The 143,302-nt window shown below is 50.2% G+C and overlaps 3 protein-coding genes across 4 annotated transcripts; 1 reads left to right on the plus strand and 2 right to left on the minus strand.

Moving 5' to 3' along the window:
* Window positions 1-8,102: 8,102 nt before the first annotated feature.
* LOC132380674 (structural maintenance of chromosomes protein 1A) lies at window positions 8,103-64,112 on the minus strand. The gene is made up of 25 exons (XM_059949660.1): window positions 63,906-64,112; window positions 62,240-62,428; window positions 59,964-60,076; window positions 57,600-57,803; window positions 56,092-56,330; window positions 51,610-51,868; window positions 50,537-50,677; window positions 48,357-48,439; window positions 47,599-47,806; window positions 46,471-46,656; window positions 45,905-46,084; window positions 42,518-42,664; window positions 36,904-37,041; window positions 36,241-36,357; window positions 29,508-29,614; window positions 29,172-29,313; window positions 27,683-27,828; window positions 26,676-26,829; window positions 25,559-25,654; window positions 21,177-21,333; window positions 17,321-17,475; window positions 16,440-16,591; window positions 13,459-13,528; window positions 12,161-12,271; window positions 8,103-9,436 (listed from the first exon to the last, which is right to left on the minus strand). The coding sequence occupies exons 1-25, from the start codon at window positions 64,012-64,014 to the stop codon at window positions 9,356-9,358; spliced, it is 3,684 nt and encodes a 1,227-aa protein (XP_059805643.1). The 5' UTR covers window positions 64,015-64,112; the 3' UTR covers window positions 8,103-9,355.
* Window positions 64,113-64,565: 453 nt separating this feature from the next.
* On the plus strand, window positions 64,566-78,396 carry ribc1 (RIB43A domain with coiled-coils 1). The gene is made up of 7 exons (XM_059949656.1): window positions 64,566-64,856; window positions 66,849-66,930; window positions 69,366-69,710; window positions 73,672-73,790; window positions 74,767-74,994; window positions 76,716-76,882; window positions 78,221-78,396. The coding sequence occupies exons 1-7, from the start codon at window positions 64,740-64,742 to the stop codon at window positions 78,300-78,302; spliced, it is 1,140 nt and encodes a 379-aa protein (XP_059805639.1). The 5' UTR covers window positions 64,566-64,739; the 3' UTR covers window positions 78,303-78,396.
* Window positions 78,397-81,331: 2,935 nt separating this feature from the next.
* Window positions 81,332-88,723, minus strand: hsd17b10 (hydroxysteroid (17-beta) dehydrogenase 10). Of its 2 annotated transcripts, none has more exons than XM_059949658.1 (6): window positions 88,580-88,723; window positions 86,716-86,880; window positions 84,886-85,050; window positions 84,082-84,210; window positions 82,313-82,421; window positions 81,332-81,727 (listed from the first exon to the last, which is right to left on the minus strand). In XM_059949658.1, exons 1-6 carry the CDS (start codon window positions 88,601-88,603, stop codon window positions 81,537-81,539), a joined length of 783 nt encoding a protein of 260 aa, XP_059805641.1. In that variant the 5' UTR covers window positions 88,604-88,723; the 3' UTR covers window positions 81,332-81,536. The 2 variants fall into 2 exon arrangements, with proteins under 2 accessions (XP_059805641.1, XP_059805640.1); XM_059949657.1 differs by lacking the exon at window positions 88,580-88,723 and adding an exon at window positions 88,324-88,463.
* Window positions 88,724-143,302: the final 54,579 nt, after the last annotated feature.

Here is a 143,302-nt window from a genome sequence, read left to right on the forward strand (position 1 = left end):
TCCATGAGATGAATGTAGAACCAAAACCAAATTTTTGGAGAGTATAGAAAAGCAAGTCCCATTTCACCCGTTTTTTTTTTGACGCAGCTGATGGGCTAGCAGCCTCCCTGCTTTTTCTCACATTGCAACTTGGAGATAAGATAGAAACATAGAAAACAGGAGCAGGAGTAGGCCATTTGGCCCTTTGAGCCTGCACCGCCATTCAGTATGAACATGGCTGATCATCCAACTCAGAACCCTGTACCTGCCTTCTCTCCATACCCCCGATCCCTTTAACCACAAGGGCCATATCTAACTCCCTCTTAAATATAGCCAATGAACCAGCCTCAGCTGTTTCCTGTGGCAGAGAATTCCACAGACATTCAGATATTAAGATATCCAGCTTCTTGAGTTGTAATAGATTGTATTCGGTCTGAAGTAATAAACGCTGCTTGAGCAAAGCCGATGAGGGCGCTTGGTTATGCAAGAGGTCTAATTCCAGTATCTGATCTGTCAGTTGTTTAATACTTTCAGTTTTTTATTTTTCTCCCATGTGCGCACAATGAGATTATTTGACCTCTTAAATATGCCGTTAGTGCCTCCCACATAATTGGTGGAGACATCCCTGATATCTGATTAATTCTCAGAAAAGATTCTATTTCAGAATAAATATACTTCACAAAACATTTATCTGAAAGGAGAGTTGGATTTAGCCTCCAAGGATGGTAACTTGGTTGTGTAGCAGGCATAAGTAATATTAAAGTCAGTGGACTATGATCGGATATAACATGGCTTCATAATCACACTCTGTTACAGAAGACAAAAGGCTGCTGTCCATAAAAAAATCATTGTTACATGAATAGGAACCGTGTACTGAGGAGAAAAAAGATTAACTCCAGGAGGTAGGGTTACGAAAATGCCATACATCAGCCACTCTGTACGGTTTAAGGACATGTCTGATAGACTGTGCTGACCTAGAGATAGGGCCATCCCTCGCCACACTGCGGTCCAAAATTGGAGAGAGGACACAGTTAAAATCACCTCCGAGGATGAGCTTATGTGTTACCATGTTTGGCAACTTGGAGAAGACATATGGTCATCCCAATCTGGTGCATAAACGTTGGCAAGGATAACAGGCAGCCCATATCACCACCCAGTTACAATTAAAACCCGTCCAGCTGGATCAGATTCAACGAACTGTGCATTTTTACTAATTATTATATCTGCTCCTCTGGCCTTTGAATTAAAATTAGAGTGAAATACTCCACCAACCCATCCCCCTCTTAGTCGACAATGATCAGACATATGCAAGTGGATCTCCTGTAGGAACGCCATATTAGTCTTAAGGTGTTTCAAATGAGTAAATGTCTTCTTATGTTTTACAGGGTGATTAAGAGATTTAACATTCCAACTCACTAATTGTGGTAAACTATGTATACCTGTCTGGACACACCCCTCTGCTGACAGCTCCTGTGGCTCCTCCCAAAGACCCCTGTATACAGGCCAATGGGGCACTGCTCTTCCCTCAGTCTCTGAGATGTCATGCTCCCTTTTTGCTGCTAATAAAAACCTATCGTTCACTTCCAGTCTCCAAGAGTTATTGATGGTGCATCACTAATATAACAGAGCAACAGTTTGTCTGAGATGAAATATTATTATTAACCATATGGAACTGAAGGAAGTAGAATATCACATAGGTACCTCCCAATATACAACAATAGGTATGAAACAAAAAGAAATAGTCCGGCAATTTCCCTACCCTCATCGCCTATATAAACAGTGTGAACCCAAAACCCTTTATGCACACATTAAGTGTTTACTTCGGTGCCTTCTGAGCTAAATCAGGTTGAGGGGCTGCCCAGTCCACCCTAAGTTAAGAAATAAGAAAAAAAAGAATAGCATTAGAAATTCCCCCCCCCCCCCCGCTTATAAAAATCAACACTGTTTGGGAGTGACTGAGTGTGTGTGTGTGTGTGTGTGTGTGTGTGTGTGTGTGTGTGTGTGTGTGTGGTATTACAACTGGTATTATGAATTTGCTAATTAACAAGAGACAAATCCAATTTGGTTTAAGCATATTAAAGGATCCAAAATTAAACCTAATCTTGGAAAGATCTCCCCCCACCCCCCAAAAAAAGCTTTAACATCTCAACCACAGCGACCACAAAGAAAACATATTTTCACGACAAAAGACTAGGGTAATCATAATACTTGTTCTGGGCACTGAAGGAAATGATCGATTCTGCAACTGTTTATGAATAGTCCACCGGGGTTCCACATGTGAGAAATGCATTACTGGTCCCTGATCATGTTCTGTGTTTTGCTGCCGTGACAATACGCTCTGTTACGTAGGCCATGGCTTTCTCCGGGTCCAGGAATTCTTTCTCTGTCCCATAGTGTGTAATGCGGAGTCGAGCAGGGAACAGTATACCATATCGGATATCCGGCTGGTCAAGCAGCAGTTTCCTGATGTCCGTGAACGCAGCTCGAGCCTTGGCGACCCTTGCGGTGTAGCCCGGTAAAATAGCGATGGGTTTCCCATTGTAGTTAAGTGGAGTCTGGTTTCAAGCTCGACACATCGACACAGTCCTGATAATGATGTAGTTTAACCACAATTGCATGTGGTTTACCGCTGGGTTTTCTTCGTATGAGACTCTGATGCCAGCCGTCGCTAAGAATGCCTTAACACCTCCAACAGTAATTATGAAATGGACTCCGCGGAACTTAACCCTCAGCAACCCCCCAAAATACAGATATTGCACCTCCGCTTTCTTCCCTCCATGTCTTCACATTTATCACTTAAGTCCTTCAGCTCCGCCTTCAGGGCGTTTACAATGGTTTGAAGCGATACCATTTCATCTGACCATGATGTCAGAAAACAAAGTAACTCTTGCTGTATGTACGTAGACGATTTATTTACTTATTTTGATAAGATTTGAAATAAAGTGCAACTCTAAATATACAATAAAGGTTATGCAGGAACCCAGCCAAACACGCCTTACTCCATTGCTTGCTTATGTGGTCCCAACACATCTTTTCTAAGACAAGGGGCCCGAAACTGTTGACAATACTTAAGATGAGACCTCACTAGTGCCTTATAAAGCCTCAGTATCACATCCTTGCTTTTGTATTTCAGACCTCTTGAAATGAATATTAACGTGGCATTTACCTTCCTCACCACCGACCCAACCTGCAAATTAACCTTCAGGGTGTTCTGCACAAGGACTCCCGAGTCCCTCTGCATCTCAGATTCCTGGTATTCTCCCCTTTTGTAAAATATTCCACACATTTGAATCTTCTTCGGCTGCAGGGGAATTGGCGGAAGACTGAAGAATGGCAAATGTAGTTCACTTCTTTAAAAAAGGTAATAGGGAGAAACCTGGGAACTATAGACCGGTGAGTCTTACGTCGGTCGTGTGCAAACTATTGGAAATGATTCTTAAGGATAGGATCTACAAGCATTTGGAGAAGTGCAGTCTACTCATGGATAGTCAAAATGGCTTTGTCAAGGGAAGATCGTGCCTCACGAGCCTGATTGAGTTTTTTGAAGAGGTAACAAAAGAAATTGATGAGGGTAGGGCAGTGGATGTGGTCTACATGGACTTTAGCAAAGCATTTGACAAGGTCCCTCAAGAGAGACTCATCCAGGAAGTCATGAGGCATGGGGTAAGTGGAACCTTGGCTGTTTGGATAAAAAATTGGCTTAAAGGAAGAAAGCAGAGGGTAGTTGTGGAAGGAAAGTATTCTGCCTGGAGGTCAGTGACTAGTGGAGTGCCACAGGGATCTGTCCTGGGACCCCTGCTATTTGTGATTTTTATAAATGACCTGGATGTAGAGGCAGAAGGATGGATAAGTTTGCGGATGACACGAAGATTGGAGGAGTTGTGGGTGGAGCTGTAGGTTGTCGAAAGTTACAAGAGGATATACACAGGCTGCAGAGTTGGGCAGAAAAATGGCAGATGGAATTCAATCTGGACAAGTGTGAGGTGATGCATTTTGGAAGGACAAACTAGAAGACTGAGTACAGGATTAATGGTCAGTTACTTAAGAGTGTGGATGAACAAAGGGACCTTGGGGTTCAAATCCACACATCCCTCAAGGTCACTGCACAGGTTGATAGGGTAGTTAAGAAGGCCTATGGGATGCTAGGCTTCATAAACAGGGGGATTGAGTTCAAGAGTAGAGAGTTCATGTTGCAACTCTACAAATCTCTGGTGAGTCTGCACTTAAGAGTATTGTGTTCAATTCTGGTCACCTCATTATAGGAAGGATGTGGAAGCTATGGAGAGGGTGCAGAGATTTACCAGAATGTTGCCTGGTTTGGAGAACAAGTCATATGAAGCAAGGTTAGCAGAGCTGGGACTTTTCTCTTTGGAGCATAGAAGAATGAGAGGGGACTTGATAGAGTTTTACAAGATTATGAGAGGCATAGATAGGGTAGATAGTCAGTACCTGTTTCCCAGGGCATCAATAGCAAACACTAGAGGGCATATGTACAAAATTAAGGGAGGGAAGTTTAGGGGAGACATCAGGGGTAAGTGTTTTTTTTTTACACAAAGGGTTGTGAGTGCCTGGAATGGTGGTGGAGGCTAAAACATTAGGGGTATTTAAGAACCTCTTGGACAGGCACATGTATGAAAGAGAAATGGAGGGTTATGGGGTAGTGTGGGTTTGGTACTTTTTTTTTAAAAGGATTACATGGGTTGGCACAACATGGAGGGCTGAAGGGCCTGTACTGTGCTGTAATGTTCATTGGTTCTATTTATTTCTACTACCAAAGTGCATGACAATGCATTTTCCACCTTTGTATTTGATGGCTCTGGGCCTGTACTTGCTTGAGCTGAAGAACAAGGAAGGGGTGGATCTCATTAAAACCTACCAAATATTTAAAGACCTAAATAGAGTGGAGATGGAGATGGGGGGAGTCTATGACCAGCAGGCACAGCCTCAGAATAGAAGGATATCCCTTTAGAGGAGAGAGTAGTGAATCTGTGGAATTCATTGCCACAGACGGCTGTGGAAGCCAATTCATTGGGTATATTTAAAGCGGAGGTTGAACAGTGGTGTGGCCGTTAGCAATGTTTCACAATCAAAGCTGTAAGTTCAGGGTTCGATTCCCACCACTGTCTGAACGTTCTCCCCATGACCGTGTGGGTACCCTCCCACATTCTAACGATGGGTTGAAGCCATTTGAATGTTGAAAGGCCTAGATGTAGAGAAGATGCCTCCTGCGGTGGGGGGAGTCAAGGACCAGAGACAAGGAATTTCTTCAGCCAGAGGGCAGTGAATCTTTGGAACTCATTGCCACAGAGGGCTGTGAGGCCAGGTCGCCGGGTGTATTTAAAGTGGAGGTCGATAGATTCTTGATTAGTCAGGGCTTGAAAGATTATGGGGAGAAGATAGGAAATGGATCAGCCAAAATGAAATGTGGATAAGACTCAATGGGCTGAATGGCCGAATTCTGCTCCTCTGTCTTACAGCATGGGCAATGGCAGCCGGTCATGGGCATCCTGTTAGTGCTGTAAGCAGGAAAACATTTGCGGGCTTCCTGCAGCTCAACTTCAGACTGACCCAGCATGACAGAGTTTGTTGGAGGTCTCTGTATACACATTACAAATAAAGCTAATCTTTGATAAGACTTTTGACAGTCAGGGTGTCAAAGTTTATGGGGGGAGGGGAGGCAGGAGAATGGGACCCAGTGGGAAAATCAATCACACATCATGAAACAGCAGACTAGACGGGCCGAATGGCCTATTTCTGCACCTATGCTCCGTGGTCTAAACCATGCTTTGGCTCTGGGACCTCCCAAGAGCTCGATTTTCGGAAATAAAGAAGTGTTTTCCACGAACAATTCAATAAGCAAACATGCAGACCTCAATCCGGGCAAAATTCCAGACAACGCACAGAACCAATCAGTGACGAGAATTCCACCTCACAACACAATTGAGTTTCCAAACTGGGGACCAATCCACTGAATGAGACGTATATAAAGGCCAAGCATTCAGAGGACACAACACAATCAACAGCGAACTGACAATGTTTGCTCACATGGTGACGAAACGTTTGCAATTGCCAAGATTGGAGAACAGCTCAACCCAACCATCAACCACCTGAGCTACATATTTTCCAAATTATTTCCAAATGTTTGTAACTTTTGGTTTCAAGGGAGTGTCTCCGAATTACAGCTGTTTTTCATCTGAATCCTCTGAGGGAGTGTCTCTGAATTACTGCTGCCTCTGTCTGAGCAGAGAGGCATAACATTGGCCAGCAAATCTGAGTGACTTTTGCCAAGGGCTGAGAGGTTCGAGTTCCCAATGGAGGAAAGGACTGTCTGGTTCATAACCATGTCTTTGAGCCTCCGCTGCTCCCTGCACTCACTCCCTCTCACATGGCACAGAAATGGGCCCTTTGGCAAAACTCAGCCGCTTCCTCTGGTAGCCCGTTCCCTGTCTCTACGAACGGGTACTGAGGTGGTCCCAGGGTCTGTGCGCGCAGAGGGAGGAGAGTTCTGCATAAACACAAACCACAGAACATTACAGCACAGCGCAGGTCCTTCAGACCACGGCCTTTAATCAACTCGAAAATCAGTCTAACCCTTCCCTCCCACATGGGCCACTTTTGATCACCCTCGAGGTCATGGGTTAAGGCTGAAACGTGAACTGTTCAAGGGGAACATGAGGGGGAGCCTCTTCACTCAGAGGGTGATTAGAGTGTGCAACTAGCCACCAGCACAAGTGGAGGGTGTGGGTTTAACTTCAGCATTTAAAAGAAGTTTGAATAGGTACATGTATGGGAGGGGTATGTAGGGCTCTGGTCTGAGTGCAGGTCGATGGGCTAGGCAGATTTGGCACGGATTAGATGGGCTGAGGGACCTGTTTCTGTGCTGTGGTTCTGTGACTATAATTGCCTAAGGATCTCTTAAATGCCCCTAATTCAATTCAAGTTTAATTGTCATTCAAGCATATGCGAATACTGCCAATTGAGACAGCATTACTCCAGAGCCAAGGTGCAAAACACAGTACCAGCAGTCACACACAGCGTAACGTACAGCACAGCAAGCTCATGCAGATATCGGTAAAGTACAGCCATGCAAAACAAAAAGTCCACGAATGTCACAGAAATTTGCATGGCCCATCTTCTGCCGAGTGAACACTGAAGAGCAGCGTCCACTCCAGATTGGACAGCGTACCACACCACCCCCAACACTTCTCTCACGCGGCTGTAGACAAGCACAAAGCAACTCAGTCAGTCATCGACGTGGCCGAAGCCACGCTGCTCCCCCGCCATCAATAAATCAGCCAATCAGACTTGCACCATTCCACGTTAACAACGTCCGAGACAGCCTCGTCATCACAATTCCATATTGACAATGTGCAAGAGGGTTTTTCCGATCACCAATGTATCTGCCTTACCACTACCCCTGGCAGGGAACTCACTCTGAACAAAAAAAAACCACAACCCCCTATGCTTTTCTCCAAACACCTTAAAATTATGCCCAGAAATGAGAGTGGAGCTAAATATGGTGTCAGAGGGCAACTTCTCCCAGTCCATCTGCGAAACAAGCTAGGTTCTCTCTAATGCCTCTTTTCTTTTCAAGGTGCTAGGGTCCTCTTGGGAGTCTCTGACCTACTGCACGCAAACTGTGACTCTTGATGGTGGTGGGTTCCCGGTTTCATAGCTCGATAAGCAACCTAGCATTTTCAAAACCCCCAGGAGATATAGGGATGTCCATATCTCCATCGCTGTGGCAGGACTGCCCCCTCTCCCTCGATGGTAAGAGAGCGAGCTTGAGGCATGTCGAGTAGTTTTAGATGAACTCCAGAGCACAGTCTTTGCTATTGCATGGCGGATTGGGTGGGGGGGGGGGGAGATACTTTCTGCTGGACAAGCAGGGGAGGGGAAGCTTTGAGGTCTGATGTTTTCTGCCATTCATTCTTTGTGGGGGGGGGGGTTTCTTCTGTTTTGTGGATGTCTACGGAGAGTAAGAATTTCAGGTTATACACTGTATATATTCTCTGATATTAAATGGAAGCATTGACATGTACAGGAGTTTGCACAAACACACAGATGATCAAATTTGCACACACACACACACACCCCCTCACAAACAGATTCACACCAGTAAGTCAATAAAAGATCTTTATTAGGGGGGCAAAAATTTCACAACATACATGATTTTTGCAAAAAGCTGCACTGAGGTTTAACATGATTCATTTTAATTAAAAGAATGATTTTCCTGACACGATTAAAAACAGCAGATACTTTCACTTGTTACTTCTAAGAACTAATTTCACTGCCATCCTACCGCAAGCAAGCAACAGGACGTCAAATCCATTCTAGACAGCGTGGCACCGAATCTAATGCATCACTGATCAAATGCCCGAATTAATTTAAGAATCAGGTCAAATCCCGCGAGTGGTTTATATATTACAGGGGCAGGGGGTCTCTGCCAAGTTGCCACACAGCTCTGCAAGCTCCTGCTTACGAGGAGGTCACGGGGCTGGGGGAATGGGTGGCACGAGTCCCAGGGGTTCGTGAGCGAAGTGCTCGGCGGGAATGGACAGAGATCTCCACCCCTCCCCCCACTGATGGGTGGAAGCAGTAGGGAAGATGGTTGGCTGAGTGGGGTCTCAAGTGGGTCAGTGTCCTCGGGGCCTGGGAATCAAGTGTCCATAAATAAGGGGAGAAGTTAGGAGGGGTAGGTTCTACCGGCCTGTCTCTGTAGTGGATGCAAGTGGTACAAGAGGAAAGCCAAGGCAGGGTCTCAATAGGAACCCCTGCCTCCAGAGACGCTGTCCAACCCAAAGCTTAGTTTCTGACTCGGAGGGGAGCTACTTTCCTACTGGTGTCCAGGACAATATCTGGGCTATCCTGACCGCCTAGCCAGAGTATCTTGCCAGCATCAGTCAATCTGCCAATGAGGTTGAGAAAGAACACCAGGAGCTGTCATGTCCTCTCCCTTAGAAGTCAGGCCCAGGCTGCAGGGGGTGGGGAGGGGCAGAGTGAAATCAACCTGCCTTCTGGGATTGTGAAGGAGCCGGATGAAAGGGAAGATTCTTCACAACCCTGCCTCCTGAAAACACAATTAAAGGGCAACAGGAGATCTCAGCCAGCAGAGTGTGAGAGGAGGAGGGAAGTGACTGGGTTTAACACTTGTAATTTGACTGTGGGGAGCGAGCTCTGAACCACTCGTCTTCTTCCACGTCTGGACAGAAAGTACTCCACCAGCCCCGTGTCAGGAGATGATACAGAGGAGAGCTGAATAACTCCTGTCTGTCCCCAGAGAGGGTACACACACACACTCACATACTGGCGCCCAGGGAAACTACGCACGCAGCCAGGCGCCTGGAGAAGCGCGGGCAGCACCCTGCCATCCTGGTTACTCGTTGGGCAGTGGGCCAGCTTCCGGGAACCCAGTCAGGTCGAAGGTCAGCACTTTGCTGATGACGCAGTCTCCTTGCTGTGAGAGAGAGAGAGCAAAGGCAGCAAAATTAGTCCTCACTCCCCACCCCCATAACCTCAACTGAGAGTTTCCAAATTGAAAATTCTTCCCCTTTCCCTGTGGGGAGAAATCCTGCAAGCAAGGGGGATAGACAGGGGTAAGTACTTACAGGCATGAACACCCTGGGTTGGGTAAAACTGGAACAAGGTCATAGGTTAAGGGTGAAAGGTGAAAAGGTATAAGGGGAATCTGGGGAAAAACATCTTCGTGCAGAGGGTGCTGCGAGTATGGAACAAGCGGCCAACAGAAGTAGTGGATGTGAGGTCAATTGTACTAATGAAGTAAAGTCTGTATAGGTACATGGATGGGAGGAGTATTGAGGGCATCATCTCGGTGTGGGTATATGACCAAGCTGGCACAGACTAGATGGGCCAAATGGCCTGTTTCTATGTTGTTGTGCTCGTATGGGTCCTCACAATCTCCCCTGGCGTCAACAACCTTAAGGAACCCAGATCCCTCCATGTTCCTGCGTCTGTCTAACAGCCACTCGAACACCACTATTTAATCGAGAGGACCAGTATCTAAAAGCAAGGATGTAATTCTGAGGCTGTATAAGGCACCGGTGAGGCCTCACTTGGGAGTGGGAGTATTGAGCGCTGTTTTGGGCCTCTTATCTAGGAAAAGATGTGCTGATATTGGAGAGGGTCCAGAAGTTCACCAGAATGATTCCGGGAATGAAAGGGTTAACATACGAGAAACAATTGATGGCCCTGGCCCTTTACACACTGGAATTTAGAAGAACGGGGGGGGGGGGGGTTCTCACTGTAACCTATCAAATTTCCAGACAGAGTGGATGTAGAGAGGATGTTTCCTGTGGTGGGGGAGTCTAGAACCAGAGGGCACAGCCTCAGGATAGAAAGACATTCGTTTAGAAAGGAGAGGAGGGGAGATTTCTTCAGCCAGAGGGTGGTGAATCTGTGGAATTCATTGCCAGACTACTGTGGAGGCCAAATCAGTGGGTATTTTTAAAGCAGTGGTTGACAGGGTTTTGTTCAGCGGGGGTGGGGGGTACAGATTATGGAGAGAAGGCAGGAAAATACAGCTGAGAGGGAAATTGATCAGTCACAATGAAATGGTGGAGAAGATTTGATGGACTTCAAATCCTATGTCTTATGGACTCACCTGGAGCAGGATGGGGATTGGGGGTAAGGGGCTTCAAATTCTGGGTCAGACTGAGCAGATCTTTGGGAGGGGGATTTAAACACGGAGGGAGCAAGTTCTTTCACACAGAGGGTGGTGGATATATTGAATCTGTCAGAGGAAGTGGTAGAAGAGAGTACAATCATAGCATTCACACTTGGGCAGGTTTGAAGGGTGCTCTAAGCTTGATATGAAGCCTTCTGCAGTGATCTGCAGTCCACGGTGGAAGGAGTAGTCAATAGCCAAGAGATTTCCTACGAGCAACCCCCTCCCCTCCCAAGGACATGGACGCACACTTGATGCATTTACCCACAGATCTGACTGCCCCAAGGGAGGGCAGGACAAAGCCAGATACAGCAGTATGGAACGAATGGACAGAGCTAGACTGGATGGACAGCGGGGAGGAATGAAGGGCCAATGGGGGCAACTTGGCCATGAATCATGAACACAGATCTTAGTAGAAACATAAGAGATTCTGCAGATGCTGGAGATCTTCAGTAACACACACAAAATGCTGTAAGGACTCAGCACGTCAGTTATAGAGCACTACAGCACCAAAGAAGGCCCTTTGACCCGTTTAGTCCATGCCAAGCTGTTATTCTGCCTAGTTCCACTGATCCGCACTGGATCACAGCTCTCTATACCCCCCTCCTTTATGTACATATCCAAGCTCCTCTTAAATCTGCAATCCAACCCACATCCACTGCTTTCTCTGGCAACGGAAAAGCCTCACTGACAGAGTGAACACAGCCCAGTCCACCCCCAGGAAAAGCCCCACCTACTACTAAGCAAGGAGCTCTGCTACATGAAAGCAGCACCTATCGCCAAAGACCCCCACCACCCAGGCCATGCTCTCTTCTCGCTGCTACCGTTGCGCAGGAGGTACAGGAGCCTCAGGTCCCACACCACCAGGTTCAGGAGTAGTTATTACCCTTCAACCATTAGGCTCCTGAACCAGTGTGGATAACTTCACTCATGTCAACTCTGAACAGATTCCACAATCTATAATTTAACTTCCTACAACTCACGTTCAGAGTATTATTTATTTACTTATTTATTGTTATTTTTGTATATGCAAAGTCTGTCAGCTTTGTGTAGTGTTTCATTGATTCTATTGCATTTCTTTGTTCTTTGTGAATGCTCAGAAGAAAATGAATCTTAGGGCTGTATATGGTGACATATATGTACTTTGATACTAAAATTACTTTGAAATTTGAGCTCGTTCCACACTAGCAACACCCTCTGATTGAAGAAGATCCCTCCATTTAAACTGTTAATGCCTCAATGTGAGCTCTCCCCCCCATCTTATTCTGGCCTCTGCACCCCCAAAACATCAACTGTTTATTCCCCTCCATAGATGCTGATTTCCTCCAGCATTCTGCATTGTGTTGCTCACCTTCTCCACTAAAGTCTGCCTGCAGGTTCTCGGCAATCAGATCCCACAGCCGCCTAAATATTGGTGCTTTGTAGCTACCCACCAACCCCTCACGGATGTACCCTGGTACCCTCAAGGAGGTTTATGGGGTGCTGGCAGACACCTACCTCAGGGTAGACTCCGATCAGGGCGTCAGCCTTGGTGTAGAACTCCTCCTTCAGGGAAATCACCACTGCCTGGAAGTTAGAGATAGACTGCTCCTTGATGTAATTGGCGACCTGTCGGGGAGACCACAGACCATCAGATGAGCCAGTGCTTCCTGCAAGGAAGAGGGGGATGCCTCCGACTGCATAAGTGCCTCTCTGCACAGAGAGAAGCTGGTCAACCACACAGTCTACAACTCCAATTCAAGTTTAAAGTGATAACATGACAAAGCCACGGTAGGGCAGTGGTTAATGCAGCACCTCACAGTGCCATGGGGTTTGATTTCCTCCGCTGCTTATAAGGAGTTTCTATGTTTTCCATGTGACCGCGTGGGTTTCTTCTGGGTGCTCCGGTTGCCTTCCACATTAGGGTTAGTAAGTTGAGAGCAACCTAAGTTAGCACTGGAAGAATGCAAGATCCTTCGCTGATTTAATCTGACAGAAATGACACGTTTCAGTGTAATCTTCAATGTTATTGAACTATAGTATTGTGCAAAAATCATATAGGCACATGTAAAATAAATCCTGTAAAATGAAGATGCTTTCAAAAATAATGAAACATTTCTAAATATCAAAAAAATTACTAGAAAGAGCAGTAACCAGTAAAAAATTAAATCAAATCAATCTTTGGTGTATCAATTCTCTTAGGTACACTGTCGTGCTGTTTTAAAAGAAAATTGGCTGGGAGGTTGTATCCATCTCAGAGAACTTGCCACAGTTCTTCTGCAGACTACGGCTGGCTCGCTTGCTTCTATCTCTCCAGGTAATCCCAGGCTCTACGATGGGCTCTGTGGAGGCCACACCACCCGAAACCAAATAATCAAATCAAGGGTGCTGGATATTTTCCCGATCACACCCATGATGATTTTATATCAGAAAAGTAGCCCGGCAGCTAGTGCAATGTTTTACAACGCCAGCAATCCGGGTTCAATTCCCACTACTGCCTGTGAGTTTGTACATTCCTCCCATCACCCAGGGGATTTCCTCTGGGTGCTCTGGATTCCGCCCATATTCCAAAGACTTGGGGATTGGGGTTAATGAATTGTCAGTATCCTGTTGGTGTCAGAATCGTGATGACACTTGCAGGCTGAGCTCCCAGCATATCCTCCGACTGTGCTGGCATTGATACACGACGCATTTCACTGTACGTTTTCATGTGCATGTGACAAGTAAAGCTAATATTTTAAAACCGTGATTCATCGCATTAGTCAACTCAACTGTGGGGGCAGCTCAGGCCTATCGACCAGAATGTGGGCGCTCACCTTGCCGATGTTTGTATTGTCAAGGGCAGCATCGATCTCGTCCAAGACAAAGAAAGGGGCTGGCTTGTAGCTGGGTTCGGGGGAGAACAGAAATCTTGGTTAGTAGCCCAGTAACCCAGATCTCCCACCGCCCCCTCTCCCAGTGCCAACCCACCCCACAGGAGGCCAATCCTGCCGGACTGCATGGCGTTGCTCTGCTGAGCATTACGGGGCTTGCGTTTCTCGGTGTCAGGGACGTAAATCAACACAGCAAATCATAAACACGAGATTTTGCAGAGGCTGAAAATCCAGAGTAATACACACGAAACGTTGGAGGAACTCAGCAGGTCAGGTGGTATTTTTGCAAAAGAGTTGACGTTTTGGGCCAAGACTTTTCATCAATACTAGAAAGGAAGTGGGAAGGAACCTGAATACAAAGTGTGGAGGGATCAAACACAGTCCAACATCATGGATCAGAAGTACAGGATGGGCCAAATGTCAGGGGATCCCAGCAGGTCAGACAGCTTATATGAAGGGGAATAAACAGTCGACATTTCAGGCCAAGAACCTTCATCTTGGTTCCTCCAGTAATTGTGTATGTTGCCTCCAAAGATTTCCGGAACCTGCAGAACCTCATGACTATGACTGCACTGGGGAAAGACCCTGACTGGGTGATTGATCGAAATTTCAGTGGGGGAGCATTTTGTAAACAAGAGATCTGAATACTGTAAACTTTTAGATACTCGAGGATAAGATCAGCCCTTGGGTAAAGGTCCTAAATTAAGGGGAAAGCTAATTACAATAGTGTTAGGCAATGACTGGAGAAAGTAATTGGGGGAAGCTGTTTGGGGTGAATCTGAAGTGTGGGAGGGTTTGAAAGGTCATACACAGGGAAAGGCATCGCCAGAATGGTGGTGGGGAAACTGGATCAACAGCGAGAATATGGCAGGGCTTTATGTGGCCATTTGATCACGCGGTGAATCGAATGGGCCTCCTCAGTGTGAGAGGGCTCTCTCTTTTGAGTGCATGTTTTTGACTCAGCAGGTCTGGCTCATCACTCCCACACTGCAAGTTGTCTAGCTTGTACCACTACTGACACAACTCAGTACAAAATTTTAATCATACTACCCCGTTTTTGTTGGGCAAATCTAAAACTAGAGGCTGCAGGTTTAGAGGGGAGATGTTCAAAGGAGAGCCTAAGGGTGTGGTTTCACACACAGAGAAGGTGCTGGGTACATGTGATAGGCTGGGGTCAGACCTAAAGGTCTTTGAGTATTTCAGTAAACTAAATCGGAAAGGCACTAAGGGATTCAGGCAGACAGGACTAGTGTAGATGGACTCGATTATCAGTGTGTACAAGGTGGACTGAAAGGCCTGTTTCTATGCTATACAGTTCTACAAGGAAGCCCTTCACTCTTAGCCCTGTCACACCAGGAACGGCAGCACTGCAATTAGGTTACTGTGCTGGTAGCTGAGGACCTGGTTCACTGCTTTCGAGTTCGAATCTCAGCAACATTTTCTCCAGCATTTTGTGTGTGTTCCCCAGTACGACTGTCAACTTCCTGGATGCACCAAAGTCAGTTTGCATCTAAGCCCCTAGTACTAAGGGAGGCCCCGTTTTTTGTTCATTCAGTGGCCACTAGCTCTTTTACCTAACAAAGTGGCCAGAATGCATGCTCACGGTCTTCTGCGACTGTAATCCATCCACTTCGAGGGTTGAAATGATGTGCGTTCAGACGCTCTTCTACACACCACTGTTGTAACATGTGGTTATTTGAGTTACTATCGTCTTCCTGTTCCTGAACCAGTCTGGCCATTCTCCTGACTGTTCCCTTATTAACGAGCTATTTTCACCCACAGAACTGTTGCTCGATGGAAGTTTTTTTTAAAACACCATTCTCTGTAAATTCTAGAGACTATGCACGGGAAATCCCAGATCAGCAGTTTCTGACGTACTCAAACCACACCATGTGACACCAACAATCATTCCCTGATCAAAGTCACATTTCTTCCCCATTCAGATGTTTGGTCTGAGCAACAACTGAACCGCCTGGCCATGTCTGTATGTTTTTGTGCAAGGAGTTGCTGCCACATGATTAGATATTTGGATTAACGAGGTGTACCTAATAAAAGTGGTCACAGAGAGTGCTGCGTTTTTTCACAATCTGTCTTCATATCGATTAATCTACCTCCCCCTGGCTATTGGAAGGCTAATCCCATCAGTTTCTTCCCATACGCACAAAGGCGTGTGGGTCGGTCGGTTAATCAACAGCTGAGTACCCTGTGTTGGAAACCACTGCTTTTTAAAAAATAATATTTTTTTATGTAAGATTTGTACTTTTTAAACAAACTTTTTCCACAGTATGTGGTGGTTCATCCCCAATCACTGGCAGAAAGCGGTATAGCAGCTAAACTGACGGTTTATCACCTTAGTCTGAGTTAGTCCTGACGAAGGGTCTCGGCCCGAAACGTCGACAGTGCTTCTCTCTATAGATGCTGCCTGGCCTGCTACGTTCAACCACCATTTTGTGCGTTGGTTTATCACCTTTCTTGGTTTTCATTGGCTAAATTTTAGCATATTACCAATCTGGAGTAATTGTTCTAATTATGTAGCCCATAAACTAGTTTATCTCTATCTGAGGAATTCCTTATCTATAAAAGTGATGGATTTTTCAGAGGCGCCATCTTTATTGTTTTTGACTTTGCATCCATTTACTTCTTAGCATTGCTTCTCATTTCTTATTTAGTTTAGTATGGTGTTAGCACTCTAAAATAAACTGAAATCTTGGAATTAAGTGCTCATCATTCCTGACTCCTGGAAGAATCATAAGGATCAGAAAATACACAAAAATCCAACATCCTATAAGCTGGTGAAGTGGCATTTGAAGAGAGTATAAATGTCAGGGAATTAAGAGCTGGTGGAATTGTTCTGTCAGGAGCTGGCATAGACCCAAGGGATCAATTAGCCTGTGCCGTCATGAAGAGCACCCAAGAACACCCACCTGTGGATGGCAAACAACAGAGCCAAGGCGGCGACTGTCTTCTCTCCTCCTGACAGGTTGTCCATGGGCCTGAACCTCTTCCCAGGAGCCACGCAGTTGTAATTGATCCCATCCAAGTAGGGCTCTTCGGGATTCTCTGGGCCCAAGAAGGCCTAAGAAAAGGCAGGATAAAGAAAAGCAGCATTTAAACAGAGGCGGCCAGGAGAAAGAGATGCTGATGAGGGTGTTGCAAAGGGACTACCGAGCCTTGGGAAACACCCTTACTGAGCAATAACCTTTCAACCTCTGCTTTAAATATACCCAATGACATCCGTGTGTTTAAAGATACTTCCACACACCACTGTCGTAATGCATAGATTTTTAAAGCTACTGTTGACTTCCTGTCAGCTTGAACCAGTCTGGCCATTCTCCTCCGACCTTTCATTAACAAGTAATTACTGGCCACAGAACTGCCGCTTGCTGGATATTTTTTTAGTTTTTCACACCATTTTCTGTGAACTCTGGAGAATGTTGTACATGAAAATCCCAGAGTTTCAACAATTTCTGAGCTACTCAAACCACACCATCTGGCACCAACAATCATTCTACAGTCAAAGTCACTTGGATCACGTTTCTTCCCCCATTCTGATGTTTGGTCTGAACAACAAGTGAACCTCTTGACTAAGTCTGCATGCTTTTGTGCACTGAGATGCTGCCCTATGATTAGCTGATTAGATATTTGAGTTAATACAAGGTGAAAATAATAAAGTGACCACAGAGTCTATGTTCATTTAAGTTGATGTAATTTATCTGGTCACATTTTCAAGGTACTGGGCTGCAGCTGACATTTATAGCCGAGGTACGTATACCTATGATAATAAACAAACACAGGTGAGTTTTACCTGGGCACTACTGTTGCGGGAGAGGGCCTTGTAGATCTCGTCAATGTTGGTGGCCACAGCCTCAAAGCAGGCATTGAAACGGTCAAACCTCTCCTTCTTGATCTGCTCAAAGGCCTGCTTGGCTTTCTTTGCCCTCTTGCGAGCAGCCTCAAACTCTAAGGGGAGGGTCAGAAAGAAGAGGAAAGTGGTCAGGAACTATTTGAAGGAGAAGAAAGGCTATATAAAATGGAAGCGCTGCAGCCCGCCAGAGGCTAATTCACTAAACTCCTATTCTCTGAAGTACTGAGGAAGGCAAATTGTCATTACTGTTGTTGAGTGCCGTTGAGTCGTCAATTCATGGCGACCCTATGGATAGTGTAGTCGCCCATAAGGTTTCATGGCAGACCTTTCTTATGTGCAGATACTGTTGTTGCCCAGGTTGGGACCTGGCCGATTCGAACTCAGGGTCATCTGCCTTGATGCCACTGCACCACTGGCTTGAAGGAAGGCAAATGCACAGTCACAAACACGACAAATTCTGCACTTGCCGCAAATCCAAAGAAACACGCACAAAATGCTGGAGGAACTCAGCAGATCAGGCGGCATCTGTGGAAATGAACAAACAGTCAACATATTGGGTCGAGACCCTTCTTCAGAGCTGGAAGTGAAGGGAGAAGATGCCAGAATAAAAAGGTGCAGGTAGGGGGATAGATAAAAGGTGATAGGTGAGGCCAGGTGTGTAGGAAAGGTAAATGGCTGGAGAGGGAAGAATTTGATAGGAGAGGAGAGTGGACAATTAAAGAAAGGGAAGGAGGAGGGGACCAAGGCAGAGGTGATAAGCAGATAACAAGAGACCAGAGAGGGAAATAGTGGAGAGAGGGAGATATTTTTTTTTAATTGGAAGGAGAAATCGATACTCATGCCATCTGGTTGAAGACTGCCCAAACAGAAAATAGTGTTGTTCCTCCACCTTGAAAGTGAGCATTCATTACCAATGGAGAAAAATATAAAAGCAAGGATGTAACGCTGAGGCTTTATAAGACTGCTCTTGGAGCACTGCGAGCACTTTTGGACACCTCATCTAAGAAAAGATGTGCTGGAGATGGTCCAGAGGAAGTATACAAGAATTATCCTGGGGATGAAAGGGTTAATGTATGTGGAGGGCTTGATGGCCGTGGACCAGAAATCACTGCAGTTATACAAGAATTGGGGACGGGGATGGGGAGGATCTTATTAAAACCTAATGAATATTGAAAGGCTTGTATAGAGTGGATGTGGAGAGGATGTTTCCTGCAGTGGGGGAGTCCAGGACCACAGAGGGCACAGCTTCAAAATAGTGACTCTCTTTAGAACAGAGACAAGAAGGAATCTCTTTAGCCAGAGTCTTTGGAATTCACTGCTACAGACGGCTGTGGAGGACAAGTCACCGGGTATTTTTAAAGCGGAGGTTGATAGGTTCTTGATCAGTCAGGACATCAAAGGTGACAGGGATAAGGCAGGAGAATGGGGTTGAGGGGTGTAATAAATCAGCCACAAGCAGACTCGAGGGGCCGATCCTGCTCCTCAACCACAGGAACCTTCATCGATGAGGAGCTGGGGAGGAACCTCTTTCCCTAGAAAGTGGGGTGATTACGAAGCTTACTCCCACTAGAAGTGGGGAGAAGAAGAGATGGATGAAGTGGAAGTAAACAAGGATTTCTAGTAACTTGGCGGCACGTTTGATGTTATTGTTCTTTGCAAACGCATCGTTCACGATTGCAAGATCCAGCCGAACCTTTGCTGTGATGGTACTGTGTTTTGCACCTTGGCCCCAAAGTAGTGTTGTTTCGTGTGTTTGTATTCACGTACGGTTGAATGACAAAGGATGGTATGGGGTAAGGGGGCGAAGGGGAATGGAAATGGAGGCACGCAACAGGTCAGACACACCAAAGAGCCCGTTTCTGAGCTGCTGACATCGGCCGTGTGGCTGGCCACTAGCACGAGGAACATCCCACAATCCCACCCCCGCAAACCCGAGATATCCAAGGCATTCCCGGAAAGCAAGGGAGGCAAGTTTCAATTGTTACCCCCTCCAGACTCAGAGCTGAATTGCTCTTCCAAGTCTGGGGAGTGGGAGTAACACAGGGGTTGGCAGCGAGGGAATGGGGGGAGGTAGCAACTGTACAACATAGGAGCTGAAGAAAAGATATAGCCATCGCCAGCTCATTCCCTGCTCTGGGCAAGCGTTCAAACCTTGGATGGCTGAAAAGGACGGTTCAACTCCTTGAGTCTGTGCACTCCAAGCTGGCTAGCAGAATGTGATCAGAGTAGATCGACTGTACAGGTCCTTCGGCTCACAATGCTGTGCAGACTCTTTAACCTACTCCAAGATCAATCTAACCCTTCCTTCCAGTTTTCTCTCACGAGCATGCCCAAGAGTCTATTAAATGCCCCCAGTGCATTTACCTCACCCATGACAGGGCATTCTATGCTCGCTTTAAAATAACTTACTTCTGACACCCCCCCCTCCCCCCATGCTTTCCTCCAGTCATCTTAAAATCATTCCTCCTTGTGTTAGCCATTTTCACCCTGGAAAAAAATCTCTGGCTTTTCTCCAGCAATACTTCTTATCAAGTCACCTCTCATCCTCCTTCGCTCAAGAGTAAAATCCTAACTCACTCACCTATCCTCATAAAACATACTCTTTAATCCAGCAACGTCCTGGTGAATCTCCACTGCACCCTCTCTAAAGCTTCCCTATAATGAGGCGACCAGAACGCATCTCCTGTTTCACTTGATTATCATTGTGAAGCCTGGCTTGACTTACAATGTTGTCAGTCTCTCTCCCTCTGTCCTTTCCTCCATCCCCCCTCCAATATTTGCTCAAAAACCCAGACTATAATCACCACAGGGCTCCTCCCCACCCTCGACACTTCCTTCTTCTGGGCCACCCCTCCCACAAAAATGCACATCCCTCCCTCCAATCGCCCCTTCTGCAGTGTAGTGCTCCCTCCCTGCCAACATTCACAGGCAGTTGCATGTTCAAACCTTTGGCTTGGGACAGAAGCCATGATCTTGAAGCAACAACAAGATACACTGAACCATAGCCAATGTGGTCAAGAAGGGAAAAAAAACAGCAGAAAGCTGTAAACGCAGCCAACTCCATCACGGGCTCTAGCCTCACCACCAGAGAGGACATCTTCAAAAGGCGATGCCTCACAAAGGCAGCATCGATAAGGACCCCCATCACCCTGGACAGGCCCTCTTCTCATTGCTCCCATCGAGGAAGAGGCGCAAGGGCCTGAAGGTACACACTCCATGATTCAGGAACAGCTTCTTCCCCTCTGCCATCAGATTTTGGAAGGTAAACTACCTCCCAATTTTTTGCTTTTTTATTGCACTGCTTAATTTTTTGTATGTATTTATTATAATTTATAGCACATTTTATGTCTTGTATTGTACTCTATCAAAACAAACATCAAGGCATCTGTCAGTGGTAATATACCCAATTTTGATGGAGTGGAGTGGCTTGTCGATCACATCCACGACTATGCTGGGAGAGACTGGAGTGCATCTTCCCCGTGACTACACCCAGAGTGAACTGTCAGAACAAGGCATCACCCTCGTGACTACGCTGGACAGAATGGAGTAGAGTGCCATACCCGTCACTATGCCTAGACAGAACGGAGTGCCAATCAGAGCAACCCTCCCCCTCCATCACTCCATGATTATACTGAGAGAGAACAGAGTGTCAGGCCAAGGCAACTCTCCCATGACTACACCAGGAAAGAATGGAGTGACAGAACAAAGCAACTCCCTCCCCTACCCCGTGATTACATTGAGGAAGGATAGTGCTGGACTATGCTGGGAGAGAATGGTGTGCCGATCTGAGACCCACCTTCTGAAGTTTCCTGGAACTTGTCCCGCACGCTGTCCAGCTTCTCCATGGCCTTCATGTTGGGCGCCGCGATCCGCTGGAGGATGTTCTGGTGTTCTGTCACCTTCTGCTGCAGGCTGTTCATCTCATTCTTCACTTCGTCATCCGCCAGCGCGTCCTGCGTACACGGGGTGGGGGGAATGGGTGACGAAGCGATGTCAGTCTAGGCTCAGTGCAAGAGACCCTCCTTCCCCATGAAAAGCAATTGCCTCTTCCCTCAATGCTCCACTGCCCAACAGGTTTGTAAAGAAAAACTCATGGTTTAGGAATAAAGTTCCCTATCAAATCTCCCCATATCCTCCTACGCTCCAGGGAATAAAGTTCAAACTTTCCTTCTAACTCAGGAGTCTGTGTATTGCTCTATCACTTCTGACCTTTCAGCCCTTCACCTTTTCCTCCTATCTCCTCCCAATCCACCTACATCCCCCCCTCACTCGGCTCCCCCTCATCACCTGCCAGGTTGTACCCCTCCACCTCCTTATTTTGGCTTCTGCCCCCTTCCTTGACAGTCCCGATGAATGATCTCAGCCTGCAACCGAACATTTATTCCCCTCCTTAGATGCTGAGCTCCTCTACTGTTGTGTGTGTGTTGCTCTGGACTTCCGGCATCTGCAGAATCTCATGTTTATGATCACAACAGATCTACCCCAGGCCCCAATACCCCTTCTGCTCTGCCCTCCGATCTTCCAAAGTGTCACCTACACCCTCTTTCAATGATTTAGCCCCTGAAACTATCTGGGTCCTCTTTCAATGCCTCAATAACCACCTGGGGTATGGAATTCCAGATATTCACCAGGCTTTAAAAGCTCTTAAGCACCTCAGTTTTATTTATTGAGATCGAGCACGGAATATGGGGGCAGCATGGTAGTGCAACGCTTTACAGTACCAGCAACCCGGGCTCAATTCCCACTGCTGTAAGCAGTTATATGTTCTCCCTGTGACTGTGTGGGTTTCCTCCAGGTGCTCTGGTTTCCTCCCACAGTCCAATTGTCCCGTGATTAGGCTAGGTTTACGAAGGTCTGGAAGGGCCCGAACCTCTTGGTATCTCAATGAATAAGTTCAGCACTTGTAACCATGAAAACAAAAAAAAAATCAAAATCGACTGGATGTTCCACGTGTGTTGCTTTGTCAAAGACCATCTCAGTTTTAATTTTCTTATTCAAGCTTATTAACAACAGCCTTCACACCGATGTCTTTAAAAAACAAAATTTAATTTTAACTTACCTTACTTTAAATATATACTCTTGTTATTTAATGCATTAATAAAGAAGCCCATACATTACTACATCACAAATTAATTTTTAAAACTATTTTGGTAACTGTGTTTCAATATAACTGGCTTCTTTTGTAATCCTATGCACTTTATTTTATATATTTGCACACATTATCCTGAGGAGGGGTCCATAGGCTTCACTGGACTGACAAAGGGGTCTGTGACATAAAACAAGTTAAGAACCTTACTTTAAGTGCTAAAGTCCACAGTCCCAAGTTTGTTGTCACTGGTGATAGGACAGCTCTCTTCTAGCCCCTACAACCAGCATCTTGTACAACATCAATTTAACAACCCCAAGTGCCAAAAGCTCTCTTTACAACCCGAGCTACCAATGCAGTTCAGTAAGAAGTAAAGGCAGAGTCTAAGTGAGGGTCAGTGGAGAGGCATAAATTCCACTGAAGTTACACCAACCAGAGTCAGCAACAGTCAATAAAGCAACAATAACCAGGCCATTCAGCCCATTAAGTCTACTCCATGATTTCATCATGGCCAATATATTTTTCCTCTCAACCCCATTCTCCTGCCTTCTTCCAGTAACCTTTGACTCCCTTATTAATGATCTATCAATCTATGCTTTAAATATACCCGATGACTTGGCCTCCACAGCTGTTCGTGGCAATGAATTCCACAGATTTACCACTCTCTGGAAAAAGAAGTTTCTCCTTATCTCTTCTAAACTGACCTCCTATTCTGAGGCTGTGTCCTCTGGTCCTAGACTCCACTCTATAGGAAACATCCTCTCCACATCCAATATCTAAATTTTTCAATATTCAATAGGTTTCAATGAGATTCCCCCTCTTTCTTCTAAACTCCAGCAAGTACAGGCCCAAAGCCTCAACTGCTGCTCATATATTAACCCCTTCAATCCCACAATAATTTGTGAACTGCCTCCGGACCCTCTCTAAGGCCAACACAGCCTTTCTTAGACAAGAGGCCCAAACCTGCTCACCGTACCCTAAGCATGGCCTGACTAATACCTTAAAAACCCTCAGCATCACAACCTTGCTTTTATATTCTATTCCCCTTGAAATGAATGCCAACATTGCTTACCACCAATGCAACCTGCAAGTTAACCTTTAGGAAATCCTACACTAGGACTCCCAAGTTCACGTGTGCATTTCCTTAGTCTAGTTCTAGGCTTCCCAGCCTCTGGATGACCAGAGGTGGAGAGGGGCAGCAACTTTAAATTCTCAGGTGTTATTATTTCGAAGGACTTGCCCTGGGCCCAGCACTTAAGGGCAATTACAAAGAAAGTACAGCAGTGCCTCTACTTCATTTGGAGTTTGTGGAGACACAGCAGGGCATGTAAAACTTTGACAAACTTCTGTAGGTGTGTAGTCCAGAGTATACTGACTGGCTGCACCACAGGCTGGCATGGAAACACCACTGCCCTCGAAAGGAAAATCCTACAAGAAGTAGTAGATACGGCCCAGTCCATCACGTGTAAAGCCTTCCCAACATCTACATGGAGCATTATCACAGGAAAACAGCTTCCATCATCAGGGACCCCCACCATCAGCTTCAAGAAGAGTTACTACCCTTCAAACATCAGGCTCTGGAATCAGAAGGGATAACCTTCACTCAACCTCATTTACCCCATCATTGAAATGTCCCCATAACCAATGGATTCACTTTCAAGAGCTCTACAACCCATGACCTCTGCACTTGTTTATTATTATTGTTTCTTATTTTTCTATTTGCATAGTTTGTCGTCTTTTGCACACTGGTTGAACCAGTCTTTCACTGAATCTGTTATGGTTATTATCGTACTATGGATTTATTGAGTAAGCTCACAGGAAATGAACCTCAAGGTTGTATATGGTGACATACATATACTTCAAAAAGAAAATTTACTTTGAACTTTGAGTTAGGCAGACTTGTTGCCAATTGAAAACACAATGTTAGCATTCATTTTGAATTTTGAACTTTATAGTAATTTTTGTCTTTGCGCTGTACTGCCGCAAAACACATCACATATGTGACAATAAACCTGACTCTGATTAATGTGTCTCTTTAGAACAGTGCCCCCTAATTTATAACCATAATATGTACAGAACATGTGTGACACACACTCCCCCTCTCCCTCCTGCACACACACACACACCTTGTACCGATGATTTAAATGAAAGCACCATAAGAAGTGGACCCAAATCTGATTTTTAATACAAAGATAAGTTGCAAGCAGGACACAAGGACATGCAAAGTATTTTATTTTGGTCAGTGAGATGCGGACGGGACTTGACACAGTGACTGGCAGGGTGCTGGAGAGGGTGTAGAACAGAGATCCCTGGACACGGAGGCATAGATCTCTGCAAGTGCTGACACAGACAGGGTGGTGAGGAAGGCGTTAACACTGATCAGAGCACTGAGCACCATACATGGGACGTCAGATTAATTATAAACAAATCATTGGCGAGACCACACTTAGAGTATTGCGTGCAGTTCTGGTCATCCAGCTATAGGAAGGACGTCCTTAAGCTGGAAAGGGGGCAGAAAAGATTCAAAGTAAAGTAATTTTCAGAAGTTTTATTTATCGCCAAATATCAGGCTGAGATTAATTTTCCTGTAGGCACTCTCAGTAGGACAAAGAAATACAACAGAATCAATGAAGAACAACACAAGCAACCAATGAGCAAAGATGACAAACAGAAGAAAAAACAACAATAAACAGATAGAAAAATAAATACACAGATAAATAAATAATGCCAAGTTGTAGAGTCATTGAAGGTGAGTCTGTAGACTGTGGAATCAGTTCAGCGTTGGGGTGAGTGAAGCTACTCACACTGGTTCAGGAGCCTGATGGTTGAAGGGTAGGTAATACGTGTTCCTGAACCTGGTGGTGTGGGAGCCGAGGCTCCTGTACCTCCTTCCTGATGGTAGCAGATTCACCAGGACTGGAGGGATCACATTACAAGGAGAGGCTGGAGCTTTTACCACTTGAGAGGAGGAGGCTGAGGTGTATAAAGTCATGAGGGGGCATAGATAAGGTGAATGGTCTCAGTCATTTACACTGTAACAGGAGTCTGAAACTTGGAGGGCACAGGTTTAAGGTGGAATTCTAATTGCCTACCTTTAAGTCTTCGCACAGTTCACTGTAGTCGATCTCGATCATTGCCTCTCGCGGGCAGACGTTTGAGGACCTCTGGGAGCCGTTGGTTTCCTCTGACTGTAAAGCCGCCCTAGGAAGGAAACGTCAGCGTATCAGTTCGGCCAGGTGTGGTAGACGGAGGGGAGGTGGATGTGCAGGAAAGCAGTGTTCCTTCCCGTGGTGTAAGCCTCCCTCAGGTCCTCCCCACATGCAGTACAGCAGGCCATTACAGACTGAGTGCCCTGTATCCTAAATTCCAAACTCCAAGAACTTCCCAAATCCAAATTTTTTATTTTTGTGCTAACATCTCACAAATGGAAAATTTCACAAAGTGCCGGGAAGGTTCCCAGGTGATGCACTACAGACAGTTCTGAGAAGAGACCTCATAAATGTAATGAGCAGAAGCTAATGAAAAAATTAGAAAAACACTGCATAAGGCGATAAATGAAGATCTCAACCATGTATTGAAAGAGTGGATTCATTAGCGTCAGAGTGAACACATGCTGATCATGAAAGAGGCAAAGATCTATCACAACGAACTGAACTGAAAGGCAATTGTGAATATTCAGGTGGTTGCAGAAATTTAAGACATTAAACATTTGAGGTGATCAAGCAGAGAAATTCATTGATGAGTTTGCCAAGATTGTCACTGCTGAAAATATAACACACTGAACAGCTGCATCAGTACACACGCGCAATGAACAAGTATACGATAAAGGCTGCTTACCGACAGCATATACAGTACTAAAGCCTTGGGCACATATATATAACTAGGTAATGTGAGTGCAAATTTCTCTCTCTGCCTCTGCTCCTGTTACTGTCAGTTCTAGATTTTCTTTGATCCATTAAGTACTCATTAAAACAATCGTGAAGCAACATTTTGTGCCTCTTTCCTGACTTCCGAAAGAACCTCAGAATCCAAGTCAGGCAAGGGTCTAGATCGAGATGCTGTATCTGGACTGATGACCATCGTGGAAACGACTGGAGTTAGTGTTAAACTCAGTATGGTGGTTAGTAATGGTGGCTGAGAGAGCTGGTGGAAGGAGAAGGGGGCAGACATCTTATTAACGGTGTGGTTGAGGAGCACGGAGAACGTCACCTCTTCCTGGCTGATGTCCTCCATGCTGCCCTGCTTGAGTGGCAGCTTAATGTCCTGCATCTTGCAGCTCTGCAGCAAGTTGTGGCGGTCACTGCGCTTCTGCTCCAGCTTGGTCTCGATGGCCGTCACCTCCTTCTGCAGCTGGGTCATCTCCCTGTAGTGGGAAGGGGAGGTAGGTGGGTGAAGAGAGCAAAAGACAGAGAGGGAGAGAGATGGGGATGGGGCAGAGGGAACCGTTCAATTCTCTGCATCAATTTCCAGCAAGGTACACTGCCTGGACACTGTTGTCTCTTGGTTGGGCCATTAGACAAGAAGCCTGAAGGCTTTACTACTGCGTTGGCAATGGGGTACAAAGCCCTCCTGCTGGAAGAACTCAGCGGGGTCAGGCAGCATTGATGTAGGAAGCTGGACAGCCTGTTTCCCTGCACTGGCTGAGATCCCCTAGCATTGAGTGCATTGCTCCAGATTCCAGCATCTGCAGTCTCCAGGGATCAGTGTTGTATCCCAAACGGATGCAGAGAAGCTCGGCCTTTGCCTCCCACACCAAACCCGGTGGTCAGGAAGTTGAGGATTCGCCACATTCTGCAGAGAAAATCTCTTTTACAGAGGCAGCCTCTTATTTTGCAATAATGCCCTCTGTTCCTGCTTGGGCCTTCCAGCGGATGTCCCCATCAGCCTGGAGCAGGAATGGAGTTATCAGATCTGTCACCCCATTACCCCAGAAAGTAATGCCCGTCAGCCTCTCCCCCCAGAGTAGAGTATATTTACTGCCCCAGTAGCCAGTCCCAAGAATAGAGTTAACAGCCCCCATCAGCCCATTCCCTGAATGGTTAATTACCCACCCCACACCCTCCCCCCCTCATCAGCTCACCTCTGACTCATTAACTTCTCCCATTACCCCAATTTACCAGGACCTCCAAAGCCTCCCTACCATCCGTAAATAACCCACAGGTAATCCGAGACCAACACACACCCCCAACCCACCGCCCGAGTCTTCCATCACTGACTTGTTAGCTCCCCCGAGCTTCTTGCGAATGTCCTCCATTTCGTGGTTCTTATCGCTGACTTCCGACTTCTTGGTCAGGTGCTGGTTCTTCAGGTCCTGCAGCTGTGCCATGGTCTCGTCGATGATCTTCATGTGTCTGTGCTCCTCCTAGACGGCACAGAGAGGGGCTCTGAATACCTGGAGACTGCTGCTTCGTCAGCAGACCGCACCCCCCCCCCCCCCCCCCCGTCCCTCTCCAGGTTGACAGCAACATCAGACAGGCCAACGAGAGCAGGAAGCAGTGTCCCCTGCTCAAACACTCATGGCAAGGACAGCACAGGCTAGACACAGGGTGAAGGAAACTCCCTGTACACCATTTCATCACACTTTCCCAGGGTCAGAAACAGAATGAAACTCCCTCGGCAACACACACTCACAGGATCAGACACAGAGTGAAACTCCCTCCACACCGTCCCATCACACACTCCCGGGGTCAGACACAGGGTGCAGCTCCCTCCACTCCATCCCATCACACACTCCCAGGGTCAGACACAGAGTGAAGCTCCCTCCACACTGTCCCATCACTCACTCCCGGGGTCAGACACAAGAGTGAAAATCCCCCCACACCGTCCCATCACACACTCCCGGGGTCAGACACAGTGAAGCTCCCTCCACACCATCCCATCACACACTCCCGGGGTCAGACACAGAGTGAAACTCCCTCCACACCGTCCCATCACACACTCCTAGGGTCAGACACAAAGTGAAACTCCCCCCACACCGTCCCATCACACACTCCCAGGGTCTGGGAAGGGTGAAACTCTCTCCACACCATCCCATCACACACTCCCGGGGTCAGACACAGTGAAGCTCCCTCCACACCATCCCATCACACACTCCCGGGGTCAGACACAGTGAAGCTCCCTCCACACCGTCCCATCACACACTCCCGGGGTCAGACACAGTGAAGCTCCCTCCACACCATCCCATCACACACTCCCGGGGTCAGACACAGTGAAGCTCCCTCCACACCATCCCATCACACACTCCCGGGGTCAGACACGGTGAAACTCCCCCCACACCATCCCATCACACACTCCCGGGGTCAGACACAGAGTGAAACTCCCTCCACACCGTCCCATCTCACACTCCTGGGGTCAGACACAGAGTGAATCTCCCTCCACACCATCCCATCACACACTCCCGGGGTCAGACACAGAGTGAAACTCCCTCCACACCGTCCCATCACACACTCCCAGGGTCTGGGAAGGGTGAAACTCTCTCCACACCGTCCCATCACACACTCCCGGGGTCAGACACAGAGTGAAGCTCCCTCCACACCGTCCCATCACTCACTCCTGGGGTCAGACACAGAGTGAAACTCCCTCCACACCGTCCCATCACACATCCCCAGGGTCTGGGAAGGGTGAAACTCCTCTTACAGCAGTTTGGAACATCAAACCTGAACTCCCCCGTTAAGTTCTGAAGCATAGGGAAACAAGAAGCCGTACCTTCTTTAGCTTTTCAATCTCATTCTCATCCTTCTTCACGGTCTGCTCCCACGTCTGCACCTTGTCTGCATCTTCTTTTAGTTGCTGTCGCTCATAGTCCAGCTGGATGCCCAGCCTTGTCTTCTGGTTCTCAAACTCCAGCCTGCAGGAGAGAGAAGCTTCAACATAATACCAGCTGCACCCTCAACGCTGAACTACCAGCCCTTCCATAGGGTTCCCTGAGCTACTGAAGATGCCAGGGGCAGAAGCAGGGACAGAGAGAGACCTAGACCAGGGGAGAAGAGAGGGGAGGCAAAGGGGCAGAGAGAGTGGAGACAGACCTGGACAAGCACTTACCTTTTCTTTGCTATCTCATTCTGCCTCTTCACCTTCTCTTCTTCAAACTCTCTGATGTTCCTCACCCCGATTTCACAACAGAACTCCTCAAAGACTTCGTCCTCCACCTGGGGCAACAATACAATTCTGGTTAAAAACACTCCTGAAGGCTGGGGCTTCTCGAAGCCTGCTGGAGGGCGAGGGCAAGCTGCTTGTTATTGAATACACAGGATTTGACTTGATACGGTGGCACAGCCATTTCTGCTGTTTGATCAGTAGAAGTTTCTGGTGAGCGATCCTCACCACCACCAACATTCAGGCACCCAAACAGTCCTTCACATGAGGTGGCACTTCACCTGTGAGCAGTTTTGGGGTCCCGTGCGGTCTCCTTCACACTGGTGAGACCCAACGTAGACTGCAGGACCACTTCATCGAACACCTTTGTTCTACCCATCACAAAAGGCAGGATTTCCCAGTGGCTGCCCAATTTAATTTGATTTCCCTTTCTGATATGTCGGTCCCTGGCATCCTCTACTGCCATGATCAGGCTGAAGGAGCAACACCTAATATTCCATCTGGGTAACCTCCAACCTGATGGAATGAACATCGACTTCTCTAATTTGTGGTAATTTCTCCTTCCTCCGTCTTCTCTCTTCTCCCAATCCCCATTCTGATTCCCCTCTCATCCCCCTCTCCCTTCCCTTTCTCCCATTGTCTACTGTCCTCTCCTATCAGATTCCTTCTGCAGCCCTTCAGCTCTTCCACCTCCCAGCTTCTCAGTTCATCCCCCTTCCCCTAGCCCCACTTTCTTATTCTTATGGGAGGAAGCCAGAAAATAAAAAGACATAGGAGTATAAGTAGGCCATTTGGCCCATTGAGTCAGCTCTGCCATTCAATTATATTGTTCCTTTTCTCCCCTCTGCAGTCCCACTCTCTGTAACTTTGCAGATGCTTTGCAGATGCTTTGCCCAATCAAGAATCTCTGCCTTAAACACACCCAACGACCAGGCCTGTGGTAACAAATTCCACTAATTCACCACCATCTGGCTGAAGAAATTTCTCTGCACCTATTTTAAAAGGACAGTCCTCTATCCCGAGGCTGTGCCCTCTTGTCCTAGACTTCTCCCCCCCCCCCCACAATGGGAAACATCCTTTCCACATCTACTCCCCTTCCTTTCCAATCCTGACAAAGGGTCTCGACCAAAATGTCGACTTCCCATTCCCCTCTATAGACACAGAGTTCCTCCAGCAATCTGTGTGCATTACTCTGGATTTCCAGCATCTGCAGAATCCAGTGTTTCTGGTCAGTGAACAACACAGGAGGTGGACAGTCAGCCAGACAGGCCCACGCTAGCACACAGCAGGGTAACTGGAAACAGAATCTGAGGCTGGGATCGGATACCATCGTCTACCTGCTGACCCGTGTCTATGCCCACCTGGACAAGCCGGCAAGCACAGTGAGGGTCATGTTTTTTGACTTCTCCAGTGCATTCAACACCATCCGCCCTGCTCTGCTGGGTGAGAAGCTGACAGTGATGCAGGTGGATGCTTCCCTGGTGTCATGGATTATTGATTACCTGACTGGCAGACCACAGTACGTGCGCTTGCAACCTGTGTGTTAGACAGAGTGGTCAGCAGCACTGGGGCTCCACAGGGGACTGTCCTGTCTCCCTTTCTCTTCACCATCTACACCTCGGACTTCAACTACTGCACAGAGTCTTGCCATCTTTAGGAGTTTTCTGATGACTCTGCCGTAATTGGATGCATCAGCAAGGGAGATGAGGCTGAGTACCGGGTTACTGTGGGAAACGTTGTCACATGGCGCAAGCAGAATTATCTGCAGCTTAATGTGAAAAAGACTAAGGAGCTGGTGGTGGACCTGAGGAGGGCTAAGGCACCGGTCACCCCTGATTCCATCCAAGGGGTCAGTGTGGACATGGTGGAGGTTTACATATACCTGGGGATACGAATTGACAATAAACTGGACTGGTCAAAGAACACTGAGGCTGTCTACAAGAAGGGTCAGAGGAGACTGAGATCCTTTAACATCTGCCGGACGATGCTGAGGATGTTCTTCAAGTCTGTGGTGGCCAGTGCTATCATGTTTGCTGTTGTGTGCTGGGGCAGCAGGCTGAGAGTAGCAGACACCAACAGAATCAACAAAATCATTCATAAGGCCAGTGATGTTGTGGGGGTGGAACTGGACTCTCTGACAGTGGTGTCTGAAAAGAGGATGCTGTCCAAGTTGCATACCATTTTGGACAATGACTCCCATCCACTCCATAATGTACTGGTTAGGCACAGGAGTACATTCAGCCAGAGACTCATTCCATCGAGATCTAACACTGAGCGACATAGGAAGTCATTCCTGCCTGTGGCTATCAAACTTTACAACTCCTCCCTCGGAGTGTCAGACACCCTGAGCCAATAGGCTGGTCCTGAACTTATTTCCACTTAGCATGATTAACATTATTATTTAATTATTTATGGTTTTATATTGCTATATTTCTACACTATTCTTGGTTGGTGCAGCTGTAATGAAACCCAATTTCCCTCGGGATCAATAAAGTATGTATGTCTGGAAGTCCAGTGCAGGTAGGAGATTGGAGACGAGGGAAAGGATCAGAACAGAGCACTCCAAACCCCTAACTCACACTCCAGGTATCATTTGATACACCCAGTACTGACACTGAAGAGTCCGAATCACAATCTAGTTTAATATCACTGACACGTTGTGAAATAAGTTGTTTTGTAGCAGCAGTACAGTACAAGACATAAAAAATACAATAATATATTAAAATTTTAAATTAACTAAGTAGTGCAAAAAATAGCGAGGTAGTTTATGAGTTGGTTCATTGTTCATTCAGAAATCTAATGATGCTGTTCCCGAAATGTTGAGTGTGCGTCTTCAAGCTCTTATGCCTCCTCCGTGATGGTAGTAATGAGAAGAGGGCATGTCTCCTTCCCCCTTGTTTCCCCTCTCCCTTGCTATATCACTCCCTTCAGAATCAGGTTTAATATCACTGACATATGTCGTGAAATTTGTTGTTTTGCAGTCGCAGTACAGTGCAATGCATAAAAAGTGCTATAAATTATAATAAGAAACAGATATATAATACGCAGTACAAAGACAGCACGATCGTGAAGCAACACGCAAAATGCTGGAGGAACTCGGCAGGTCAGGCAGCATCTACGGAAATGAATAAACAGTCAACATTTTGGACAAGACCTTCTTCAGGGACTGGAAAGGGGAAGGCGCCAGAATAAAAAGGTGGGGAAAGGGGGAAGGAGGACTAGCTAGAAGGTGGTAGGTGAAGCCAGGCTGGTAGGAAAGGTAAAAGACAGGAGAGGAGAGTGGACCATAGGAGAAAGGGAAGGAGGAGGGGCACTACAGGAAGGCAATAGGCAGGTGAGAAGAGGTAAGAGGCCAGAGTAGGGAATAGAAGAGGGGAGGGCAGGGAATTTTATTTTTAACTGGAAGGAGAGAATGATATTCATGTTATTAGGTTGGAGGAATGTTCCTGGGTTCATTGTCTTTTCAGACACCTAATGTGGAAGGGAAGAAGCTGTTCTTAAAACAAGGCTCCCGTACCTCTCCTCTGATGGTAACAATGAGACCCTTAATGAAGGATGCCACCTTCTTGAGACATCGGCTTTTGACGATGATTTTGAAGGTGGGGATGCTGGCACCCACGATGAGTTTACAAACCTCTGTAGCTTTTTCTGATCCAGTGGAGTGGCTCCTCTGTACCAGACGGTGATGCAATCTGTTAGAATGCTCTTCTGGACCCTTGTAGCATACTCTCTCCTTCATGTATCTATCAACTCCTCTTTGACTCCTCCTTCATCGGCCCATTAGCCAGTCTTGTGGGATGAAGGAGGAAACGTTGGGGGAACTCCCAGAGTCTCTGGGCAAGCAAGCATGGGCAGTGCTAGAGGTTGTGATTAAACACGCCTTCCTCATGAAGTGTGGCAACAACCATGCTGCTCCTTTTCTCTCGGACCAGTTTGATCTTACCAAGAGCCTCAAGGCCAACACATTACAGGTATACTTCTACGCATGTACTGTGGTTAGCAGCTCATCTGGGAGGAGGAAAGCTCTGATCTCAAATCTCTGCTGCCATGCACCTATACCCACTCATGGGAAAAGTTTCCGGAGTAAACCTCAAGGAAATATCATGAGCTGGAGTCCCTGAGGCAATTCTACGTTGAGTTCAACACTGACTGGCAACTCCTTCGATGCCACCGGTGCCAAACTGTATGAGACTCCGCCGTTCCTTTGGATTTGCCATCTGCGTGAAGAGGAGGAGCTTGCTGCACGGGCTTGCTCTCCATATCATACTGCTCTGTCTTGTATAACACGTTGACCCCAATGGAGGACCTCAGGTATAGTTGCAAGTTGCGCCATGTTCTGGTACAGCAACTGAACGAGCAGAGTACATCTCTCCCCAACATCTGGGCCAAGCCATCTTTTCACAGCTACCATCAGGAAGGAGTTTTGTTCCAATTCAAAGATCATGCATCAACTTATTTGCCACATACTCTGACATGTACAAGGGGCAACACATGCTACATGCTGAAGGAACTTAGCAGGTCAGGAAAACACCCAAGGAGAGGTATAAAGAGTCAATGTTATAGGTTGAGACGTTGATGAAAGGACTCAGCCTGAAATGTTGACTCTTCATAGAGCTTGATCTACTGAGTCCCTCCAGCATTGTGTGCATTTTATTCCAGATTTCCAGCATTTGCAGAATCTTGTGTGTGCATGCGCATTCAACAATAATGAAGAATTATATACCGTGCAAAAGTCTTAAGTACCTATAATAGCTGGGGTGCATAGACTTTTGCATAGTACTGCAGTGATTTCATGACATGTGAGTGATGATAAACCTGATTCTGGAATGGGTCTGTATTGTGGACTGAGAGTGGGAAGGGGGCAGAGAGAGGGGAAGGAGCAACAAGCACCAGAGAGACATTCTGTAATGATCAATAAACCAATTGTTTGGAATTAAATTAACTTGCCTGGTGTCTCAGGGCTGGGTTTGTCTGCAGCTGCGCCACCCTCCCCGCCCCGGCACTTCTCTGCCGCCTATCCCACGGCACTCCACCCTCGCCATTCCCAACATCCTTTGTTCCCGCCAGATTTACAAAATTGCTCTCTGCTCCATGTTGACAATACAGTACTGTGCAATAGTACATTTTGCTAGGCTGCCTAAGATGTTTGCACAGTACTGTATATATCTATATCAAAAAGTAACTGAAGTTACAGGTTAAAGGACAGATAGGAAATTAAATATGCATAAATAAATACCACAATGTATTTACAATGGAAACAGAATTATTAAAAACGGTTTCAAACTTTGTTTCTATGTTGTTTTTTCATATTATAAATATGTATATCTTTTTTTCTTGTGAAAATTGCCTGCCTGTTGCTATCTGCACTGAACTAAGGATGTTGCCTGCTCTGGCCGCAGCAATGCCTGGTTTATGTCAGTAGTTTTGCGACATTTACTTGGCTCTGTGATGAACTGGGGTCACGGTCTGCCCCAGCCACAGTGTCGCCTGGCTTCGTGTCTTTCGTAAAACTTCAGTTCAGAATAATAGTTACTTGTTTCCATTGTTTGTACGATTTGTGCATTTTTCTCTCTCATGCACATTGGACATTTGATTATTTTTTTAAATGGATCCTTTTGGGGTTTCTATATTTTGTAGCTGCCTGTAAGGAGACAAATCTCAAGGTTTTATATTGTATAAATACTTTGATAATAAATGTACTTTGAACTTTGATGTTGCACAAGTTTTCACTGCTTCTGAGCATAGGACAATAAACTCAACTATGACTCTTTGATTTCACCATTTCAACTGAAAATGGTCAGGAATGATATGTTGGTGATGAGTGTTGTTTTCTTGGTGGAATAAAGATCTGTCTGTAATGTCAATTCTTTATTCCTCTCCATTGATGCTGCCTCCAGCATTTTGTGTCAGTTTAAGTTGAGAGGGGTAAAGTTTAAAGGAGATGTGTGCAGCACATTTTTTTTTAAAAACACAGAGCAGTGGCCACGTGAAGCATGCTGCCAGGGCTAGTAGTAGAGGCAGATGCAAGAGACATTTAAGAGATTTCTTTTCAAGACAGACACACAAACATTCATGGTATGGAGGAATATGGAATTGTCTAGGCAGAAGTGCAGAGACTGTGTTTCTGTGCTGTAGAGTTCTACATTTAAGGGTTTGGCTATTCCAGACGAAGATAGGGAGAAAAATGTTAGTCCCATGAAATTCCACCTTTGTTTGGGAGTCAGGCAGATGGAATATCACCCAATTTTAATCCTAGTCTAACCACGGGACAACTTACAATGACCAATTAACCTACCGACTGGTATGTCTTTGGACTGTGGGACAAACCAGAGCACCCAGAGCAAACTCTTTACAGGCAGCAGCGGGTAATGAACCTGGGTCAATAGACAATAGACAGTAGGTGCAGAAGTAGGCCATTCGGCCCTTCTAGCCAGCACCGCCATTCACTGTGATCATGGCTGATCATACACAATCAGTACCCGTTCCTGCCCTCTCCCCATATCCCTTGACCCCGCGGGGTCACTGTAAAGCACTGTGCTAGCCACATCACTCAGCCACCCCTAATGACGGGTCTCTGCCTGAAATGTTGACTGTTTATTCCTCTCCATAGATGTGGCCTGCCCTGCTGAGGTGCCCCAGCATTTTGTGTGCTTTACTGTGCGAAGCAGAGCGTTCCCACCTGGTTCATCTTCTCCTTCAGCTCCTTCATCTCACGGTCCCGAGCCTGGATAGTCCGCTTGATGTCATTAATCTTTGGTCCAAAGTTGGCCAGCTCGCTCTCCAGCTTGGACTTCTCCTGCACCGTGGAAGCAACAGACAGTGAGCCAGAGATAAGGCAAGTATCACGTGAATATCGAAACACACAGTGAAATGATTTGTTTGTATTAATGAGGGTATGCTGTGGGGGGGGGGGGGGGGGGGGGAAGAGAGCCAGCAAATGCTGCCAACACAGAGCACAACAAGCAACAAAACATCAACAGCGAAAGAAGCTCCCTGCCACCCATGCACAAACACAATTCTCCAATCCCAGGGCAGGCCATCTTCTTCGGCCTCCAGTGGGTTTGGGCTTGGATTCAGATTCAGGCATGCAGACACCGGCTCTTCGACTACCCTATTGGACTTGTAGAGATTTGCAGACCCGGGAATGAGGAAGAGCTTGCCTGACATTGGTGTATGGGACAGCACAAGATGACCAAACAGCAGGGGCAAGTTAAAGAGCAAACAACAATGACATACACGTGGGAGTCACTGATCACCGATGGGAAGGAGGTGAAGGGAGTATTGAAATGCTCGGAGTGCTTGGGAACACAAGCACTTTCTATCCGCTGCCCAGGATAATGACCTGCATGTTGAGGGCGAGATGTCGGGTCTTGGTCTGGTCCAGATCACTCTGAGAATACTTCAGGCGCATCTGCAGCCCGTGAGCCTGTGACTGCACCTGCCGCAACTCAGCCTCCTTTCTCTTGATCTTCATCTGCTCCTGTTAGAAGGAAACAACAAACATGGATTAGAGTGGTGCACCCAGCGGCCAGGATCCCCTGCCTGACAACCCAACACCGCACCACCAGAGGGGGAGGAGCCATTCCTCCAGCCCCTTTCACTCATGGTCAATCAGCAATCCACCATCTTCCCTTTCACTCTTGATCAATCAGTAACCCACCATCATCCCTTTCACTCATGGTCAATCAGAAACCCACCATCTTCCCTTTCACTCGTGATCAATCAGCAATCCACCATCTTCCCTTTCGCTCGTGATCAATCAGTAACCCACCATCTTCCTTTTCGCTCGTGATCAATCAGTAACCCACCATCTTCCCTTTCACTCTTGATCAATCAGTAACCCACCATCTTCCCTTTCATTCATGGTCAATCAGCAATCCACCATCTTCCCTTTCACTCTTGATCAATCAGTAACCCACCATCTTCCCTTTCATTCATGGTCAATCAGCAATCCACCATCTTCCCTTTCACTCTTGATCAATCAGTAACCCACCATCTTCCCTTTCATTCATGGTCAATCAGCAATCCACCATCTTCCCTTTCGCTCATGGTCAATCAGTAACCCACCATCTTCCCTTTCACTCTTGATCAATCAGTAACCCACCATCTTCCCTTTCATTCATGGTCAATCAGCAATCCACCATCTTCCCTTTCGCTCATGGTCAATCAGTAACCCACCATCTTCCCTTTCGCTCATGGTCAATCAGTAACCCACCATTTCCCCTTTCACTCTTGATCAATCAGTAACCCACCATCTTCCCTTTCACTCATTGTCAATCAGCAATCCACCATCTTCCCTTTCACTCGTGATCAATCAGTAACCCACCATCTTCCCTTTCACTCGTGATCAATCAGTAACCCACCAACTTCCCTTTCACTCTTGATCAATCAGTAACCCACCATCTTCCCTTTCACTCATGGTAAATCAGCAATCTACCATCTTCCCTTTCACTCGTGATCAATCAGTAACCCACCATCCTCCCTTTCACTCGTGATCAATCAGTAACCCACCAACTTCCCTTTCACTCTTGATCAATCAGTAACCCACCAACTTCCCTTTCACTCTTGATCAATCAGTAACCCACCATCTTCCCTTTCGCTCATGGTCAATCAGCAATCCACCATCTTCCCTTTCGCTCATGGTCAATCAGTAACCCACCATCGTCCCTTTCGCTCGTGATCAATCAGTAACCCACCATCTTCCCTTTCATTCATGGTCAATCAGCAATCCACCATCTTCCCTTTCACTCTTGATCAATCAGTAACCCACCATCTTCCCTTTCATTCATGGTCAATCAGCAATCCACCATCTTCCCTTTCACTCTTGATCAATCAGTAACCCACCATCTTCCCTTTCATTCATGGTCAATCAGCAATCCACCATCTTCCCTTTCGCTCATGGTCAATCAGTAACCCACCATCTTCCCTTTCGCTCATGGTCAATCAGTAACCCACCATTTCCCCTTTCACTCTTGATCAATCAGTAACCCACCATCTTCCCTTTCACTCATTGTCAATCAGCAATCCACCATCTTCCCTTTCACTCGTGATCAATCAGTAACCCACCATCTTCCCTTTCACTCGTGATCAATCAGTAACCCACCAACTTCCCTTTCACTCTTGATCAATCAGTAACCCACCATCTTCCCTTTCACTCTTGATCAATCAGTAACCCACCATCTTCCCTTTCACTCGTGATCAATCAGTAACCCACCATCTTCCCTTTCACTCATGGTAAATCAGCAATCTACCATCTTCCCTTTCACTCGTGATCAATCAGTAACCCACCATCCTCCCTTTCACTCGTGATCAATCAGTAACCCACCAACTTCCCTTTCACTCTTGATCAATCAGTAACCCACCAACTTCCCTTTCACTCTTGATCAATCAGTAACCCACCATCTTCCCTTTCGCTCATGGTCAATCAGCAATCCACCATCTTCCCTTTCGCTCATGGTCAATCAGTAACCCACCATCGTCCCTTTCGCTCGTGATCAATCAGTAACCCACCAACTTCCCTTTCGCTCGTGATCAATCAGTAACCCACCATCTTCCCTTTCACTCTTGATCAATCAGTAACCCACCATCGTCCCTTTCGCTCGTGATCAAACAGTAACCCACCATCTTCCCTTTCACTCTTGATCAATCAGTAACCCACCATCGTCCCTTTCGCTCGTGATCAATCAGTAACCCACCATCTTCCCTTTCACTCATGGTCAATCAGCAATCCACCATCTTTCCTTTCACTCTTGATCAATCAGTAACCCACCATCGTCCCTTTCACTCGTGATCAATCAGTAACCCATCATCTTCCCTTTCGCTCGTGATCAATCAGTAACCCACCATCTTCCCTTTCACTCTTGATCAATCAGTAACCCACCATCTTCCCTTTCACTCATGGTCAATCAGCAATCCACCATCTTCCCTTTCACTCGTGATCAATCAGTAACCCACCATCTTCCCTTTCACTCATGGTCAATCAGCAATCTACCATCTTCCCTTTCACTCGTGATCAATCAGTAACCCATCATCTTCCCTTTCGCTCGTGATCAATCAGTAACCCACCATCTTCCCTTTCACTCTTGATCAATCAGTAACCCACCATCTTCCCTTTCACTCGTGATCAATCAGTAACCCACCATCTTCCCTTTCACCCGTGATCAATCAGTAACCCACCATCTTCCCTTTCACTCTTGATCAATCAGTAACCCACCATCTTCCCTTTCATTCATGGTCAATCAGCAATCCACCATCTTCCCTTTCGCTCATGGTCAATCAGTAACCCACCATCTTCCCTTTCGCTCATGGTCAATCAGTAACCCACCATTTCCCCTTTCACTCTTGATCAATCAGTAACCCACCATCTTCCCTTTCGCTCTTGGATGAGGTGCAGACATGGGAGCAGACCATTAAGAAGGATGAGAACGAGTCTGAAGGTACAGCTTGTTGTTTTCCTATGCTTCAGCTCTTGGACAATCTGCAACCCACCACTACTCTGCTGCTACCCCGATAAAAATGGTTCAATACAAAGCGAGGGCAAAAGCCCACCCCAGGTTTACTCCACTGATTGGTCAGAATCACTCTGCCTCCTCACCCGACAGTCCAAAATCCATAGAGTAGTGACCTAGATTGAGTGGACATGGAGAGGATGTTTCCAATAGTCTAGGACCAGAGGCCACAGCCTCAGAATACAAAGACATCCCTTTAGAACAGAGATGAGGAGCAATTTCTTCAGCTAGAGGGTGGTGAATCTGTAGAATTCATTGTCCCAGATGCCCATGGATGCCTATTCATTTAAAGTTGAGGTTGATAGGTTCATGATTAGTATGTGTATCAAAGGTTACAGGAAGAAAACAAGATAATGGGGTTGAAGGGCATAATAAATCAACTATGATAGAATGTAAGAGCAGAGTCAAAGAGCCAAATGGCCTAATCCTCCTATGTCTTATGGTCTAATGATTTTTGTACCCATGTTGACCTTGCAGGCGACAGAACACACAACAGGAGTTCCCACATCTTCCTTCTAATCTTCTTGGCTTCTGAACTACTGCTAAGAAGCATAAAGCCAGCCATCAGACCCTAGAGCCTACTCTCCCGCTGGTTTAGGTCACAGCTGACCTGTGTCCAAAAATGTGAGCAAAGATTTGAGCCCCATATCCAAGGAAGGACATGCCAGCACTGGAGAGGATCGGGGGGGGGGGGGGGGGGAGGGAAGAGGATCTCATTGAAATCTATTGAATAGTGAAAGGTTCAGCTAGCAGGGAGTGGTGAGGATATTTCCTACAGTGGGCAAGTCTAAGACCAGAGGGCATAGCCTCAGTATACAAGGACATACGTGAGGAAGAATTTCTATAGCTGAGGGTGGTGAATCTGTAGAACTAATTGCCACAGACGGCTGTGGAGGCCAAGTCATTGGATATATTTAAAGTGGAAGTTGATGGCTTCATGATTAGTCGAGGTGTCAAAGGTTACAAGGAGAAGGCAGGAGAATGGGGTTGGGAGAGAATAATGAATCAACCATGATTGAATGGGTGAGCAGACTCAATAGACCAAATGTCCTAATCATACTCCTATCCTTATTCATCCAAGTCTGCTTGAATAAACTCAGTGACTGCGTGTCTACAGTCCAACTGGCAAGAACATTCCAAACATTCACTGACCAAGGAGTGAAGACATTTTGTCGCCATCACAGCACGAAGTGGCCTGTTTCCGTGCTGTAAGGCTCTATCGCTTACGCCTTACAGACGGTGGACAGGCTTTGGGTCAGTTAGTAAGTGTGTCACTTGCTACTGGATTCCTGGTCTCTAGTCTCCTCTGAGCCACATTATTTATATAGATATTCCTGTTCAGCCATCTACCACCCAGCTTCTCTGCCTTCCCTTCCCTTCCCCTCTTCTTATTCTGGCTTCTTCCCTCTTTCTTTCCAGTCCCGATGAAGGGTCTTGGCTTGAAGTGTACGGTAGTCCCAAGGATACTGAGGGTGGTTGGTTTCAGTGATGGTCACACCATGAACATCAGGCTGAGTACCTGGCACCTGGGCAGCACTATGTGCTGATGCAGTGAAGATGGTTACTCCTCCGGCAGCAGCTGCCTCCACCCCTCCCCTCTCAATTCAACCCTGACTAGATCTAGATAGTCCAAACTGGAGAAATATAGACTGCCCATTTCCTATCGTGCCCCCATTCTAACAGGAAGACAATCAAGTGTCCTGTCTGGCAGCATCGTCATGGTATGGAAGACCGCAAGACCCCACAGACCATTAAAAATCACAGAGGATCGCCAGGGTTTCCCTCCCCCCAATTTGTGACATTTGCTGGAAACTTTGCAGACAAAGGGCCCGAAGCATTGTTGAGGATCCCCATCACCCATCCTACAATCTCTCTGACCCACTACCGTCAGGAAGGAGATACAGGAGCATCAGTTCAGTAACAGCTTCTTCCCTCAGGCCGAGACTATTTACTGTTTACACTACAAGCACTTTGAATTATATTTTATTAATTTATTTATGGTATGGGTGGCAGGGTGGAGATATGTCTCTACCAAAGGAGGTGTAGCACCTGCTAAGCCCCCCCCCCCCCACCCCGATCAGGGTCATGTGAAGGTGTAGGAGCAGGTGGTCGTATGAGTAGCTGGTGCAGATCACAAGTCCTGGTTGTGTGACCACTGACACCAGGCAGACAATCTCTGAAGAGTATTGATAATGGCTGCGGCAGGGTCACCCCTCTTAGAAAGACGCTGCCCAGAAAAAGGTCTGTAGAAAAAAATATCAAGAACAATCATGGTCTTGGAAAGACCACAATCACCCACATCATACGACACAGCACATAATGAATTAATTTATAAGAGTATTTTGGTTTATGTGCTGTGTGACAGATGTACAGTGGTCCAGAGGAACTCTGTTTCATTTGGTTGTGTGTACATTCAGTCAGATGACAATAAATGTGACCTCCTCTTACCTTCAGCTCCTCAGTCAGCTTCTCCTTCTTGCTCTTCAGCTTCTCGACTGCTTTCTCGTCCCAGCGCCGGGCTTTCGCCTTGAGGTCACTCGCGCCTCCTGAAATCACCCCCGACTTCTGGAAGAGGGTCCCGTCCAGGGCAACAGTCTGCAGGGGAGGGTTGGAGAGATCTAATCTTAATAGAATATGCACTGCAGAAGCTGCGAAAGGGAAAAGGTAACCAACAGACTTGCCAGAGAACCATGTTATGCATTTAACATTTCTGTAGTATTTGAGTAATATTGTAAATACAGTCGGCCCTCCTTATCCGCAGGGGATTGGTTCCAGGACCCCCTATGGAGACCAAAAAATGAAGATGCTCAAGCCCCTTATTCAACCTGTCTCAATATGGTGGTCTTTAGGACTCAGCGAAGCCTGGACCTTATTTAACCTGTCTCAGTGCGGTGGACATTAGGACCCAGTGCAGCTCTGAATCCGCAGGGCTTCTGTTCACGAAAATAATCACGATCACGATTGAAAATAAAGTGGAAGTAATAAAGCGATCAGAAAGAGGTGGAACGCCATCGGTCATTGGAAAAGCATTAGGCTACAGTCAGTCAACGATCGGAACAATTTTAACGGAGCATATGAAAGGCCCTGCCCCGATGAAAGCTGCAATTATTACTAAGCAACGCAGTGGTTTAATTATTGGAATACATATGTTTCTTATACAAGTTTTTTAATTGCATAAGTTATATAATTTTTTTTATATGCATAGAAAGATAAAATATATAATAAGACAAACGTTTGACTAACTGATGCTAATAATACCGGATGTACCTGTTCTGACTTCAAATCCGACAAAGACGGACTCAGGAACGGAACTCATTTATAACCTGGGGACTGCCTGTACTTTTAAATCATCTCTAGATTACTTATAATACCTAATACAAAGTGAATACTATGTAAATAGTAGTTATACTGTATTGTTTAGGGAAAAATGACAAGAAAAAAATAGCCGGTACATGTTCAAACGATGAGTGCTGGAAAGAGAACTTCTGGGTTTTCCCGATCCGCTGTTGGTTGAATCCACGCATGCGGAATCCACAGATAAGGAGGGCCAACTGTATATTGTTTTATAAAGCGTTCTTGCTCCTTTAAATAACTCACTGTGGGTTATATATAAATATGTAAATTACATACGTTATCACGTTATGTGATTATGTGCATGTGAACACAAAGTTGAAATTCACTTTTCGGACTAAGTCTTCCTTTGAATTAGTTTCATGTTTTGAAGTTAAATAACATAACAAGGTGGGTTAATGGAGACATCATTAAAGAGGGCAGGGGTTTAGCAAGGGATTGCTGGAGCTCAGTGTGATGCCGTGACATCAGTGGAGGAGTAACCATCCTGACTGGCACTGTATTTCAATGTTAGTGAAATCAGGCAAGAATTGGGGACTTTGCAGGGAGGGAGGGAAGTGCAGTGACAGAATAGAGCAGGGTGGCATGATAGCGTGATGCTATTACAGCGGTGGCAACTGGAGTTCAATTCCCTCCGCTGTCCCATAAGGAGTGCGTACGCTCTCTCCGTGACCACTCAGGTTTCCTCAAGCTGCTCGCTTTCCTCCAACATTTTCCAAAAGGACCAACGGTTTAAGGGTTAGTGAGTGTGGGCATGCTATATAGCGCAGAAGCGTGGTGACACTCATGGCCTGCAGCCAACAATCTTCCAACTGGGTTGCTCATTGATGCATAACAGATGCTTCAATACGTCTGGGACAAATAAATTTCATTTTTTAAAAATCTTAAACCTCGACATTGTTCTGTGAAGCCAGCCAAGAAGACAAATTTGCAGATGAAGGAGGTGCAGAAATAGGGTAAACCAGGGGAAAGGACAAAAGAGGATTCAAACAGCTAGGTTTGAGGTTTGATGTTTGGAAGAATGAACAGTGACCTTACTGAAACATGAAGGGTGCTTTGAGGATGTGACAGGGTTCATGTCCAAATGATATCAGAAGAGGGATGGCTATTTAGGTAACAAACACAATATGCTGAACGAACTCAGCAGGTCAGGCAGCGTCTATGGAAATGAATAAACAGCCAACATTTTGGGCCATGATTCTTCAGCAGGACTGGAAAGGAAGAGGAAAGACAGCAGAATAAAAAGGTGGGGGGCAGGGGGCAAGGAGAAGAACAAGCTAGAAGGTGAAAAGTGAAGCTAGGTGGGTGGGGAGAAGGGGGATGAAGTAAGAAGCTGGGAAGTGAGAGGAGGAAAAGAGAAAGGGCTGGAGAAGAAGGAATCTGATCGGAGAGAAGAACATGGGAGAAGGGGAATGAGGAAGGGCATGGGGGTGATAAGACAGCTGAGGAGAAGAGTTAAGAGTGGGGAATTGAAGAAGTGGGGAGAGGAAAATTTACTGGAGGTTGGGGAATCAATGCTCATGCCATAAGGGTGGAAGCCAAGAGGTCATTGATGTAGTTTATATACACCAGTTGCAATTTGTTGTTCCAGTGGGCAGCATGGTAGCACAGCACTGGTGCAACACTTTAAAGTACCGGCAAGCAAGGTTCAACCCCACACCCCCCTCATACAATCTCTTCTCCCTCCTGCTGTCTGGGAAAAGGCTCCAAAGCATTCGGGCTCTCACGACCAGACTATGCAAGTTTCTTCCCCCAAGCTATCAGACTCCTCAATACCAAGAGCCTGTCTTACCCAGTAAGATACCTTACTGCTCTATTGTCGTGTTTATTATTTATTGTAATGTCTGCACTGTTTTGTGCACTTTATGCAGTCCTGGGTAGGTCTGTAGTCTAGTGTAGTTGTGTGTTTTTGTTTCTGTGTTGTTTTTTACGTAGTTCAGTCTAGTTTTTGTACTGTGTCATGTAACACCATGGTTCTGAAAAACGTCGTCTCATTTTTACTATGTACTGTACCAGCAGTTATGGTCGAAATGACAATAGAAGTGACTTGACTTGAATTCCTACTGCTCTCCCCATGACCGCACGCACTTCCTGCCACATCCCAAGGACATACGGGTTAGGTTTAGTGAATTGTGGGGGTGTTATGCTGGCGCTGGGAACTGCCCTTCAATCCCTTTTGGTTCAAGAGTCTGACGGCAGCAGAGAGAAGAGAACAAGAGCTGGGTGGGGAAAGTTTGGGGAATGAGCTTGAATGCTGAAACTTTCACAGAAGAGGGACTGCGCCTAGATCAGCCACGATCGTATTGAACGGTAAGGTTAGCTTAAGTGGGCAGGTGAGCTAATGTTGGCTTCCACTTTCTGCTCTTTATCAGGGCCAAGGCTGATTGTGTGAGCACCGAGCAAAATGCCAGAGAAAGAGAGATACGTCTGGACAGGACAAGGGATCGTCCCTTCCCCACGAGCACTATAAGCCCATGCACATACCTTGTGCCTCTGTGGGCCCCCAAAAGCAATGCGTCTGGCGTCCTCCACGTTGTCGCACACCAGTGCATTCCCACAGGCGTACTGCAGCGCTTTCTTGATGTGCGGTGGTTCGTAGCGGATGACGTCAATCACCAGCTTGGCACCGCGCAGCTCTCGGAGTTTCTCGTCAGTGGGCTTGACCTGAGGGCACAAGGTGGTCAGAGGCAAATGAAACCCCACTGAACAGAGACTGATGAAATACTGTATATCAATAGACCCATCTCCACCGGTACTGTACTCCAGTGTTATACAGCGACAGACCAGTTCTAACCAGTACTGTACACTGGTGTTACACAGTGACAGACCCATCTCCACCAGTACCGTACCCTGGCGTTATACAGTGACACACCCATCTCCACTGGTACTGTACCCCAGTGTTTTACAGTGACAGACGATCCCCATGAACCCCAGTGCTATACAGTGACAGACCGGTTCCGACCAGTACTGTACACTGGTGTTACCATCCCCACCATTATTGTCACTTGGTCCTGATGTAAAGATAGGGTCACCTCCTCCCCTTTGCTCACCTCCAAGTAATCAAGGGGCAGGAAGGTCTCTGGCTCCCCTCGCTGCTCCTTAATATACTGGATGCAGTCCCTGCCGGTCTTCTCCGTATCCACGATGATGGCATCCATGTTCTTCCCCAGCACCTTGGTGACGGCGATCTGGTACTTCTTCTGTGTTGGCTGGCAGAGGTCGATCAGCCGGCCAAACTGTGCACAGGCAGAGGAGGCAAGGTCAGGGCTCCAGGTCTACTAAAAAACCTGACCCCTCTCTGTTCCCTCAGCTATCTATCCATCCACCCCACCCTGTGAAATGGCAGCGTCCAAGCCTCCATTTCACTCTGGCGATTCACAGCACTCAGAGAAGTGCTTGCTGATCCCAGCCCCAAATAATTCAATCTCACACATGACACGTGCCCTTCAATCTAAACCAGGGATTCCCAATCTAGAGCCACAGACCCCGATTAGTGGATTGGTACATGGCATAAAAAGGTTGGGAACCCCTGGTCTAAACAGGGAGTGGAACGCACTGCCAGTGGTGGTGCTAGAAGCAAGATACATTAGGGACATTTCAAAACTCTTTTATAGGCACACCAATGAAAGCAAAATGGAGAGTTTTATGGGAGGGGTTAGATTGAACATAGAGCACAAAATCGTGAACTCTAGCCCAGGAGAACAGTTTCTCAGCCTCGAGCCTACCTTATGTTAGATATTGAGGAGAACTGTGGATACAGCCCCAATTTCCCTTCTGTGGACTTGATCCAACTTCCCATAGCCCCAGTAAAGCAGCCAGCGTAACTGAGGACCCCTCCCACCCAACTCATTCTCTCTTCCTCTCTCAAAGACAATGTAACTGAGGACCCCTTTCCTCCCATCCCAACTGAGCAGAAGTTATAAAAGCTCAATGGACAACTTCTACCCTGCTGTTATAAGACTATTGAATAGACCTTTTGTACAATAAGGATCTCGTGATCTTGCAATCCACCTCATCATGGTCCTTGCAGCCAATTTGGCTACCTGAACACCAATTATTCCGTTTCTTCTTTACGATTGTGTGCTGGAAACAATCTGGAATCCTGAACACTATATATTGTACCACCTCGACATACTAGGTATGGAATGAGTCTATCTGAATGGCATGGCTGAACATACCACGGAGCCTGGGTACAGGCGTTTAATGCTCTCCATGATCTCGGCCTTGCGCTGCTGCCGGCTGCTCTCCTGCCGGTCGATGCGGGCATCGCCCAGCTGCTCCATCACCTGGTTTAGCTCGGTGTTGATCTGGTCGATGCGCTGCTTGGCCTCCTCTACCTCCTCGGTCAGCTTGGTCTCCTGTGCCTGCTGCTCCTCCAGCGACTGCCTAGCAAAGGGGCAACAGCTCAGCTCGCGGTGGGGTATGGGGTGGGGGTGCATGTCTGGGAGACCGGTCAGGGGTGGACAGTTCAGTCCAGGCCAGAGGTACAGCTCTGGGAGGCTGGGTACAGAGAGTGGGAGAGCAGGAGCAGGGAGAGACAGCTCAATGCTGCAAAGGGAGACTGGAGAATGGTGGGGACACAAAGTGAAGGTAGTGGTTGTGGGAAGAAGGGTAGGAAGAGGATGGTCGAGGGCAGATGTGCCAAAAGAGTGGGTTGGAGGGGTAGATAAGACGTGGAGGACAGGCATCAGGGCAGTTGCATTAAAAGTAAGATGCACAAAAAGCAGGGAGTGGGGAGACAAGAGTTGGGGTATGAAGGCAGATGCTCAAAGAACGGGGGGAGGGAGGAACACAGTTGGGGAGGGGTTCGGGGTTGCGCGTAGATGCTCACACCCGAGTGAGGACAAATGGCGGGTACAGAGAGTGGGACAGGAAGGACAAGCTAGGAGGGACACAGGTGCCAAAGGCACCAGATGTGAAAATAAACTGTACTTACTTGCTGGTGTTGATGTAATCCTCCAACTTGTCAATTCTCTTCTGATTCTCCTCAATTTCTCTGACCTTCTGTTTAATTTTGGACTGCGGAGGCAGAGAGGTCAACAGTTAAAATTTCCCCAAAAAGAATAAATAAAAAGATTTTGGGAAAAGCAAGCCAAGATGTGCAGAGGAATGAGGACTCCTCGGGGCTGCAGGGTGCATGAACTCACTGAAGGTAGATGCTCAGAGCCGTTTTCCGGGCTTGGAAGGGGCAAATACAATGGGTCACAGGGTCTACCAGGATGCTGCCTAGATTTAGTTCAAAGTAAATGTTATTACTCAAGTATGACACCATATATACAACCCCGAGATTCATTTTCTTGTGGGGATACTCAATAAATCTATAGAATAATAGCCATAAAAGAATCACTGAAGGATCGCCCAATTAGAGAACATGTCTCATGAGGACAGGTTTAGTGAGCTACGGATGAGAAATGACTTGATAGAGTTGTACAAGATAGAGCGTCCGTTTCTCATGAAATGGTTAATATGAGGGGGAGGAATTTTAAGGTGATTAGAGATGTCAAAGATAGGTTTTTATATAGAGAATGGTGGATGCGAGGAACACCCTACCAGAGATGTTGGTGGAGGCAGATACATTAGGGTTATTTAAGAGACTCCTAGATATTAGAGAAATGAAGAGCTGTGTGTGGTGGGGGGGGAGAAGAGGGTTAGCTTGATCACAGAGCAGTTTTAAAGGTCGGCACAATATTGTGAGCCGAAGGGCCTGCGCTGTGTAGTTTAAATAGTACATAGGAATTTCAGTTTTCCACTGCAGTAAGAGGCGGGAGGTCATTGAATATTGAGACACCTAGATAGAGTGGACATAAAGAGGAGGTTTCCAACAGTGGAGGTCTAGGACCAGAGGGCACAGCCTCAGAATAGAAGGACATCCATTTAGAGCACAGATGAGGAGGGATTTCTTTAACCAGAGGGTGGTGAATCTGTGGAATGCATTGCCACGGGCAACATTCAAGAGAAGTTTGTATAAGTGAATTGATAGGAGGGGTAGTTTTACTTTGAACTTATAAATACTGATGGAAAACCTAGATGGAGTGGACGGGAGACTATGTTTCTTATAGCTGGTGAGTCCAGGAGCAGAGGGCACAGCCCCAGAATACAGGGACGTCACTCTAGAACAGAGAAAAGGAGAAATTGCTTTATCCAGAGGGTGGTGAATCTGTGGAATTCACTGCCACAGACAGCCAAGTCATTGGGCGTATTTGAAGTGGAGGTTGATTAGTCATAGTGTCAAGGATTACGGGGAGAAGGCAGGAGAATGGGGTGAAGAGGGGTAACAGATTAGCCATGGATAAAATGGCAGAGCAGACTGGATGGGCAGAATAGCTTGATTCTTCTCCTATGTCTCAGGGTCACACTGTACACAACTCTGGTTCGGCCTCTAAAACTTCACCTTGTGACGCTCAGGCCAGCATCCCATACAGAGGGAGCAATTGCCCTGGAGAGGCTGCAGAGTGTTACGAAAACACCGCCAGGACCGGGCTGGATTTCTGGGTTTGTCTGGGATTGATTTTGGATCAGAGGAGGCTGCCGGGTAAATGTAAATGGATATTATGAAGAATTGATCGAGTGAACAGAAAGGAACAGATTTCTTTGAAGTGGGGAAAAGATCATTAGAAGACATGGAACAAAGAGAGGAGATGTAAAGTGTTAAGCTACCTTGATTTGCCAACCAGGAGTGGTGGGAAGCAGTTAGCAAGGAAGGGCACGGACAGAAGAACGCAGGTGTAGCAAGATGCAGAACAAGAAGGGATGCCTGGCAGGTCAGACTGGGCACATCTTCCACTCCCAGAGGGGGAGAAATGGACAACAGGTGAACCTTACAACTTCAGATCACACTGTGGAAATGGGCCATTGTACTGTTCTCACCCTCACAATATTCCCTCCGGGAGATAGCATGCAAAGGGCAGAACGGTCTCCTCCCCAGCTGTAGAAAAACACGGGAAGTAATAGGAGACATAATGAACAAGGCATCTCCTACTAGCAATCAGCACCACATTGTGGGCCGAAGGGTCTGTACTGTGCTGTAAAGTTCAATCATGCCTGATAATCTCAGGACTGCTATTTCACACGCTCACACTTAACAGCCTCCTCCTGAGCACAGGGTTCAGAACCCACCTCTGTCTCCACTTTCTTCCTCTCTTCTAGGTCCAGGCGATCCTGGTCAGCCTTCTGGTCTCGGTTGAATTTCTCCAGCTCCTGAGCCAGGGTGGCAGCCCGCTTGCTGGCTTCCTCCTTCAGCCGATGGTATTTCTTAACCTGTAGAAATCCAGGTGGTGGTGGGAAGAAAAAAAATGTCAGAGGCAAAACTGACAAACATTTCCAAGTACAGATCTTTAAAATAAGTCCACAGCAAAAGAAAGAATATTACAATGAATTTAACTACAGTAGAGACACAGATCCTTTGGCCCATCTAGTCTATGCCAAAACATTAACCTGCCTAAATCCCATCAACCTACAACTGCACCATAGCCCTCCATACTCCATCTCTTCTATGTTCTTACCCTAACTTCTCTTAAATTTTGCAATTGAAGCCATACCCACCACCCTCATGTTCTCCAAAAAAATTTCAACTTCCACTCTTAATCCACAACCTTTAGATCTAAACTAACCCAATTCTCAGTGGGAAAAGCCTGCTTGTAGTTACCTTCTCTATACCTCTTATACTCTTTAACACTCCAGGTAATAAAGTCCTAACCTATTCAACCTTTTCCATTAACTCAGGTGCTCCGGTCCCAGAAACATCACTGTCATCATCTTTGTACACTTTCAAACATCATGAAATCTTTCCTGTCCATAAGTGACCAGAACTGCACACAATACTCCAGATTAGCCTACACCTTGTCTTATACAACTTCAACATAACACCCAACTCAATACTCAAAAATACTGAGTGTGTGTCTTCAGGCTGTGCCTCGTCTGAAACTGCTCACCCCTCAATGTGGACTGATGGGTGTTCCCTCGATTTCCCCTTCCTGTGTTCTTACTGCTGTTGAGTGAAAATCTCTCAGATTAAGAATCAAGCGACAACAATAACAAAAAAAAAACAGCAGACAAAAACAAAACACAGCACTTTCCCATCCCTCCCTTTCAGACTCCAACCACAGGACAGGCTGCCTCCAGGCCTCCAGCCCTTGTCCCCCAAGTTCTCACTAACCCCTGACCCGATTCACTATCACAGCACACCTCACCTGGTTCTCTTCAAGCTGTAGATCTCGGCCTTGGCTCTGGCTCTCCTCCTCCATCCGCTCCTCAAACTCCTGCCGTGCCTTCTCCACCGCCTGCGTCTCCTGCTCGAGCTCGTCCATGTCCGCCTTGCGCTTCTTGTACTGCTTCTGTGCGTTCTGCAGCGACTTCTTGGCAGACTCCAGCTTCTTGATCTTGTGCGACGTGTTCTCCTTGGCCTTGATGTACTGTGGCCGCTTCTGGTTCAGCTCCGCGTCCTTCTCCCTGAAAGACGGGGATAGGGATGGGGGTGAGCCAACTGAGACAGTGGGGTGGCGGCAGCAAGGGGAGGGGTGTTAGTGGGTAAATTGGGAACTCCCAGGGTCAGGGAGAATGCAGTTGGCAACATTATTGCAAGACCCTACAGTGGATAGTACAAACGGCTGAGTGAATCACTGGGGTCCTCTCCCCATTTATGTACTAGGAACATTGCAAATAATGGCCAAGGTATTACTGAGGATCCCTATCACCTGTTCCGCAATTTCCTTGGCCCACTCTTGTCAGGAAGGAGGTGGACCTGGACTGTGAGACTAGGTTAACAGTCTCTCCCCTCACGCTGTGAGACAAATGAACACCCTGCCACCACCGAGGTGTCATCACTAGGATAGCAAGCTGTTTACTGTCAACCTGTGCTGCGTATTTTGAATTACACTTTATTCACTTATTTATGCTAATATCTTGTTTTAACGTGCTGTGTTGGTTGGATGTTTTGTGGGGGCATTGTGGTCCAGAGGAATGTTGTTTCATTGTACAGTCAGATGACAACAAACTTGAACTCAAGATGGGGAGCTAGCCTGGAACCAGACAGCCAGTGCCAGGTAGGAAAAGCTCAAGGCTAACTCCGTACACAACTCACACTGAAACCAGCCTCTCCCTACATGGATGTATCGTGGCTCAGTGCAGCAACAACGCCCTTGGATGGAAAATCCTAAAGAATGGAGTGAATACGGTTCAGGTAAAGCCCTCCCCACCACTATCTACACGAAACGCGCAGGAATGCAGCATCCATCAGGGACCCCCCGCCACCCATGCCATGCTCTCTTCTCACTCCTGCCATCAGGAAGGTGGCACAGGAGCTTAGGAACCACACCACTAGGTTCAGGAACAGTTATTACCCCTCGACCATCAGGCTCCTGAATAGTGGGGTAACTTCACTCATCTCCACAATGAACTGTTCCCACAGTCTATAAACTCACTTTCAAGAATTCTTCATGTCCCGCTCTCGATATTTACTTATTATAATTTCTTTATTTTTCTTTTGTATTTTTAGTTTATCGTCTTTTGTACATTGGTTGCTTGTTTGCCCTGTTGGTGCGGTCTTCCATTGATTTTCAGTTCAGTTTCAGTTTATTGTCATTTAGAAACCACAAATGCAATGCAGTTAAAAAAAAATGAGACAACGTTCCTCAGAATATCACAAAGGCACACGACAAAACAGACTACACCAGAAAATCCACATAATGTTTGGCAATCCCCAAATCCAGAGTCCAGAGAGGATGCTGCTTATTAATATCGCACTACCATCTTAGCGCGTTCCCCGGAAAGGAGCTCCAAATCCACCAGACAAAACAAGACTCCCCAGACACACCAAGTCAGGAGACCAAGGTATTATTATAGTTATTAGATTTACTGAGTATGCCCTCAAGAAAACGAAATCTCACAGTTGTATATGGTGACATATATATGTACCTTGACAATAAATGTACTTTGAACAAGATCCTGAGAGGACACATAAATATTTAAGGGGAACCTGAGGGGGATCTTTTTCACTCAGAGAATGGTGAGAGTGTGTAATGAGCTGCCAGTGAAGGTGATGGATGCAGGTTCAATTGCAACAATTAATAGAAGTTTGGATAAGTACATGGATGGGAGATGTATGAAGCGCTATGGTCCAGCTGCAGGTCAATGGGGCTGGATAGAACAGCTCGGTACAGAATGGATTGGCTGAAAGGCTACAAAAGTTGGGGCATCAAACTGCAACTGCGCATTGACAAGAGAACATACACACCAGTCGTCACCGAAGGATCAGAAGTGGAAAGGGTGAGCAATTTTGAGCTTCTGGGTGTGAAGATCTCTGAGGATTTATCCTGGGCCCAATGCACCGATGCAACTACAAAGAAAGCACGACTGCAACTAGATTTCATTTGGAGTTTGAGGAGATCTGGTTTTGTCACCAAAGACACTCGTAAATTTCTACAGATCTATTGTGGAGAGCATTCTAACTGGCTTTATCACCATCTGGTATGGAAGGCCCACCGCACAGGACTGCAATAAGTTGCAGAAAGTTGTGAACTTAGTCAGTTCCATCATGACACTAGCCTCCCCAGCATCCACGACATCCTCAAGGACCCTATCACCACAGACCTGCCCTCTTTTATTACTACCATCAGGGTGGAGGTACAGGAGCCTGAAAGCACGCACTCAATGATTCAGGGAAAACAACTTCTCTACCATCACATTTCTGAATGGACTTTGAACCCATGAACACTACCTCACTGATTTTTTAATTTCTATTTTTGCACTTTTTAAACTTCACTTGTATGCACAGTGCCAATAAAAACATTAAAATAATTCATAGCACATGTATCTGCTCTCTTTAATGTGACACACCAAATGATCACTGGTGCAGACAATTGGTTTTAGAAGTCACATAATGAGTTAAATGGAGATTATCTGTGTACAGACTGTCAAGGCATTTCAATTGACTGTAGTAAAATACACCTGGATCTGGAAGATCCAACTGCTGGTGAGTCAGTATCCTGGCGAAAACTACACCATGAAGACAAAAGAACACCCCAAGCAATGAATGCAGCAAAATACAGGGAAATCCTGGAGGAAAACCTGATGCAGTCTGCAAGAGAACTGTGACTTGGGAGGAAGTACATTTTCCAGCAAGACAATAATCCCAAGCAAAAGACAAAGCTTCACAGGAATGGCTTAAAAACAACAATGTCCTCGAGTGGCCAGATCAGAGTCCACGTCTCAGTTCAATTGAGGATTTGAGGCTGGAATTAAAGGGCTGTTCACTAACGATCCTGAAGCAGTCTGACAGAACTTGAGCAGTTGTGTAAAGAATGGAGAAAAACTGCAGTGTCCAGACAGGCAAAGCTCATACAGACCTATCCACACAGGTTCGAGGCTGTAATTGCTCGACTTGAAGGGGGCTGAATACTTAGGCAATCAATTATTTTCTGTTTTATTCCTGTAATTAATTTCACTTTGTAGAGATCTGTTTTCACTTTGACACGAAAGACTCTTTCTGTTAATCAGTGTCAAAAAGCATCAAATTAAATCCACCGGGATTTCATGTTGTAAAACTTCCAAGGGGATGTGAACACTTTTTACAGGCACTGTACTTACTGTAATTTAGTTTTTAAGCGTTGAAATGACTCGCTGCATAATAACAAATTTCACAGCATATGCCAGTGACATTAAATTTGACTCTGATGATTGGTTGGATCACAGTTCTGGTCATCACACAGCAAGATGGATGTGATAAAATCGAGAGGGTGCAGGAGAGATTCACCAAGGTGTTGTTTGGAATGGAGGGCCAGAGATTTGAGGAGGGGTTTGTTTGTTCTTCCTGGGAAGAAGGCTGAAGGGTGACCTGTAAAATCACGAAGGGCAGAGAGAATGGCCTTTTTCCCCAGGACCCAAGTCTGGAACAAGAAGGGTCAGGTTCAAGACGAGAGGGGAAAATTGTAAAGGAGGAGGCTAAGTTTTTCCCCCATGCAGAGGGTGATGGGTATGTGGAACAATCTTCCAGAGGAAGTGGCTGATGCAGGTGCAATAGCATCATTTAGGAGAACGAGGGGAAATTTGATCACAGAGTCTAGAACAAGAGGGGTCAGATTTAAAGTGAGAGGGGAGAAATATAAAGGAGATCCTATGCAGAGGGTGATGTGAGTGTGGAACGAGCTGCCAGAAGAAGAGGTTGATGCAGGTACAACTACAACGCTGAATTATACAAGATAAAGAGTCCTTAAAGTAAGATGATGGGTTTTGGGAACATCCATTATTCACACAATCAATCATCTCACTTTAAGAACTCCTTTTCTTGTTATTGCATGTTGTTGTTACTTATTGATATTTATTTGCATCTGCACAGTTTGCTGTCTTCTGCACTCTGGCTGATCTTTCACTGATCCTGTTACAGTTACTATTCTATAGATTTGCTGAGTCTGCCCGCAGGTAAGTGAATCTCAGGGTTGTATGTGGTGACATATGGATAGTAAAATTTAATTTGAGCTTTACCTGGATAGGAGAGTTTTAGGGGGATGCGGGCGAATGGGGCTGGCTCAGACAGGAACCACGGTCAGCACGGAAACACCGGCAGAAGGGCCTGCATTGGTGTCACAGAGCTCTATGACGGTGACAACACAGATTCTCAGGAAGGGAGCGTCCAGCCTTAACGGTTGAGAGGCTGCAGGGGGTGGTCAGACACCTACTTGATCTCTTTCTCAATCTGCTGCTGCTCCCGCATCAGCTTGCCTAGCTCCTTCTTCTGCACCTTCAGCTCCTCCTCCACCTTGTCCATGCGCTTCTTGTCCTTCTCGATCTCCTTGTTGCGGGAGGTCAGGTCCTTGCTGAGCCGCTCGATCTCCGACTCGTTGTGGAAGAGCTTGAAGAGCTGCAGCTGGACCTGGGCTCGCGCCAGCTCGTCCTTCAGCCGCTGGTATCGCTCAGCCTGGGGGTGGAGGCAAGAAGTGAGGGATAGAGAAAGCTAGGGCAACACTTGCGATATCAAATGGTCACTGGCACTCCTGTATATTTAACGTTTCAATAATATTTGAATAATCTTGTGTATGTGCATTTGATTGAGATACATATATTGATTAAACATTCTTGTTCACTTAAATTATTATGGGCTCTGTGTAAAATACGTTAATTGCACACATCATGTGATACATACTCACCTTGCTTAAAAGTAAAAGATGAAGTTAGACCTGTCAGATTCGCACGTCTTCCTTTGAATTAGTTTAATACCCTGAAGCTACAAAGCACAAGATGCATTCTCTGAAAGGTGGGAAGGACGGCTGCAGCAGGAGGTGGGAAGAAGTGAGGGATGGAGAAAGCTAGGGCAATGCCTAACCATTTGTTTTCCGTATGTAATGTATGTTTATACAATTCTAATAAAGTGATATCTTACAGTTTAATAAGTGTACAGTGACCCCTTTGTGAACACACATGCAGATGCCCTGTACTGAATCAGTGAAGAACATGGAGCAAATTTAAAAATAATTTCCTATTGACAATGAAGGACGATTGATCGCACAATAGGTGGTTTGAACCTACATGGGACTATGTCCGAAATTGCTGTTAAGTTCTGTATAAAAACGGTGTACCCTGTTCAAACTTCAGAAGTTTGGTGACCGGGTAAATAGGGTGTGACCGCTGAACGAGTACGAGTTTTCGGAGTCCACTAAATCAGTGGTCAAGCAGTGAACAATCCTGGGGTGAAGGGAGAGCAGCCCGTCTCCTGCATATTTTAACAGAACTGCAAAAGTTTATTCACTTCCTAAAGTACATATTATAATCAGGGGTTCAAAAACACTGTTAAGATTACATCAAATTAAAATACAATTACTTTTATCTGCAATACACTCAATTCCCTGGAAGGCCCAGCTTTCACAGAAGTTCCCCACTGAGACAACATGCTCCTTCTACAAGGACACCCGGGCACAGACATAGCCCCTGACAAAGGGCAGGCAGTCGGCTCTTACAAAGACCTCAGCTCCCTACCGCCTAGTCTCAAGAATGGGTGGTTTGGTCAGGCCCAGGAGCAACCCACCAACCACCTCAGCATTGAGTGATCAGGAGCACAGGACTGAAGTTCAGCCAGAAGTCGAGGAACAGTTCGGATATGCAAACGGGAAGGTGCATTCGCTCACTCCATGTATACATGACATACCATTCGCTCCCACCCACAGAGAGGACAGGTGGACAGGGTGCCTACCTCCTCCTTCTCCTGCTTGGCCTCTTTGCGTTCCGCCGCAATGTTCTTCTTGCGGTGGTAGTTGAACTGCGTGTCCTCCTCCGCCTTCACCATCTCCTTCTTCCGCTTGTCATACTCGCTGGCGAGCTCGCCCGATCGGCTGATCTCCTCGAAGAGCGCCGTGCGCTCCTTGGGGTTCTTCATGGCGATCGACTCCACTGCTCCCTGGTACGCAGAGAACGACCAGAAGCACCGTGAGAGTCACTGACAGGAAGGACTGTGCTCGAGCAAGTGCTGAGACTCACCAGGACTTCGCCTGCATTGTTGCTTTTTAACTACAAGGATAACTGGGTTTGTTTTCATAGGAGAGGGAAGAGGCTGGCTGAACATACAAAATTGGAATTAAATAAGTAAAAGAATCAAATTCTTTTCCCCATGGCGGGACTATCCAAAACAAGAGGGGTAACTGTTTAAAGTGAGAGGCAGAGGGAAACATGCACAAAAAGTTGGAGGAACAAAGCATGTCAGGCAGCTTCTATGAAGGGAAATAAATGGTCAATGTTTTGGGCTGAGACCTTTCATCAGCTCTGGAAAGGAAGGAGACAGAAGACAGAATAAGAAGGGGGCAGGGGGTGGGGTAGTACAAGCTAGCAGGTGATAGGTGACAGCAGATGAGAGGTGGAAGGGTGGAGAGAATGAAGTGAGAAGCTGTGGAAGAAGGAATATGTTACGGGAGGACAGTGGAACATGGAAAAGTGGGAAGGACACAAGCAACACAAAATGCTGGAGGAGCTCAGCATCTATGGAAAAAAGTACAGTCAACGTTTCAGGCCGAGACCATACGGCAGGACAGAAGGAGCTTCCATTCCCAGTTTCTTACTTCATTTCCTCTCCCCCATCCACCCAGCTTCCCCTTCACTTGGCCTCACCTATCACCTGCCAACTTACACACCACCTACCCCCATCTTCTTATTCTGGCTTCTACACCCCTGCCACATTCCTTTCCAGTGCAGATGAAGGGCCTCAGCTTGAATCTGAAATATTGACTACTTCCCTCTGTAGATACTGCCTGACTTGCTGAGTTTCTCCAGCATTCTGTGTGTGTTTGCTCCATATTTACAGCATCGGCATTATCTTGTGTTTAGGATTTAGAGGCTAATTAAAGATCTGAAACCCAGCTTTATCACATGTACATCGAATCATGGTAGCGCAGTGATTAACACAAAGCTTTACAGTACCAGCGACCGGGATTCAATTCCTAACACTGTCTGTAAAGAATTTGTACGTTCTCCCCATAACTGTAGGTTTCCTCCGGATGCTCCTGTTTCCTCCCACAGTCCAAAGACACAGACCGGTTGGTAGGTTAATTGCCCCATAATTTGGCTAGAATCAAATTGGGGGTTGCTGGCCAGTACTGTTTGAAGGGTTGGAAGGGCCTATTCATGAGGTATCTCATTATAAATTCAGCAAAATGAGTCATTTGCATCAAATCAGTGAAGACTGCACTGGGGGCAGCCCACACGTCACCATGCTTCTGCAGCCAACTTTGCCCGCTCGCAACTCACTGAACCTAACCTGTACGTCTTTGGAACATGGAAGAAAACCTGAGGAAATCCATGTAGTAATGGGGGAAATGTACAAATTCCTCACAGACAGCATCAGGAATCAAAACCCCTGACTGGCGCTGTAAAGCACTGTGCCAACTGCTACTCTGCCCATCCAGGGAAATTCAGCCATGCCCCAATTCCGGAATTTTCTGGAATGCGCTGCCCAAGAAGGCATCCACGCCACTTGTAAAACAATGGACAGGTACTTCATTACCCGACTAATGCAGGTAAAAAGGATTCACATATGGGAGTAGAATGGACGGGATAAGCTTGAAGGGCCGAAGGGCGTTTCTCCTACATTCAGCAAGAGACGATGTGACAGTGGTTTGAGCTCCGATGGAACTGAGCTTCACGTGGACCAGAGACCTGCAGGGTACACGCTAAAATTGTTGGGTTTTTTTTAAAAACATAACGACTACTAATCACAGGTATATGAAAACATACAGTGAAATGTATGTGTGTCAAATCAAATCAGCGAGGATTGTGCCACACTTCCAGTGCCAACACACCAAGCCCTCAACCCAAACGCCTTATGGAATATGGGAGGAAATCGGAGGTCCCAGAGGACACTCACACGGCGATGGGGAGAGGGTACAGAGAACGCTGGGAATTGAATTCCGCTGCGGCTGTAAGAGATCATGCTAACCACTCAGATGCAAACTGACTCTGGGTGGGACTGGGCTGCCTACAGGTAGAAACAACCAGCAGTGGCGGGCAAACGTCAGCCAGGTGACCAGGAGGGACGCGATTGGGCTACAGCGTCGGAGAGACACCATACCTGGAAGACCAGGAAGTTTCGAGCTTTGATGAGGATGCCCAGCTTCTCGAGCTGCTCGCTGTACTCCTGCAATGGCACCACCTTGTTGTTGATCTTGTACTCGGAGGAGGAACCTGGAGGAAGAGTCACAATTAGTTCTGCAGCGATGCGGGCAGGAGGGAAAGCAGCGAGGGGCTTCTACTGTCTTGTATGAAATATGTACCTCACTCTTTAAATCAATCTTCAGGATTCTCCACTCAGGGACTTGTGCCAATATTGTTTTGTGACTGTTCAGTACTGTGCAGGGTGTTGTGGTGGAGATACGTCTCTACCAAAGGAGGTGTAAGGCACTCCTTCCCTCCACTAGCCTGCAGGTCACCCTTGGGCAAGGTGTAGCACCTACTTAGCCCCTTAATCAGGGTCACATGAAGCCACGAGAGCAGGTGGTGGATGGTGCATATAACAAGTCCTGGTTATGCAACCACTGACGCCAGGCAGACAACCTCTGAAGAGTGTTGATAATGGCTGGGGTCACCTGTCTTGTAAAGACACTGCCCAGAAGAAGGCAATGGCTAACACTTCTGTAGGAAAATTTACCAAGAGCAATCATGGTCATGAAGGAGCATGATCGGCCATTAGTATGACACGGCACACAATGAATGATCAGTATTGCGCAAAAGTCTTAGGTGGATGTTTAAGAAATCTATCTGTGAAGAAGACGCTTTCAAAAATAATGAAAAGTTCCTAGCTACCAAAAAAATTTACCGTGAAGAACAAAAAACTTAATCTGATTAAATTCTGGTGTGACCACTCTTTGCCATTAAAACTGCATTGATTCTCTTAGGTACACAGTTAAGTAGTTTTATCAGAAAAGTGGCTGCTAGGTTGTTCTAAGCATCTTGGAAAACTTGCCACTGTTCTTCTGGAGACTTTGGCTGTCTCACTTGCTATTGTCTCTCAGGGTAACCTCATACAGTCTTGATGATGGCTCCATGGAGACTATACCATCTCAAGTAACTTTTTTAAAAAAACAGGGTGCCCTAGACATTTGCACAGTACTGTATTTGCTGGATTGTATCTATATGTGCTCTTTGTGACGATATGTACGGTGTTTTACACCTTGGCCCCACAGGAACAATGTTTAATTGAACTGTGTACTGCATGAGTATACCATTGAATGACAATGAACTTGAACTAAAGCAAGCATGCAAATGGCCCAGCAGCTGCCAACTATCACAGAATAATCAACAGGGCAGGAGAACGGGGATAATAAATCAGCCACGATGGAATGGTGGAGCAGATTCCATGGGAAAAACTGTCTATTTCTGCTCCTACAGCTTATGGTCTTACAGGGGAGGTATGGAGTGAGAGTGGAAAGGGAAAGAGAGAAGAGGGAAGCAGAAGGGGGTGACAGCAGGATTGGGGAATGGAAAATGGGAGGAATAACATGGCAGCTTTTCAAGGTGCCAGTCAGATCACATGCAGAGTATTGTGGGCAGTTTTGGGCCCCTTATCTAAGAAAGGTGACACAGCTCTTAACACACAAATCTAAGGAAGGAGGTCTTCCATTCCAGAAGAATCAGGTTTATCATCACTCACATGTTACAAAATCCGGGGTTTTTTTTGCAGCAATACAGTGGAATACATAAAATTACTCACAGTATTGTCCAAAAGTCTTAGGCACCCAAGATATACTTACAGCATATGCCCAAGACTTCTGCACAGTTCTGTAATGGTGACTGCCACCAGGGAGCAGGCCACATATCATCCACACCAGAACCAGACTCAAAATGGTTTCTTTCCTCAAGCTGTAAGGCTGATCAACACCTCCACCTACTAACCCATCCCTCCACACTCCCCCCACATTATCATTTACTGTTACAGTCACCTTACATACAGACATTCCTGTGCCTAGAGTCATTTTATGGACACACAGTCAATGTATATAAACTTATTTATTGTGATTTTGTTTTATTGTTGTGTGTTCTTTATCCTATTCTGTGTTTTTTTTCCCTGCATCGGATTTGGAGTAACAATTATTTTGTTCTTCTTTACACTCTGCACTGGAAGTGACATTAAACAATCTTGAACTTGGCCCTGGGCACAGCTCCAGGCCGACTCCCATCGGGTAGCTGGAGGGTCAGCCCAACCTGAAAGCCTCTAACCCACCATTACTAATGGAAGAGAATTATGCCAGCTCCCATCACCACACCCACTGCCAGGCCGGCTCACGATCATCGGCACCGAAGGCGAATGGTATTTTAGTGGAGGACTGAGCGTTCCTCAAAGCAGCTCACCCACGATGACCCTGGTGAAGACTTTGTCCTCCCCGTTGTCTTCGGAGTACACCATGCTGACCAGAGCCCGGTTGGCAGCCGGCTTGCCCACTGGCGCGCCGTGGATGAGGTCCTTCAGAGTCTTCACCCGCAGGTTACTCGTCTTCTCGGCCAACACGAAGCTGATGGCGTCCATGAGGTTTGACTTTCCTGCATGGAGGGGATACGTTCAGGTTGAGTCAATGGTGAGGAAGGCCAATGCAACGTTAGCATTCATATAAAAGCCAGGATGTAATGCTGAGGCTTTACAGTAAGGTGTTGGTCGGACCGCACTTGAAGTATTGAGCAGTTTTGGACCTCTTATGGAAGAAAAGATGTGCTGACATTGAGAGGGTCCAGAGGTTGTTTACAGGAATTATGCCAGGAATGAAAGAGTTAATAAATGAAAACACGAGGAAATCTGCAGATGCTGGAAATCCAAGCAACACACACACATGATGCTGGCGGAACAGAGCAGGCCAGGCAGCTTCTATAGGGAGATGCACAGTCGACGTTTTGGGTCGAGACCCTTCTTCAGGACTAACGTAAAAAAGTCTTGACGAAGGGTCTGGACGTCGACTGTACTTCTCCCTATAGATGCTGCCTGGCCTGCTGTGTTCCACCAGCATCTTGTGTGTAGTGCTTGAGTCAATAAATGAGGACAGTTTAATGCATTTAGGAGAATAAGATGGGATCTCGTTGAAACCTACTGAATGGCCTCGAAAAGATGTTTCCCATAGTGGGGGGAGCCTGGGACCAAAGGCTCAGAAGGACATCCGTTTAGAACAGGGATGAGGAGGAATTTCGTCAGCCAGAGGCTGTGAGTCTGTGGAATTCATTGCCATAGACATCTCTAGAAGCAAAGTCATTGGGCATATTTAAAGTAGAGGGTGACAGGTTCTTCATTAGTCAGGCTGATACGGTTACGGGGAGAAGGCCGGAGAGTAAGGTGGAGAGGGATAACAAATCAGCCCAATTTTTCTGTCTTCTGGCATTTGAAGGGGGGGGAGCAACACGAAATTTAATGATTTCCCTGCCCCCGCTCTCTGCTCCTCATTACCACCTGCGCCACTGCCACCAGGGAGCCGTGGTTACCCGCCCCCTCTGTCGTTACAACCAGTAAACATCAGGAACCGTTAAACACTGAACAAGAACCCTCGAGCTGGCAAGGGTGGCATTTTAAATAATCCCCGACCTAGGAACGTGAGGCAGAGGTGGTTCAAAATGCCCAGTTGGGGAATGGGGGCATTTGGGAGTCTTTGAAAAATAAAGCAGTGCAGAGGCAGAGATGGAGCCCAAAATGAGATTAGCAAAAAGCGCATTGAATCCAAAAAAACTCCAAAAAATATGGGGGGGGGATTCAAAACACCCCACTTTTATGATTGGGAGGAATTAGGCGGAAAGTGTTGGGGAGCATTTAGAAATATAAGGTGACAGTTCAGAAATAACTGTTACATAGCATAGAAATAATTATTTTGACTGCTTCAAAAATAATACAGATATTTGCAAATATAAGAGTCTGAGATTTACACATAGTTTCAGGATTCCCGCCAGTATGTGGTTGCGGGTTCCAGGAGAGCCTTCCCCGCCCCCCCCCAGCCGCGGCCTAGCGCCGCCCCTCAATCCCCAGCTTCGATTTCCGTCTCACCCGAGCCATTTGGGCCGATGATGGCCGTGAACTTTTTGAAGGGCCCGATAATCTGGCGGCCTTTGTACGACTTAAAGTTCTCAATCTCGATCAACCGCAGGAAGCCCATGGCGAAGGCGGCGATGGGGCCGAAGCGACGCCGCAAACCCGGGACCCGCCGACGACAACAGTCCCGGACAACACTCTCCCGCTTCCCGCTCAAAGCCTCGCGAGACTTCTCGGCCGGAGGTTGTAGTTCCCCCTGTGACTCCCATCTTTGAAACAGCGTCCTGGCACCACAACTCCCAGAATGCAATGGCCAGTTTTTTTAATGCGCGTGCGCATTGGTAAATCCCTGCAAACGAGAACAACATCTTCCGAAATGCAAATCGCTATCCCGACACAAAACTCTATCCCCGCCTTCATTGATCGCTTATTGGTTCCTCCTTCTATTTCCACCAATTATTGGTCTAAGTAAATGCCAATCTAAACATGTGGGAAGAGGGGTGTTGCATTTAAAGAACTGTGTTGGATTAGCTGTTTTTTCACAGTAGTGCGAAAGATTAACATTCTGATGATAGGTAATAAATAATCAAATGCGGTGGTTCTTAAAGAAGTTTTGATGCAAACCCAACTTTTAAATGAGAAACGTTTGATTACGGAAAAAACCCCTTCACTCGTCGAGGTGTGGTGAGCTGGTTGCCATGGAGACGCACGGCGTCCCTTGCTCGTTACAGACTGGGGCGCTCCGGGTGGTTTAATACTAGCGAATGGGTTTAGGCGAACAGCCGAGGGGCCTCCAGCAAGCTAAATTTAAAGGTAATTATTAAGAATTTCATATTCTGAAGAAGACAGATGTACAAGTTGGACATCCCCGTTGACCCAAAGCAGACCGCGGCCATCGAGAGGCGACGGAACGCCGAGCAGCAGCGACAGGGTCGCATCTTCAACGCCAGATACAGGACGATAGGGGTGAGTTTCTCCCCTGGTCCCCAGGCCCTTCGGCCCTTCAGCTCAGCATCTCTGACACGCGTCATGAAACCTACCTGTACTAAACTCCTTCCCCTCCACAATCCCCACCCTTCCTCTCCAGTCGTGACGACGGCTCTCGGTCCAAAACATCGACTGTTTATTTCCTCGCCATAGATGCTGCGGACATGTTGGGTTCCTCCAGTCCTTTCCGCGTGCCCCCCGCCCCCAGGAATTCCAGCATCTGGAGAATAAAATAAATCTGTGGCTTTGTGAAAGACAACTTTTGTTACAAAAGTGAATAAGAATGCCAAAGGGAAAATAACGAGATTCTGCCCTTCAGGCAGAATTTGGCCATTTGGCCCGTCGAGTCTACTATTCTGAGGCTGTGCCCTCTGGGTCTATACTATTCACAAACCTGATGGCAGAGAGAGGGGAAGAAATTGTTCCTGGTTCATTGAGTGAGGGTCTTCGGACTCCTGTACCTCCTCCCTAATGGTAGTAACGAGGAGAGGACATGTCTCAGATGGTGAAGGTCCTTGATGATGGACACAACCTTTCTGAGACACTCAGCTGTGGAGCTGAAATATAAAATTTTTCTCCAAGGATTATAGTGGTGAAGAGGCTTGAGAGTTCCTGAGAGTGGAGGTCAGCTCCTGGTAGGGTCACCCATGGGGTAAAGGTCAAAGGGGAGGGTTCCAGACAGACAGTGATCCAACAAGGACCTCAATGTGCAGCTAACAAAGGAGGTCACAAAGAACATCACAACGGCAGTGTTGGCAGAAGACGGCTGCAGCAGTGAAGGGCCACTGGACACTGACCCCAACCATGTGGTGACTGCCCGTGCATCGGCCTCCCCACGTTAAATGAAGTCACAGAGCCACGCATGCACAGTGCCGGAGAAGTTCGAGCAGAGTCCGTGGAAATGAATAGAACAGTCGACATTTCGGGCCGAGACCCTTCTTCAGGACCGGGGAGTAAGGGGGATGACACCAGGATAAAAAGGTGGGGGGGTGGGGAAGGAGGCAGGTGGGTTGGATTGGGGAGGAAGGAATCTGATAGGAGAGGAGAGTGGACCATAGGGGGAAGGAAAGGAGGAGGGGACTGGGGGGGGGGGGGGTAAGAGTAAGAGGTAAGAGGCCAGACTCAGGAATAAAAAAAGAGGGAATGATAAAGAATTTTTTCATTACCAGAAGGAGTAATCAATGTTCATACCATCAGGTTGGAGGCTGCCCAGATGGAATATGAGCTAACCCATAAAAAGTGCTGGAGGAAGTCAGCAGGTCAGGCGGCATATATGGAAATGAATAAAATGGTCGGCTACCGGGAAATCCATTTTTGGTGGAAGGAGCAGTGTTCGACAAGCGTTCTCCACTTAGGGAATTCACCCTAACACCTCAATGATGTGGATCCCGGATCGGCCTCTAACTAGACAGCGTCACACTCGAGCTACACCAATCCCATTTCCCTTCATCGGGCCTAAAGCCACCAACACTTTGATCCAAGCACTGGCACAGATGTTCCTTCAATGTTGTTAGAGTGCCAGCCTCCACCAATTCTTCCTCAAGCAGTGTGGCCCCACACTCAAACTGCCCTTTCCCCCTCTAAATCTGAAAAGATAGATTTTACAGATTAGCTTTATTTGTTACATCTACATCAAAACATAGAAACTTACACTAAAGTGTATTCGGATCAAATCAGATCAGTGAGGATTGGGCTGGGGGAGCAGCAAGCAAATGTCGCCACATCCCACGCCCAGAATGTACTGAGTCTAAATGTCTTTGGAAAACTGGGTTGAGCACACGTGATCGTGGGGAGACCATAGAAACTCTTTAAAGGCAGCCAGGGCATTGAACCTCACTCCCTTCTCTCTGTCCCTCACGGTGCGGCGCTCCCTCCTCACTGCCCCTCCCACACAGCAGTGCTCCCTCCCCACAGCATTGCAGTCCCTGGAGCGTTCCCTGTTTGTTAGTGGCGTGTGTATTCTCTTCACAGGTTGATCGGCCGTTCCTGGACCACCAGGTGGAAGAGAAGAAGACCCAGGAGGAGAGGGAGGAGCGGCGGAATGAGGCATTTGGTGAGTGTCGGTCTTCAACTCTGAGGACCAGGGAGCGATGAGCAGATTTGTTGCCAATTGTCATAACCACGGGCACTGCCACGGAGTCAGAGAGCACTCGCAGGCGGGCAGCTGAAAGAAGACGGCACTCACGCATGTACACGTTCCAGCCCTTTATCTTCCCCACCCATCTGACTTCACCCATCACCTTCAAGCTGTCCTCCTTCCCCTTCCCCCACCTTGTTATTCCAGCATCTCCCCCCTTTCCTTCTCAGCCCCGATGAAGGCCCGAAATTCATTTCCATAGTTGCTGCCTGACTTGCTGAGTTCCTCCAGCATTTTGTGGGTGCATTTCCAGCATCTACAGACTTCCTCGTAATAATAATAATAGTTATCAATACTTTATTGATCCCAAGTGGGAAATTATTTCATTACAGCAGCAACATTTAAAAACACAGTGTGCAGACTGAACTAATAATAAAGTACAGAGTAATAATACACAATAATAACTTACCAATGTGCAATAATAACATACAAAACAATAAAACAGAGACTATTTACTACGATGTGTGTTCTGTCACACAGAGATGAACTGTTGTATTTGCTGTTTGCCTTTGGTAGGGAAGATTTTCTGTCACGATCTTTGTGACAGCGGAGCTGAGTGAGTCTGTTCCAAAAGGGGCTCCGCTGCTTATTCTGTCGGTCATGCTGAGGATGTGCCAGATTTGTTTAGTGACCCTCCTCTTCACCACGGACTTACGAGAGGGTTAATGGTAGGATTATCAGAGGTGTGGAACATCAGGACCTTGGGGTCGACGTCCACAGATCCCTCAAAGAGGCCACGACATGTTAAGAAGGCATATGGTGTGTTGGTCTTTGTTAGTCAGGAGACTGAGTCCAGGAGCTGCGAGGTAATGTTGTAGCTCCATAAAACCCTGGTCAGACCACGTTTGGAGTGTTGTGTTCCATTCTGGATTAGAGAGCATGTTGTATGAGGAAAGGTTGTGTGAGCTGGGGGGGCTTTTCTCTTTGGAGCAGAGGATGAGAGTTGACTTGTAAAGATGATAAGAGGCATTGACAGAATGGGCAGCCAGACACATTTCCCCAGGACAGAAACAGCTGGAACAAGGGGCATAGCTTCAACATGATTGAAGTGGACATAGCCTGGGCGTTCATTGGTCCCTGGGTTGCTCTCTCTAGCCCCTCCCCCATAAATTCAAGGTGATCGGAGGAAATTACAGGGTCTTGTCAGAGGTAGGGTTTTTACACACAGAGTGATGGGTCTGTGGAACGTCCTGCCTGGGGTGCTGGAAGAGGCAGATACATTAGGGGCATCCCATAGATAGGCACATGGATGATAGAAAGATGGAGGGTTACGTGGGAGAGAAGTGTTCGATTGATATTGTAGCAGGTTTAACACACCATTGTGGGCCGAAGGGTCTCTACTGTGCAGTACTGGTCTGTGATGCTTACTAACCAGATAATGAGCATTATTTTTGTTTACCTCAGATTCGTTCCAAATTCAGCCTCCTCTGTTCCAAAGAAACCTAAAGCAGGCTCTCTGGCCTCCCCTCATTAAAGAGATAGGATGATGTAAGGAGAGCTCCATTCTGTGTGCATCTCCAGGAGTCTGTGATGGGACGGTGTGGAGGGAGATTCACTCTGTCTCTGACCCCGAGAGTGTGTGATGGGACGGTGTGGAGGGAGCTTCACTCTGTGTCTGACCCCGGGAGTGTGTGATGGGACGGTGTGGAGGGAGTTTCACTCTGTGTCTGACCCCGGGAGTGTGTGATGGGACGGTGTGGAGGGAGTTTCACTCTGTGTCTGACCCCGGGAGTGTGTGATGGGTCGGTGTGGAGGGAGCTTCACTCTGTGTCTGACCCTGGGAGTGTGTGATGGGACGGTGTGGAGGGAGTTTCACTCTGTGTCTGACCCTGGGAGTGTGTGATGGGACAGTATGGAGGGAGCTTCACTCTGTGTCTGACCCCGGGAGTGTGTGATGGGACGGTGTGGAGGGAGATTCACTGTGTGTCTGACTCCGGGAGTGTGTGATGGGACGGTGTGGAGGGAGATTCACTGTGTGTCTGACCCTGGGAGTGCATGATGGGACGGTGTGAAGGGAGCTTCACTCTGTGTCTGACCCCGGGAGTGTGTGATGGGACGGTGTGCAGGGAGCTTCACTCTGTGTCTGACCTCGGATTGTGTGATAGGACGGTGTGGAGGGAGTTTCACTCTGTGTCTGACCCTGGGAGTGTGTGATGGGACGGTGTGCAGGGAGCTTCACTCTGTGTCTGACCTCGGATTGTGTGATAGGACGGTGTGGAGGGAGTTTCACTCTGTGTCTGACCCTGAGAGTGTGTGATGGGACGGTGTGGAGGGAGATTCACTCTGTGTCTGACCCCAGGAGTGTGTGGAGGGAGCTTCACTCTATGTCTGACCATCCCCTCCCTCTGCAGACACTGAGCGTCTCCGTCAGGATGTGACGGCTCAGCTGCTGGAGGCCCAAGAGCTGGAACGGGTGCGCCAGCTGAACGAGCAGCTGGTCACCTACCGCACCCACTACCAGCGGCCGGAGGACCGTCGCGACTTCGACCTCTATGACCCTGAGGGGCTGAAGAAGGACCGGCCAGCGAGGGTCAGTCAGGATGACCCCCGCTGCGGACCCTCGGGGTTGCAGAAATTTGCCGGCGAGGACCACAACGAGAAGAGCCGGCGGAAATACCAGCAGCAGCAGGCTGAGAAGTGGCTGACGGCACAGAGGCGAGAGAAGGAACGGGCTGAGAGGGACCAGAAGTATGCAGGTGCGATCTCTCCCCACCCACCCTCTCCCTCTGCCATGTTCCCCGTCCCTCACCTGCCTTCTCTCCTCTCTGCTCGGTTCCATCCTCTCCCCTCTCTACCCCCACAAATCCAAATCCTCTTGCCTCACCCTCACCACCTCCCTCCCTTATGTTCACGTGAGTCAGAGTCAAATCTATTATGGCCGACCAAGATGTAAAATTCGCCACATAGCAGCAGCGGTAAAGGCATAAAATGACCAAAATTAGTAAATAAATAAATAGTGTAAAAGAAGGGAATTGTGGGGTAGAGTTCATGGGTTTAATGTCCATTCAGAAATTGGATGGCAGAGGGGAAGAAGCTGTTCTTGAAATACTGAGTGTGTGCCTTCAGGCTCCTGTACCTCCTCCCTGATGAGCAGAGAGTGATGGCGTCCTGCAAGATGGATGCCTCCTTTTTGGGGCATCTCCGTTTGAAGGTGCCCTTGATGGATCTTTCTGAGTCCGTAAGACCATTAAACATAGGAGCAGAATTGCCCAGCAAGTCTACTCTGCTATTTCATCATTCTCCTGCCTTCTCCCCATAACCATTGATGTCCTGACTAACCAAGAACCTATCAATCTCTTGAAACGTACCCAGTGACTTGACCTTCACAGCCATCTGTGGCAATGAATTGCATAGATTCACCACCCTCTGGCTGAAGAAATTCCTTCTCATCTCTGTCCTGAAGGGATGTCCTTCTAATCTGAGGCTGTGCCCTCTGCACTTACACTCCCCCACCTCCCCACATCCACTCTATTGAGGCCATTCAGCATTCAATATAGGTTTCAATGAGATCCCACCTCAATGTTCTAAATTCCAATGAGTGAAGGCCCGGAGCTATCAAATGCTCACATACAATAAGCCTCTCAATCTCAGAAATGTTTTCGTGAATCTCCACCATACATCTGTAAAGATTTGCCAGAGTCTTTGGTGGCAAACCAAATCTCCTCACACTCCTAACAAAGCATAGCTGCTGGTGTCTCTTCTTTGTGATTGTATCAATACGCTTGGCCTAGGATACCTGCTTGGAGGTGTTGACTCTGTTCACCCCTCGGTGAGGATTGGTGTGTGTGTGTGTGTTCCCTCAACTCCCCCTTCCTGAAGTCTACAATCCATTCCTTTGTCTTGCTGATGCCCAGTGCGAGGTTATTGTTGCAACACCAAAGGCCAGTTTGTTGTCATGTACATGTCCTTGTATGCATTAACAGACCTCCTTGCATATAAGCACTTTATTGGGTACACCTGTTCATTAATCTAATCATGAAGCAACAACTCAATACATAAAAGCATGCAAGAGGTTGTTGTTCAGACCAGACTTCAGAATGGGGAAGACAAGTGATCTAAGTGACTTTGACCGTGGAATGATTGTTGGTGCCAGATGGGGTGGTTTGAGTATCTGCGAAATTGCTGATTTTCTGGGATTTTCATGTCTCCAGAGTTTACACTGAATGGTTTGAAAATTCTAAAAAACATTCAGTGAGCGGCAGTTTGGTGGGTGAGAACACCTTGTTAAGTAGAGAGGTCAGAGGAGAATGGAGACGGGAGCTTAAATACCACGCATTACAGCAGTGGTGTGCAGAAGAGCATCTCTGAACGCACAACAAACAACATATTACCTTGAAGTGGATGGGCTACAGCTGCAGAAGACCAGGGACGTATAATCAGTGGCCACTTTACAGGAGGTTCGGTGCCCATAGGAAGTATTCACCGCACCCTCCCCCCTTGGAAGTTATCATGTCTTATTGTGTTACATCATTGAATCACAGTGCATCTAATTTGGCTTTTTTGACACTGATTGATAGAAAAAGATTCCTCTGTGTCAAAGTGAAAACAGACCTCAACAAAGCGATCTAAATTATTTGCAAATATAAAACACAAAATAATTGATTCACCTTTTAATATGACGTATCAAATCATCCCTGTTGTAGCCAGTTGGAACTAGAAGTCATATAATTAGTTAACTAGAGATCATTATGCAGTCACGGTGTTTCAATTGACTGTAGTAAAATACACCTGTATTTGGAAGGTCCAACTGCTGGTGAGTCAGTGGCAAAAACTACACCGTGAAGACAAAAGAACACTCCAAGCAACTCTGAGAAAAGATTATTGAAAAGCTTAAGTCAGGAGATGGATACAAGAATATTTCCAAGTCACTGAATATCCCTTGGAGTACAGTTAAGTCAATAAATCTGCCTAGAGCAGGCTGTCCTCAAAAACTGAGTGACTGTGCAAGAAGGGGACTAGTGAGGGAGGCCAGCAAGAGAACGATGACAACTCTGGAGGAGTTATGAGCTTCAGTGGCTGAGATGGGAGAGACTGCAGATACAACAACTGTTACCCAGGTGCTTCACCAGTCACGGCTTTATGGGAGAGTGGCAAAGAGAAAGCCACTGTTGGAAAAAAATTCACATGAAATCTCAGAGTTTGTCAGAGGGCATGTGGGAGACTCTGAAGTCAGCTGGACGAAAGTTCTATGGTTTCATTAAACCAAAATTGAGCTTTTTGGCCATCAGACTAAATGCTATGCCAAGCCAAACATGCACATCATCAAAAACACACCATCCCTACCGTGAAGCATGGTGGTGGCCGCATCGTGCTGTGGGAACGCTTCCCCGGAGCAGGCCCTGGAAGGCTTGTGAAGGTAGAGGGTAAAATGAATGCAGCAAAATATAGAGAAATCCTGGAGGAAAACCTGATGCAGTCCGCAAGAGAACTGTGACTTGGGAGAATATTTCTTTTCCAACAAAACAATGACCCTAAGCATAAAGCCAAAGCTACACAGGAATGGCTGAAAACCAAGCCAGAGTCCAGACCTCAATCCAATTGAGAATTTGTGGCTGGACTTGAAAAAGGCTGTTCACTCTCAATCCCCATGCAATCTGACAGAGTTTGAGCAGTTTTGTGAAGAATAGGAGAAAATTGCAGTGTCCAGATGTGCAAAGCTGATAGAGACCTGTCCACACAGACTCATTGCTGTCAAATGTGCATCTACTAAATACTGACTCAGAAGGGGTGAGTAATCACATTATCAATTATTTTGTGATTAATAACTATAATAAATTTAGAACAATTTTCAGAAATTTATTTTCACTTTGACACGAAAGAGTCTTTTCTGATCCATGTCAAAAAAGCCAAATTAAATCCACTGTGATTCAATGTTGTAAAACAATAAAATATGAAAACTTCCGGGGGGGGGGGGGGTTATTACTTCTTATAGGCACTGTAGCTAATTAGGAAGCCGCAGACTGTAGCATCAAGAGGCATAGCATTCACATTAAATAAACAGATTGTACACCAAAAGTTATTCAATCGTCATGCCAGGTGGTTGGCGTTGCTGGAGTGAGGTTGTGATTAGGGCTGCGCCTGTTGGTTCACCAACCGAATATCTGAAGGGAAGCGGCTGTTCCTGAACCTGGTGGTGTGGGTCTTCAGGCTTCTGTACCTCCTGCCCCGATGGGAGCTGCGAGAAGATGGCCTGGCCCGGATAGTGGGGATCATTGATGATGGCCTCTTGTAGATACGACCTATGGTGGGGAGGGCTGTGCCCCTGATGTATTGGGCAGAGTCTCAGCAGCTTCTTGCGTTCGTGTGAGTTTGAACTGCCCTACCAGACCACGACACAACCAGTCACAACACTCGCAATAGTACCTCCACAGCTGCTGCACAACACCATCCGCTTAGAACAGAGATGAGGAGGAATTTCTTTACCCAGAGGGCGGTGAATCTGTGGTATTCATTGCCACCATCAGCTGTGGAGGCCAAGTCATTGGGTAGATTTAAAGTGAAGGTTCTTGATTAGTGGGGACATCAAAGGTCACAGGGAGGAGGCAGGGAAATTTCATCGGCCATGATGGAATGGCAGAGCTCACTTGCCTCTGTCCTGTGTGTCTGACCCTGAACCTGGTGTTGTACTTCCCCCGTCACCACCTCTCCCCACAACAGACGAGCTCTTCCACAAGAAACAGGTGGAGCTGGACCAGAGAGCGGTACAACTCTCCAAGATGGAAGAGGACTGTCGGCGGGCCCTCGATACGGCCGTTCTCAATTACAATATGGCGCTGGTAGGGGGCATGCTGGGACAATTGGAGCGGGGTGGGGGAGTGGAAACGGTGGGGGGGGGGGGCAAGCGGGCAGAGATTGGTGCCGTTCAGGAAAACCCAGCCGATCCAACAGAGGTTTTCCTAAAGGGGATCTGTGCTCCCTCCTTGCAGTGCAACATTCCCCCTTCCCCTCCCACAGCACTCCCTCCCCACTGCCCCTTCCCTCAGCAGAGTGTCCCCCACTCGCCAACCTCCTACGGTACAGCACCCTACCCTCCCTCCCCTCCCATCTCACCGCCTCGATCTCAGCGTGGCACTCCCTCATCGCTGCCCCTCCCTCAGTGCAGCATTCCCCCCTCCCCTCCCACAGCACTCCCTCCCCACTGCCCCTTCCACCTTGACGGGAACAGGCGGGCTACATTGTGAACAACATTTGTCCTTTGGAGGGAGAAGATCCGGGGATATGATTGTCTAAGACCCTCAAGGCTCCAGGCAGGGTGGGTGTGAAGTGGACGTCTCCTCTCACGGGAGAATCTACCAGCGGTCACAGTTTAAAAATAATAATGGGGGAGTCACCCATTTGAGACAGAGTCAGGCAGCAAGGAGAGAGGCCGTTTGGCCCAATTTGTCCATGCCAACCAAGGTCTTTGCTCACCTTTGACCAATCTCCCTCACCTACCTTTCCGAACGCATACGGGGCAGGAAAACATGGAGACGAGGAGGAAGAAGGGTGCAGCCGCTGGAAACCCGAGGCAAAATCAGAGAGCTTTGGAAACGCTCAGCAGGCCAGTCGGCATCTGTGGAGAGGGGAGGGGGCAACATTTGAGCTTTTTCTCCCCCCCTCTCCACAGATACTGACTGAGCTGCTGAATGTTTCCAGGGCAATTACGATGGGGTTAACTGTGTGGGGAGGTAGCGGTTTTGGGGTTGGGGTGGGTGGTGGTAGAGAGGATACCCCCCCCAGCCCTGAACCCTTTACTTCTGGCCATCGGGGCAGGCGGCCAAGCAGCTGGAGGCGAGGGAGGTGGAGCGGCGGAAGGAGGAGGAGGAGAAGCTGGCGGACGTGGGCGCCCACGTGTACGGCGACATCTTGACAGAGAACCCCGAGGTGGCACTCAGTGCCTTCGGACCCCACCGGGTGGTCACCGACCGCTGGAAGGGCATGAGCGCCCAGCAGCTGGAAGAGATACGGAGGCAGCAGCGGCTTCAAGTTGAGGAGGGGAAGGTAAGGAGGCCACTCAGCCCATTGTGCCTGGTACTAGCCACCACAGGGCATACTCCCCCTTCACACCCGCAGGCCAACAGCAGGGGCTATTTGCTCCCTCAAGCCCCTTACTAGCCACAGTAGGTCAATTGATACTGGAAATGCGAGGCCACCTGGTCCCTCAAGCCCCATGTTGGTTGCTCACCTGTGACAATGACCCGTGTTGAAACCTGTGTCGGAGAGTTTTTAAAGAGGAAAAGCTGTTTCACTGGGGCAGTTCCACTCTCTCGACCTCAGAAGTCCAGGCCCAGTGGTTCGAACACAATCTGGGCTCTTCCTGGCTTGCAGTGGATGACCGTGACAGCTCCTGTCCCTCGTCTGGCCCTTCGCCCTCCACAGCGCATTGCAGAACTGCCTTCTGGGCCGTTGGCTCACGCTGCAGATCTCGTTTCCCCCCCCACCCCCAAGTCTGCCAGAGCGGGCTTCACATACCGGGTTAGGCATGTCCCTATCTCACCGGGGTATGAGGCTGTCGGCTACCCTCAGCTGGTTCTGCCCGCCTGTCGTGTATCGTGTGGCCGCTGTCCTGTGTAGACAGCTACGGGGAGCCCCAGGTGACACGACAAGCCCTTCACCAGTGGTGTTGCCCCTCCCTGGGCACCCCATACACCTCAAGCCCTGTACTAGCAAGCCATTCGGCTCCTTGTACCCATTACTGGCCCCAAAATGCCACTCAGGCTCTCAAGACCCCATACTAACAACAACTGGTCACGGCCACTCAACCCTGATTCTAGGAATGGGAGGCCAATCGGCCCAAACCTGTTTCTGGCAATAGGGAAGCCATACGAGTTCAATACTAGCCATATTGGGAGGCCATTCACCCCCTTGAGCCTGATACTAGGAAAAGGAGAAGGCTATTCATGCCTTGAGATGGCTGACGGGTGTGGGGAACAGGCCTTTTCTGCCCAGCGAGTCCCAGCCTAGTCACAGGACGATTGTCAATGACTAATTAACCTACTGGTGCGTCTTTGAACTGTGGGAGGAAATCAGAGTACTGGAGGGAACCCACAGTCATGGGAGGACATACAACTCCTGACCAAGACGCCAGAGCGGAACGCCCTCGGCCCCGAGCAGTCGCACCAACCGCGGTGCCCGTCTCAGGCCCCCAGAGACACCTGCGGCAGAGGGAGGGGAGACGCTCTGCCTGAGCTGGTGCCTCAGACACAAGGGGTACTGGCTGCAGGGTGACCTCAGGGGTCTCTGAGATCCTAGGTAAGGCAGTTCGGTGAGGGGAGGTTGGCCTTGGATGCAGAGACCCCCAAGAAAGGGGGTTTTCTCAGCGGCAGAACCCCAAGGAGGGGATGTGGAGACCGCAGGTAAGCTGGTGGTCTTGGATACCGAGACCCCTGGTAGGGAGGGTGGTCCTCGAGACAGGTACCCTGAGTTAGAGGGGTGATTTCAGATGCATAGGCCCTGACAAGTGGGTTCCGGATGCAGAGACCCCAGGGGGGGCTGCGGTTCTCAGATGCGGAGACCCTCAGTAGAGGGGGTGGTCTTGGAGGCAGAACCCTCGAGAATGTGAGGGGAGGATGGTCTCAGACAGAGAGACACTGAGTCTTGGATGCAGGCTCCGAGGGGAAAGGAAAAGAACATTGGTTAGGTGGTCTAGGACCCACCCAGGAGATGACCCTTGCCTTGGGTTCCACTCTTTAGCCCGTCTCATTCCCCCTTCACCCCGACAGAAACTGAAGATGCAGGAGGCGCAGGTGGAGGTGGAATGGGACCGGCAGCGGCTGGTGGATGCGCGGGCAGCGTTGTACAGGCAGCAAGAGGAGGAGACGGCGGCCCGGAGACTGAGGCAGGAGATGGACACATACAACAGGCAGCTGAGCAGTGAGCAGCTGGCCCAGTGAGTGACCTCAACGTGTGTGTGTGTGTGTAGGTGTGCGTGTGAGAGTGTGTGTGTGTGTGTGACAGAGTGTGTGTGTAGGTGAAGGGTGAAGAATCTGAGGGTGGGGGAGATGATGGGAATGAAACCTCAAGGTTTGACTCCAGCATATTCAACTAGAGCTCCCTCTCCTCCTATGTAAATCTGTATGTCTTTCTGGAGGGAATTTTACTCTGTGTCTGACCCCGGGAGTGTGTGATGGGACGATGTGGAGGGAGTTTCACTCTGTGTCTGACCCTGGGAGAGTGTGTTGGGACGGTGCAGAGGGAGCTTCACTCTGTTTCTGACCGCGGGATTGTGTGATGGGATGGTGTGGAGGGTGTTTCACTCTGTGTCTGACCCTGGGAGTGTGTGATGGGACGGTGTGGAGGGAGATTCACTCTGTGTCTGACCCCGGGAGTGTGTGATGGGACTGTGTGGAGGGAGATTCACTCTGTATCTGACCCCGGGAGTGTGTGATGGGACGGTGCAGAGGGAGCTTCACTCTGTTTCTGACCGCGGGAGTATGTGATGGGACGGTGTGGAGGGAGTTTCACTCTCTATCTGACCCCAGGAGTGTGTGATGGGACGGTGTGGAGGGAGATTCACTCTGTGTCTGACCCCGGGAGTGTGTGATGGGACTGTGTGGAGGGAGATTCACTCTGTATCTGACCCCGGGAGTGTGTGATGGGACGGTGCAGAGGGAGCTTCACTCTGTTTCTGACCGCGGGAGTATGTGATGGGACGGTGTGGAGGGAGTTTCACTCTCTATCTGACCCCAGGAGTGTGTGATGGGACGGTGTGGAGGGAGTATCTCTCTGTGTCTGACCCCGGGAGTGTGTGATGAGACAGTGTGGAGGGAGATTCACTCTGTGTCTGACCCCGGGAGTGTGTGATGGGACGGTGTGGAGGGAGTTTCACTCTCTATCTGACCCCAGGAGTGTGTGATGGGACGGTGTGGAGGGAGTATCTCTCTGTGTCTGACCCCGGGAGTGTGTGTTGGGACGGTGCTGAGGGCATTTCACTCTCTATCTGACCCCGGGAGTGTGTGATGGGACAGTGTGGAGGGAGCTTCACTCTGTGTCTGACCCCAGGAGTCTGTGATGGGATGGTGTGGGGGGATTTTCACTGTGTCTGACTCCATGAGTATGTGATCAGACAGTGTGGATGGAGCTTCACTATGTGTCTGACCCCGGGAGTGTGTGATGGGACAGTTTAGTGCAGGATCTTCTCAGTACCTGCGAAGTAATGCAGGCTTCGCCCCGTGTGGGTAAGTGTTTTCTCGCCAATACGGTTACTCACATCGATTTTCATCCGCAGCCAACAGTACTTGGATAAAGAGGTTTATACAAACCCGCCGACCGCCGCGTACTTCCTGCAGTTTAACACATCCAGCCGCTAACGAATCCTAGTTGGAGAAAGCGGCTCTCGCTGTCACTACCCACCTTCTCAACGATCTTACTCTGATCTGAATAAAGTTTATTTCTGGCACCGTACTGACTAAGCGAGGCTATTACTTCCTCGTTGTAGAGTCGCAGAGCACTGCAGCACAGAAAGCAGGCTGTTCGGCCCATCCAAACTCATGCTCGACCGTAACCCGATGGAATCCGGAAACTCAGCCAATATTCTCTTCCACATCGAAATCGAACTTGCATCCCCCACTTCCACTGGTGACTCGTTCCACACTCTGGTTGAAGTCGACCCTCGTTTCGCCTTTCACCCTTAACCTATGACCCCCAGATCTAGATTCACCCATTCTGAAGGGGAAGAAGCTTGCATGTGTTTACCCATCTTCTAAGGAGCTTGGTAGAAAGGATAGGGGGTTGTCATCGGTCGTGGTGGGTGTGTGGATGCAGGGCTGGTGGTGGAGGCAGATACATTATGGGCATTTAGGAGACTCTTAGACGACAGAGAAAAGGTTATGTAGGAGGGTCATTGCTATAGCCGGGGGTGGTAGTCGGTTAAGCTCCTGCTATTAAATGCTCCCATTGGCGAGTGTCCCGAACAGCCTTGGACAACCAAGTCCAGCTCCTGGCCTTCACGTGTGGTTTAGCCACTAAGCCCTGCAGAGCCACTTCTACTGACTGGAGCAGGGGTTCAGGCAGATCCGTGGCTGGAGAACCCGGATCTCCGCTCCGGCTGTACTGCTCGTGGGGAAGGCTTCGGGAGTGAACCATGAGGGGGACGCTGCTGGTACCAAACTGCCGTTCCTTTGGGCAGCAGCTCACTCTCCACATTGTACTGCCCAGGCCTGCGTACCTGGACAGCTAGGACACAACATCCACAGTCAATTCTGACCGACGGAGGCCCTCATGTAGGAGGGGTTAGACTGATCTTGGAGCAGGTTGGCACATACTGTCCTATGTTCTGAGGTGGCAAGGCAGAATGGGAGGTACTGGAGGCTGAGGAGGAAGACTGATGGGGGGGGGGGAGACACACTTTTGTGAGGGTCAAATGGGGAGGGACATAGAAGCTTTGGAGAAGGTGCAGAGGATGCTGCCTGGATTAGAGAGCTTGTCCTAGGAGGAGTGGTTGAGCGAGATAGGAGTTTTGGAGTGAAGGAGGATGAGTTGATAGAGGTGTACAAGTTGATAAGAGGCATAGATCGAGTGGATAGCCAGAAACTTTTTCCCAGGGCTGAAATGGTTAATAAGAGGGGGCATAACTCTAAGGTGATTGGAGGCAAGTATGTGGGGGTGGGAATGTCAGAAGTAGGTTTTGTTTATGGGTGCATGGAACTTGCTGCTGGGGTGATGGTAGAGGCAGATATAAAGATGACTTCACCCCTCGGTTTTGTATATGTCTAAGATCTCTCATTATTGTCCTGCGCACCAGAGAATAAAGTCAAACCTATCCCTGTAACACAGGCCCTCGGTTCCCGGCAATGTCCGTGTAAAATTTCTCTGCATCCTTCCAGCTTAACGATGTGTTTGCTGATCCGGCCTCTCCACGGGAACTCAAGCTCCCTAATACCGGTGACATCCCCGCGAAACTTTCCTCCACCCAGTCCGGCAGCACACATGAAACTGCTGGAGGACCGTGGCAGGCCGGGCCGCCTCTGTGGACTGGGTTACTGTCCATCGAGCGGGTCGCCGTGATTCCAATGCGACCAGAAAAACGCAGAGGCACATGCAACACAGGGAGAACACTGGATTCCACTGGCGGAGGGGCATTTGTACCCTGCAAGGGCAAGAAAGGTGTACTCACACAGCTGATGTACCAGACAATAAAACTGACCGCATCTGAGAGGCCAACATCAGAATCGCAAATACTACACTCCGAGGGCTGGATGGTGGGGGGGCACTGGGAGATGGTGGGCAAGTATTCTGCATTATGGTGTAAGTATTGGTTTTATAAATAATGGCTGTATTTTATGGACAGTGGGGTGGAGACATGTCTCTACCAAAGGAGCTGTAAGGTGCTCCTGCCCTCCGCTAACCTGCAGGTCACCCTTGGGCGAGGTGTAACACCTGCTGAGTCCGCCCCCGATCGTGGTCATCTGAAACCACGGGAGCAGGTAGTGGATGGACGTATGAGCAGCCAGTGCCGATCACAAGTCCTGGTTGTGTGACCACTCACGCCAGGCAGACAATCTCTGAAGGGTATTGACAATGGCTGGGGTCACTGTCTTATAAAGACACTGCCCAGAGGGTGGCAATGGCAAGCTCTGCATCAAGATTTGCCAAGAACAGTCATGGTCACCACAATCGCCCACGTCACATAATACTGATGACGATGTTATTCTTCTACGACTTTTGGGTGAAACAACAGGATACAAGGGAAAGGATGAGAAAGGAATGCTGGGCTTTGGAACTGCACCATTTCTGGGGCACATCGACGTACATAATTGAAATACTGTCCGGTGAAATGTAGTGCTGCCATGAAATAAGTTTGTTATAGCTGGGAGTGGTAACGGGGACAAACTCCCACTACCTGTAAAATACTCCCAATACGTGCGTCTCACATAGCCTCTGACAACCAAGTCCAGCTCTTGGCCTTCACGTGCGGCTTAGTACTAAGCCCAGTGGAACGGTTTCTACTGAGAAGGGGCAAAGGCACCTTAAAACCAGTCGCTCATCAGCCGTGGCCGGCAGCTCATCGGGGAGGAGGAAAACTCTGATCTCAGGCCTCCATTGCCTCGCTGCTCTACCCACTCATGGGGGAGGCTTCGGGCGTGAACCCTGAGGGGAAAACCAGAGCTGGAGTCCCTAAGGCAGTGCTCCATTGAGTTCAACTCTGACTGGCAACTCGTGCGACGCTGCTGCTATCAGTCCCCGCTGTTTTGGGTTCATCAGATGGGCTGAGGGGGGAGCGTGCCGCACGGGTAACAGCTGGCTCTCCGTATTGTACTGCCCTGGCTTGTGTATCTAGACAGCTAGGACCCAATCTGGTCGACAGCGGCCTGATTATGAAATGACAAAGAGGAAGGAATGTGGACATGTACTTTACTTGTAGTAACAAAATGGATCCTGTATTGTCCCAGATTGCTTTATCAGTAGTGTTCGTACACCATCATTCCGATTCAATCTGGCAAACTTCAGATAAACATTTGCTTCCTGGAAGAGTGCCCAGTATCCTGATCGGGCAGGCGAACAGAATGCACCAGGATCGACGGTGGGGGTTGCCCCCTCGCTCCCTAAGGCTGCATCCGGATGGCACCGTCCAGGCGGATGACCTCGCCGTTGAGCATGGGGTTCTCCACGATGGCCTGCACCAGGTGGGCGTACTCCTCGGGCTGGCCCAGCCGACTGGGGAAGGGAATCTGCTGGCTCAGGAAGGCACGGACCTTCTCCGGGAGGCCCTCCAGCAGAGGCGTGGAGAACAGGCCTGGGAGGGGGGGAGAGGGAGGGGAGGCAGAGGAATGGGGAGAAGGAAGGGGCCAAGCCAGGGGTAAGGCAGCCGTAGAGAGTGGAGACAGATGGAGGGGATGCAAGGCAGAGAGAGGGAGGGAGTAGAAGGAAGGGGGAGGTGGGTGAAGGGAATGGAGGGGGATAAAGGGGGAGGAAAGGGGAGGCGAGGGCATGATGGAGGAGCAGCGAGGGAAGCAGGGGACAGAGAACAGGGCAGAGGAAGGGAGGGAGAAGAAAGGGAGAATGAGGGAGGTGAAGAGGGCAGGAGGGGTCAAGGAGGGAGGTGAGACACGAGGATGTAATTGGAGGAACAGGAAGGTAAGGAAGGGGCAGACGGAAGGAGGGAGCAGATGGGGGGGGAGATGAATGAAGTAGGGGTCAGAAAAAGGTGGGAGAGTTAGGGCAAGAGAAGATCAAACAGTTTACTGACCATAAGCCTAAAGACCCTACCTCCCTCCCTGTCTCCCACTCCCCGTCTCCCTTCCCACCTCTCCCCCCTTCACTCTCCATCTCCTGCTCCCTCGTCCACTCTCCCCACCCACACCCTGACAACGGACCGTACCTGGGGCAATGGTGACCACCCGGATTCCCTGAAAGGCGAGGTCTCGAGCGACGGGGAGCGTCATGGACACGATGCCGCCCTTCGATGCAGCGTAGGCCACCTGGCCCACCTAAAGTCAGGATTAAACACGGCTTGTCAGCGGCCAACATTGCTCCCCTTATAGCACAGAAACGGGCCCTGCTGGCCCCTATGAACCATCCCGTCAAATTCCTGCCAATTCTCCAATCCCCTGCACATTATCAGATGCAAGACTTAAGCACCCAGGGTATCCCGGCAGTCACGGGCGAACTCCATATTAGCTTGCTGCTCTCTATAATGCACATGCCATCTCCCTGACTCTGTTATCCCCCACACCCTCTCCGTCTCTGTGACCCCCCCACACCTCGGGCCCCCACACCTGCTCCATCTCTGTAAATCGCCCCCCCCCCCCCCGGGTTCCCACACCCTCTCCGTCTGTGACACCCCCACCTCGGGCCCCCACACCCACTCCATCTCTGTAAATCGCCCGCCCCCCGGGTTCCCACACCCTCTCCGTCTGTGACACCCCCACCTCGGGCCCCCACACCCACTCCATCTCTGTAAATCGCCCCCCCTTGGGTTCCCACACCCTCTTCGTCTGTGACCCCCCCCCCCCACCTCGGGCCCCCACACCTGCTCCATCTCTGTAAATCGCCCCCCCCCCCTTGGGTTCCCACATCCTCTCCGTCTCTGTGACCCCCTCCGCCCCCCTACCCACTTCATCTCTGTGATACCCTCCGGCCCCCCACACGCTGTCTCTGTGACACTCACCACAAGCCCCCACATCCTCTCCATCTCTGTGACCCCCCACAGCCACTTCATCTCTGTGAACCCCCCCAATGAAGGAGACTTCATTGAAACCTTTTGAAAGTTGAAAGGCCTCGAGAGGGTGGGCATGGAGAGGATGTTTCCTGCAGTGGGGGAAGGTCTGGGACTAGAGGACACGGCCTGAGATGTCCCAGAACAGAGATGGGAAGGAATTTCTTTAGCCAGAATCTGTGGAATTCATTGCCACAGACAGCAGTGGAGGCCGAGTCATTGGGTATACTTAAAGCAGAGGTTGAAAGGTTCTTGACTATACTATGAAATACAATGTGGAATAGGCCCTCCAGCCTCCCAATGATCCCCTGATTTAATCCCAGCCTAATTACAGGCCAATTTATAGTGACAGTTTAACCTCCCGACCAGTACGTCTTTGGACCGGGGGAGAACACTGACGTGGTCACGGGGAGAACGTACGAACTCCTTACAGTCAGCAGCAGGAATCGAACCTGGGTCGCCGGTACCGTAAAGTGTTGTGGTAGCCACTAGGCTTTTAGTGAGGTTACCAAAAGTTACAGGGAGAAGGCAGAGGAGAATGGGATCGAGAGGGATAGTAAATCAGCAGAGCAGGCTTGATGGGCTGAATGGCCCAAATCTCCACCTATGTCCTGTGATCTTCTGAGGAAGCTGAGGTTTTGGTGAGCTTTCTGAACCAGGTGTGTCAACGCGGTTGAACCAGTTCAATTTGTAGGTGATACTTACTCCTTACAGCCAGTGGGGCTGCTTGTAAGGGTCAGAGTTCAACCGGTCAAAGGTTGTAGTTGGAATTTTGTTGCCCTTGACTCTCCAGCAAAGCCCTGGGATTAGCCTGGCTGGGATGGAGCGAATGGCCGTCCACCTGTCTCTGTTGTGGGCCAGGGGAGTGTGACCAGGAATGTTAGTCCCAGCAATCAGACCCCCGGTCCGAAAGGTGGGGGCGGGGTACCCACCTGCCCTTCGTAAGCGGCCACGCTGGCGGTGTTGACGATCACTCCCCTGCAGCCATCTGCGTCCGGCTCGTTCTTGCCCATCTCCGCCGCGGCCAGCCGCAGCACGTTGAAGGTCCCGCAGACGTTCACCTGCCGGGGGACAGAGCAGGCTCGGAGTCAGAGAGGCCCCTCGCACCGTAAAGGACCGCACCCCAACGAGGGTGAACCTGTACCCTCCCCCACCCACGTACCTATCCAAACTTTGCCGAAATATTGCATTCACCACTTCCGCTGGCGGCTCAGTCCACCCTGAGTGAAGAGAGTTCTCCCTCATGTCCCCCTCAAACGTTTCACCTTTCACCCATAGTTCTAGTCCCACCCTGCTCGCATTTACCCCATCTATACCACTCATGATTTACCTCCCTCAGATCTCCCCTCGATCTTCTGCGCTCTAAGGAGCAGAGTCCTGAACTACCCAAACTTCCTATAATTCAGTCCGCAAATCCGGGGAAATTTTCCCTGCACTATCTTCAGTGATACCTTCCCGGTAGGAGGGTGACCGGATCTGACACAATACTCCAAATTAGGCCTCACCAACTTCAACGTAACCTCCCAACTCCTGGACTCAGTACTTGTGATTTATGAAGGCCAATGTACCAAAACCCTCTATACGACCCCCTCTACCTGACACCGCTTTCGAGGAATTGTGTTCCCAGATCCCTGCGTTCTACCGGACGTCTTTCACGGGAAGGGGCCTGGCGGGTCTCGGAGCAGGTATCCACCGATCCCAGTCACGCACCCAGGTCGAGTCCACTCCCCCCTTACATTGACCACCCTGTGGAAGTCCTCCAGGCCGTGAGCCAGCTCCTTCTTGAAGTTGTAGGTCTTGACAGCAATCGCGACGCCGGCACAGTTGACATTGATGTCCAGCCGCCCGAACCGCTCCTTCGCCAGGGCCACGGCAGCCTTGATGTCCGTCTCGGAGGTGACCTGTGCAACGGGAAAAGAGGGAGGGGCATCACCAGCCTGATCCACCCCACCCCTGCGACCCTATAACCCAGCTGATCGAGTAAACTGGAGCGCGGGGCTTTAAGGCGAGAGAGGGGGAGGGTTTAAAAAGGACAATTTAGGGGCAGCGACCTGCCACAGCCTCCAAGGTGTTTGTATGCTCTCCCCGTGACTGCGTGGGCCTCTTCGCACAGTCCAAAGCTGTGAGGGTTAGTAAGTTGTGGGCTGGCTATGTTGGCGCCAGAATTGCAGTGTCCCCTGCACAACCCTCTGACTGCATCGCCTCAAATGACACATTTGACTAAATGTTTCGATGGATGTGTGGAAAATAATCTTTATTTCTAAATCATATGCAGTCAATTGAGGTAGATCAAGGTAAAACTAAAACAATGCAGAATAAAATGTAACAGCGATGGAAAGGGTCCATTCACCGCTCTTTTCCACAGGTGCTGCCCGGATTAGAGAGCATGTTTTTATGAGGATGGTTGCGAGAGCTAGGGCTTTTCTCTCTGGAACGAAGGATATGAGAGGCCACTTGTTAGAAACGTACAAGATGATGAGACATAGATTGCTTGGCTACCCAGAGAGACTTTCCCCATGGCTGAAAATGGCTAATACCAGGGGGCAGACTTTGATGGTGATTGGAGGAAAGTTTAGTGGGGTTTGTCAGAGGCAAGTTCTTTACACAGAGAGTGGTTGGTGCATGGTGGAGAACTAAGTATTTAGTAAACCCTCTGGTAGGCTTATAGATGATAGCAAAATGGAGGGCTATGTAGGAGGAAAGGACAAGGTTGATTGTAAAGTAGGTTAAAAGGTAGGGTAGTGTAGTGGTTAGCACAACGTTTTACAGTACCAGCAATCCGGGTTCAATATCCGCCACTGCCTGGCAGCAGCTTGTCCATTCTCCCTGTGGGGTTTCTCCTCCGGGTGCTCTGATTTCCTCCCACGGTCCAGAGACAGTACATTAATTGGTCATTGTAAATTGTCCTGTGATTAGGATAGGATTGAATCGGGGGTTGCAGGGTGGTGTGGGCCGAAGGGCCGTCTCCCTGTTGTATCTCAATAAATAATCAAGGTTGGCACTATATTGTGCACAGAACGCTCTCTGACTACTATCTGAGCCTTTCAATATTCGTTAGGTTTCAATGAGATCCCCTCTCATTTTTCTAAACTCCAGCGAGTCCAGGCGTCAAACGCTCTGCGACGGTATGGTCCGGCCAGGCTGCTGAAAGATTTTCACGGCAACCACGCAGCCCTGGACCTGTGTGTCCGGCAACAAACTCAACCTGGACAGAGTCTGTGACCCCGTCCCTGTGGAGAACGGGTTTTTCCGGGTCTACAACACCCTGCTAGGATATCGTATCCGGTCATCTTCCCTCCCCCTCGTGCGGAAACGGGACCTCGGCTTCTGCTTTTCAATTAGAGGAGGGCTCTGCTTTATCAGAGCGGGCCGCTGCCTGGAGAGGGGTGGTGAGGGAGGAGCTACTGCGTGCGCGGGAGGGGCGTTAAGATGGGCGTTCTGCCCCGTGGGTGGGCAGTGAGAACGTAGCGCCACACTACGCGATGGGGCAGCGAGGGGCGATGTTGCACTGCGGAGAGGAGGGAGGGCCGAGCGGTACCGAGGCCCCAGGTTCCGGATTGACTCACGTCGGCGGGTGCGAAGGCGCACCTCTCCCCCAGCGCCTTCGCCACCTCAGAACCGCGGGACGAAGGCAGGTCGACGATCACGGCGCTCGCTCCCTGGCCCACCAGGCGCTCCGCGGTGGCTCGGCCAAGCCCCGAGGCTCCACCTGTCACCAGGGCCACCATCCCCTAAACGTGGGAGGGGGGAAGGCAGGAGTGAGCCAGAAGCAGGGAGGGTGGAGCAGTACAGGAAGCGTTGGATGTAGGCGATGGAAGTGAGGAAATGGAAATGGGGAGGGAGGGAATGGTTTGTGTGGAAGGAGAGGCAGAGAAAAAACAAAGAAGAAAATAAACCAAACCCGGTTGTTCCTCCCCCAGTACCCAACAGCCGACGTTACCCCCCCCCAGTACCCAACAGCTGACGTTACCCCCCCCCGCGTCACCTCACCCTGACCGACCCCATTCCTTTCCAAAGCTCTTGGCACAGACACAGAGCCACTGAATCCCACGCAGACAGCCCTGACTGCAGACCGGCCGGCAACACCACACCGTCCGACCTGCTCTGCAGCGCGAGGTGCCATGTGCGCGCTGTTGCCGAGGTACACGGCTCGGTACGGTGGCCGCACGTGAAACTCATCACAGAAACCAGCCTCCCCTCCACACACTCTTGTCTACACTTCTCAATGTCCGCGTAATCAAAGACCCCTAACCATCCCAGTCGTTCTCTCCTCTCCCGTTCAGCAGAGCCCCAACACTTGTAGCACCAGACTCAACGACAGCTGCCACCCCACTCCTCTATGATGATTGAATGGCTTCCAGCTACAAGACGGACTCTTGACTTCACAATCTACTATGCTATGGTCATGAACCCTTCTGCCCACCCATACCGCACGTTCCCTGTCATTGTGACACTTCACTCTATGATCGGTTCACCTTGAGTCGAATTGATCTGTATGAACAGTACACAAGACAAGCTTATCACTAATAAACCGATTCCAATTTGTTACTCCTAACCCTTGCGAACAGCACTCTGGGTGGCCCTTGTGATATGCCAACTCAGGTGGCCCTGGGAGGCACAACGGCGGCTATATTGCACAGGAGTTTGAGGAATCTTGGTGTGTCATCAAAGACACTCGCGAGTCTCTACAGAGAGGATTCTAACTGGCTGCATCGCCGCCTGGTATGGGGGTTGGGGGAAGGGTTGGCCACCGCACTGGGAAATTGTAAACTCAGGGAGCTCCACCATGGGCCCTCGCCTCCCCGGCCTCCAGGACATCTTCAAGGGGCGATGCCTCAGAAAGGGGGCATCCTTCATTTAGGACCCCCACCACCAGGACATGCCCTCTTCTCATTGCTACCATCAGGAAGGAGGTACGGAAGCCTGGAGGCACAGACTCAACGATTCAGGAACAGCTTCTGCCATCCGATTTCTGAATGGCCATTGAACCCATGACCACTCATTACGTTTTAACTTTGATTTTAGATTACTAATATGATTAATATGAAATATGTATTTGCTACAATTACGACTTTCTATCTGCATCGCAGACACCAGATTTCACAGCCTATGCCTGACCCTGAGATACACCAGCCAGGGGCCGGCTGAAGCGCCACTCGGACGAGGTGACTGACCCGGGACGCGGCGGCTGCCGGCCGGGGACGAAATCCCTGTAATGACTCAGGTGCTGCCGACGCCATCTGACCCACTACTCGGACGGAGGCCCTGGTCCCCCCCCGATCTATCCCGCCGAGCTCCCCCGGCCTCCCGCTCCCCGGCTCTCGCTATCAGACCCGGGACCCGCTACTCGGACGGAGGCCCTGGGGACCCCGATCTGTCCCGCCGAGCTCCCCCAGCCTCCCGCTCCCCGCTCCCCGGTCACCCCCTCACCTTCACCGAGCGGATTGCTGCCATCTTGCCGCTCCGACCAATCGCGTCAGCCGTCCCACCCCCACCCGCGTCCAGCCAATCCTGTTCAAGGCTCTGCTCCCGCCCCCTGAAAACTATTCGCCCTTCGCCTCGGCTCTGTGATCAGACCAGCCAATCCTGTTGAAGCTTCGCCTTCCTCCCCCCGAAAACTATTCGCCCTTCGCCTTGGCTCGGTGATCAGACCAGCCAATCAGTTTAACTTTCATCCCTAGCCAATCGTAATATGGTATTCAGCAGCTAGCCAATCGGTTCTTCAGAAAAATTCCTGCCTGCTTTTACGGACTGCGTTGCTGCCCGATGATTGGATGATTAGATCTGAACGCACAGGGGGGCGGGTCCCGGGTCTGATAGCGAGAGCCCGGCGCCGGGGAGCGGGAGGCCGGGGGAGCTCGGCGGGACAGACCGGGGTCCCCAGGGCCTCCGTCCGAGTAGCGGGTCCCGGGTCTGATAGCGAGAGCCGGGGAGCGGGAGGGGGTGACCGGGGGAGCTCGGCGGGATAGATCGGGGTCCCCAGGGCCTCCGTCCGAGTAGCGGGTCGCGGGTCTGATAGCGAGAGCCGGGGAGGGGGTGACCGGGGGAGCTCAGCGGGACAGATCGGGGGGGACCAGGGCCTCCGTCCGAGTAGCGGGTCGCGGGTCTGATAGCGAGAGCCGGGCGTCATGACAGGCATCGAGCCGCCGTGTCCTGGGACAACCCCCATCCACGTACCTCCCCAAACTGCTCCTAAACGTTGAAATCAAGTTCGCACGCACCACCCTCTGTGAAAACATAACCCTCATGTTCACCTTAATGGTTCATTTTTCACCCTTAACCCACGACCTCCTCCAACCTCAATGGTAAAAGTCTGCTTGCATTTACCCTATCTATACCCCTCATAATTTTCTACACTTCTATCAAATCTCCACTCAGTCTTCTATGTTCCAGTCCTAACCTATTCAACCTTTCCCTATAACTCAGGTCCTCAAGTCCCAGCAACACCCCTGTAAATGTTCTCTGTACTCTCTCAAACTTAAGCTCACAGATCTTGAGAGATGACAGAGTCCTGCTCTCTGACCAGATGGAGGAAACTCAGGAAGTGGAAATTGAGTGCAATAAAGTTGAACTTCACCTAAACGCTAAAAAGACAGAGTACATGCCGTTCAACTGCAATGAAGGTTCTCTCAAGACCGTGAAGAATGATACCATTAAGAAAGTCTTAGACTCCAAGTACCTCGGGTCAAGAATGACAAGTTTGGAGAAGGACATAAAGATACGGAAGGTGCCGGCATGGATGGCTGTGAACGACATGAAGGAAATCCGGACGTCGAACTTGACCAGAGGCTCAAAATGAGGATCTTCATAGCAGTCAGAGAGTCCATTCTCACGAGACGTGGACACTCACCAAGGCCATGAGAAAGTCACTAGATGACTGCTATACACAAACTCTCCGGATGGCTCTTGACGTGTGTTGGCAACAGCACATGACGAACGTCGAGCTCTATGACGACCTACCGATGCTCACCACTAAAATCGAGGCGAGAAGACTGAAACTAGCGGGGCACCGTCTACACCACCCTGAGCTACCTGCCAGCCTAGTCATCACATGGCCACCCAAGCACGGGAGGATGAACCCTGGGCGTCCTCCCAAGACTATGGTCATCACACTCCTAGAAGATAGCGGCACGGCTAATGTAGATGAACTGAACACGCTGATGAGGGAGAGGGAGGAGTGGAGTGCCGGACACCGGCCCCCTAGGCCCAAGTTGATGTAGTAGTACTTTCAAACTTATTTACATCTTTCCTGTAGATCAGTCAGATGATCAAAACTGCACACAATACTCTAAATTAGTCCCCACCAACATCTTATACAACATCAACATAACATCCCATCTCCTGTACCCAATACTTTAACCTACGAAGACCAAACTGGCATAATCTTTCTTTACGACCCTAGCTACCTATGACACCACTTCCAATGAATTATGGACCTGCATTTCCAGATCCCTTTGTTCTACACACTCCTCAGTGCCCGACCACTCGCTGTGTAAGTCCTACCCTAGTTGGCCCTACTGAAGTGCAAAACCTCGCTCTTATTTGCATTAAATTCTCTCTGCCATTTTCAGCCTATTTCTCCAGCTGGTCCAGGTCCTGCCACAAGCTCTGACCGTGTTTCTCACTATCCATTCCTGGTGTCATCTGCAAATTTGCTAAGCTAGTTAACCAGATTCTCATCCAGATTGTGGATGTAAATGACAAACAACACTGAACCCTGCAGTACATGTCCAGTCAGAGAGGCAACCCTTTGCTCCCACTCTCTGGCTTCTCCCACACACCCACAGTCTCATGCAATTTACTACCTTGTCTTGAATGCCAAGCAACTGAACCTCTTTGGCCGACCTCCCAAGTGGGACCATGTCAAATGCCTCCACGTAGACAACATCCACTGGCTTGCCTTCACCAGCATCTCTGTAATTTCCTCTAAAAGCTCTATGAGATTGGTGTGACATTGTCTAAGCCATACTGACTATCCGTAATCAGTCCCTGTCTATCCAATACTCATATAGCCAGTCCGTTAGAACACCTTCCAGTAACTTTCGCACAGTTGCTGAAGGGCTCACCCGCCTATAATCTCTCATCACCTGGGACGTACATCTCTGTGTAGCTTTTCATTGAATTTCTTTGTTCTGCAGTGGATGCCTGTAAGAAATCGAACCTCGGGGTTGTACATGATGACCAAAACACACTGTGATAATAAATCTACTTGGAACTTTATAACAATGGGATAAAATTAAACTGCCCTTGAGCCTGGTGGTACGTACTTTCAGAATGTTTTACCTACTGAAGGGGAGAGGGGGAGCAGAAAGAATCTCTGGCCTAATGTATGTAAGTCTTGTGTCCTGTCCAGGGTTCATGTTGATTAAAGAGATACGGCCCAGTTACATGTCAAAATTTCCCAGTGCACCACAACTTCACAATGGAAAAGGGCAGGAACTACCATTAGATGCCCCTTGGGATACACAACCCTGGTCTATAGGTGCCCCTTGGGATACACCACTCTGGGACTGTAGGTGCCCCTTGGGATACACCACTCAGGTCTATTGGTGCCCCTTGGGATACACCACTCTGGGACTATAGGTGCCCCTTGGGATACACTGATCAGGTCTATAGGTGCCCCTTGGGATACACCACTCTGGGACTGTAGGTGCCCCTTGGGATACACCACTCAGGTCTATAGGTGCCCCTTGGGATACACCACTCTGGTCTATAGGTGCCCCTTAGGATACACCACTCTGGGACTGTATGTGCCCCTTGGGATACACCGATCAGGTCTATTGGTGCCCCTTGGGATACACTGATCAGGTCTATTGGTGCCCCTTGGGATACACCACTCTGGGACTGTATGTGCCCCTTGGGATCACCGATCAGGTCTATAGGTGCCCCTTGGGATACACCACTCTGGGACTGTAGGTGCCCCTTGGGATCACCGATCAGGTCTATTGGTGCCCCTTGGGATACACCACTCTGGGACTCTGATTGGGGCCGCATGGTAGTGAAGTGTGCAACGCAATGCTTTACAGCGCCGGTGATCATGGTTCACTTCCTGCTGCTGTCGGTAAGGTCTCCTGGTAACCGCGTGAGTTTCCTCTGGGTGCTCCAGTTCATCCCAGGGTGTACGGGTTAGGGTTGGCGTGTCGCCAACATACTCTGCTGTCACCAGAATCACGGCCATTCCTCCGGGCTGAGCACAGTCGCATATCCATAATGTTTTGATGTACATGTGACGAATAAAGGTTATTTTAAATCTTAATCTCGGAAAATTAAACCGTAAACTACATAACTTCAGTTGGGCTGAGATGAACAATGAGGCAGTTATCACAGGTTCAGGCGCTGTTCAGAAATCAGATGGTGGGTGAGAAGTTGTTCCTAAAACTATGAATGTGGGTCATCAGTCTGCGGTACCTCCTCCCTGATGGTAGTCACGAGAAGAGGGCATGAGTTATCTGACCATAGACATAGGGGCAGAATTAGGCCATTTGGCCCATCGAGTCTGCTCTGCTATTTCATCGTGGCTGATCCATTTCCCTCTCAGCCCCAACATCCGGCTGCAGCTCCTGATAGACCGCGTGGCGGCACTGGAGCTGTTCATGGCCTCACTTTGGAGCTTCCGAGATGCTGAGAGTGTTGTGGACAGCACATTTCAGTGAGTTGGTCACACCGCAGTTTAAGGATCTAAGGAAGGACAGGGAATGGGTGACCAACAGGAAGATAGTACAGGAGTCTCCAGCGGTCATCTCCCTCCAAAACAGATATACCGCTTTGGAGTCTGTTGGGGGAGGTGTCTCATCAGGTGAAGGCAACAGCTGCCAGGATCGTGGCACCGTGGGTGGCTCTGCTGTGCATGAGGACAGGAGAAGGAGTATCGGAGCTGTTGTGGTAGGGGATTCCACGGTAAGGGCAATAGAGAGCAGCTTCTGTAGCCGCAAACAGGACTCCCGTATGGCGTGTTGCCTCCCGGGTGCAAGGGCCAGAGGTGTCTCAGAGAGGCTGCAGGGCATTCTGAGGGGGGAGGGTGAGCAGCCAGCTGTCATGGTGCATGTAGGAAGAAAGTGGGATGAGGTCCCACAAGCTGAATTTAGGGAGCTAGGAGATAAATTAAAGAATAGGACCTCAAAGGATCTCAGGATTATTACCAGTGCCCCTTGCTAGCCAGAGTCGGAAATGGCTGAGGCATTGAACAACTATTTTGTGTCGGTCTTCACGGTGGAGGACACGTCTAATATGCCAAAGAATGACGTTATGGATGAAACGGGAAGTGAGGACCTCGATAAAATCGCTGTCACTAAGGAGATAGTGATGAGCAAACTACAGGGCCTGAAGGTAGATAAGTCTCCTGGTCCTGATGGGATGCAGCCCAGGGTGCTGAGGGAATTGGCGGAGGTTATAGTAGACACATTTGTAATCACTTATCAAAACTCTCTAGACCCTGGGCAGGTCCTGGCAGATCGGAAGACAGCAAATGTCACGCCACTTTTTAAAAAAGGATGTAGGAAAAAGACAGGCAACGATAGGCCAGTTAGTTTAACATCTGTAGTCGGGAAAATGCTTGAAGCTGCCATTAAGAAAGAAATAGTGAAACATTTAGAAAGGAGTTGTTCCATTAGACAGACGCAGCATGGATTCAGAATGGGCAGGTCCTGTTTGCCAAACTTACCGCAGTTCTTTGAGGACATAATGAGTGCAGTGGATAGAGGGGAACAGGTGGATGTCCCATACTTGGGTTTCCAGAAGGTGTTTGATAAGGTGCCGCTGGGGTGGGTGCTGGGCCTGCAGCTGTTTACCATTTACATTGATGATTTGGAAGAGGGGACTGAGTGTTGCATAGCGGAATTTGCTGATGTCACTAAGCTGAGAGGAGCAGCAAATTGTACAGAGGATGTGGAGAGTCTGCAGAGGGATATAGATAGGTTAAGTGAGTGGGCCAAGGTAAATGCAACATTGGTAAATACGAGATCATCCACTTTGGAAGGAATAATAGAAGAGCAGGTTGTTATTTAAATGGTGAAAGATTACAGCATGTTGTTGTGCAGAGGGACTTGGGAGTGCTTGTGCATGAGTCGCAAAATGTTGCTTTGCAGGTACAACAGGTTGTTAAGAAGGCAAACAGAATGTTGGCAGGGAGGTCATGCTGGAACTATACAGGGGACTGGTGAGGCCGCACCTGGATTACTGTGTGCAGTTCTGATCTCCATACTCGAGGATGGATTTACTGGCTTTGGAGGCAGTGCAAAGGAGGTTCACCAGGTTGATTCCAGGGATGAAGGGGTTAACCTATGCAATGAGATTGAGTTGCCTGGGAGTGTACTCTCTGGAATTCAGAAGAATGAGACATACAAGACAAAAATTTTGTAAGGAATAGATATGTCATAAGGGGACAGGCGGCTGGACCCAAGTGCACCGAAGTACTAGGGGCAGGACAGGAACAACTAAACGATAGACAAGATGTGGTGACCGTGGTGTGTGAAGGTCGTGACATTCAAGGTGATTCTGGGGTTCCGGGAGAGTTTTAGCATTCAGGCAAGGCAGGATCCCGGAGTCCAGGCAAGGCAGGATCCCGGAGTCCAGGCAAGGCAGGATCCCGGAGTCCAGGCAAGGCAGGATCCCGGAGTTCAGGCAAGTCAGGATCCCGGAGTCCAGGCAAGGCAGGATCCCGGAGTTCAGGCAAGGCAGGATCCCGGAGTTCACTGGGCAGGATCCCGGAGTTCGGGCAAGGCAGGCTCCCGGAGTTCAGGCAAGTCAGGATCCCGGAGTCCAGGCAAGGCAGGATCCCGGAGTTCAGGCAAGGCAGGGTCCCGGAGTTCGGGCAAGGCAGGATCCCGGAGTCCGGGCAAGGCAGGATCCCGGAGTCCGGGCAAGGCAGGATCCCCGAGTTCAGGCAAGGCAGGATCCCGGAGTCCGGGCAAGGCAGGATCCCGGAGTTCACTGGGCAGGATCCCGGAGTCCGGGCAAGGCAGGATCCCGGAGTCCGGGCAAGGCAGGATCCCCGAGTTCAGGCAAGGCAGGATCCCGGAGTCCGGGCAAGGCAGGATCCCGGAGTTCACTGGGCAGGATCCCGGAGTCCGGGCAAGGCAGGATCCCGGAGTTCACTGGGCAGGATCCCGGAGTCCGGGCAAGGCAGGATCCCGGAGTCCAGGCAAGGCAGGATCCCGGAGTTCACTGGGCAGGATCCCGGAGTTCGGGCAAGGCAGGATCCCGGAGTCCAGGCAAGGCAGGATCCCGGAGTTCACTGGGCAGGATCCCGGAGTCCAGGCAAGGCAGGATCCCGGAGTTCACTGGGCAGGATCCCGGAGTCCAGGCAAGGCAGGATCCCGGAGTCCAGGCAAGGCAGGGTCCCGGAGTTCAGGCAAGGCAGGATCCCGGAGTTCAGGCAAGGCAGGATCCCGGAGTTCAGGCAAGGCAGGGTCTCGGAGTTCACAGGGCAGGATCCCGGAGTCCAGGCAAGGCAGGATCCCGGAGTCCAGGCAAGGCATGATCCCGGAGTTCACTGGGCAGGATCCCGGTGTCCAGGCAAGGCAGGATCCTGGAGTTCAGGCAAGGCAGGATCCTGGAGTTCAGGCAAGGCAGGATCCCAGAGTTCAGGCAAGGCAGGATCCCGGAGTTCAGGCAAGGCAGGATCCTGGAGTTCAGGCAAGGCAGGATCCCGGAGTTCAGGCAAGGCAGGATCCTGGAGTTCAGGCAAGGCAGGATCCCGGAGTTCAGGTGGGCAAGGCAGGATCCTGGAGTTCAGGCAAGGCAGGATACTGGAGTTCAGGTGGGCAAGGCAGGATCCCGGAGTTCAGGTGGGCAAGGCAGGATCCTGGATTTCACTGGGCAGGATCCTGGATTTCACTGGGCAGGATCCTGGAGTTCAGGTGGGCAGGATCCCGGAGTTCACTGGGCAGGATCCCGGAGTTCACAGGGCAGGATCCCGGAGTTCAGGCAAGGCAGGATCCCGGAGTTCACTGGGCAGGATCCTGGAGTTCAGGCAAGGCAGGATCCCGGAGTTCAGGCAAGGCAGGATCCCGGAGTTCACAGGGCAGGATCCCGGAGTTCACAGGGCAGGATCCCGGAGTTCAGGCAAGGCAGGATCCCGGAGTTCAGGCAAGGCAGGATCCCGGAGTTCAGGCAAGGCAGGATACTGGAGTTCAGGTGGGCAGGATCCTGGAGTTCAGTTGGGCAAGGCAGGATCCTGGAGTTCAGGTGGGCAAGGCAGGATACTGGAGTTCAGGTGGGCAGGATCCTGGAGTTCAGTTGGGCAAGGCAGGATCCCGGAGTTCAGGTGGGCAAGGCAGGATCCTGGATTTCACTGGGCAGGATCCTGGAGTTCAGGTGGGCAAGGCAGGATCCCGGAGTTCACAGGGCAGGATCCTGGAGTTCAGGCAAGGCAGGATCCCGGAGTTCAGGCAAGGCAGGATCCCGGAGTTCAGGCAAGGCAGGATCCCGGAGTTCAGGCAAGGCAGGATCCTGGAGTTCACAGGGCAGGATCCCGGAGTTCAGGCAAGGCAGGATCCCGGAGTTCAGGCAAGGCAGGATCCCGGAGTTCAGGCAAGGCAGGATCCCGGAGTTCAGGTGGGCAAGGCAGGATCCCGGAGTTCACTGGGCAGGATCCTGGAGTTCAGGTGGGCAAGGCAGGATCCCGGAGTTCACTGGGCAGGATCCTGGAGTTCAGGTGGGCAAGGCAGGATCCTGGAGTTCAGGTGGGCAAGGCAGGATCCCGGAGTTCACTGGGCAGGATCCTGGAGTTCAGGTGGGCAAGGCAGGATCCTGGAGTTCAGGTGGGCAGGATCCTGGAGTTCAGGTGGGCAAGGCAGGATCCTGGAGTTCAGGTGGGCAGGATCCTGGAGTTCAGGTGGGCAAGGCAGGATCCTGGAGTTCACTGGGCAGGATCCTGGAGTTCAGGTGGGCAAGGCAGGATCCTGGAGTTCAGGTGGGCAGGATCCTGGAGTTCAGGTGGGCAAGGCAGGATCCTGGAGTTCAGGTGGGCAGGATCCTGGAGTTCAGGTGGGCAAGGCAGGATCCTGGAGTTCAGGTGGGCAGGATCCTGGAGTTCAGTTGGGCAAGGCAGGATCCTGGAGTTCACTGGGCAGGATCCTGGAGTTCAGGTGGGCAGGATCCTGGAGTTCAGGTGGGCAAGGCAGGATCCTGGAGTTCAGGTGGGCAAGGCAGGATCCTGGAGTTCAGGTGGGCAAGGCAGGATCCTGGAGTTCAGGTGGGCAGGATCCTGGAGTTCAGGTGGGCAAGGCAGGATCCTGGAGTTCAGGTGGGCAGGATCCTGGAGTTCAGTTGGGCAAGGCAGGATCCTGGAGTTCACTGGGCAGGATCCTGGAGTTCAGGTGGGCAGGATCCTGGAGTTCAGGTGGGCAAGGCAGGATCCTGGAGTTCAGGTGGGCAAGGCAGGATCCCGGAGTTCACTGGGCAGGATCCTGGAGTTCAGGTGGGCAAGGCAGGATCCTGGAGTTCAGGTGGGCAGGATCCTGGAGTTCAGGTGGGCAAGGCAGGATCCTGGAGTTCAGGTGGGCAGGATCCTGGAGTTCAGTTGGGCAAGGCAGGATGCTGGAGTTCACTGGGCAGGATCCTGGAGTTCAGGTGGGCAAGGCAGGATCCTGGAGTTCAGGTGGGCAGGATCCTGGAGTTCAGTTGGGCAAGGCAGGATCCTGGAGTTCAGGTGGGCAAGGCAGGATCCTGGAGTTCAGGTGGGCAAGGCAGGATCCTGGAGTTCACTGGGCAGGATCCTGGAGTTCACTGGGCAGGATCCTGGAGTTCACTGGGCAGGATCCTGGAGTTCAGGTGGGCAAGGCAGGATCCTGGAGTTCAGGTGGGCAGGATCCTGGAGTTCAGGTGGGCAAGGCAGGATCCTGGAGTTCACTGGGCAGGATCCTGGAGTTCAGGTGGGCAAGGCAGGATCCTGGAGTTCAGGTGGGCAGGATCCTGGACTTCAGGTGGGCAAGGCAGGATCCTGGAGTTCAGGTGGGCAGGATCCTGGAGTTCAGGTGGGCAAGGCAGGATCCTGGAGTTCAGGTGGGCAGGATCCTGGAGTTCAGTTGGGCAAGGCAGGATCCTGGAGTTCACTGGGCAGGATCCTGGAGTTCAGGTGGGCAGGATCCTGGAGTTCAGGTGGGCAAGGCAGGATCCTGGAGTTCAGGTGGGCAAGGCAGGATCCTGGAGTTCACTGGGCAGGATCCTGGAGTTCAGGTGGGCAAGGCAGGATCCTGGAGTTCAGGTGGGCAGGATCCTGGAGTTCAGGTGGGCAAGGCAGGATCCTGGAGTTCAGGTGGGCAGGATCCTGGACTTCAGGTGGGCAAGGCAGGATCCTGGAGTTCAGGTGGGCAGGATCCTGGAGTTCAGGTGGGCAAGGCAGGATCCTGGAGTTCAGGTGGGCAGGATCCTGGAGTTCAGTTGGGCAAGGCAGGATCCTGGAGTTCACTGGGCAGGATCCTGGAGTTCAGGTGGGCAGGATCCTGGAGTTCAGGTGGGCAGGATCCTGGAGTTCAGGTGGGCAAGGCAGGATCCTGGAGTTCAGGTGGGCAAGGCAGGATCCTGGAGTTCACTGGGCAGGATCCTGGAGTTCAGGTGGGCAAGGCAGGATCCTGGAGTTCAGGTGGGCAGGATCCTGGAGTTCAGGTGGGCAAGGCAGGATCCTGGAGTTCAGGTGGGCAGGATCCTGGAGTTCAGTTGGGCAAGGCAGGATCCTGGAGTTCACTGGGCAGGATCCTGGAGTTCAGGTGGGCAAGGCAGGATCCTGGAGTTCAGGTGGGCAGGATCCTGGAGTTCAGTTGGGCAAGGCAGGATCCTGGAGTTCAGGTGGGCAAGGCAGGATCCTGGAGTTCAGGTGGGCAGGATCCTGGAGTTCAGTTGGGCAAGGCAGGATCCTGGAGTTCAGGTGGGCAAGGCAGGATCCTGGAGTTCACTGGGCAGGATCCTGGAGTTCAGGTGGGCAAGGCAGGATCCTGGAGTTCAGGTGGGCAAGGCAGGATCCTGGAGTTCACTGGGCAGGATCCTGGAGTTCAGGTGGGCAAGGCAGGATCCTGGAGTTCAGGTGGGCAGGATCCTGGAGTTCAGGTGGGCAAGGCAGGATCCTGGAGTTCAGGTGGGCAGGATCCTGGACTTCAGGTGGGCAAGGCAGGATCCTGGAGTTCAGGTGGGCAAGGCAGGATCCTGGAGTTCAGGTGGGCAAGGCAGGATCCTGGAGTTCACTGGGCAGGATCCTGGAGTTCACTGGGCAGGATCCTGGAGTTCAGGTGGGCAAGGCAGGATCCTGGAGTTCAGGTGGGCAAGGCAGGATCCTGGAGTTCACTGGGCAGGATCCTGGAGTTCACTGGGCAGGATCCTGGAGTTCACTGGTCAGGATCCTGGAGTTCAGGTGGGCAAGGCAGGATCCTGGAGTTCAGGTGGGCAAGGCAGGATCCTGGAGTTCAGGTGGGCAGGATCCTGGAGTTCAGTTGGGCAAGGCAGGATCCTGGAGTTCAGGTGGGCAAGGCAGGATCCTGGAGTTCACTGGGCAGGATCCTGGAGTTCACTGGGCAGGATCCTGGAGTTCAGGTGGGCAAGGCAGGATCCTGGAGTTCAGGTGGGCAAGGCAGGATCCTGGAGTTCACTGGGCAGGATCCTGGAGTTCACTGGGCAGGATCCTGGAGTTCACTGGTCAGGATCCTGGAGTTCAGGTGGGCAAGGCAGGATCCTGGAGTTCAGGTGGGCAAGGCAGGATCCTGGAGTTCACTGGGCAGGATCCTGGAGTTCACTGGGCAGGATCCTGGAGTTCAGGTGGGCAAGGCAGGATCCCCGAGTTCAGGCAAGGCAGGATCCTGGAGTTCACTGGGCAGGATCCTGGAGTTCACTGGGCAGGCTGCATAACTCCTGGGAAGGGCCCGGACCTCCCAGGCAGGAACACAGGCCTGGGCAGGTCACGGGGCACCTGGGTAGGTAGCAGGGCACAACCCATCAGCAACAAGGGATGGAAAGGGGCAGAGTTCCCCACTGGGCAACAGCAGTCCAGCCAGACTTGCCCAACGGAGGCAAGGGATAGGAAGGGAGCTAGGTCCAGGGTGACTGCCAGACTCATCCCGGAGTCAAAGAACTCATCTTTAACCAGGGGAACTCCGAGCCAGGACAACCCCCAACTCCTCTCAGACCCAGAGCCCCCTATATACACCGCCAGCCGATGGGCATCAGGGTTGCATCCTTGAGCCCCAACAAGACACGATGATCTGCAGGTGTGACTACTTGGGCTCAAGGGCGAAGGGAGGGATGGCTACAAGACCCGGAGTCTGCAGACCGGATCAAGCCCCGGAATGTGGGCTCCAGACTGGACCATAACAAGATAAGATAGAAGTAGGAAAGTTGTTTTCATTGGTGGGTGAGACTAGAACTAGGGGACATTGCCTCAAGATTCAGGGGAGAAGATTTAAGATGGAAATGAGGAGAAACTGTTTTCCCCAGAGAGTGGTGAATCTGTGGAATTCTCTGCCCAGGGAAGCAGTTGAGGCTTCTTCACTAAATATATTTAAGATACAGTTAGATAGATCTTCACACAGTAAGGGAATTAAGGGTTATGGGGAAAAGGCAGGTAGATGGAGCTGAGTTTACGGACAGATCAGCCATGATCCTATTGAATGATGGGGCAGGCTTGATTGGCTGGATGGCCTACTTCTGCTCCTATTTCTTATGCCTTCCCTCCATATGTCTTCATGCACTGACTATCAACCTCTGCTTTAAATATACCCAATGACTTGGCCTCCACAACCGTCTGCGGCAATGAATTCCACAGATTCACCTCCCTCTGGCTAAAGAAATTCCTCCTCATCTCTGTTCTAAGTGAATATCCCTCTATCCTGAGGTTGTGTCCTCTGGTCTTCAACTCCCCCACTGTGGGAAACATCCACTCTACCTTGTCTTTTCAACATTCGATAGATTTCAGTGAGATCTCCCCCTCATTCTTCTGAATTCCTGTAAGTACGGGTCCTGACACTCCACATTTGATAAGCCTCAATCCCAGCATCATTTTCGTGAACCTTCTCCGCAGTTAGCACAATGGAAGGAGTCAACCATAAAAAAACGGGAGATTCTGCAGATGCTGGACAGCCAGAGCAACACACACAAAACGCTGGAGGATCTCAGCAGGTCAGGCAGCATCGATGGACATGAACACACAGTTGTCATTTCAAACTGAGACCTTTCTTCGGGACTGAGAAGGAAAGGGGAAGATGCCAGAATAAAAAGGTGGGAGGCTGGCTGGAAGGTGATAGGTGAAACCAGCTGGTTGGGAAAGGTCAAGGGCTGGAGAAGGAAGAATTTGACAGGAGAGGAGAGTAGACCACAGGAGAGAGGGAAAGAGGAGGGGACCCAGGGGGAGGTGATAGGCAGGTGAGAAGAGGTAAAAGGCCAGAGTGGGGAATGGGGAGGGGGGCTGAAATTTGCTTACCGGAAAGAGAAATCAATATTCATACCATCAGGTTGAAGACCATCCCCACCTTGGCACAAGAGGAGGCCATGGGACGGGAATGGGAATCGGTATTGAACTGTTTGGCCACCGGGATGGAGCAGAGGGCTCGATGGAGCGGTCCCCTGGTGCATGACGGGTCTCCCAAATGGAGAGGAGGCCGCATCGGAAGCACCAAACTCAATAGAGGACCGCAGCAGACTCGCAGGTGAAGCATTACCTCGCCTGGAAGGACTGTTTGGGGCCATGAATGGAGGTGAGGGAGGAGGTGTAAGGGCAGGTGTAGCTGTAAGTGCCAGGAGGGAGATTAGTGGGAGGGACCAATGGACAAGGGAATCGCGGGGGGAGTGATCCCTGAGGAAAGCAAAGAGAGAGAATGAGGTAAAGCCAGTGGAAAGAGGTTGGGTAGGTAGGGGCTGTTCATTAGTGTGTAGGAGAATGAAGAGTGATGTTATAGAGGTGTGCACGTGACAAATAAATCGAATCAGCTTCTTCTTCTGACACAAGAGGTCCAGGGCTTTGGCCAAAGGGGTTCAGGAACAACTTCTTCCCATCCGCCACCAGATTTTTGAACAGACCATACGCCCAACAATAGTACATCACTATTTTGCTCTTTTTGGCACTACTTTTTATTTTTTTATGTATTTCTTGTTGTTACCTAGTCATTTTAAATCTATTACAATGTTCTGCTGCCGAAAAACGACAAATTTCACGGCACTTTTCAGTGATGATAAACCGGATTCTGATTCGCTCCGGCAGACCGGAGACGGCGCAGTGACACGGCACCTCCGCCAGGTGGCGGCGGCGAGCCACGGGACTGAGCGCCTGGGCGCCGAGGCGGCTCTCTGCTGCCACCGGGTGGTTCGCGCGGGCACCGCAGGCTGGAGCACAGGCAGTGCGGGGCATCAGCTTTCTGAGCCAAGGGGGGCCCTTGGGAGACCCCAGTTCCCGTATCTCCTGCTCCGACCCGCTGGCTGTCTTTAACTCTCTCTTTTCCCCTTTCATTTCGTGTCCATTATTTTGCTCCCTCGGTTTCCCTCCCCCGCTCTCTCCACCATCCCTCTTTTTAAATACCTCCATTTCCTCTATTTCTGTCAACCCCGCTAATTCTCTCTCAATTTGTGTCTTCCTTTTCCTCCACATTTCTATCTCGTTCTTCTCACTCAGTTAATTAACTAATTGCTGCCACAAGAAATCGGGAAGGAGGTGCAACCACAACGTTCAGGTACAATTATTACCCCTCAACCATCAGGCACCTCAACACTGAACTGATTCCACAACCTACAGACTCACTCTCAAGGTCTCATCGTTTCTGTATTAATTATTTATGTGCTTATTATTATGATTAATTTTGATTTATGTTTTGTCTTATTTTCAATATTGCCAGTCTTTGTGTGTAGTTTTAAAAAATGATCTTGTTGTATTTCTTTGTTCTACTGTGAATGCTTAAAAGAAAATAAATCTTTGGCGACATAGTATATGGTGGTGCGCACAAACTTTGATGATAATTCAGAATCAGAACTACATACTTTGATAATAAATTTGAACTTTGAATTTCTCTCTCTCTTTGTCCTGCTTCCCCTGGGAAGCACAGCAGTGTAGTGGCTAGCACAAAGCTTTACAGTATCAGCAACATGGATTCAATTGCCAACGGAGCACGCCAGGAGCTTGCCCCTGGATTGTGTGGGTTTCCCAGGTGCTCTGGTTTCCACCCACAGTCCAAAGATGTGTACGTTGGTTGGTGGCTTGGACACTGTAATCTGTCCCGTGATTGGGCTGTTTTGCCACATGGATCAAATGGCTGGAAGGACTGACTCCACACTCTATCTGAATAATTAAAATAGAATGATGAGGGACAGGCCAGCAAAGGGAAGATGTCATTGCAATAGCAAGGGGATTGGTTAATTACAGCAAGCAGAGGAAATCAGTGTGTGGAGATAACAGCACAATGTTTTTATCTGATACTGCACGTTGCTGGGTGGCAGAGAGAGCCAACATCAGGAGATCCGTGGGGGTGAACTTCATCTGGCTGCTCGGGCTCCTCAACTCAGGTCACACTCACAGAGTCAGGAGATCCCGAACGTGCAACAGGACGGTGTGGAGGGAGCTTCGCTCTGTGTCTGACCCCGGGAGTGTGTGATGGGATGGTGTGGGGGGGAGATTCACTCTGTGTCTGACCCTGGGAGTGTGTGATGGGACGGTGTGGAGGGAGCTTCACTCTGTGTCTGACCCCGGGAGTGTGTGATGGGACGGTGTGGAGGGAGCTTCACTCTGTGTCTGACCCCGGGAGTGTGTGATGGGATGGTGTGGGGGGGAGATTCACTCTGTGTCTGACCCTGGGAGTGTGTGATGGGACGGTGTGGAGGGAGCTTCGCTCTGTGTCTGACCCCGGGAGTGTGTGATGGGACAATGTGGAGGGAGTTTCACTCTGTGTCTGACCCCAGGAGAGTGTGATGGGACAGTGTGGAGGGAGTTTCACTCTGTGTCTGACCCCGGGAGAGTGTGATGGGACAGTGTGGAGGGAGTTTCACTCTGTGTCTGACCCCGGGAGTGCATGATGGGACGGTGTGGAGGGAGTTTCACTCTGTGTCTGACCCCGGGAGTGTGTGATGGGACAATGTGGAGGGAGCTTCGCTCTGTGTCTGACCCCGGGAGTGTGTGATGGGACGGTGTGGAGGGAGCTTCACTCTGTGTCTGACCCCGGGAGTTTGTGATGGGACGGTGTGGATGGAGTTTCACTCTGTGTCTGACCCCGGGAGTGTGTGATGGGACGGTGTGGAGGGAGCTTCACTCTGAGTTTGACCCCTGGAGTGTGTGATGGGACAGTGTGGAGGATGATTCACTCTGTGTCTGACCCCGGGAGTGTGTGATGGGACGGTGTGAAGGGAGCTTCACTCTGTGTCTGACCCCGGGAGTGTGTGATGGGACGGTGTGAAGGGAGCATCACTCTGTGTCTGACCCCGGGAGTGTGTGATGGGATGGTGTGGAGGGTGTTTCACTCTGTGTCTGACCCTGGGTGTGTGTGATGGGACGGTGTGGAGGGAGATTCACTCTGTGTCTGATCCCGGGAGTGTGTGATGGGACGGTGTGGAGGGAGTTTCACTCTGTGTCTGACCCCGGGAGTGTGTGATGGGACGGTGTGGAGGGAGATTCACTCTGTGTCTGACCCCGGGAGTGTGTAATGGGACGGTGTAGAGGGAGCATCACTCTGTGTCTGATCCCGGGAGTGTGTGATGGGAAGGTGTGGAGGGAGCTTCGCTCTGTGTCTGACCCCGGGAGTGTGTGATGGGACGGTGTGGAGGGAGCTTCGCTCTGTGTCTGACCCCGGGAGTGTGTGATGGGACGGTGTGGAGGGAGATTCACTCTGTGCCTGACACCGGCCGGGGTTCTTCCCATGCACCTGGGGGATCTCGGCTGGAAGGTACTGCATAGGGCAGTGCCCTGCAATAAGTTTTTCAGTTTGTACATGGACTTCCCACCCACATGCCACTACTGCGGGCTGGAGGAGACCATGTACCACATGTACATGGAGTGTGTGAGGCTGCAGCCTCTTTTTGCATATTTGCGTGGGCTGCTTCTCGCCTTCTGGCTGCATTTTAGTCCCACCCTGTTTATATATGGTCATCCAGTAAGGAAGGGGGCATGGAGGGCTGAGGATGTCCTAGTCAACTTGCTCCTGGGGCTGGCAAAATCCGCCATCCGTGGGTCTTGGAAACGGGTGGCGGGAGGATCTCCCCGGGCAGACTGCCTGGCAATGTTTAGGGGGTATGTTCGTGCCCGGGTAACTATTGAAAAGGAACACGCGCAGTCCACAGCGGCCTTGGAGGAGTTTCGAGACCGTTGGGCTCCGCGGGGTGTAAATGCCATCGTGGATAGGGATGGCAACATTCTGGTGTAATGTCTATTGTCTATTTGTAGTGCAGTAATTGTGTTTGCCACTGTTTTGTAGGTATTGTATAGCACCGAAATTTGTAATAAAGGATTTTGTAATAAAAAAAAGGAGTGTGTGATGGGACGGTGTGGAGGGAGCTTCACTCTGAGTCTGACCCCAGGAGTGTGTGATGGGACAGTGTGGAGGGAGCTTTGCTCTGTGTCTGACCCCGGGAGTGTGTGATGGGACGGTGTGGAGGGAGCTTCACTCTGAGTCTGACCCCAGGAGTGTGTGATGGGATGGTGTGGAGGGAGTTTCACTCTGTGTCTGACTCCGGGAGTGTGTGATGGGACGGTGTGGAGGGAGATTCACTCTGTGTCTGACCCCGGGAGTGTGTGATGGGACGGTGTGGAGGGAGTTTCACTCTGTGTCTGACCCCGGGAGTGTGTGATGGGACGGTGTGGAGGGAGCTTCACTCTGTGTCTGACCCCGGGAGTGTGTGATGGGACGGTGTAGAGGGAGCTTCGCTCTGTGTCTGACCCCGGGAGTGTGTGATGGGACGGTGTGGAGGGAGCTTTGCTCTGTGTCTGACCCCGGGAGTGTGTGATGGGACGGTGTGGAGGGAGATTCCCTCCGTGTCTGATCCCGGGAGTGTGTGTTGGGACGGTGTGGAGGGAGTTTCACTCTGTGTCTGACCCCGGGAGTGTGTGATGGGACGGTGTGGAGGGAGTTTCACTCTGTGTCTGACCCCGGGAGTGAGTGATGGGACGGTGTGGAGGGAGTTTCACTCTATGTCTGACCCCGGGAGTGTGTGATGGGACGGTGTGGAGGGAGCTTCACTCTGTGTCTGACCCCGGGAGTGTGTGATGGGACGGTGTGGTAGGAGCTTCACTCTCTGTCTGACCCCGGGAGTGTGTGATAGGACGGTGTAGAGGGAGCTTCACTCTGTGTCTGACCCCGGGAGTGTGTGATGGGACGGTGTGGAGGGAGCTTCACTCTGTGTCTGACCCCGGGAGTGTGTGATGGGACGGTGTGGAAGGAGCTTCACTCTGTGTCTGACCCCGGGAGTGTGTGATGGGACGGTGTGGAGGGAGCTTCACTCTGTGTCTGACCCCGGGAGTGTGTGATGGGACGGTGTGGAGAGAACTTCACTCTGTGTCTGACCCCGGGAGTGAGTGATGGGACGGTGTGGAGGGAGTTTCACTCTGTGTCTGACCCCGGGAGTGAGTGATGGGACGGTGTGGAGGGAGCTTCACTCTATGTCTGACCCCGGGAGTGTGTGATGGGACGGTGTGGAGGGAGCTTCACTCTGTGTCTGACCCCGGGAGTGTGTGATGGGATGGTGTGGAGGGAGCTTCACTCTGTGTCTGACCCCGGGAGTGTGTGATGGAACGGTGTGGAGGGAGCTTCACTCTGTGTCTGACCCCGGGAGTGTGTGATGGGACGGTGTGGAGGGAGCTTCGCTCTGTGTCTGACCCCGGGAGTGTGTGATGGGACAGTGTGGAGGGAGCTTCGCTCTGTGTCTGACCCCGGGAGTGTGTGATGGGATGGTGTGGGGGGAGTTTCACTCTGTGTCTGACTCCGGGAGTGTGTGATGGGACGGTGTGGAGGGAGTTTCACTCTGTGTCTGACCCCGGGAGTGTATGATGGGACAGTGTGGAGGGAATTTCATTCTGTGTCCGACCCCAGGAGTGTGTGATGGGACGGTGTGGAGGGAGCTTCACTCTGTGTCTGACCCCGGTAGTGTGTGATGGGATGGTGTGGAGGGAGCTTCACTCTGTCTGACCCCGGGAGTGTGTGATGGGACAGTGTGGGGGGAGTTTCACTCTGTGTCTGACTCCGGGAGTGTGTGATGGGATGGTGTGGAGGGAGATTCACTCTGTGTCTGACCCCAGGAATCTGTGATGGGGTAGTGTGGAGGGAGCTTCACTCTGAGTCTGACCCCGGGAATCTGTGATGGGGTAGTGTGGAGGGAGCTTCATTCTGAGTCTGACCCCGGGAGTGTGTGATAGAACCATAGAAACATAGAAAATAGGTGCAGGAGTAGGCGATTCGGCCCTTCAAGCCTGCACCGCCATTCAGTATGATCATGGCTGATCATCCAACTCAGAACCCTGTACCTGCTTTCTCTCCATACCCCCGAACCCTTTAGCCACCAGGGCCATATCTAACTTCCTCTTAAATATAGCCAATGAACCAGCCTCGACTGTTTCCTGTGACAGAGAATTCCACAGATTCACCACTCTCTGTGTGAAGAAGTTTTTCCTCATCTCGGTCCTTAAAGGCTTCCCCTTTATCCTTAAACTGTGACCCCTCATTCTGGACTTCCCCAACATCGGAAACAATCTTCCTGCATCTAGCCTGTCCAATCCCTTTAGAATTTTATACGTTTCAATAAGATCCCCCCTCAATCTTCTAAATTCCAGTGAGTATAAGCCTAGTCGATCCAGTCTTTCTTCATATGAAAGTCCTGTCATCCCAGGAATAATCTGGTGAACCTTCTCTGTACTCCCTCTGTGGCAAGAATGTCTATCCTCAGATTAGGGGACTAAAACTGCACGCAATATTCTAGGTGCGGTCTCACCAAGGCCTTGTACAACTGCAGTAGAACCTCCCTGCTCCTGTACTCAAATCCTTTTGCTATGAATGCCAACATACCATTTGCCTTTTTCACTGCCTGCTGTACCTGCATGCCCACCTTCAATGACTGGTGTACAATGACACCCAGGTCTCGTTGCATCTCCCCTTTTCCTAATTGACCACCATTCAGATAATAATCTGTTTTCCTATTCTTGCAACCAAAGTGGATAACTTCACATTTATCCACATTAAATTGCATCTGCCATGAATTTGCCCACTCACCTAACCTATCCAAGTCACCCAGCATCCTCTTAGCATCCTCCTCACAGCTAACACCACCGCCCAACTTTGTGTCATCTGCAAACTTGGAGATGCTGCATTTAATTCCCTTGTCTAAATCATTAATATATATTGTAAACAACTGGGGTGCCAGCACTGAGCCTTGCGGTACCCCACTAGTCACTGTCTGCCATTCTGAAAAGGTCCCGTTTACTCCCACTCTTTGCTTCCTGTCTGCCAACCAATTCTCTATCCACATCAATACCATACACCCAATACCATGTGCTTTAAGTTTGCACACTAATCTCCTGTGTGGGACCTTGTCAAAAGCCTTTTGAAAATCTAAATATACCACATCCACTGGCTCTCCCTTATCCACTCTACTAGTTACATCTTCAAAAAATTCTATAAGATCCCTCAGACATGATTTTCCTTTCACAAATCCATGCTGACTTTGTCTGATGATTTCACCTCTTTCCAAATGTGCTGTTATCACATCTTTGAGAACCGACTCTAGCATTTTCCCCACCACCGATGTCAGACTCACCGGTCTATAATTCCCCAGTTTCTCTCTCCCTCCTTTTTTAAAAAATGGGGTTACATTAGCCACCCTCCAATCCTCAGGAACTAATCCAGAATCTAAGGAGTTTTGAAAAATTATCACTAATGCATCCACTATTTCTTGGGCTACTTCCTTAAGCACTTTGGGATGCAGACCATCTGGCCCTGGGGATTTATCCGCCTTTAATCCCTTCAATTTACCTAACACCACTTCCCTACTAACATGTGTTTCCCTCAGTTCCTCCATCTCACTAGACCTTCGGTCCCTTACTATTTCCGGAAGATTATTTATGCTCTCCTTAGTGAAGACAGAACCAAAGTAGTTATTCAATTGGTCTGCCATGACTTTGTTCCCTGTGGTCAATTCACCTGTTTCTGACTGTAAAGGACCTACATTTGTCTTGACCAATCTTTTTCTTTTCACGTATCTATACAAGCTTTTACAGTCAGTATTTATGTTCCCTGCCAGCTTTCTCTCATAATCTTTTTTCCCTTTCCTAATTAAGCCCTTTGTCCTCCTCTGCTGGTCTCTGAATTTCTCCCAGTCCTCAGGTGTGCCGCTTTTTTTTTGCTAATTTATATGTTTCTTCTTTGGACTTAATACTATCTCTAATTTCCTTTGTCAGCCACGGGTGCACTACCTTCCCTGGTTTATTCTTTTGTCAAACTGGGATGAACAATTGTATTCATCCATGCGATCTTTAAATGCTTGCCATTGCATATCCACCGTCAACCCTTTAAGTATCATTTGTCAGTCTATCTTAGCTAATTCACATCTCATACCTTCAAAGTTACCCTTCTTTAAGTTCAGAACCTTTGTTTCTGAATTAACTATGTCACTCTCCATCTTAATGAAGAATTCCACCATATTACGGTCACTCTTACCCAAGGGGCCTTGCATGACAAGATTGCTAACTAACCCTTCCTCGTTGCTCAATACCCAAGCTAGAATGGCCTGCTCTCTAGTTGGTTCCTCGACATGTTGGTTCAGAAAACCATCCCGCATACATTCCAAGAAATCCTCTTCCTCAGCACCCTTACCAATTTGGTTCACCCAATCTATATGTAGATTGAAGACACCCATTATAACTACTGTTCCTTTATTGCATGCATTTCTAATTTCCTGTTTAATGCCATCCCCAACCTCACTACTACTGTTAGGTGGCCTGTACACAACTCCCACCAGCGTTTTCTGCCCCTTATGCAGCTCTACCCATATCGATTCCACATCCTCCAGGCTAATGTCCTTCCTTTCTATTGCATTAATCATCTCTCTAACCAGCAATGCTACCCCACCTCCTTTTCTTTCCTGTCTATCCATCCTGAATATTGAATATCCCTGGATGTTGAGCTCCCATCCTTGGTCACCCTGGAGCCATGTCTCTATATCATATTCATTAATAACTATCTGCACATTCAATTCATCCACCTCGTTACGAATGCTCCTCGCATTGACACACAAAGCCTTCAGGCTTGTTTTTACAAACTCTTAGTCCTGAAACAATTATTTGATGGGATGGTGTGAAGGGAGTTTCACTCTGTGTCTGACCCCGGGAGTGTGTGATGGGACAGTATGGAGGGAACTTCACTCTGTGCCTGACCCCAGGAGTGTGTGACGGAATGGTGTGGAGGGAGTTTCACTCTGTGTCTGACCCCGGGAGTGCATGATGGGACGGTGTGGAGGGAGATTCACTCTATCTCTGACCCCGGGATTGTGTGATTGGATAGTGTGGAGGGAATTTCACTCTATCTCTGACCCCGGGAGTGTGTGATTGGATAGTGTGGAGGGAGTTTCACTCTGTGTCTGACCCTGGGAGTGTGTGATGGGACCGTATGGAGGGAATTTCACTCTGTGTCTGACCACGGGAGTGTGTGATGGGAAGGTGAGGACGGAGCTTCACTCTGTGTCTGACCCTGGGAGTGTGTAATGTGATACTGTAAATGTTGCTTCACTCTGTGGGTCCCATTAGGATTGTGAACAATGGGAGTGAATGTGAAAGCACGGGGTCCATTCTGAGTGTAGATGTTGGATACGAATAGGAAGAGATGGGGAAGGGAGGGAGATGAGGGGAGGGACAGGAGAGGAAGAGCAGAGATGGTGTGTGAACAGTGGGAATGGGGTCCAGACAGAGGAAGTGACTGAGATGGGGTAGGTTCCTTTTGCGAGTGTGGATGGTGGGAGTGAATGGGAAGGGATGGCGTCCCATTGGGAGTGAATGGGAAGGGATGGGGTCCCACTGGGAGTGTGGATGGTGGAAGTCAATCGAAAGGGATGGGGTCCCATTGGGGGTGAATGGGAAGGGATGGGGTTCCATTGGGAGTTAATGGGAAGGGATGGGGTCCCATTGGGAGTTAATGGGAAGGGATGGGGTCCCACTGGGAGTGTGGATGGTGGAAGTCAATCGGAAGTGATGGGGTCCCATTGGGGGTGAATGGGAAGGGATGGGATCCCATTAGCAGTGTGGACTGTGGGAGTGAATGTGAAGTGATGGGGTCCCATTGGGAGTGAATGGGAAGGGATGGGGTCCCATTGGGAGTGTGGACGATGGGAGTGAATGGGAAGGGATGGGATCTCATTGGTAGTTAATGGGGATGGGGTCCCATTGGGAGTGTGGATGGTGGAAGTGAATAGGAAGTGATGGGGGACAATTGGGAGTTAATGGGATGGGGTCCCATTGGGAGTGAGGATGGTGCAAGTGAATGGGAAGGGTTGGGGTCCCATTGGGAGTGTGGATGGTGGAAGTGAATGGGATGTGATAGGGTACCATTCGGAGTTAATGGGAAGGGATGGTGTCCCATTGGGAGTGTGGACGATGGGAGTGAATGGGAAGGGATGGGATCTCATTGGGAGTTAATGGGATGGGGTCGAATTGGGAGTGAGGATGGTGGAAGTGAATGGAAAGGGATGGGGTTCTATTGGGAGTGTGGACGATGGGAGTGAATGGGAAGAGATGGGGTTCCATTGGGAGTTATTGGGAAATAATGGGGTACCATTGGGAGTGTGGACGATGGGAGTGAATGGGAAGGGATGGGATCTCATTGGGAGTTAATGGGATGGGGTCGAATTGGGAGTGTGGATGGTGGAAGTGAATGGGATGTGATAGGGTCCCATTCGGATTGAATGGGAAGGGATGGGGTCCCATTAGGAGTTAATGGGAAGTGATGGGGTCCCATTGGGAGTGTGGACGATGGGAGTGAATGGGAAGGGATGGGGTTCCATTGGGAGTTATTGGGAAATAATGGGGTACCATTGGGAGTGTGGATGGTGGAAGTGAATGGGAAGGGATGGGGTTCCATTGGGAGTGTGGACGATGGGAGTGAACGGGAAGTGATGGGGTACCACAGGGAGTGTGGACAATGGGAGTGAATGGGAAGGGATGGGATCTCATTGGTAGTTAATGGGGATGGGGTCCCATTGGGAGTGTGGATGGTGGAAGTGAATAGGAAGTGATGGGGGACAATTGGGAGTGCATGGGAAGGAATGGGGTGCCATTGGGAGTTAATGGGATGGGGTCCCATTGGGAGTTAATGGGATGGGGTCCCATTGGGAGTGAGGATGGTGCAAGTGAATGGGAAGGGTTGGGGTCCCATTGGGAGTGTGGATGGTGGAAGTGAATGGGATGTGATAGGGTACCATTCGGAGTTAATGGGAAGGGATGTTGTCCCATTGGGAGTGTGGACGATGGGAGTGAATGGGAAGGGATGGGATCTCATTGGGAGTTAATGGGATGGGGTCCCATTGGGAGTGAGGGTGCAAGTTAATGGGAAGGGATGGGGTCCCATTGGCAGTGTGGACGGTGGGAGTGAATGGGAAGTGATGGGGCCCTATTGGGAGTGAATGCGAAGGGATGGGGTCCCATTGGGAGTGTGGACGATGGGAGTGAATGGGAAGGGATGGGGTTCCATTGGGAGTTATTGGGAAATAATGGGGTACCATTGGGAGTGTGGATGGTGGAAGTGAATGGGAAGGGATGGGGTTCCATTGGGGGTGTGGACGATGGGAGTGAACGGGAAGTGATGGGGTCCCATTGAGTTAATGGGATAGGGTCCCATTGGGAGTGAGGATGGTGGAAGTGAATGGAAAGGGATGTGGTCCCATTTGAAGTTAATCGGAAATAATAGGGTACCATTGGGGGTGTGGATGGTGGAAGTGAATGGGAAGGGATGGGGTTCTATTGGGAGTGTGGACGATGGGAGTGAATGGGAAGAGATGGGATCCCAATGGATGGTGGAAGTGAATGGGATGTGATAGGGTCCCATTCGGATTGAATGGGAAGGGATGGGGTCCCATTGGGAGTTAATGGGAAGTGATGGGATCCCATTGGGAGTGTGGACGATGGGAGTGAATGGGAAGGGATGGGGTTCCATTGGGAGTTATTGGGAAATAATGAGGTACCATTGGGAGTGTGGATGGTGGAAGTGAATGGGAAGGGATGGGGTTCCATTGGGAGTGTGGACGATGGGAGTGAACTGGAAGTGATGGGGTCCCATTATGGGATAGGGTCCCATTGGGAGTGAGGATGGTGGCAGTGAATGGAAAGTGATGGGGTCCCATTGGGAGTGAATGGAAAGGGATGGGGTCCCATTGGGACTGAGCATGATGGAAGTGAATGGGAAGGGATGGGGTCCGATTGGGAGTGTGGGCGATGGGAGTGAATGGGAAGTGATGGAGTACCACAGGGAGTGTGGACGATGGGAGTGAACGGGAAGGGATGGGGTCCCATGGGAGTGAGGATGGTGGAAGTGAATAGAAAGGGATGGGGTCCCATTGGGAATATAATGGGAAATAATGGGGTACCATTGGGTGTGTGGATGGTGGAAGAGAATGGGAAAGGATGGGGTACCACAGAGAGAGTGGACGAATGGAGTGAATGGGAAAGGATGGGATCTCATTGGGAGTTAATGGGAAGGGATGGGGTCCAATTGGGAGTGCATGGGAAGGGATGGGGTCACATTGGGAGTTAATGGGATGGGGTCCCTTTGGGAGTGAGGATGGTGGAAGTGAATGGGATGTGATAGGGTGCCATTCGGATTGAATGGGAAGGGATGGGGTTCCATTGGGAGTGTGGACGATGGGAGTGAACGGGAAGTGATGGGGTCCCATTGAGTTAATGGGATAGGGTCCCATTGGGAGTGAGGATGGTGGAAGTGAATGGAAAGGGATGTGGTCCCATTTGAAGTTAATGGGAAATAATAGGGTACCATTGGGAGTGTGGATGGTGGAAGTGAATGGGAAGGGATGGGGTTCTATGGGAGTGTGGACGATGGGAGTGAACTGGAAGTGATGGGGTCCAATTGAGTTAATGGGATAGGGTCCCATTGGGAGTGAGGATGGTGGAAGTGCATGGAAAGGGATGTGGTCCCATTGGAAGTTAATGGGAAATAATAGGGTACCATTGGGAGTGTGGATGGTGGAAGTGAATGGGAAGGGATGGGGTTCTATGGGAGTGTGGACGATGGGAGTGAACGGGAAGTGATGGGGTCCCATTGAGTTAATGGGATAGGGTCCCATTGGGAGTGAGGATGGTGGAAGTGAATGGAAAGGGATGTGGTCCCATTGGAAGTTAATGGGAAATAATAGGGTACCATTGGGAGTGTGGATGGTGGAAGTGAATGGGAAGGGATGGGGAACCACAGGGGAAGTGGACGATTGGAGTGAATGGGAAGGGATGGGGTATCCTTGGGGGATGGTGGAAGTGAATGGAAAGGGATGTGGTCCCATTGGAAGTTAATGGGAAATAATAGGGTACCATTGGGAGTGTGGACGGTGGGAGTGAATGGGAAGTGATGGGGTCCCATTGGGAGTGAATGGAAAGGGATGGGGTCCCATTGGGACTGAGCATGATGGAAGTGAATGGGAAGGGATGGGGTCCGATTGGGAGTGTGGGCATTGGGAGTGAATGGGAAGTGATGGGGTCCCATGGGAGTGAGGATGGTGGAAGTGAATAGAAAGGGATGGGGTCCCATTGGGAATATAATGGGAAATAATGGGGTACCATTGGGTGTGTGGATGGTGGAAGAGAATGGGAAAGGATGGGGTACCACAGAGAGAGTGGACGAATGGAGTGAATGGGAAAGGATGGGATCTCATTGGGAGTTAATGGGAAGGGATGGGGTCCAATTGGGCGTGCATGGGAAGGGATGGGGTCACATTGGGAGTTAATGGGATGGGGTCCCTTTGGGAGTGAGGATGGTGGAAGTGAATGGGATGTGATAGGGTGCCATTCGGATTGAATGGGAAGGGATGGGGTTCCATTGGGAGTGTGGACGATGGGAGTGAACGGGAAGTGATGGGGTCCCATTGAGTTAATGGGATAGGGTCCCATTGGGAGTGAGGATGGTGGAAGTGAATGGAAAGGGATGTGGTCCCATTGGAAGTTAATGGTGTATAATAGGGTACCATTGGGAGTGTGGATGGTGGAAGTGAATGGGAAGGGATGGGGTTCTATTGGGAGTGTGGACGATGGGAGTGAACGGGAAGTGATGGGGTCCCATTGAGTTAATGGGATAGGGTCCCATTGGGAGTGAGGATGGTGGAAGTGAATGGAAAGGGATGTGGTCCCATTGGAAGTTAATGGGAAATAATAGGGTATCATTGGGAGTGTGGATGGTGGAAGTGAATGGGAAGGGATGGGGTTCTATGGGAGTGTGGACGATGGGAGTGAACGGGAAGTGATGGGGTCCCATTGAGTTAATGGGATAGGGTCCCATTGGGAGTGAGGATGGTGGAAGTGAATGGAAAGGGATGTGGTCCCATTGGAAGTTAATGGGAAATAATAGGGTACCATTGGGTGTGTGGATGGTGGAAGAGAATGGGAAAGGATGGGGTACCACAGAGAGAGTGGACGAATGGAGTGAATGGGAAAGGATGGGATCTCATTGGGAGTTAATGGGAAGGGATGGGGTCCAATTGGGCGTGCATGGGAAGGGATGGGGTCACATTGGGAGTTAATGGGATGGGGTCCCTTTGGGAGTGAGGATGGTGGAAGTGAATGGGATGTGATAGGGTGCCATTCGGATTGAATGGGAAGGGATGGGGTTCCATTGGGAGTGTGGACGATGGGAGTGAACGGGAAGTGATGGGGTCCCATTGAGTTAATGGGATAGGGTCCCATTGGGAGTGTGGATGGTGGAAGTGAATGGGAAGGGATGGGGAACCACAGGGAAAGTGGACGATTGGAGTGAATGGGAAGGGATGGGGTTCCATTGGGAGTGAATGGGAAGTGATGGGGTTCCATTGGGAGTGAATGCGAAGAGATGGGGTCCCATTGGGAATGAGGATGGTGGAAGTGAATGGAAAGTGTTGGGGTCCCATTGGGAGATAATGTGAAGGGATGGGGTGCCATTGGGAGTGAGGATTGTGGAAGTGAATAGAAAGGGATGGGGTCCCATTGGGAGTGAATGGGAAGAGATGAGGTCCCATTGGGAGTGTGGATGGTGGAAGTGAATGGGATGTGATAGGGTACCATTCGGAGTTAATGGGAAGGGATGGGGTCCCATTGGGAGTGTGGACGATGGGAGTGAAAGGGAAGGGATGGTGTTCCATTGGGAGTTAATGGGAAATAATGGGGTCCCATTGGGAGTGAGGAAGGTGCAAGTGAATGGGAAGGGATGAGGACCCATTGGGATTGAATGGCATGTGGTCCCATTGGGAGTTAATGTGAAGGGATGGGGTCCCATTGGGAGTGTGGATGGTGGAAGTGAATAGGAAGTGACGGGGTCCAATTGGGAATGGGATGGGGTCCCATTGGGAGTGAGGTTGGTGCAAGTGAATGGGAAGGGATGGGGTCCCATTGGGAGTATGGATGGTGGAAGTCAATGGGATGTGTTAGGGTATCATTCGGAGTTAATGGGAAGGGATGGGGTCCCATTGGGAGTTAATGGGTAGGGATGGGGTCCAATTGGGAGTGAGGATGGTGCAAGTGAATGGGAAGGGATGAGGACCCATTGGGATTGAATGGCATGGGGTCCCATTGGGAGTTAATGCGAAGGGATGGGGTCCCATTGGGAGTGTGGATGGTGGAAGTGAATAGGAAGTGACGGGGTCCAATTGGGTGTGCATGGGAAGGGATGGGGTCCCATTGGGAGTTAATGGGATGGGGTCTCATTGGGAGTGAGGATGGTGCAAGTGAATGGGAAGGGATGGGGTCCCATTGGGAGTGAGGATGGTGCAAGTGAATGGGAAGGGATGAGGACCCATTGGGATTGAATGGCATGGGGTCCCATTGGGAGTTAATGTGAAGGGATGGGGTCCCATTGGGAGTGAATGGGAAGAGATGGGGTCCCATTGGGAGTGTGGATGGTGGAAGTCAATGGGATGTGTTAGGGTACCATTCGGAGTTAATGGGAGGGGATGGGGTCCCATTGGGAGTGTGGATGGGAGTGATAGGGAAGAGATGGGGTAACATTGGGAGTTAAAGGAATGGGGTCCCATCGGGAGTGAGGATGGTGCAAGTGAATGGGAAGGGTTGGGGTCCCATTGGGAGTTAATGTGAAGGGATGGGGTCCCATTGGGAGTGAATGGGAAGAGATGGGGTCCCATTGGGAGTGTGGATGTTGGAAGTGAATGGGAAGTGATGGAGTACCACAGGGAGTGTGGACGATGGAAGTGAACGGGAAGGGATGGGGTCCCGTTGGGAGTGAGGATGGTGGAAGTGAATAGAAAGGGATGGGGTCCCATTGGGAGTTAATGTGAAGGGATGGGTTCCCATTGGGAGTGAATGGGAAGAGATGGGGAACAATTGGGAGTGTGGATGTTGGAAGTGAATGGGAAGTGATGGAGTACCACAGGGAGTGTGGACGATGGGAGTGAACGGGAAGGGATGGGGTCCCGTTGGGAGTGAGGATGGTGGAATTGAATAGAAAGGGATGGGGACCCATTGGGAGTGAATGGGAAGAGATGGGGTCCCATTGGGAGTGTGGATGGTGGAAGTGAATGGGATGTGATAGGGTACCATTCGGAGTTAATGGGAAGGGATGGGGTCCCATTGGGAGTGTGGACGATGGGAGTGAAAGGGAAGGGATGGGGTTCCATTGGGAGTGTGGACGATGGGAGTGAATGGGAAGGAATGGGTTCCGATTGAGTTAATGGTATGGGGTCCCATTGGGAATGAGGATGGTAGAAGTGTATGGAAAGTGTTGGGGTCCCATTGGGAGTTAATGTGAAGGGATGGGGTGCCATTGTGAGTATGGATGTTGGAAGTGAATGGGAAGTGAAGGAGTACCACAGGGAGTGTGGACGATGGGAGTTAATGGGAAATAATGGGGTACCATTGGGAGTGTGGATGGTAGGAGTCAATCGGAAGGGATGGGGTCCCATTGGGAGAGTGGATGGTGGAAGTGAATAGGAAGTGATGGGGTACAATTGGGAGTGCATGGGAAGGGATGGGGTGCCATTGGGAGTTAATGTGAAGGGATGGGGTCCCACTGGGAGTGATGGTGCAAGTGAATGGGAAGGGTTGGGGTCCCATTGGGAGTTAATGTGAAGGGATGGGGTCCCATTGGGAGTGTGGATGGTGGAAGAGAATGGGAAGGGATGGGGTACCACACAGAGAGAGTGGACGAATGGAGTGAATGGGAAAGGATGGGATCTCATTGGGAGTTAATGGGAAGGGATGGGGTCCAATTGGGAGTGCATGGGAAGGGATGGGGTCACATTGGGAGTTAATGGGATGGGGTCCCTTTGGGAGTGAGGATGGTGGAAGTGAATGGGATGTGATAGGGTGCCATTCGGATTGAATGGGAAGGGATGGGGTTCTATGGGAGTGTGGACGATGGGAGTGAACGGGAAGTGATGGGGTCCAATTGAGTTAATGGGATAGGGTCCCATTGGGAGTGAGGATGGTGGAAGTGAATGGAAAGGGATGTGGTCCCATTGGAAGTTAATGGGAAATAATAGGGTACCATTGGGAGTGTGGATGGTGGAAGTGAATGGGAAGGGATGGGGAACCACAGGGAAAGTGGACGATTGGAGTGAATGGGAAGGGATGGGGTTCCATTGGGAGTGAATGGGAAGAGATGGGGTCCCATTGGGAATGAGGATGGTGGAAGTGAATGGAAAGTGTTGGGGTCCCATTGGGAGATAATGTGAAGGGATGGGGTGCCATTGGGAGTGTGGATGTTGGAAGTGAATGGGAAGGGATGGGGTCCCGTTGGGAGTGAGGATGGTGGGAGTGAAAGGGAAGGGATGGGGTTCCATTGGGAGTTAATGGGAAATAATGGGGTACCATTGGGAGTGTGGATGGTGGAAGCGAATGGGAAGGGATGGGCTTCCATTGGGAGTGTGGACGATGGGAGTAAACGGGAAGGGATGGGGTCCCATTGAGTTAATGGTATGGGATCCCATTGGGAATGAGGATGGTGGAAGTGAATGGAAAGTGTTGGGGTCCCATTGGGAGTTAATGTGAAGGGATGGGGTGCCATTGGGAGTATGGATGTTGGAAGTGAATGGGAAGTGAAGGAATACCACAGGGAGTATGGACGATGGGAGTTAATGGGAAATAATGGGGTACCATTGGGAGTGTGGATGGTAGAAGTCAATCGTAAGGGATGGGGTCCCATTGGGAGAGTGGACGGTGGGAGTGAACGGGAAGTGATGGGATCTCATTGGTAGTTAATGGGAAGGGATGGGGTCCCATTGGAAGTGTGGATGGTGGAAGTGAATAGGAAGTGATGGGGTACAATTGGGAGTGAATGGGAAGAGATGGGGTCCCATTGGGAGTGTGGATGTTGGAAGTGAATGGGAAGTGATGGAGTACCACAGGGAGTGTGGACGATGGAAGTGAACGGGAAGGGATGGGGTCCCGTTGGGAGTGAGCATGGTGGAAGTGAATAGAAAGGGATGGGGTCCCATTGGGAGTGAATGGGAAGAGATGGGGTCCCATTGGAAGTGTGGATGGTGCAAGTGAATGGGATGTGATAGGGTACAATTCGGAGTTAATGGGAAGGGATGGGGTCCCATTGGGAGTGTGGACGATGGGAGTGAAAGGGAAGGGATGGGGTTCCATTGGGAGTTAATGGGAAATAATGGGGTACCATTGGGAGTGTGGATGGTGGAAGTGAATGGGAAGGGATGGGGTTCCATTGGCAGTGTGGACGATGGGAGGGAAAGGGAAGGGATGGTGTCCCATTGAGTTAATGGTATGGGGTCCCATTGGGAGTGAGGATGGTGGAAGTGAATAGAAAGGAATGGGGTCCCATTGGGAATGAATGGGAAGTGATGGGGTCCCATTGGGAGTGTGGACGATGGGAGTGAATGGGAAGGGATGGGGTTCCATTGGGAGTTATTGGGAAATAATGGGGTACCATTGGGAGTGTGGATGGTGGAAGTGAATGGGAAGGGATGGGGTTCCATTGGGAGTGTGGACGATGGGAGTGAACCGGAAGTGATGGGGTCCCATTGACTTAATAGGATAGGGTCCTATTGGGACTGAGGATGGTGGAAGTGAATGGGAGGTGTTGAGGCCCCATTGGGAGTGAATGGGAAGAGATGGGGTCCTTTTGGGATTGAATGGGGATGGGGTCCCATTTGGAGTGTGGACGATGGGAGTGAATGGGAAGTGACTGTGGACCATTGAGGGTGAATGGGAACGGATGGGGTCCCATTGGGAGTGAATGGGGATGGGGTCCCATTGGGAGTTAATGGGATGGGGTCCCATTGGGAGTGAGGATGGTGCAAGTGAATGGGAAGGGATGGGGTCCAATTGGGAGTGCATGGGAAGGGATGGGGTCCCATTGGGAGTTAATGGGATGGGGTCCCATTGGGAGTGAGGATGTTGCAAGTGAATGGGAAGTGATTGGGGCCCATTGGGGGTGAATGGGAAGGGATGGGGTCCCATTTGCAGTGTGGACGGTGGGAGTGAATGGGAAGTGACTGTGGACCATTGAGGGTGAATGGGAACGGATGGGGTCCCATTGGGAGTGAATGGGGATGGGGTCCCACTGGGAGTGAGGATGGTGGAAGTGAATGGAAAGGGATGGGGTCCCATTGGGAGTTAATTGGAAATAATAGGGTAGCATTGGGAGTGTGGATGGTGGAAGTGAATGGGAAGGGATGGGGTACACAGGGAAAGTGGACGATTGGAGTGAATGGGAAGGGATGGGGTCTCATTGGGAGTTAATGGGAAGGGATGGGGTCCCATTGGGAGTGTGGATGGTGGAAGTGAATAGGAAGTGATGGGGTCCAATTGGGACAGCATGGGAAGGGATGGGGTCCCATTGGGAGTTAATGGGATGGGGTCCCATTGGGAGTGAGGATGGTGCAAGTGAATGGGAAGGGATGGGGTCCAATTGGGAGTGCATGGGAAGGGATGGGGTCCCATTGGGAGTTAATGGGATGGGGTCCCATTGGGAGTGAGGATGTTGCAAGTGAATGGGAAGTGATTGGGGCCCATTGGGGGTGAATGGGAAGGGATGGGGTCCCATTTGCAGTGTGGACGGTGGGAGTGAATGGGAAGTGATGGGGCCCTATTGGGAGTGAATGCGAAGGGATGGGGTCCCATTGGGAGAGTGGACGGTGGAAGTGAATAGGAAGTGATGGGGTACAATTGGGAGTGCATGGGAAGGGATGGGGTCCCATTGGGAGTTAATGGGATGGGGTCCCATTGGGAGTGAGGATGGTGCAAGTGAATGGGAAGGGTTGGGGTCCCATTGGGAGTTAATGTGAAGGGATGGGGTCCCATTGGGAGTGAATGGGAAGAGATGGGGTACCACAGGGTGTGTGGACGATGGCAGTTAATGGGAAGAGAATGGATCTCATTGGTAGTTAATGGGAAGGGATGGGGTCCCATTGGGAGTGTGGATGGTGGAAGTGAATAGGAAGTGATGGTGCACAATTGGGAGTGCATGGGAAGGGATGGGGTTTCATTGGGAGTTAATGGGATGAGGTCCCATTGGGAGTGTGGATGGTGGAAGTGAATAGGAAGTGATGGGGTCCAATTGGGACAGCATGGGAAGGGATGGGGTCCCATTGGGAGTTAATGGGATGGGGTCCCATTGGGAGTGAGGATGGTGCAAGTGAATGGGAAGGGATGGGGTCCAATTGGGAGTGCATGGGAAGGGATGGGGTCCCATTGGGAGTTAATGGGATGGGGTCCCATTGGGAGTGAGGATGTTGCAAGTGAATGTGAAGTGATTGGGGCCCATTGGGGGTGAATGGGAAGGGATGGGGTCCCATTTGCAGTGTGGACGGTGGGAGTGAATGGGAAGTGATGGGGCCCTATTGGGAGTGAATGCGAAGGGATGGGGTCCCATTGGGAGAGTGGATGGTGGAAGTGAATAGGAAGTGATGGGGTACAATTGGGAGTGCATGGGAAGGGATGGGGTCCCATTGGGAGTTAATGGGATGGGGTCCCATTGGGAGTGAGGATGGTGCAAGTGAATGGGAAGGGTTGGGGTCCCATTGGGAGTGAATGGGAAGAGATGGGGTACCACAGGGAGTGTGGACGATGTCAGTGAATGGGAAGGGAATGGATCTCATTGGTATTTAATGGGAAGGGATGGGGTCCCATTGGGAGTGTGGATGGTGGAAGTGAATAGGAAGTGATGGTGCACAATTGGGAGTGCATGGGAAGGTATGGGGTTTCAATGGGATGGGGTCCCATTGGGAGTGAGGATGGTGGAAGTGATGGGGTACCACAAGGAAAGTGGACGATTGGAGTGAATGGGAAGGGATGGGGTCTCTTTGGGAGTTAATGGGAAGGGATGGGGTCCCATTGGGAGTGTGGATGGTGGAAGTGAATAGGAAGTGATGGTGCACAATTGGGAGTGCATGGGAAGGGATGGGGTTTCATTGGGAGTTAATGGGATGGGGTCCCATTGGGAGTGAGGATGGTGGAAGTGAATGGGAAGGGATGGGGTACCACAGGGAAAGTGGACGATTGGATTGAATGGGAAGGGATGGGGTCTCATTGGGAGTTAATGGGAAGGGATGGGGTCCCATTGGGAGTGTGGATGGAGGAAGTGAATAGGAAGTGATGGGGTACAATTGGGAGTGCATGGGAAGGGATGGGGTGTCTTTGGGAGTTAATGGGATTGGGTCCCATTGGGAGTGTGGATGGTGGAAGTGAATGGGAAGGGATGGGGTACCACAGGGAAAGTGGACGATTGGAGTGAATGGGAAGGGATGTGGTCTCATTGGGAGTTAATGGGAAGGGATGGGGTCCCATTGGGAGTGTGGATGGTGGAAGTGAATAGGAAGTGATGGTGCACAATTGGGAGTGCATGGGAAGGGATGGGGTTTCATTGGGAGTTAATGGGATGGGGTCCCATTGGGAGTGAGGATGGTGGAAGTGAATGGGAAGGGATGGGGTACCACAGGGAAAGTGGACGATTGGAGTGAATGGGAAGGGGTGGGGTCTCATTGGGAGTTAATGGGAAGGGATGGGGTCCCATTGGGAGTGTGGATGGTGGAAGTGAATAGGAAGTGATGGGGTACAATTATGAGTGCATGGGAAGGGATGGGGTGCCATTGGGAGTTAATGGGACGGGGTCCCATTGGGAGTGAGGATGGTGGAAGTGAATGGGAAGGGATGGGGTACCACAGGGAAAGTGGACGATTGGAGTGAATGGGAAGGGATGGGGTCTCATTGGGAGTTAATGGGAAGGGATGGGGTCCCATTCTGAGTGTGGATGGTGGAAGTGAATAGGAAGTGATGGGGTACAATTGGGAGTGCATGGGAAGGGATGGGGTGCCATTGGGAGTGAGGATGGTGGAAGTGAATGGGAAGGGATGGGGTACCACAGGGAAAGTGGACGATTGGAGTGAATGGGAAGGGATGGGGTCCCATTGGGAGTTAATGGGATGGGATCCCATTGGGAGTGAGGATGTTGCAAGTGAATGGGAAGTGATTGAGGCCCATTGGGGGTGAATGGGAAGGGATGGGGTCCCATTGGCAGTGTGGACGGTGGGAGTGAATGGGATGTGATAGGGTCCCATTCGGATTGAATAGGAAGGAATGGGGTCCCATTGGGAGTTAATGTGAAGTGATGAGGTCCCATTGGGAGTGTGGATGGTGGAAGTGAATGGGAAGGGAATGGATCTCATTGGTAGTTAATGGGAAGGGATGGGGTCCCATTGGGAGTGTGGATGGTGGAAGTGAATAGGAAGTGATGGTGCACAATTGGGAGTGCATGGGAAGGGATGGGGTTTCAATGGGATGGGGTCCCATTGGGAGTGAGGATGGTGGAAGTGATGGGGTACCACAAGGAAAGTGGACGATTGGAGTGAATGGGAAGGGATGGGGTCTCTTTGGGAGTTAATGGGAAGGGATGGGGTCCCATTGGGAGTGTGGATGGTGGAAGTGAATAGGAAGTGATGGGGTACAATTGGGAGTGCATGGGAAGGGATGGGGTGTCTTTGGGAGTTAATGGGATTGGGTCCCATTGGGAGTGAGGATGGTGGAAGTGAATGGGAAGGGATGGGGTACCACAGGGAAAGTGGACGATTGGAGTGAATGGGAAGGGATGTGGTCTCATTGGGAGTTAATGGGAAGGGATGGGGTCCCATTGGGAGTGTGGATGGTGGAAGTGAATAGGAAGTGATGGGGTACAATTGGGAGTGCATGGGAAGGGATGGGGTGTCTTTGGGAGTTAATGGGATTGGGTCCCATTGGGAGTGAGGATGGTGGAAGTGAATGGGAAGGGATGGGGTACCACAGGGAAAGTGGACGATTGGAGTGAATGGGAAGGGATGTGGTCTCATTGGGAGTGCATGGGAAGGGATGGGGTTTCATTGGGAGTTAATGGGATGGGGTCCCATTGGGAGTGAGGATGGTGGAAGTGAATGGGAAGGGATGGGGTACCACAGGGAAAGTGGACGATTGGAGTGAATGGGAAGGGGTGGGGTCTCATTGGGAGTTAATGGGAAGGGATGGGGTCCCATTGGGAGTGTGGATGGTGGAAGTGAATAGGAAGTGATGGGGTACAATTGGGAGTGCATGGGAAGGGATGGGGTGCCATTGGGAGTTAATGGGACGGGGTCCCATTGGGAGTGAGGATGGTGGAAGTGAATGGGAAGGGATGGGGTACCACAGGGAAAGTGGACGATTGGAGTGAATGGGAAGGGATGGGATCTCATTGGGAGTTAATGGGAAGGGATGGGGTCCCATTGTGAGTGTGGATGGTGGAAGTGAATAGGAAGTGATGGGGTGCAATTGGGAGAGCATGGGAAGGGATGGGGTCCCATTGGGAGTTAATGGGATGGGGTCCCATTGGGAGTGAGGATGGTGCAAGTGAATGGGAAGGGTTGGGGTCCCATTGGGAGTTAATGTGAAGGGATGGGGTCCCATTGGGAGTGAATGGGTAGAGATGGGGTCACATTGGGAGTGTGGATGTTTGAAGTGAATGGGAAGTGATGGAGTACCACAGGGACTGTGGACGATGGGAGTGAACGGGAAGTGATGGGGTCCCATTGAGTTAATGGGATAGTGTCCCATTGGGAGTGAGGATGGTGGAAGTGAATGGAAAGGGATGGGTTCCCATTGGGAGTTAATTGGAAATAATAGGGTAGCATTGGGAGTGTGGATGGTGGAAGTGAATGGGAAGGGATGGGGTACACAGGGAAAGTGGACGATTGGAGTGAATGGGAAGGGATGGGGTCTCATTGGGAGTTAATGGGAAGGGATGGGGTCCCATTGGGAGTGTGGATGGTGGAAGTGAATAGGAAGTGATGGGGTCCAATTCGGACAGCTTGGGAAGGGATGGGGTCCCACTGGGAGTTAATGGGATGGGGTCCCATTGGGAGTGAGGATGTTGCAAGTGAATGGGAAGTGATTGGGGCCCATTGGGGGTGAATGGGAAGGGATGGGGTCCCATTTGCAGTGTGGACGGTGGGAGTGAATGGGAAGTGATGGGGCCCTATTGGGAGTGAATGCGAAGGGATGGGGTCCCATTGGGAGAGTGGATGGTGGAAGTGAATAGGAAGTGATGGGGTACAATTGGGAGTGCATGGGAAGGGATGGGGTCCCATTGGGAGGTAATGGGATGGGGTCCCATTGGGAGTGAGGATGGTGCAAGTGAATGGGAAGGGTTGGGGTCCCATTGGGAGTTAATGTGAAGGGATGGGTTCCCATTGGGAGTGAATGGGAAGAGATGGGGTACCACAGGGAGTGTGGACGATGTCAGTGAATGGGAAGAGAATGGATCTCATTGGTAGTTAATGGGAAGGGATGGGGTCCCATTGGGAGTGTGGATGGTGGAAGTGAATAGGAAGTGATGGTGCACAATTGGGAGTGCATGGGAAGGGATGGGGTTTCATTGGGAGTTAATGGGATGGGGTCCCATGGGGAGTGAGGATGGTGGAAGTGAATGGGAAGGGATGGGGTACCACAAGGAAAGTGGACGATTGGAGTGAATGGGAAGGGATGGGGTCTCATTGGGAGTTAATGGGAAGGGATGGGGTCCCATTGGGAGTGTGGATGGTGGAAGTGAATGGGAAGTGATGGTGCACAATTGGGAGTGCATGGGAATGGATGGGGTTTCATTGGGATTTAATGGGATGGGGTCCCATTGGGAGTGAGGGTGGTGGAAGTGAATGGGAAGGGATGGGGTACCACAGGGAAAGTGGACGATTGGAGTGAATGGGAAGGGATGGGGTCTCATTGGGAGTTAATGGGAAGGGATGGGGTCCCATTGGGAGTGTGGATGGTGGAAGTGAATAGGAAGTGATGGTGCACAATTGGGAGTGCATGGGAAGGGATGGGGTTTCATTGGGAGTTAATGGGAAATAATGGGGTACCATTGGGAGTGTGGATGGTAGAAGTCAATCGGAAGGGATGGGGTCCCATTGGGAGAGTGGACGGTGGGAGTGCATGGGAATGGATGGGGTTTCATTGGGATTTAATGGGATGGGGTCCCATTGGGAGAGTGGACGGTGGGAGTGCATGGGAATGGATGGGGTTTCATTGGGATTTAATGGGATGGGGTCCCATTGGGAGTGAGGGTGGTGGAAGTGAATGGGAAGGGATGGCGTTCCACAGGGAAAGTGGACGATTGGAGTGAATGGGAAGGGATGGGGTCCCATTGGGAGTGAGGATGTTGCAAGTGAATGGGAAGGGTTGGGGTCCCATTGGGAGTTAATGTGAACGGATGGGGTCCCATTGGGAGTTAATGGGATGGGATCCCATTGGGAGTGAGGATGTTGCAAGTGAATGGGAAGTGATTGATGCCCATTGGGGGTGAATGGGAAGGGATGGGGTCCCATTGGCAGTGTGGACGGTGGGAGTGAATGGGAAGTGATGGGGCCCTATTGGGAGTGCATGTGAAGGGATGGGGTTTCATTGGGAGTTAATGGGATGGGGTCCCATTGGGAGTGAGGATGGTGGAAGTGAATGGGAAGGGATGGGGTACCACAGGGAAAGTGGACGATTGGAGTGAATGGGAAGTGATGGGGCCCTATTGGGAGTGAATGTGAATGGATGGGGTCCCATTGGGAGAGTGGATGGTGGAAGTGAATGGGATGTGATAGGGTCCCATTCGGATTGAATAGGAAGGGATGGTGTCCCATTGGGAGTTAATGGGAAGTGATGGGGTCCCATTGGGAGTGTGGACGATGGGAGTGAATGGGAAGGGATGGGGTTCCATTGGGAGTTATTGGGAAATAATGGGGTACCGTTGGGAGTGTGGATGGTGGGAGTGAATGGGAAGGGATGGGGTTCCATTGGGAGTTATTGGGAAATAATGGGGTACCGTTGGGAGTGTGGATGGTGGAAGTGAATGGGAAGTGATGGGGTCCCATTGACTTAACAGGATAGGGTCCTATTGGGACTGAGGATGGTGGAAGTGAATGGGAGGTGCTGAGGCCCCATTGGGAGTGAATGGGAAGAGATGGGGTCCTTTTGGGATTGAATGGGGATGGGGTCCCATTTGGAGTGTGGACGATGGGAGTGAATGGGAAGTGACTGTGGCCCATTGAGGGTGAATGGGAAGGGATGGGGTCCAATTGGGATTGCATGGGAAGGGATGGGGTCCCATTGGGTGTTAATGGGATGGGGTCCCATTGGGAGTGAGGATGGTGCAAGTGAATGGGAAGTGATTGGGTCCCATTGGGGGTGAATGGGAAGGGATGGGGCCCCATTTGCAGTGTGGACGGTGGGAGTGAATGGGAAGTGATGGGGCCCTATTGGGAGCGAATGCGAAGGGATGGGGTCCCATTGGGATAGTGGATGGTGGAAGTGAATAGGAAGTGATGGGGTACAATTGGGAGTGCATGGGAAGGGATGGGGTTTCATTGGGAGTTAATGGGATGGGGTCCCATTGGGAGTGAGGATGGTGCAAGTGAATGGGAAGGGTTGGGGTCCCATTGGGAGTTAATGTGAAGGGATGGGGTCCCATTGGGAGTGAATGGGAAGAGATGGGGTACCACAGGGAGTGTGGACGATGGCAGTGAATGGGAAGAGAATGGATCTCATTGGTAGTTAATGGGAAGGGATGGGGTCCCATTGGGAGTGTGGATGGTGGAAGTGAATAGGAAGTGATGGTGCACAATTGGGAGTGCATGGGAAGGGTTGGGGTTTCATTGGGAGTTAATGGGATGGGGTCCCATTGGGAGTGAGGATGGTGGAAGTGAATGGGAAGGGATGGGGTACCACAAGGAAAGTGGACGATTGGAGTGAATGGGAAGGGATGGGGTCTCATTGGGAGTTAATAGGAAGGGATGGGGTCCCATTGGGAGTGTGGATGGTGGAAGTGAATAGGAAGTGATGGTGCACAATTGGGAGTGCATGGGAAGGGATGGGGTTTCATTGGGAGTTAATGGGATGGGGTCCCATTGGGAGTGAGGATGGTGGAAGTGAATGGGAAGGGATGGGGTACTACAGGGAAAGTGGACGATTGGTGTGAATGGGAAGTGATGGGGTCTCATTGGGAGTTAATGGGAAGGGATGGGGTCGAATTGGGAGTGTGGATGGAGGAAGTGAATAGGAAGTGATGGGGTACAATTGGGAGTGCATGGGAAGGGATGGGGTGCCTTTGGGAGTTAATGGGATTGTGTCCCATTGGGAGTGAGGATGGTGGAAGTGAATGGGAAGGGATGGGGTACCACAGGGAAAGTGGACGATTGGAGTGAATGGGAAGGGATGTGGTCTCATTGGCAGTTAATGGGAAGGGATGGGGTCCCATTGGGAGTGTGGATGGTGGAAGTGAATAGGAAGTGATGGTGCACAATTGGGAGTGCATGGGAAGGGATGGGGTTTCATTGGGAGTTAATGGGATGGGGTCCCATTGGGAGTGAGGATGGTGGAAGTGAATGGGAAGGGATGGGGTACCACAGGGAAAGTGGACGATTGGAGTGAATGGGAAGGGATGGGGTCTCATTGGGAGTTAATGGGAAGGGATGGGGTCCCATTGGGAGTGTGGATGGTGGAAGTGAATAGGAAGTGATGGGGTACAATTGGGAGTGCATGGGAAGGGTTGGGGTGCCATTGGGAGTTAATGGGACGGGGTCCCATTGGGAGTGAGGATGGTGGAAGTGAATGGGAAGGGATGGGGTACCACAGGGAAAGTGGACGATTGGAGTGAATGGGAAGGGATGGGGTCCCATTGGGAGTTAATGGGATGGGATCCCTTTGGGAGTGAGGATGTTGCAAGTGAATGGGAAGTGATTGAGGCCCATTGGGGGTGAATGGGAAGGGATGGGGTCCCATTGGCAGTGTGGACGGTGGGAGTGAATGGGATGTGATAGGGTCCCATTCGGATTGAATAGGAAGGGATGGGGTCCCATTGGGAGTTAATGGGAAGTGATGGGGTCCCATTGGGAGTGTGGATGGTGGAAGTGAATGGGATGTGATGGGGTCTCATTGGGAGTTAATGGGAAGGGATGGGGTCCCATTGGGAGTGTGGATGGAGGAAGTGAATAGGAAGTGATGGGGTACAATTGGGAGTGCATGGGAAGGGATGGGGTGCCTTTGGGAGTTAATGGGATTGTGTCCCATTGGGAGTGAGGATGGTGGAAGTGAATGGGAAGGGATGGGGTACCACAGGGAAAGTGGACGATTGGAGTGAATGGGAAGGGATGTGGTCTCATTGGGAGTTAATGGGAAGGGATGGGGTCCCATTGGGAGTGTGGATGGTGGGTGAATAGGAAGTGATGGTGCACAATTGGGAGTGCATGGGAAGGGATGGGGTTTCATTGGGAGTTAATGGGATGGGGTCCCATTGGGAGTGAGGATGGTGCAAGTGAATGGGAAGGGTTGGGGTCCCATTGGGAGTTAATGTGAAGGGATGGGGTCCCTTTGGTAGTGAATGGGAAGAGATGGGGTACCACAGGGAGTGTGGACGATGGCAGTGAATGGGAAGAGAATGGATCTCATTGGTAGTTAATGGGAAGGGATGGGGTCCCATTGGGAGTGTGGATGGTGGAAGTGAATAGGAAGTGATGGTGCACAATTGGGAGTGCATGGGAAGGGATGGGGTTTCATTGGGAGTTAATGGGATGGGGTCCCATTGGGAGTGAGGATGGTGGAAGTGAATGGGAAGGGATGGGGTACCACAGGGAAAGTGGACGATTGGAGTGAATGGGAAGGGATGGGGTCCCATTGGGAGTTAATGGGATGGGATCCCATTGGTAGTGAGGATGTTGCAAGTGAATGGGAAGTGATTGAGGCCCATTGGGGGTGAATGGGAAGGGATGGGGTCCCATTGGCAGTGTGGACGGTGGGAGTGAATGGGATGTGATAGGGTCCCATTCGGATTGAATAGGAAGGGATGGGGTCCATTGGGAGTTAATGGGAAGTGATGGGGTCCCATTGGGAGTGTGGATGGTGGAAGTGAATGGGAAGTGATGGGGTTCCATTGGGAGTGTGTACGATGGGAGTGAACGGGAAGGGATGGGATCCGATTGAGTTAATGGAATGGGGTCCCATTGGGAATGAGGATGGTGGAAGTGAATGGAAAGTGTTGGGGTCCCATTGGGAGTTAATGTGAAGGGATGGGGTGCCATTGGGAGTATGGATGTTGGAAGTGAATGGGAAGTGAAGGAGTACCACAGGGAGTGTGGACGATGGGAGTTAATGGGAAATAGTGGGGTACCATTGGGAGTGTGGATGGCAGAAGTCAATCGGAAGGGATGGGGTCCCATTGGGAGAGTGGACCGTGGGAGTGAATGGGAAGTGATAGGAACTCATTGGTAGTTAATGGGAAGGGATGGGGTCCCATTTGCAGTGTGGACGGTGGGAGTGAATGGGAAGTGATGGGGCCCTATTGGGAGTGAATGCGAAGGGATGGGGTCCCATTGGGACAGTGGATGGTGGAAGTGAATGGGAAGGGATTGGGTACACAGGGAACGTGGACGATTGGAGTGAATGGGAAGGGATGGGGTCTCATTGGGAGTTAATGGGAAGGGATGGGGTCCCATTGGGAGTGTGGATGGTGGAAGTGAATAGGAAGTGATGGGGTCCAATTGGGACAGCATGGGAAGGGATGGGGTCCCATTGGGAGTTAATGGGATGGGGTCCCATTGGGAGTGAGGATGGTGCAAGTGAATGGGAAGGGATGGGGTCCAATTGGGAGTGCATGGGAAGGGATGGGGTCCCATTGGGAGTTAATGGGATGGGGTCCCATTGGGAGTGAGGATGTTGCAAGTGAATGGGAAGTGATTGGGGCCCATTGGGGGTGAATGGGAAGGGATGGGGTCCCATTTGCAGTGTGGACGGTGGGAGTGAATGGGAAGTGATGGGGCCCTATTGGGAGTGAATGCGAAGGGATGGGGTCCCATTGGGAGAGTGGATGGTGGAAGTGAATAGGAAGTGATGGGGTACAATTGGGAGTGCATGGGAAGGGATGGGGTCCCATTGGGAGTTAATGGGATGGGGTCCCATTGGGAGTGAGGATGGTGCAAGTGAATGGGAAGGGTTGGGGTCCCATTGGGAGTTAATGTGAAGGGATGGGGTCCCATTGGGAGTGAATGGGAAGAGATGGGGTACCACAGGGAGTGTGGACGATGGCAGTGAATGGGAAGAGAATGGATCTCATTGGTAGTTAATGGGAAGGGATGGGGTCCCATTGGGAGTGTGGATGGTGGAAGTGAATAGGAAGTGATGGTGCACAATTGGGAGTGCATGGGAAGGGATGGGGTTTCATTGGGAGTTAATGGGATGGGGTCCCATGGGGAGTGAGGATGGTGGAAGTGAATGGGAAGGGATGGGGTACCACAAGGAAAGTGGACGATCGGAGTGAATGGGAAGGGATGGGGTCTCATTGGGAGTTAATGGGAAGGGATGGGGTCCCATTGGGAGTGTGGATGGTGGAAGTGAATAGGAAGTGATGGGGTACAATTGGGAGTGCATGGGAAGGGATGGGGTGCCATTGGGAGTTAATGGGACGGGGTCCCATTGGGAGTGAGGATGGTGGAAGTGAATGGGAAGGGATGGGGTACCACAGGGAAAGTGGACGATTGGAGTGAATGGGAAGGGATGGGATCTCATTGGGAGTTAATGGGAAGGGATGGGGTCCCATTGTGAGTGTGGATGGTGGAAGTGAATAGGAAGTGATGGGGTGCAATTGGGAGAGCATGGGAAGGGATGGGGTCCCATTGGGAGTTAATGGGATGGGGTCCCATTGGGAGTGAGGATGGTGCAAGTGAATGGGAAGGGTTGGGGTCCCATTGGGAGTTAATGTGAAGGGATGGGGTCCCATTGGGAGTGAATGGGTAGAGATGGGGTCACATTGGGAGTGTGGATGTTTGAAGTGAATGGGAAGTGATGGAGTACCACAGGGACTGTGGACGATGGGAGTGAACGGGAAGTGATGGGGTCCCATTGAGTTAATGGGATAGTGTCCCATTGGGAGTGAGGATGGTGGAAGTGAATGGAAAGGGATGGGTTCCCATTGGGAGTTAATTGGAAATAATAGGGTAGCATTGGGAGTGTGGATGGTGGAAGTGAATGGGAAGGGATGGGGTACACAGGGAAAGTGGACGATTGGAGTGAATGGGAAGGGATGGGGTCTCATTGGGAGTTAATGGGAAGGGATGGGGTCCCATTGGGAGTGTGGATGGTGGAAGTGAATAGGAAGTGATGGGGTCCAATTCGGACAGCTTGGGAAGGGATGGGGTCCCACTGGGAGTTAATGGGATGGGGTCCCATTGGGAGTGAGGATGTTGCAAGTGAATGGGAAGTGATTGGGGCCCATTGGGGGTGAATGGGAAGGGATGGGGTCCCATTTGCAGTGTGGACGGTGGGAGTGAATGGGAAGTGATGGGGCCCTATTGGGAGTGAATGCGAAGGGATGGGGTCCCATTGGGAGAGTGGATGGTGGAAGTGAATAGGAAGTGATGGGGTACAATTGGGAGTGCATGGGAAGGGATGGGGTCCCATTGGGAGGTAATGGGATGGGGTCCCATTGGGAGTGAGGATGGTGCAAGTGAATGGGAAGGGTTGGGGTCCCATTGGGAGTTAATGTGAAGGGATGGGTTCCCATTGGGAGTGAATGGGAAGAGATGGGGTACCACAGGGAGTGTGGACGATGTCAGTGAATGGGAAGAGAATGGATCTCATTGGTAGTTAATGGGAAGGGATGGGGTCCCATTGGGAGTGTGGATGGTGGAAGTGAATAGGAAGTGATGGTGCACAATTGGGAGTGCATGGGAAGGGATGGGGTTTCATTGGGAGTTAATGGGATGGGGTCCCATGGGGAGTGAGGATGGTGGAAGTGAATGGGAAGGGATGGGGTACCACAAGGAAAGTGGACGATTGGAGTGAATGGGAAGGGATGGGGTCTCATTGGGAGTTAATGGGAAGGGATGGGGTCCCATTGGGAGTGTGGATGGTGGAAGTGAATGGGAAGTGATGGTGCACAATTGGGAGTGCATGGGAATGGATGGGGTTTCATTGGGATTTAATGGGATGGGGTCCCATTGGGAGTGAGGGTGGTGGAAGTGAATGGGAAGGGATGGGGTACCACAGGGAAAGTGGACGATTGGAGTGAATGGGAAGGGATGGGGTCTCATTGGGAGTTAATGGGAAGGGATGGGGTCCCATTGGGAGTGTGGATGGTGGAAGTGAATAGGAAGTGATGGTGCACAATTGGGAGTGCATGGGAAGGGATGGGGTTTCATTGGGAGTTAATGGGAAATAATGGGGTACCATTGGGAGTGTGGATGGTAGAAGTCAATCGGAAGGGATGGGGTCCCATTGGGAGAGTGGACGGTGGGAGTGCATGGGAATGGATGGGGTTTCATTGGGATTTAATGGGATGGGGTCCCATTGGGAGAGTGGACGGTGGGAGTGCATGGGAATGGATGGGGTTTCATTGGGATTTAATGGGATGGGGTCCCATTGGGAGTGAGGGTGGTGGAAGTGAATGGGAAGGGATGGCGTTCCACAGGGAAAGTGGACGATTGGAGTGAATGGGAAGGGATGGGGTCCCATTGGGAGTGAGGATGTTGCAAGTGAATGGGAAGGGTTGGGGTCCCATTGGGAGTTAATGTGAACGGATGGGGTCCCATTGGGAGTTAATGGGATGGGATCCCATTGGGAGTGAGGATGTTGCAAGTGAATGGGAAGTGATTGATGCCCATTGGGGGTGAATGGGAAGGGATGGGGTCCCATTGGCAGTGTGGACGGTGGGAGTGAATGGGAAGTGATGGGGCCCTATTGGGAGTGCATGTGAAGGGATGGGGTTTCATTGGGAGTTAATGGGATGGGGTCCCATTGGGAGTGAGGATGGTGGAAGTGAATGGGAAGGGATGGGGTACCACAGGGAAAGTGGACGATTGGAGTGAATGGGAAGTGATGGGGCCCTATTGGGAGTGAATGTGAATGGATGGGGTCCCATTGGGAGAGTGGATGGTGGAAGTGAATGGGATGTGATAGGGTCCCATTCGGATTGAATAGGAAGGGATGGTGTCCCATTGGGAGTTAATGGGAAGTGATGGGGTCCCATTGGGAGTGTGGACGATGGGAGTGAATGGGAAGGGATGGGGTTCCATTGGGAGTTATTGGGAAATAATGGGGTACCGTTGGGAGTGTGGATGGTGGGAGTGAATGGGAAGGGATGGGGTTCCATTGGGAGTTATTGGGAAATAATGGGGTACCGTTGGGAGTGTGGATGGTGGAAGTGAATGGGAAGTGATGGGGTCCCATTGACTTAACAGGATAGGGTCCTATTGGGACTGAGGATGGTGGAAGTGAATGGGAGGTGCTGAGGCCCCATTGGGAGTGAATGGGAAGAGATGGGGTCCTTTTGGGATTGAATGGGGATGGGGTCCCATTTGGAGTGTGGACGATGGGAGTGAATGGGAAGTGACTGTGGCCCATTGAGGGTGAATGGGAAGGGATGGGGTCCAATTGGGATTGCATGGGAAGGGATGGGGTCCCATTGGGTGTTAATGGGATGGGGTCCCATTGGGAGTGAGGATGGTGCAAGTGAATGGGAAGTGATTGGGTCCCATTGGGGGTGAATGGGAAGGGATGGGGCCCCATTTGCAGTGTGGACGGTGGGAGTGAATGGGAAGTGATGGGGCCCTATTGGGAGTGAATGCGAAGGGATGGGGTCCCATTGGGATAGTGGATGGTGGAAGTGAATAGGAAGTGATGGGGTACAATTGGGAGTGCATGGGAAGGGATGGGGTTTCATTGGGAGTTAATGGGATGGGGTCCCATTGGGAGTGAGGATGGTGCAAGTGAATGGGAAGGGTTGGGGTCCCATTGGGAGTTAATGTGAAGGGATGGGGTCCCATTGGGAGTGAATGGGAAGAGATGGGGTACCACAGGGAGTGTGGACGATGGCAGTGAATGGGAAGAGAATGGATCTCATTGGTAGTTAATGGGAAGGGATGGGGTCCCATTGGGAGTGTGGATGGTGGAAGTGAATAGGAAGTGATGGTGCACAATTGGGAGTGCATGGGAAGGGTTGGGGTTTCATTGGGAGTTAATGGGATGGGGTCCCATTGGGAGTGAGGATGGTGGAAGTGAATGGGAAGGGATGGGGTACCACAAGGAAAGTGGACGATTGGAGTGAATGGGAAGGGATGGGGTCTCATTGGGAGTTAATAGGAAGGGATGGGGTCCCATTGGGAGTGTGGATGGTGGAAGTGAATAGGAAGTGATGGTGCACAATTGGGAGTGCATGGGAAGGGATGGGGTTTCATTGGGAGTTAATGGGATGGGGTCCCATTGGGAGTGAGGATGGTGGAAGTGAATGGGAAGGGATGGGGTACTACAGGGAAAGTGGACGATTGGTGTGAATGGGAAGTGATGGGGTCTCATTGGGAGTTAATGGGAAGGGATGGGGTCGAATTGGGAGTGTGGATGGAGGAAGTGAATAGGAAGTGATGGGGTACAATTGGGAGTGCATGGGAAGGGATGGGGTGCCTTTGGGAGTTAATGGGATTGTGTCCCATTGGGAGTGAGGATGGTGGAAGTGAATGGGAAGGGATGGGGTACCACAGGGAAAGTGGACGATTGGAGTGAATGGGAAGGGATGTGGTCTCATTGGCAGTTAATGGGAAGGGATGGGGTCCCATTGGGAGTGTGGATGGTGGAAGTGAATAGGAAGTGATGGTGCACAATTGGGAGTGCATGGGAAGGGATGGGGTTTCATTGGGAGTTAATGGGATGGGGTCCCATTGGGAGTGAGGATGGTGGAAGTGAATGGGAAGGGATGGGGTACCACAGGGAAAGTGGACGATTGGAGTGAATGGGAAGGGATGGGGTCTCATTGGGAGTTAATGGGAAGGGATGGGGTCCCATTGGGAGTGTGGATGGTGGAAGTGAATAGGAAGTGATGGGGTACAATTGGGAGTGCATGGGAAGGGTTGGGGTGCCATTGGGAGTTAATGGGACGGGGTCCCATTGGGAGTGAGGATGGTGGAAGTGAATGGGAAGGGATGGGGTACCACAGGGAAAGTGGACGATTGGAGTGAATGGGAAGGGATGGGGTCCCATTGGGAGTTAATGGGATGGGATCCCTTTGGGAGTGAGGATGTTGCAAGTGAATGGGAAGTGATTGAGGCCCATTGGGGGTGAATGGGAAGGGATGGGGTCCCATTGGCAGTGTGGACGGTGGGAGTGAATGGGATGTGATAGGGTCCCATTCGGATTGAATAGGAAGGGATGGGGTCCCATTGGGAGTTAATGGGAAGTGATGGGGTCCCATTGGGAGTGTGGATGGTGGAAGTGAATGGGATGTGATGGGGTCTCATTGGGAGTTAATGGGAAGGGATGGGGTCCCATTGGGAGTGTGGATGGAGGAAGTGAATAGGAAGTGATGGGGTACAATTGGGAGTGCATGGGAAGGGATGGGGTGCCTTTGGGAGTTAATGGGATTGTGTCCCATTGGGAGTGAGGATGGTGGAAGTGAATGGGAAGGGATGGGGTACCACAGGGAAAGTGGACGATTGGAGTGAATGGGAAGGGATGTGGTCTCATTGGGAGTTAATGGGAAGGGATGGGGTCCCATTGGGAGTGTGGATGGTGGGTGAATAGGAAGTGATGGTGCACAATTGGGAGTGCATGGGAAGGGATGGGGTTTCATTGGGAGTTAATGGGATGGGGTCCCATTGGGAGTGAGGATGGTGCAAGTGAATGGGAAGGGTTGGGGTCCCATTGGGAGTTAATGTGAAGGGATGGGGTCCCTTTGGTAGTGAATGGGAAGAGATGGGGTACCACAGGGAGTGTGGACGATGGCAGTGAATGGGAAGAGAATGGATCTCATTGGTAGTTAATGGGAAGGGATGGGGTCCCATTGGGAGTGTGGATGGTGGAAGTGAATAGGAAGTGATGGTGCACAATTGGGAGTGCATGGGAAGGGATGGGGTTTCATTGGGAGTTAATGGGATGGGGTCCCATTGGGAGTGAGGATGGTGGAAGTGAATGGGAAGGGATGGGGTACCACAGGGAAAGTGGACGATTGGAGTGAATGGGAAGGGATGGGGTCCCATTGGGAGTTAATGGGATGGGATCCCATTGGTAGTGAGGATGTTGCAAGTGAATGGGAAGTGATTGAGGCCCATTGGGGGTGAATGGGAAGGGATGGGGTCCCATTGGCAGTGTGGACGGTGGGAGTGAATGGGATGTGATAGGGTCCCATTCGGATTGAATAGGAAGGGATGGGGTCCATTGGGAGTTAATGGGAAGTGATGGGGTCCCATTGGGAGTGTGGATGGTGGAAGTGAATGGGAAGTGATGGGGTTCCATTGGGAGTGTGTACGATGGGAGTGAACGGGAAGGGATGGGATCCGATTGAGTTAATGGAATGGGGTCCCATTGGGAATGAGGATGGTGGAAGTGAATGGAAAGTGTTGGGGTCCCATTGGGAGTTAATGTGAAGGGATGGGGTGCCATTGGGAGTATGGATGTTGGAAGTGAATGGGAAGTGAAGGAGTACCACAGGGAGTGTGGACGATGGGAGTTAATGGGAAATAGTGGGGTACCATTGGGAGTGTGGATGGCAGAAGTCAATCGGAAGGGATGGGGTCCCATTGGGAGAGTGGACCGTGGGAGTGAATGGGAAGTGATAGGAACTCATTGGTAGTTAATGGGAAGGGATGGGGTCCCATTTGCAGTGTGGACGGTGGGAGTGAATGGGAAGTGATGGGGCCCTATTGGGAGTGAATGCGAAGGGATGGGGTCCCATTGGGACAGTGGATGGTGGAAGTGAATGGGAAGGGATTGGGTACACAGGGAACGTGGACGATTGGAGTGAATGGGAAGGGATGGGGTCTCATTGGGAGTTAATGGGAAGGGATGGGGTCCCATTGGGAGTGTGGATGGTGGAAGTGAATAGGAAGTGATGGGGTCCAATTGGGACAGCATGGGAAGGGATGGGGTCCCATTGGGAGTTAATGGGATGGGGTCCCATTGGGAGTGAGGATGGTGCAAGTGAATGGGAAGGGATGGGGTCCAATTGGGAGTGCATGGGAAGGGATGGGGTCCCATTGGGAGTTAATGGGATGGGGTCCCATTGGGAGTGAGGATGTTGCAAGTGAATGGGAAGTGATTGGGGCCCATTGGGGGTGAATGGGAAGGGATGGGGTCCCATTTGCAGTGTGGACGGTGGGAGTGAATGGGAAGTGATGGGGCCCTATTGGGAGTGAATGCGAAGGGATGGGGTCCCATTGGGAGAGTGGATGGTGGAAGTGAATAGGAAGTGATGGGGTACAATTGGGAGTGCATGGGAAGGGATGGGGTCCCATTGGGAGTTAATGGGATGGGGTCCCATTGGGAGTGAGGATGGTGCAAGTGAATGGGAAGGGTTGGGGTCCCATTGGGAGTTAATGTGAAGGGATGGGGTCCCATTGGGAGTGAATGGGAAGAGATGGGGTACCACAGGGAGTGTGGACGATGGCAGTGAATGGGAAGAGAATGGATCTCATTGGTAGTTAATGGGAAGGGATGGGGTCCCATTGGGAGTGTGGATGGTGGAAGTGAATAGGAAGTGATGGTGCACAATTGGGAGTGCATGGGAAGGGATGGGGTTTCATTGGGAGTTAATGGGATGGGGTCCCATGGGGAGTGAGGATGGTGGAAGTGAATGGGAAGGGATGGGGTACCACAAGGAAAGTGGACGATCGGAGTGAATGGGAAGGGATGGGGTCTCATTGGGAGTTAATGGGAAGGGATGGGGTCCCATTGGGAGTGTGGATGGTGGAAGTGAATAGGAAGTGATGGGGTACAATTGGGAGTGCATGGGAAGGGATGGGGTGCCTTTGGGAGTTAATGGGATTGGGTCCCATTGGGATTAAAGGAATGGGGTCCCATTGGGAGTGAGGATAGTGCAAGTGAATGGGAAGGGTTGGGGTCCCATTGGGAGTTAATGTGAAGGGATGGGGTCCCATTGGGAGAGTGGATGGTGGAAGTGAATGGGATGTGATAGGGTCCCATTCGGATTGAATAGGAAGGGATGGTGTCCCATTGGGAGTTAATGGGAAGTGATGGGGTCCCATTGGGAGTGTGGACGATGGGAGTGAATGGGAAGGGATGGGGTTCCATTGGGAGTTATTGGGAAATAATGGGGTACCATTGGGAGTGTGGATGGTGGAAGTGAATGGGAAGGGATGGGGTTCCATTGGGAGTGTGGACGATGGGAGTGAACCGGAAGTGATGGGGTCCCATTGACTTAATAGGATAGGGTCCTATTGGGACTGAGGATGGTGGAAGTGAATGGGAGGTGCTGAGGCCCCATTGTGAGTGAATGGGAAGAGATGGGGTCCTTTTGGGATTGAATGGGGATGGGGTCCCATTTGGAGTGTGGACGATGGGAATGAATGGGAAGTGACTGTGGCCCATTGAGGGTGAATGGGAACGGATGGGGTCCCATTGGGAGTGAATGGGGATGGGGTCCCACTGGGAGTGAGGATGGTGGAAGTGAATGGAAAGGGATGGGGTCCCATTGGGAGTTAATTGGAAACAATAGGGTAGCATTGGGAGTGTGGATGGTGGAAGTGAATGGGAAGGGATGGGGTACACAGGGAAAGTGGACGATTGGAGTGAATGGGAAGGGATGGGGTCTCATTGGGAGTTAATGGGAAGGGATGTGGTCCCATTGGGAGTGTGGATGGTGGAAGTGAATAGGAAGTGATGGGGTCCAATTGGGACAGCATGGGAAGGGATGGGGTCCCATTGGGAGTTAATGGGATGGGGTCCCATTGGGAGTGAGGATGGTGCAAGTGAATGGGAAGGGATGGGGTCCAATTGGGAGTGCATGGGAAGTGATGGGGTGCCTTTGGGAGTTAATGGGATTGGGTCCCATTGGGATTAAAGGAATGGGGTCCCATTGGGAGTGAGGATAGTGCAAGTGAATGGGAAGGGTTGGGGTCCCATTGGGAGTTAATGGGATGGGATCCCATTGGGAGTGAGGATGTTGCAAGTGAATGGGAAGTGATTGAGGCCCATTGGGGGTGAATGGGAAGGGATGGGGTCCCATTGGCAGTGTGGACGGTGGGAGTGAATGGGATGTGATAGGGTCCCATTCGGATTGAATAGGAAGGGATGGGGTCCATTGGGAGTTAATGGGAAGTGATGGGGTCCCATTGGGAGTGTGGATGGTGGAAGTGAATGGGAAGTGATGGGGTTCCATTGGGAGTGTGTACGATGGGAGTGAACGGGAAGGGATGGGATCCGATTGAGTTAATGGAATGGGGTCCCATTGGGAATGAGGATGGTGGAAGTGAATGGAAAGTGTTGGGGTCCCATTGGGAGTTAATGTGAAGGGATGGGGTGCCATTGGGAGTATGGATGTTGGAAGTGAATGGGAAGTGAAGGAGTACCACAGGGAGTGTGGACGATGGGAGTTAATGGGAAATAGTGGGGTACCATTGGGAGTGTGGATGGCAGAAGTCAATCGGAAGGGATGGGGTCCCATTGGGAGAGTGGACCGTGGGAGTGAATGGGAAGTGATAGGAACTCATTGGTAGTTAATGGGAAGGGATGGGGTCCCATTTGCAGTGTGGACGGTGGGAGTGAATGGGAAGTGATGGGGCCCTATTGGGAGTGAATGCGAAGGGATGGGGTCCCATTGGGACAGTGGATGGTGGAAGTGAATGGGAAGGGATTGGGTACACAGGGAACGTGGACGATTGGAGTGAATGGGAAGGGATGGGGTCTCATTGGGAGTTAATGGGAAGGGATGGGGTCCCATTGGGAGTGTGGATGGTGGAAGTGAATAGGAAGTGATGGGGTCCAATTGGGACAGCATGGGAAGGGATGGGGTCCCATTGGGAGTTAATGGGATGGGGTCCCATTGGGAGTGAGGATGGTGCAAGTGAATGGGAAGGGATGGGGTCCAATTGGGAGTGCATGGGAAGGGATGGGGTCCCATTGGGAGTTAATGGGATGGGGTCCCATTGGGAGTGAGGATGTTGCAAGTGAATGGGAAGTGATTGGGGCCCATTGGGGGTGAATGGGAAGGGATGGGGTCCCATTTGCAGTGTGGACGGTGGGAGTGAATGGGAAGTGATGGGGCCCTATTGGGAGTGAATGCGAAGGGATGGGGTCCCATTGGGAGAGTGGATGGTGGAAGTGAATAGGAAGTGATGGGGTACAATTGGGAGTGCATGGGAAGGGATGGGGTCCCATTGGGAGTTAATGGGATGGGGTCCCATTGGGAGTGAGGATGGTGCAAGTGAATGGGAAGGGTTGGGGTCCCATTGGGAGTTAATGTGAAGGGATGGGGTCCCATTGGGAGTGAATGGGAAGAGATGGGGTACCACAGGGAGTGTGGACGATGGCAGTGAATGGGAAGAGAATGGATCTCATTGGTAGTTAATGGGAAGGGATGGGGTCCCATTGGGAGTGTGGATGGTGGAAGTGAATAGGAAGTGATGGTGCACAATTGGGAGTGCATGGGAAGGGATGGGGTTTCATTGGGAGTTAATGGGATGGGGTCCCATGGGGAGTGAGGATGGTGGAAGTGAATGGGAAGGGATGGGGTACCACAAGGAAAGTGGACGATCGGAGTGAATGGGAAGGGATGGGGTCTCATTGGGAGTTAATGGGAAGGGATGGGGTCCCATTGGGAGTGTGGATGGTGGAAGTGAATAGGAAGTGATGGGGTACAATTGGGAGTGCATGGGAAGGGATGGGGTGCCTTTGGGAGTTAATGGGATTGGGTCCCATTGGGATTAAAGGAATGGGGTCCCATTGGGAGTGAGGATAGTGCAAGTGAATGGGAAGGGTTGGGGTCCCATTGGGAGTTAATGTGAAGGGATGGGGTCCCATTGGGAGAGTGGATGGTGGAAGTGAATGGGATGTGATAGGGTCCCATTCGGATTGAATAGGAAGGGATGGTGTCCCATTGGGAGTTAATGGGAAGTGATGGGGTCCCATTGGGAGTGTGGACGATGGGAGTGAATGGGAAGGGATGGGGTTCCATTGGGAGTTATTGGGAAATAATGGGGTACCATTGGGAGTGTGGATGGTGGAAGTGAATGGGAAGGGATGGGGTTCCATTGGGAGTGTGGACGATGGGAGTGAACCGGAAGTGATGGGGTCCCATTGACTTAATAGGATAGGGTCCTATTGGGACTGAGGATGGTGGAAGTGAATGGGAGGTGCTGAGGCCCCATTGTGAGTGAATGGGAAGAGATGGGGTCCTTTTGGGATTGAATGGGGATGGGGTCCCATTTGGAGTGTGGACGATGGGAGTGAATGGGAAGTGACTGTGGCCCATTGAGGGTGAATGGGAACGGATGGGGTCCCATTGGGAGTGAATGGGGATGGGGTCCCACTGGGAGTGAGGATGGTGGAAGTGAATGGAAAGGGATGGGGTCCCATTGGGAGTTAATTGGAAACAATAGGGTAGCATTGGGAGTGTGGATGGTGGAAGTGAATGGGAAGGGATGGGGTACACAGGGAAAGTGGACGATTGGAGTGAATGGGAAGGGATGGGGTCTCATTGGGAGTTAATGGGAAGGGATGTGGTCCCATTGGGAGTGTGGATGGTGGAAGTGAATAGGAAGTGATGGGGTCCAATTGGGACAGCATGGGAAGGGATGGGGTCCCATTGGGAG

Source organism: Hypanus sabinus, chromosome 24, assembly GCF_030144855.1.
Source record: "Hypanus sabinus isolate sHypSab1 chromosome 24, sHypSab1.hap1, whole genome shotgun sequence".
Classification (NCBI taxonomy): Eukaryota; Metazoa; Chordata; class Chondrichthyes; order Myliobatiformes; family Dasyatidae; genus Hypanus; species Hypanus sabinus.

What these genes read in the sequence shown, in the direction of transcription:
- LOC132380674 (XM_059949660.1), bottom strand. Translation starts at nt 64,014, where the DNA reads ATGGGCTTCCTGCGGTTGATCGAGATTGAGAACTTTAAGTCGTACAAA. An exon ending in CATCGGCCCAAATGGCTCGG is followed by an intron (nt 62,429 to 63,905) that starts GTGAGACGGAAA and finishes CCCTCCATGCAG; the next exon opens with GAAAGTCAAACCTCATGGAC. An exon ending in TGATCGGAGTCTACCCTGAG is followed by an intron (nt 9,437 to 12,160) that starts GTAGGTGTCTGC and finishes TCTCTCTCACAG; the next exon opens with CAAGGAGACTGCGTCATCAG.
- ribc1 (XM_059949656.1), top strand. Translation starts at nt 64,740, where the DNA reads ATGTACAAGTTGGACATCCCCGTTGACCCAAAGCAGACCGCGGCCATC. An exon ending in TCAATTACAATATGGCGCTG is followed by an intron (nt 73,791 to 74,766) that starts GTAGGGGGCATG and finishes CCATCGGGGCAG; the next exon opens with GCGGCCAAGCAGCTGGAGGC. An exon ending in TTCAAGTTGAGGAGGGGAAG is followed by an intron (nt 74,995 to 76,715) that starts GTAAGGAGGCCA and finishes TCACCCCGACAG; the next exon opens with AAACTGAAGATGCAGGAGGC.
- hsd17b10 (XM_059949657.1), bottom strand. Translation starts at nt 88,389, where the DNA reads ATGGCGTCGGCAGCACCTGAGTCATTACAGGGATTTCGTCCCCGGCCG. An exon ending in CGGCAGCCGCCGCGTCCCGG is followed by an intron (nt 86,881 to 88,323) that starts GTCAGTCACCTC and finishes TCCCACGTTTAG; the next exon opens with GGGATGGTGGCCCTGGTGAC. An exon ending in TGGCCGCTTACGAAGGGCAG is followed by an intron (nt 82,422 to 84,081) that starts GTGGGTACCCCG and finishes TCCTGACTTTAG; the next exon opens with GTGGGCCAGGTGGCCTACGC.